General features: G+C 37.8%; 1 long non-coding RNA gene across 1 annotated transcript; it reads left to right on the top strand.

Annotated features, from left to right (window-relative positions):
* Nucleotides 1-76,592: 76,592 nt before the first annotated feature.
* LOC145990175 (uncharacterized) lies at nucleotides 76,593-110,396 on the top strand. The gene is made up of 6 exons (XR_014441942.1): nucleotides 76,593-76,647; nucleotides 85,335-85,391; nucleotides 89,594-89,725; nucleotides 100,214-100,273; nucleotides 108,317-108,448; nucleotides 110,188-110,396. It is a non-coding gene; the product is annotated as an uncharacterized LOC145990175 (long non-coding RNA).
* Nucleotides 110,397-144,179: the final 33,783 nt, after the last annotated feature.

The following is a 144,179-nucleotide window of genomic DNA, read 5'->3' as shown; positions in this document are numbered from 1 at the left end:
GAGTTTGTAATACCTGGACATGGTGATGATTATATGGATTTAGCACACACAATGTTGAATATAGATGCCAGAATTGTAAAAGCGAATGGTCAGTTATTGCTACGCACAGATAAAACAATTGGGCCTGTCAATGATTTTCTCAATGCAATGTTCAGCGAAGTACAAATCTACTTAAATAACAAACTCATCTCGTTTCCATCTCACATGCACCCATACAGGTCTTATTTTGAAAAAGCACTGAACTATGACATATCTGCAAAATCATCTCATCTCCAAAGTGCATTGTGGTACAAGGATACAGCAGGCGCTTTTGATAACGTTTCGGAAGACAACAAAGGCTTTACAAAACGTAACCAACTAACAAAACAGAGTAAAACATTTGATATGTTTGGTTACTTGCATTCTGATATTTTCAATCAAGAGAAATTTTTGATCAATGGAGTGGAAATGCGAATAAAACTGATTCCTTCGAAAAACACTTTCTGCTTGATGGGAGTAGATGACAGTGAAGGCAAAGTGGAAATTCTGGATGCTGCACTATATGTGAGAAAAGTATCGGTCAGTTCATCCATCAAACTTAGTCACAATCGTATATTGCAAAAACATACAGCAAAATACCATCTAACAAGAGTACAACTTAAAGCTGTAACTATTCCAAAAGATATTGTTTCAAAAACAATTGACAATGTGATACTTGGACGTCTTCCGAAACGATTAGTTGTGGGGTTTGTTACCAACGATGCATTCAAAGGCACTCTGTCTACAAACCCATTCAATTTTCAACATTTCAATTACAACTTCTTTACTTTATATGTTGATGGAGTCCAAATTCCCGGCAAACCACTTCAACCAGACTTTGAAAACAACAAGTACATAACAGCATATCACACATTATTCTCTGGAACAGGGTTACACTATATGGATGAAGGAAACAATATATCGCGTGAGGAATACCCCCAGGGATACGCATTACTTGTTTTCGATATAACACCAGACGAAGCTGCAAGTGCCATATCCCACTGCAGTCTTCAACGGCAAGGGGCTGTTAGCTTGGAAGTCCACTTCAAATCGGCTTTGGAATCTACTGTGACTTGTGTTATCTACTCTGAATTTGACGCTCTCATGGAAATTAATAATCAAAGAGATATTCATCTGGATTAATTGTATAACAAGGTGAGTTGCACAATATTACTATTTAGTGTCCAGCAATGCTGTCGACTTTAAATTTGCTTCACGGGTTAATATCAAATAGAGCCTTTGACAATCATCATGTTGGGGTTTTCGCAGCTAATGAATTACCTGTACATGTGGAACTACCAGCAGCGTTGTTTGTAAATACAGACCCCAAAGATAGCCCCGGGAAGCACTGGGTAGCAGTTTACATAGACAGTAACTCCCGGGGGGAATTTTTTGATAGTTACGGAAAACCTCCACATGTGCATAACCATTTGCGATTTTTGGAAAGTAACTCTAAATTCTATACGTACAACACTCATCAGATACAAAGTTACGGGTCTGTGTACTGTGGGCATTACTGTTTTCTGTATTTATTCCATAGAGCCTCTGGTAAACCCATGCATAAATTTCAAATTTTATTCCCTGTACCGATAAAAAACGACAATATTATAACAACTTATTTGCTGACTCGTAAATTAAATTTATAATACTCGGTACGTATACTAGAAAATATTGACAGTAAATACTGTTTGAAATTTTATACAAGTTACATATAGTCCTAATAGTATATTAATAATTTTGTAGCGTTACAGTTTACAACAGCTTACTTATAATCTTTATCTTGTTTTGTGTCCTTACAGAACAATGACGCAATATCCAGAGATGGGATCTTTCAATGCTAGATTGTCCTCTTTCAGAAACTGGCAATCAAAAGAATTCCCGTTTGTAGAAGCTCTGTCCGAAGCAGGATTATTTTACATTCAAAAAGAGGATAAAACAGTATGCTTCAAATGTGGTGGAGGATTATACCGATGGAAATACAGAAACAATCCAATACTAGAACATCGTCGATATTTTCCATTTTGCTCCCTGTCTATAAACCTAATTTCAGATCGACAATGCGGTTGATGCTTTAATTAAATTAATTAATATTTGTTATCCAATATTTCCTCAATATGACGTTTATGATATTCTGCTGATTTTTCTCTCACCATTGATCTTTGTAACGCCCCGCCCCCTCCACCATTTTTGTCCAGCACATGTTTGGTTTGCTACGCGCGCATGCGTCTCAAAAACACACCCACGCATTTCTTCAAATGTATATCTGCACGCTGCGACATGCAGTATCTCGCAGTTCTTAGTCATGGAATCCTCTATTTCGATGCCGCTGAAAAAAAATTTCAACCGTACACTAATTTCAAGGGGGTTCTTCAGAAAGAGAGCGATCAGCATTTACCTGAAGAACAAAAACAAGTAACTAGTCTTATACGCCAGTCGATATTATTTGATCACGTCTACTATTTGAATGCTTCGAAAACAAAGGTTATCTCAATCGGACTTTCCTCTCATCTGGATTTCCAACCTGTGGTCAGGCTACACAGAAGCGGGGCGGCCGGTGTTGAACTACAGTTGCAGGAGTGGCACGCTCTTCAGGAATTGTTTCCAGTAATCGACAATTACATCGCTATTCCAGGTGAGCAGCCTCGTGTTTCCTACCCACTAAGTGAGCAACATGAATTGCTGATAACCACACTGTACAATCGTCGTCAGATCATTATAAGGAAAAAACCAGCTTACGGTTCCCTGGAGATAGTGTTCATCGCAGAAAGTTCGTGGCGGAACTTTATGAACATATTTGTGTGCATCGAGCATGCGAAAGTTATGTGTGAAACAGTGTCGCCGTATCTGAAATCATATTTTGGAAACTGTGTGGAATCTTGCATTCTCGACCTTCGCGAACAATGTTTCGGTTGCACAGATATTTCCCCTGTCCATGCATGTAATAAGGAAAAGTTTGTGCTTTCCCATCTACATGGATGTACAAAACCTGAGCCTTTGTCTATACAAAACATCGACGGAAAAAGACTTTCCAAAGAAGTGTTTCTTTTTTGCGAGAACATGCTTGTGGAAAAAATAGTGAAACATTTTAATTCAGTGGTTGCAGCAGAAAATGGATATGATAGTGACACAATTCCTTATGTGGGTGAGTGAACAAACTTGAAGAATAAAAACTTGTTAAATAACATGCTGATAAACTGGTGACACAATATAAACATTTCACATATGTATGTGTGTGTGTGCGGCTCTTTTGAATTTTGTAAATATTGGTAATAAACAGGGATTAAATATATGGTTTGACTTCTTTTTTCATTTATCACCCCTTTAAAAATCCTCATGGTTTATATTTTTACTGGTAACAATCGTTAATAACAACACTAATAATTAACTATGTAATGAAAAAATGTGTATTGTGGACTTGTCGAAGATAAAGCATGAGAGCTTTTCTTCACACTGGTAAAAATCGGTGTTAATAACAACATTAATAATTAACTATATAATGAAAAAGTGTGTATTGTGGACTTGTCGGAGATAAAGCATGAGAGCTTTTCTTCACACTGGTAAGAATCTGTGTTAATAACAACATTAATAATTAACTATACAATAAAAAAAATTGTGTATTGTGGACTTGTCGGAGATAAAGCATGAGAGCTTTTCTGCACAGCGCTGGACACGCAAAGGCAAGTATCTTTATTTTCATTCTATTTCTAACAGTGATTCGCTATTTTTTCTTGTCACTATAAAAAAACTAATTCAATTTTTCTTTTATCACATCTGTCGCCATTTTGCTTGTTTTTGTTTAATTCCTCTTTATGCATTGAGGTTAATCGAAACATAACTTTAGACTTTTACATGGAATTGAAACATAGAATGTTGCCTCCTTTGATTGAATCGAACCTGTGACTCCTCTTTGATCACAAAACAATAGTGACGGCCATCTTGCTTATTTTACCTACTCTTTATGCATTTAAGATAATCGTTACTGGGGCCCCACACGGCAAAACAACAGATTCTAATTTATTCACACTTCTTTTTATTTTTATTTTAAAAACAACATCATTATTGAATGAAGAAGATAAGAAGAAGAAGAAGAAATGAAGTAAGACCTACGTTGTTTGTGCTCCGCAAATAATGTGTGAATTTAATGTGTTTGCACGCTTTTTAGCCTGAAATAATATAAGGACATAACGCAGTAAGTACTATACTAAAGTTATAACTAGAACAAGTGAAACTAAGGAACATATATAATGTTATATTGCTAAAATTTGTAAGTGAACCAAATGTAAACAAACGAATTACAAGTGAACAGCGAGTTAACGTGTGCAACTACTTTATACATCGCGATAGGAGGCAACGTAGGAACTGCTTGAAAATGAGTACATGTTCTGCATGTTCAAAGCCTGTGTCAAGGCAGGACATACTTTCAAAAATACAGTGTAAGGACTGTTTTAACTGGTATCACACCAAATGTGTTCATCTAGAGGAGAATGACGTGGAATTTATTAAATCAACTAATGAAGGATGGCGGTGTATAAAATGTGCTAAATCAAGGCGTGGTAGCTTGCTAGAAGAAAGTGCAAATGAACCATCAGGAGAAGTAAAACCGTCTATTACGGATGTGTATGAGCTATTACATAGTTTGAAAAGGGAAGTGGAAAATCTGAGGAAACAACAAGAAACCACCGAACGCGAATTAGGAAAGTCGCTTGATCTCGCACATGAAAAACTTGATGAAAATGTGGAGTTGGTTAAAAAACAATCTGAAACCATCGCAACGTGTCTGCTTCAAATAGAACAGTTAAAAGAAGAGAATATTGTTATAAAAAAGAAAATAAATGAGTCACAATTGCAATTAGACGAATTAGAGCAATATGGGAGAAGAAACACATTGGAAATATGTGGTGTTCCTGTTAATCAGAATGAAAATTTGTTTGAAGTTGTAAAAAATGTAGGGCGAGTGTTAGATATTGAAGTAGATAATCAAATGATAGACACCTGTCATAGATTAAAGAAGCCTCCTCAACAAAAATCTGCTGCCATCATTGTTAAGTTTGTTAGGCGAGTAGATAAGGATAAATTTATGGAAAGAAGAAAAGTAAAAAGAAATCTAAATTGTCTTCATTTGGGTTACACTAACAATGATATGGTATACATTAACCAAAGTCTCACCCCCCTTAGAAGGAAATTATATAGTGAAGTCAGGGCAATTAAACGGGAAAGAAATTATGCCTACGTATGGGTTGATAATTCTGGAAATATAAGATTGAGAAAGAGAGAGGGTGACAGGGATGTATATGTAGTAAGAACAACTGATGACTTAGATAACTTGAAACAATAAATGGCTTCGGAAAAATGTAATGAACTATCTGTCTACTACCAGAATGTTAGAGGGTTAAATACAAAATTACACAAACTATACTCTAGTATATCCCTCGAAAATTATGATGTAATCATACTAACAGAAACTTGGTTAAATGTAGGTGTATATGATGGCGAGTTCATAGATAACCGGTACAATGTTTATCGTCAAGATCGGGTCCATAAGGGAGGGGGAGGTGTCTTGGTTGCTGTAGCAAACAAATATTCTGTTGAGGAATTTAAAATCACTATAGAATATGTAGAAACAGTATGTATCAAATTTATATTTGAATATACAAGTTACTTTTTTTTATCAGTATATTTTCCACCAAAATCACCAATTAAGAAGTATCAGGATTTTTTTGAATTTGTTGAGGAGATTGCTAACCGGCATAGATTTAAAGTAATTATTGTTGGTGATTTTAATATTAACACAATAATAGATGATCAATATAATTTATTGGAAGGTGGACCTATTAGTATTTCTCTTGCTAATTTTTTATCAATGGGAAATCTTAAATCTGTCAATCATGTAAAAAATAAAAATGGGAAAACCCTTGATTTATTATTGACAAATATAAGTGATAGCATGACTCTTATTAGAAATTTACACCCGTTGCTTGAGGAAGACCACCACCACCCGTCACTACATATTCAGGTCTTTTTAAACAAAAAGGTTACTAGTGTTAAATCAAATCCAGTTACTGTATACAATTATGCAAGGGCAGACTTCTACAATATGTACAAACACTTGGAAAATGAAAAATGGGACAATTTAGCTACTTACAAGAATCCCAATGAAGCCTTAGACTATTTTTACAAGGTAATTAATGGTGTGATAGACATATATGTGCCGAAAATATCAATATGTAAAAAACGTTCTTATCCATGTTGGTTTACATCTGATATAATAAGAAACTTAAAAGAAAAAGAAACATACAGAAGAAAGATGAAATATTCAGACTATTATCAAACTAAATTTGTTGAATTACGTAGAAAACTAAAAAGAATGATAAATATAGCATATAAAACATATGTATCAGAAATAGAGAACAATTTAATAATCAACATTAAACCGTTTTGGAATTTTATAAGAAACAAGAAAAAAACAAATAGGAAACTAGGTTATATGATGTATAAGGGTAATAGATTGGAAACGAACGTATTAATTACTAATGGTTTTGCTGAATATTTTCAAACAGTGTATGCTTCAAATCCTTCAACATATAACATCATTGAATCCTCGGACATGATAGTATCTCAGTCGTTGGTGGTAGATTCTATCACCAACGCAGAATGCAATGAAGCCATAAAAAAACTGAAATCAACCAAATCAAGTGGTCCCGACCAATTGCCAACATACATATTCAAAGGTTGTGCCGAATTATTATGTACCCCTTTGTGTTATATTTACAATATTATTTTAAAAACTCAAATTTTTCCTGATCTTTGGAAAATCAGTAAAATTTGTCCTGTTTTAAAAAAGGGAGACCCATGCGAAATTACAAATTACCGACCCATTTCACTAATCTCAGCTCCTTCAAAAATATTTGAATATATATTATATGACAGGATATACAACCATATTAAACCTTATATATCAATAGATCAACATGGTTTTTGTCCTGGAAAGTCTACTTCAACTAATTTGGTCAATTTCACACAGAGTATATCCGATTCCCTCGATGATAGGAATTCTGTTGATGCAATATATATGGACTTCGCCAAAGCCTTTGATACTCTTGATCACGATGTATTGTTAAGTAAATTGTCTAAGTTTGGTCTCTCTCATAACTTTCTTACGTTAATATCCTCTTACCTATGCAATCGAATGCAATTTGTGACATACAATCAAGCTAAGTCATACACTTACAAAGTCTGTTCCGGTGTACCACAAGGCTCCAATCTTGGACCATTATTCTTTCTATTATACATAAATGATCTACCCACAATTTTTAAATACTCAAAATGCTTACTTTTTGCTGATGACTTAAAATTGTATAAAGTAATGAAAGATTCAAAAGATGCACATAAGTTGCAAAAAGACTTGGAAAATGCACAAAGATGGAGCATTGAAAATAAATTAAACTTTAATGTCACAAAATGTTTTGCAATAACTTTTTCCAGGCAAATCAAACCCAATATTTATCAGTATACAATGAATAATCGTGCATTACAAAGAGTAAATCAGATAAATGACTTAGGAGTTACATTAAATAATAAATTATCTTTTGGAACACACATTGATCAGATTTGTAATGATGCTTACAGAACGTTAGGGTTTCTAATTAGAAGTTCACAAGACATGCATAATGAAAGAGCTCTGACAAGCCTGTTTAATTGCCTTGTTCGAACCAAATTAGAATATGCAAGTGTAGTCTGGTCACCTTACACTCAATGTAATAGCAAAAAGATAGAAATAATTCATAAGAAATTTGTTCGTTACTTATATTACAAAAAACACAAAAGATCATCTTTTCAGGATCAGGTATCATATAAACAACTACTCAGAGAATTCAATGTTACACCTCTGTACGAAAGGAGAGTAGTATCACATCAATTATTTTTATATAAGTTAGTCAACGGGCTGGTTGACAGTCCAAGTCTCCTCCAAACATTAAAATTTAATGCTAAGAAGGACATGTTGCGGTTCAGGCAGCCTTTTTATTACAGTAAATCCAACTCAACAGAACACCAGAATTCCCCCATTCTAAGACTATGTATTAAACATAATGAAATAGTCAGAAACGGTGGAGACTTGGATTTCGCTATGCCATTCATGCAATTTCTGTCCGTCCTTCGAAGAATATCATGAATAAATAATAAATAATTATAGATGTTTTCTGTGTATATGGGTATGTTTGTAAATACAATTTGCCTGTATGTGTGTATATTTGTTTATATATGAGTATTTACATGTGTATAGTTATAAATGCCTCAGTCTGTATATAGATATGTACCTTGTTCTACCTCTGTGAATATCATTTTTGGATTTATGTTCTCTAGCATACTTGTGCTGGTGTTCTTTATGAAACGATTATTGTAGTTTTGCTCTCCCTTTTCTCCTATTGTTTTTGTATTGTTGGAATTATAATTTTTTAATTGTTTAAAATATATATATATGTAAGCCTATTGTAATTGGAGCGAAAGCTCTGTTATAGGTGAAATAAATAAATAAATAAATAAATAAATTATCAGCCAATTTGACATTGTGAATCGAACCCGGGGACCTTTTCATTACAGCATAAACATCCTATTTCCAATTAGTTCATTTTCTCTTTGTGCACAAAAAGCTAATCGGAACTTTTAAACAAATACAATTGAATATCCAATTTTCACCAACATTGGGAATCGAACCCTCAACCACTTGGTTAAAACATCTCGATGAATAAAAAACACCCCCCGCGTCGCACCGCCCCGCCCCGCGCCGCGCCCCGGTCGCCGCCGCCGTCGCCGCTAAACACAAAAAAGTGGCCGCCATTTTGATTTTATTGAAATACTATTTATGCACAGATTGACTAATCGGGACCTATAATGGCGGGACAAAACAATTGGCCTCATTTAACTACCTAGAAAATCGAACCCGCGACCTCCTCATTACCAGGCGACAACAATAACCACTAACCCAAGGCCGCCATATTGATTTTATTCAAACACTATTTATGCACAGATGGAGTAATCGGGGACCTATAATGGCGGGACTAAACCATTGGCCTAATTTAAGTACCTAGAGAATCGAACCCGCGACCTCTTCATTGCCAGGTGACAACATTAACCACTAACCCAACTCGATTTTCGAACTCAACCATTTTGTTGCCTTTATTTCCACACAGGCTAATCGAGACCATTCAATATTGACATCGTCGCCTTGTAATCAAAGGGTCCCAGGTTCGATACTCGGTGGAGGCACATAGTGGTCCGAATCACCACTTTTCAACTGTAGCTCCAATCCTGATTAGTTTTGCCGTGCATAAAACGGACTTAAAAAAAACTAACTCAATCTATCAATCAATCAATATTGACTCTACCAGGAATCGAACCCTCGACGCCTCTTGTTTTACAGAGCAATAACCTTAGCCGCTAAGCTTTCGGGGGGTACAGCACCTTCGGCGCCATCTTTAAATCATTTCTTCATGTCTTTCCATCATACGCAATGGTTGCGCGCGCATTTCCTCCACACACACACACACACACACACACACACAAACACAAACATATGCACGTGTTAGGTTAGCATACATCAAGAAACAACGTGACAAATCCATTGACCCCGTCCCCCCACCGCTTCCGATGTCTTCAACGTGATCAGACACGTTCTGCTGACTCAACAATAAAACCGCTCGTGGCCCGCTACGACCGGATGTAACATAACACCAGTCGCATCAAATTTTTGCTGACGCGTAGGAACGAAGTGCTGCCTCTCTACTCACGTGTATATTCTTGTGCTTGTGCAAGAAGGCATGGTTAATGGTTATTAAATGAAAATTGAAAAGAACAAATAAATCCAAGACACACACAGCCCAAAGACTAGGAACCATTCTGCATCGACCGCACGCAAATTGTCCGCTGTGTCCTGCACCAACACAGATCTCATGGAACCAGACGTGACATGTCGTGCATTGTATCCAGCCACCCAATGCTGATGAACCAGGGGAAAAGTAACCACGTCCACAAAATCCGCAGTTATTTTCCGACGTTTTGGTGCTGATGTTTGAGATTTTTGCATTTTCTCTGGTCGTCGTTTCTGTCCTGATTTGGCGGTGGTTAACTTCGTCATGTAGTCAGAGGATGTAAGCAAAGTTGCTTTATCTCGGAGGTTTTCACTTCAGGCATCGGCAATCCATCTGCGAAAGGTGGAGATGCATTTCCATCTAGTGGCGTTTGACACTTCTGAGCAGCACTTACCCTTGTGGATATGTCTCGTGTCAAATCCTCCTGATGTGATTGTGCTTCAGGGTCCTGAAGAGAAGCATGTGAGTCGTCATTTTCTGTTGGCGTTGTCTCTCCGGATCTCTCGCCAGGTGAACTGGATGAGAGTGAAGGTTCAAGCACGTGATCTTGAATGATATCAGGATTGAAGGGGTGAATCCCACAGATTTCCCCCAGGCCTCATTAAAAATATGTCCGAATTTTAGTTTTGAAAGTTTTCGGCCCATGTGGTTCCTGATCCACCTATTACAAGCAGATGCTTTGAATACACGTCGATCAAGAGGTTGGAGACGATGGGTGCAATGTGCAGGCAAGCACAGAAGAACGATATTATTTTCTTCACAATACTGCAGCACATCAATGCTTTTCGTATGACTGTTACGGCCATCTAAAATGAGGAGACTCTTTCCTTGAATCCTGTGGCGTTGGAAATGATGGAGACAACGAATAGAAACATCTTCTTTCAAATATCCACTCTCGCTGACGTCTACCACGCTGCCTGGAGGTAAACTATCTTGAAGAACATCATGTTTTCGAATTCCTCGAAAGACAACATAAGGTGGGACGAACACACCAGCAGCGCTGCAGCAAGCAATTGCTGATACGTTTTCGCCTCTTTCTGCGCTATAAACTGTTACTGATTCTTTATTTCCTTTCTCAGCAACAACACGATTAGTTTTATTGTTCATTGGAAAGCCAGTTTCATCTGCGTTGTAAATAGCATCTCGTGAATTACTCAATTCACTCTACTCCGGAGTTGCTTGCAAAAGATCAAAATATTATTTCACAGTTTCCCTATTACACCACATAGCTCTAGTGAGAGAAAGTTCTTGAGTTTCTCTCAATGACAGAAGATGGTTCCTTCGAAGAAATCCCTGTAACCAGACCTTTCCAGCCGATCGTTTCTCGTTATTGAAGGAATTTTTTGGACAAGCTCTCTCTGCGTAGTCAAATGCTGCTTTCCTTACTTCATGTGGTGTAAATGGAAATCCTTTTCTGACAGCTTTAATTAATAATGATGCTAGTTCAAGTTCTTCTTGTTTTTTTAAAAAACAGGCTGCCCACCAGGTTTAAGTTCGTTATTGTAATTCTTAAGCCACGAATGTAATGTAGCTTTTGGTATTTGATACTTAACCGCAGCTCTTGATAAGGAAATTGCGCCTGCCGAAATTTCGGTTATTGCTTCTGCCACGCATTCATCACTCCACCTTTTGTATTTTTGTCCGTTCGATGCTTTCTTGTTGTGTCGTGGCATCTGTAAAACCGAAAAACAATATTAGAAAAACTGGTGCTACCCGTTCGGATTCACCCGCCAGCGTTCAGTGTCACCCCACATTTGCCGTTCAGAGTCACCCCCAATGCATTGGTTCATCAAAAACTTACTTCAGTTGCCAAGAGATTGCAGGAGAAGTCTAGGCACAATACTTTTTCACAAAGAACACTTCTAGGCGACCGCCAGCAAACTTCCAACCGTTGCACCATGTTCCCTCCAAAATTATTCCTTATATACACAACCAAGAAAATTATATCGCAACGCTTCTGCAACAATAGTACTTACCTTGAACTATAAACTATTCCTGTTCTCCTATGAAACACTGCGTCATTTCAACAGCAACAAAACACAAGGACTAGTAGATGTGCACCTTGCACCTCACAAACTTTCAGCTCCAACTGCGTGATTCTACTCTGCAAACAATTGACGAACGCTAAAACGTTCGGAGTCGCCCCGCCCTACTCTACGTCTGAGATTGTAGCGGAAAATGTGGTTTGGAGATTTTTTTCTTTTGGAGAGAGTAATATCTAGGTGGAAGAATTGAATATTAAATTTGATGCGAGGAGATATGGAGCTCTTAATAAAGTGTAAAATCTTAGATTGTCAAGGGATTTCTTTAGGGTTCAAACATTATATTTGGGGAGGGACTATATTTAGCGATATGGTATGCGCACGTTTCGGCGCCGAACATGGGAAAAGAGAAGCTGGAAAAGAGTAAATATCGATGGATCCTATGAAAGTTTTGAAGTCCCATGAAATTCATATTCTTGCAAGCCTGCAAAGAAATGTATATAAAAATTTTCTTGCTCTACATTACAAGACATAAACAATATTCTCGATATTGATTAATAACATAATTTCTTAAAATATTATGTTTAGTATAGGTATACTGCTTAATTTAAAGCAGGTGAGTCAGTTTGAAGATATGGTTTTATTAGCAATATTATTCTATTATTGCTTCCCTGTAGCCTATGCTGTAATAGTTGTACTAACTATAGTAACGCCTTGCACATTAGTAGTCGATAAAACAGAAAATAGTGTCAAATTCCCATTTCTTGCAGGGTAATTTTGCTTTAGCAAGTGAAATTTGCATTTAAGATGAAATCCATGTAATTATTGCTATGGATTACTAAAAAATGTAATTACCCCAAAGCAGAGGGGTGAGTTCTTTGAAGGAGGCACCTTATTATATTCTTGTCCCGGCCTTAGGAATTTCTAGAGTCGTTTTCACGTTCAGAAGACACAATGGGCTCTTATGGACAATGCTTTTCTTATGGGAAATACGAGCGCGCTGTTGTGAAATTTCTCGATTTACAAATTTAGCTTAAGAAAAATCGGTACCTGCAGTTTTGCAGGAAATTTTGTAGAGAATACGATGGTGAGCACAAAAAAGTGGTAACTTGCTTACATAATTTTAGATAAATTAAAAACGCAAATTTTCTGTGAAAACAAAATTTTTACATTGTTTTCATTCCTAACATTGAAACATGCCGTAAAATTGAAGCATTCATTATGAAAAAAATTGACACGGTTTTCTAATTGTCATAGGTGATGGTGGTGCTCAGAATTTATCAATACTTTAAAGCATATTCGCATTAAAAAATATTCAAATAAATTATGTGGAGATTTTTTATATTCGTGCAGTAGAAAATGTCGACGCTGGCAATTTTTTGTTCTGTAATTCCAAGTAAAAACTTCCAGCGACAAAGTTGTGAAGAAAATAATGAAATTATTTTTTATAACCACTCAAAGGTTCCCAGAAATATTACTTCCATGCATTTGGAGTTTCTTTTTAACCCGAACCGCGCGCGAAGTAAGGAGACGTTGTCTGGCCATCTTGAGCTGACTTACCGCAGCATTCCGGCTATCACCACCAAGTTTTCTAGTTGTTATTTTATTTGCATTCAGTAAAAATATTAACTTCATTCAATTTGTTATAATAGAATTGCAATTACCTTAATTTAATAATTGACAATTATTTCCAATGCTGCTGTTGTGAGCAACATTAGTGCTATCGCAAATACACGTTGTTTTTGTTACATTACTGTCGACATTAATACTGAAATGAAGATCACCTTTCAGTTTCCAACGTACACATAAATTCATAGACAATAATGAATTTATATATATATATATATATATATATGTAACACATTACCATATCTCAATGTTATTCTATTTAGTAATTACAGAGAAAGGCGAATGAATATTAAATGTGCCTGTGTATTAAATGAAATCTAATGGGAAAATGACATGCTAATGAACTGTAATGTTCACAGTATAATATTAATATTAATAATTACATATAATTATAGTTTTATATAAAATATGTAACACCTACATTGTGAAGGAAGCTCATCATTTCCCGGCGACATGAGCTAGCGCTGTATTGGCAACACTGTTTCTCCATAAGCGCCGTTGTGTCTTCTGAACGTGAAAACGACTTTTTTTTTCTAGCTAGGGTTCTGTAATTTTCGATCTTAAGTTGTGTAAGACTTTGTGTTAAATACCCAAATTGTGGGTTATTGAAATCTTGTTCTCCAACCACAAATACTGTTTAAATACATATTTATATAACCATTTATAACTACAGAGCAACATGGATTTTACCCGAACAGAAGTACTATAACTAACTTGATCACATTAACCCAATTTGTTTTTGACTCATTTAATGAGGGATCCCCAGTAGATGTAATATATATTGATTTTGCCAAAGCTTTTGACAAATTAGACCACTCAATTTTGCTTCAGAAATTATCAAACTTTGGCTTTTCCATAAGTTTATTAAAACTAGTAGCTTCCTATTTAAGTAATCGAACCCAATTTGTGATATATAATCAGGTAAGCTCTTTTCCGATTATTGTGCACTCTGGCGTACCATAGGGTTCAAATTTGGGTCCTTTATTTTTTCTATTATATCTTAATGACTTACCACGAACAATTAAATACTCCAAGTGCTTATTGTTTGCCGATGATGTAAAAATATACAAGAGAGTAAATCATGAGACTGACTGTCTAGTTCTGCAATCCGATTTAAATAATTGTTACGTTTGGTCACAAACAAATAAGCTTTCTTTTAATGTCAATAATTGCTTTGTACTTTCTTTTGCTCGACGACATATGAGATACACTCAAAAATATATAATTAACAGCAATTCTTTAAGTAAAAAAGCATTACCAAGGATTTAGGAATATGGTTAAACAACAAACTCACCTTTGATACTCATATTGAAAAAGTAGTTAACGACTCTTATAAAATGCTTGGCTTTGTTTTAAGAAACTCCAAAGATTTATTTAATATCAACTCTTTAGTACATTTATTTAATAATCTTGTACGAGCAAAATTAGAATACGGGAGTACGGTATGGAACCCATACATCTCATGCCATATCAATAAAATTGAAAAAATTCAGAATAAATTTTTACGACATATTTACTACAAAAAATACAAGAGATCTTCATATGCAGATCGCATCTCCTATGTTAAATTACTAAATGAATTCTCATGTGATACACTTCAACGAAGACGCGAAACGGCTGACCATATATTCCTATACAAACTTATCAATGGTATACTCGAGTGTGAAAATCTTTTACAGTTGATAAACTTTAAAGTCAATTATAAGGTATTAAGAGTAAGACAACCATTTTACTGCAATAAATCAAACACAAAATTTCATCAAAATTCTCCAATCATTAGATTATTAAGTAAACATAATAATATTGCCCCGAATGGAATTGATTTGGATTTTGCTTTTAATATTAAAAACTATGTATATATAGTTTAAACAACATATTAGATATAATATACAAATAAAACTGATCCAATTCTAGAGTGATATATTTATAGTCTCAAATACAATTTATAGCTTTTTAAATTTTGTATACATATAAACGAATTCAAATTTGAACTTTTGCCTTTGTATTGACTATTCCTGTTTCTTATTTAAATAGTGGTATTCGTATAATTTCTTTATTATTCTCAAGCCTTTATAGTTTGTTACTTGTTTATGTTTTGTTTCTTCTGTCCTTTAGTTTTCTCCTCTGTTCAAAATTTGTAATATGTATATGTATGTAATTTTTTGTATTTGTGTAACTTTTGTATTTGTATAACTTTTTGTATTCGTATTTATCTAAGGTTTTGTGTAATAATTACTATGTGTTTGTATCATGTATTATATATTTATGTAAATTATATTGTATATAGCAAATTGTAATGTCTATTGTAATTGGAGCATTCGCTCTGTTATAGGCGACTGGTTAATAAATAAATAAATAATTATGACATTTGAGAATGCTAGCCTTCCGTTATTTCGAATATTTGAACCATTAACAAATATGGACAGTTTAGCAGGCTATTGTATTCAAATAAAATTAGTTATTACGTACTCACCAAAATATTTTGAGGCGTAATGCATCCGCGGTCTAGCTGGGAGATGGAAATCTCTGTTTTAGAAGGACGGGCAGATCAAGTATCGTGCTCAATAAAGCTTAAAAAAACGTTACCTTCAGTAGACAAGCTATCGTAATTAAATACTTCATGTGGATTACCACATGATTTGAGGGGGGGCGCATGACGAGATTTGGGGGAATTGCGCCATTGACCTTGGGGGGGTTGGGCACCCCTGGATGGACCGATACAGTTCCACGTAGTGACTCAGCCGAGGAACCACGAAGGAAACCAAGTACAGTGGTGGCACTTTGGATTTATCATTATCAGTGTTTAGATATATTGCTGGCTCGTGCGTGATCTTCCCTTCCCTTGCTTGTTCGGATTCTATTGAATAGAATCCGCGGCCGCTACGCCACTGTTTGGATCGGACCAACGGAACGCACTTCCACGATTCCCGCTGGCCGGTTAGCGAGGAGACAATGCTCTGGAAGTCGCCTGCAGCCCGCGGAGCCTGAGATTGCAAGCATTCCGCCATGTCATGCACCTGTTTACTTTATTGGGAGTACAAAATAATAATTAATATATCTTGCCATATTTGAGACACACACGTCAAATTTCTCTATTTTTATCAAATGTGTTACATTAAATCTGTGCAACAGGAGGGACGAAAGGGGATGCTATCCACCAGCTAAGAATAATTTCATAAAGCATCCCCCACAGCTAGGATAATTTGCATAAGCATGCTCCTCCACATACTTCTTCAAGTTGATCCCAAACTCGAACATGGAAATTCGCAGCTAGGAATTTTCACTTCGAACATTGCAGATCACAGAATCGTAACAAATTAGAAAAGTAGAACTGGTTCGACAGAAATGTGCAAGAAATTTCAACATGTAAGAAATATGAACTTCACAAAATACGTAATGGTGACATTTAACTCATACACCCTACGAAACAGAAAAGGGGGTACTATCTCTTAGGTAAAATGAATAATGGTTCCTGGACTCCACGTCCTACTGAGCGAGTTTTGGGGCCCCTTTGGAGTAAAACGTATAACAAGTGTGGACAATGTGGGATATTTATCTCAGCTCTTATTTCAATATGAAAAGGCTTGGGGCCCCCTTCGAATATATTTGGTGAGAAGTTACATTTTAAATATCACGTGTAACTAATACTAGTGATAAAAGATCATGAATTACCAAGTTTGATTGTTTATTTTATAGCAATAAGGCATCGACTGGTTGAGCAACTGGATCTTTCTACTGAATTCATACACACTATGTTTACGACAAACTGCGTACCGTATATTTTCCTATCGATGGTCATCTGCGAGCAACTAAGTTAATTCGGTATTTCGGGGGGACACACATGTAAAGTTGCCTGGGCCCCTCTGGTTGGGACAATAAGCTGCTTGTTATCGTAGATGTCATATGATACGTTACTGGGAACCAGATTTATGTTTCCTATATCGATTTCTTTTTTTTAATAAGAGATATTCTATATTGAATTTCTGTGAGTATAAAAAATTTCAGGAGCACAGAGAAAGAACACTACGGGGCCCGTACAACTGGGGGCCCCCCGCATTGCGAGGGTTGAGGGGGCGGCCGCTACGCCACTGTTTAGATCGGACCAACGGAACGCACTTCCACGATTTCCGCTGGCCATGTAGCGAGGCGACAACGCTGTGGAAGTCGCCTGCAGCCCGCGGAGTCTGAAGCCGCGTCCCCACTATGCCAGGTGGCAAAGCCGCACGCAAATGCCGAGCTAGTTGGTACGTGACGTCGGCCTCTGTCGACAGGCCGGTTGCCAGGCCGAATCCAACCGACTATAGCTCTTTTCAGTTGTTACGGCGTGCGCTCTAGAAGCTGGCAGGGGAAGTGGAGAGCGGGGAAACGACCTATCCAGCGCAACGAGACAGGCCGGTTAGAGAGAGAGGCTGCAGCGTTGCCAGAGTAGCGGGAAAGATGAGTTGAAATCGAAAGAACCATGAAATACAGACGTCCCATTGTTCGCGTATGGCCTGAGAATGGAAAACTAATTTACATTTCTGTAGAAAACCAGTGTGACTGGAACCTACGTGACAAACAATAATGCTCCCACCTTTACCCACGAGTACTTTTAAACCCCCTGTACCCTCTTTATTTGCCAGATTTTCGTTGGAGCGTAATTCTGATGTCTGTACGTTTCATCTAAATGAAATACCTATAGGGAAAAGGTTCCTTATTTTTTAGAAGATGCATTTTTCGCAAAAACGTTACTCTGGCTGTAACTATATCGGCTCTCTCCATCAGAAATCGTCTACCGTCATTGCTCTTTTTGTACTTGAACCCCATATACTTCAGTATCCTCCACAACAACGAAACTCCCCACTGAAAGCTTATTTGTGTACGCAAATGAACGAAAACTTGTTCAGTGTTGGATATTCACCCTTTACATAATACCCGAGGATAATTCTTCTTATTACGTTGTATATCTTTATCGCAAACGTCGATTGCCTTTGTGATACTGTTCCTTTTGATTCGTTTGCGCGGTGATTCAATTTACGTTGAACCCGACGCCTCAAGACTGTCTTTGCCTTCCCTAACAATACGCTGCACAGTTCGCGTTTCCTGCCTTGGCTACAAACTACCTCTTTCCTGTTCGCCATCGTACGATACTTACTGCATTAATAAGCACAAAGCTCCCTATGGAACAACGAGAGTACAAATAAACGTCACATCACTTGCCACATACACGTTTATCGAACAAACAATGCAGTTAGGCAATACACGACGCGACAACAATTACTCCCACGCATGTTATTCCTACATTCCGCTCATAACAAACAGGAATCAACACTGGGGCAAAACACCATCATCAACGCGGTGAATTGGCAACACAGCAACGTGCAGAACGAAGTTAGCGCTGCAGCTTCCTCCTGCAACTGCGTAACTCTCGGCTCCACCGCTAGGTGGTCTGTTCTCTGATTGGTCAGCGGCATGTTCCCCGCTCCCCACTTCCCCTGCCAGCTTCTTGAGCGCACGACGTAAGAACTGAAAAGAGCTATAGTAGATGTTTTCTTCAAAGGAAATTGTGCCGACGCTCGAAGTAGGGAACGCAACGACTGGCGCCGAGCGTGTCTGGGGAAGGATTAGGTCTTGTTTCTTCAACTTTTGATCATAAAGTGGAGTGGAGGAGTGGACGTACTCGCAAGTTACAGCATTATAGAAATATAAAACAACATATAACTTATTTTAAACCATTAAAACTCACGTCATTGTTTTTGACAAATGTTTAAAACGTTTGAAGCACAGTGTTGTAACGTGTTTTTTTTTGGCACACTGCACACAGCTATTAACGTCAGGATTTTGTTGCATTCACGATGAAATGTATATCGGTAAAAAGAGTAGTTAGCACGTGGATAGTGTGGATTAGTTGAACTGTCTCGAACAGCTTACACGCTAGATTTGAGAGTAGCTTAAATAGGTATTTTAAGAAGTAAATCAAGTGTTTTCTTTATAATTAGAAACACAGTCCTTCCTTTAATGATTAACATATTCCTTATTAATCATCATTCTTAGAAAATAATCCTTTTTAGCATTAAGAAGCAAAATAATTCTTTTTTTCATTTGTTTAAAACATGTTTTCTGTTCTTTACTAAAACTTTAAAGAAACTGTTTTATTTGTTTCTTTTTTAAAAAACACAAATTTTCCCTCTCGTCTAGTCATGCATTTTCACGGAGTATTTCGCGCCTGCTGCCAACAAACCGTCGAACCAGACTGATGCATGTGTCCACCCCTCAGTGCTGTCGGAACGTCTATTGAGTTCGGCAAAGCAGAATGACTTTTGGGCTCCGCCTTGCCAGCTGGCATAGTGGGGATGCACCTTGAGATTGGCCGCATTACGCCATATGTCATGCACCTGTTTACTTTATTGGGAGTCCAAATAATAATTATTATCTCTGGCCATATTTGAGATACACACGTCAAATTCCTGTGTTTGGATCAAATGTGTTACATTAAATCTGTGCAACAGTTTCTTTGCTTGCAATTTCATCGAATTTGTAATTATGCATATCAAGTTTGCACGTTTCAATAAAATATTCATTTTTGAGGTTTATATCAAAGATCTGCATTTTGATTTTCTCCACAGAGGTGCAAAGATAATCAAATTTCAAAGTACACAAAATCTCAACATTAGGCTTCATATGTATAGTTGTTTATGAGCTGTATGATGTTAAGTTACCCATACTTGAAAATTGGAAGAACAAACTGCATTTTTCAGTGATTTTTTCTCTATAATAAGAAAGAGTTAAGATAGTTTTTCAGATAACGCTTATGAAAAAGTAGATACTTGAAGCTTTCCAGTGAGGTATACGTATATGATTTTTTCCTTCCATGGAGTATAATTTTACCAGCACGTAAACAGAGGGATCAATATTTTTGATGCGGATAGTAGCATAGCATTTATCACCGCAATGGTAGTAGGTTGGAAATCTGTGTAATACATTGTGCTTGTTCCTTCACTACTGCATTAAATCCTAGGTGAATCGTAACGATGTAACTGTAATTCTGGAATTGAATTTCAAATGAAAATTCTATTCACCAAACTCTGCAACAGAGGTGTATATTCTGCGAAGCCAAGGCGGCCCAGAGACCAAAATACAGAAGAATCGACGTGAAAATGTGCCTAAAATTGTTCATTTCAGCAAGAGGAGGTGTTGACTTCAGGTGCTGGCAGTCTGAGATTTTAGGAGTTGGCAACCTTATTACTTATGAGTTGCCAACTTTGCCACTTTATTTGATTAATTCGCGAAGGGAGACAACCCACGGGAGGGTGTGGGTGCTTTTGAACGAAACCAGGATTCTCGCTAAAATTCCGATTAATGTTGGGGACCCTTTGTTTCCAGCATGGAAGTTTCCCCGAAAAGGCGAATTTGGAGCCACACTGTTACAGGAAAGCGGAAAGGTGAAATACGACCTCTGTGTCATGAACATCACTGTTTCAATGAACGCTTGTAGACGAGTGAAAACAGAAATTACTTTACTTTGCGACCCAGGCCCGTATCTCGGGGCGGCATAGGGGCTATACCCATTTCGAACTATGAAATATTATAATATGACCCTATAAACACTAGGGAAATAACATAGATAATTTTTCACATTTCGCAAGAGTTTCGATTTTGTTCTTGCCAGGGGCGATTCCTCCATGTAGGAAGTGAGGAACTTCCTACAGCTCATTTTTACTTATTTCCAGTTCTGTACTTTTTACAGTTTAATGCGCGTTATAAAATATGAGTGCAATGTAGGTTCGCTACTCAACTGTCAAGAGTAAATCTGCTATCACTCGCTTGCTCCCTATCTGCTGCAAAAAGACGACCCCATCTGTCTTTGCCTGCCGCTGAGGAAGGTTTCTCGTCATACTGCAGCCAGAAGGGTGATAGGCAGTGCAAGGGAGGGAGGAGGGTTGCTATGTTTTACGAGACCGCGAGGAAGCTCCAGTGGTATCTTCAACCAGTGATGCCAACTCCAGCATATAGTTCTAAACCTTGCAAAATTTGGACTTGTTTGGCACCTAGCACTCTGTCTTTGGCATAATGGTAAAACCAAGCATTATCTCAAAAACGGGTGTCCTTGGTAAACAGAGAATTTGAATTCTAATGAAGATATTTTGAGGAAATATATATTTTTAAAAATCTCCAGATCTTGATTGTACTTATCTAGGAAGCTTGTTTCAAACAAAAGGAAGTATTCCGACCAAGTGACAAGCTTTTACAGGCCAAGGTCCATCCTCTTGTCTTCATCTATTTGTTATCCTCCCCGATTTAACAAGTGAGGAACATTTTATAAAAGGAAAGCGGTAGAAAGTTAGGGGTCACAAATAAAACAGACGAACGCCCTTACCAGTCGGCCAATTTTCTTCATCTTTTTCAAGCACTTTACTGAACTTATTTTATTGAATGGTCGAAATTCCTAATGTTACTTAACTTAATAAATAATCAATAACGTAGTTCACAGCTCCAAAATAGCTGCATAAATTGAACTTAAATCTACTACAGTCATCAGAAAATGTTGAAGATGATAATAATAATAATAGTAATAATAAGAGACCTTATCATAATATTATGAGCAATATTTAAAAGTTTAAACAGCACTCTCCTTATCAGGAAGTTGGTATTGGCAACACTGTCCTCAATCCACACACGACAGGAAGGGAGGGTCTGCAGCTAACACGCAATGACTATAGTACAACATACAAGCGATAAGTCTGACTGTGTAATTCAATGCATTTTCGCCATGTCTTACATAGAATTTCTCTCCCTTTCTGATCAACCTTTGATGTTAGTCCTACAATGAAGTCGAGTAATGCCAGAGGTATTTAGCAGAAGAACCAATTTTCTTGTAGATATCAGATATCAGACACACAACTCTAGATTTTCCTTTTGAGTTTGTGTCAAGACGCAGGAACTCTTATTCTTGTTGCAATTCCGTCAAGAAACTGCATGCTTATTCACTGCTCTACAAATAACGGAATACTCACAAAACAATACATCTTTTTTAGCATGAAATGTCTCTCAAATTTTGACTTTGTTTTCTAGATAACTGCTGCTAGACTTTTATAAAACGGGACAAATGGTGGCTTTTTAATAATATCGACGGGACGACCGGGACACGCCTTTGGAACGGGACTGTCCCGGTTAAAACGGGACGTATGGTCACCCTAACCCCCTTCCCACTCTTGTGCAGCTTCTTAAGTAAACGTGTAATGTGAGAGCGAAGGATTTCTCGTTGTGAACTTTTCCCCATTCAATTTATTAGGCGTACTAATAATTAAAAATGAATATATTTCTTGATAATAAACTGGTACATGCTATCAGTTTTAAAAGCGCATTCATGACAGTGCAAGGTCGAGATTCTTGCTTGTTCTTTGGGTCAGAGTGTTAAAAACGAGAATTATATTGTTATGCGGGGCAGAGATGAAATTCATCTTTGTTGGCAAGGACACGTAGATTCTAGTGGAGGAACCCCCTTTACAACCTTTTATTTTGCACCCTGCAAAAAATTCACGTTTTGAAGTCTCATGTTAGCAAGTTTTAAAATTTCGACATTCAAAACGAATATTCACTTACCTTAAAGATAATTCATTTTATTATTATTTCTCTTCTGAAAAAAACATTGAACGGAATTTTCCACCGCCTTAGGGTGATTAAACAAAAAATGATCGATTAGACAATTCGATTATTGATGGCGGGGAAAGAACTTCCGGTTTGGCGAATTTTCCAATGCAAACAAGTGGAATACAGATAGTGACCGGACTTACTTTCTTATAAAAGATCGGAAACAAAAAGGATCACTGGAAATTTTTGTTTGATATAGAGAAACAAAGGTACCGGATCCTGGATGCAAATATAAGGTACAATACTTATATTATCCAAGGCAAGATTGATCTTCTACCATCAGTTTCGTTTTTGAAAAGATTTCTCCAGGTTGAAATGAAGCTTACATTAATTATAAACATTGAAATACTTGGAATACGAATGGGAGAGGAAAGAGGAGTTTACAGGATTTTTGTTGGGAAACCTGATGGTGAGAGACCTGTAGGAAGGCCAAGACGAAGATGGAGGGACAACGTTGAGATGGACCTAAAGGAAATCGGTAGGGATGGAAAAGAGTATATATATCTTGCTCAAGATAGGGACAGATGGAAGGCCTGTGTTGCTGCAGCCATGAACCTTCGGGTTTAAGAAGGCTAGAGAGTTAGTTAGTTAGAATTTTATTATTATTGTTGTTGTTTATTATTATAAGGCTATTCGATCCACAAGCCGAGTGAATATCCAGCACAACTATTTTCCATTAATACTTTTACATTTCATAGTTACTATACTGAAATGCCCAGTTATTGTATCTTGCTATAACCTTTTACAAGTGTCGTTCAAGAAAGAAAGGACTTTAGAAGTTAGAAAAAAATACTCACAAAGTTTATATGGTGTGAGCTCATCTAAAATTATAATTTTTCGAATTCTGAAAAGTGTGGAACTATTTGTTCTTTGAATCAAAATGGTAGAATATGAAAAAATAACCTGGTTCCTGTATTTTTCACTCATTTTTTAGATCTAATGCATATTTTACATTGATTACACTGTTCGAATACTAACCAAGTGTGCACTTTATTTCTGTTATTAAGAATAAAAATAACAAACATCCTGCTTTTTTGCAACTTGAAATGTAGGATGTTTATTTCCAGGGGGGGGGGGAGAAGGGGTCGTCTAACCTACAGACGCCCGTGGAGAGAGCGCTTTTCAACAACCAAAAGGCAAACGATTATAAATACAGTAGTTTCAAATTTTAAATTTAATCAACACATGTACGTTAGACAATTATAATTTTCGAAACATGTAAAATATTTTCATTTGATTTGATGAAGTGCCGGCTGCAGAGCCTACTCCCTCGTGTTTGTGTCCAATCTTTTCGCTTTGCTGCCTAAATCCACTGATCTTTCCGTATCGGATCTGTCTGAAAATGATGCATAGATACCTGAGAATAATTGTTTGTTCCCTATCTCATGTTGGAACCAAAAGCCACACAAATATTGTAGCCTTTTCCGAAGACTGCCCTTGAATTCAATGTTATTCTTTTCAAAACCGGAAGTGCAGTCCCCGCCAGCGCCAAGGACACAGAAATGTAAACATTCGGTGAATAGCGCCCATTCACTCTTATCTTATGGTGCATCGAGCTAGTGGATTGCGTGTGCATTGTGAGTGATGCTGGACGGATGTAGGTAGATTGTTGCATAGAGGCATACGCTATGTCATGTGTCATGGTACACCGAGCCGCAAATGTACACCGAGCCGAAAATAAGTTGGCAATGCTGCGCACACCGAGGCATTCGTGATAAGACGCATGAGGAGCCTCAAGCAAAGTTTTCTCAACGCGCAACTTGAGTACCGAACGTCAGGATGCTACATGTCGATTGGCAACTTTCGGGAGCATGTTGTCTGTCTACACAGTTCTCCCCAAATGCCTGTTTGAAAATGAATCTTGTATTCACGTTTTCTCTTTCCAACGTAGTTCTGACATTGCAGTAATCTTACATTATTTTTTGTTCTTATTTTGCTTTGCTTTTACCATGACACGATTATAATTTATCGCAACTATGAGGATGGATGATAATTAGATTAAATTGATAAAGAAACACTACAGAGATAGAACCTCATGCGGAGACCAGGACTCGAACTCGGAAGCAAGAGCGGGGAAGTTTAGTCACATTGTTCTAACTCTCGGATACGAGTTAGCTGATAATTATATGTAATTGCTAAGGAGTATTTTATCTTATATTCATGCGTAATAGCTGTTTCCGGACATTTGATTTATGGGTGGTATTAGATCGAAAATTAGTTCTTCGGGGACAATCCTCTTTCTGTTTGACGGGCGCTAGGGGGAGGCACATCTCGTTCATAAAGGAGAAACAATCATAGCATACAATTGAAGTGTGACGTGCAAAACACTATTTTTATTGTGCAAAACACTATTTTTATTATACGTACGGAGATCAGTTGGATATGGCAATTGTGACATGCAAGTTTCATTTTCTCATTATATCTAAATTGTATCCTAATTGAAAATCTCGAAACAACGCAAAATGTTTCCTGATTTACGCGAATTCATAAAAATTAAACTAGAAAGGATCTACATTTTTTAAATGTTAAATCTGGGTGATGGATTTTGTGCCTCAAGAGGAAACGAAAATATACATATATAATTCCTTTCATCCTAACGGAAAATGACCAGCTTTCGAGGCTACTTGCAGATACTGCAAAAAGAAAAATTATTTCTTAACAGCCTGCAAAATGAGAAAATATAACAATTAACACATGTGTTACTGAAAGATCTGTCAATGTTCCAGTTCATTCAAAACCTATGATTATACCTAACAATCACAGCAATTTCAACCATATGTTCCGAGAATCGTCCATTGATTATTTAGATTTTAATGTGCCATGCATTCCCACAGATCATATTTTTGCAGACATGAAAGAACAAAAATATTAATAATGAAAGAACAAAAACCAGTGCTACCTTCACTTGGTGCAAAGGTACATAAACCTTAATCTTAAAACTCAGCTAGCTTATCTACAGGGTAGGGTTCTTTGTAGACAACGAAACCAGACAGGATGCCTTCCAATGGAGACGTTTAAACGAATATATTATTTAAACACAGGATACATGGAGTAAGAATATTTACATGATAAGCTACATTCTTCTATAATTTTCTCGTTTACAGTCAATTTTCATCTCAATATTCTTTTTATTATTTATTTTCTCTATTTGGATATTCTTCTATTTGTACTTCCTTCGTAATGGGCAGATCTGGATCGGGACTTCCTTCTCAATGGACGGTCTGGATCGGAACTTCCTTCTCAATGGACGGTCTGGATCTAGACTTCCTTCTCAATATGGAGGATCTGGACTTTCCTCTTAATGGACGTTCTGGATCTGGACTTCCTTCTTGTCTTCTTTGTGAACTTCCCTCTGGATTTCAATTTATTTAGGTTTTGACTATTTAACGAAATCCTTTATCCTTTTCCAACTTTTTCCTTTAAGCTTGGGGAATAATACTAATATCCTCCCTTGGGGCTGCAATTGGAACGCGCCACCACTAACTAGGTACAACAGAGTGTATACTTGGTGCAAACGATTGACACGCGCATCCAAGTAGGTGCTACGGTTAAACCGCGCAACCAAAAAATTGCTGTGGGGCGTCGATCAGAACGCGCTCGCCACTGATGTGAACAAAATGTCCCCTATGGGAATGGTAAATCAATCAGACAGATGCAATATCTGTTCAAAGACACAAACTTGTATCAGTGCTTTGACTTCCTTAATTTTCATATTAACTTACATGTGATCACTGATTTGATTTATAAAATATATATATTAATTTACTTCTTTCATATTTATTCTTTGTCTTCTTATAATATATACTATTGTTTTTCATCTTTCCAATTTGCTTTGTTCTTATTTATAAAGTTATTCACATATATTATGCCAATTCTTAACCTTGCACGCCTGGTGCTGCCATCTCTATTCGTCTTTGGCAAACTATTCACATTACTTGGTCCTATTGGGTACGTAACACCAGAGAGCAAACTTGTTGATTGCAGCGCCGCAAGTATTCATTGTAATGCTCAGTGTCCTGAAATGTTCACTACTTTCTTTACTCAAGAAAGTGAGTCTGTTTGGCACCGAGGGATCGACTTACAAGTCAACAATTCTAAGATTCAATTCCTAGTGGATACAGGTTCCATTTATGCTTTAATTGACAGTAGACAATTTGAGTCTTCATTGCGAGGTTGCACTATACAAAATGTTCCTATCATCTTGAAAGCAGCAAATGGTAATAATCTTGGTGCTTTAGGAAAAGTTAACGTTGAAGTTGTATTTCGAGGAATGAAGCATAATTTAGATCTGATTGTTGTAAAGACAAAATTGAATCGTGCTATTATGGGTTTTTCTTGAATTGATATTTTCATGCGTGAATGGCGATACATTTTTGTTTCACATGTTCCTCAGATGGTTGCAACTACTGTTGACATCAGCAATAAAGGAACTGGTTGCGAATGTAAGGAAAAATTTTCCTGTACCTTTTGATGGTGACATGTCCAAGTCGATCAAGCGCTTCGAGATAGACTTGGCATTGAAAGACGATGCTACACCAGTATTCAAGAGATATTATGACGTCCCGTACTCGCTAAAGGAACCAGTCAAATATGAATTGCAGAAGTTGGTTAGTGACGGAGTCATTGAACCGATCAAATCATCATCGTGGGCTTCTCCACTTGATGTTGTTCGTAAGAAAAACGGAGAATTAAGGCTATGTGTGTTACACAAGAACACTGTAAATCCGCAACTTAGGAAGATGGGTCATCCATTACCTGAAATAGAGGACCTTTTAAACAAGATGGTTAATTGCAGTAGGTTCGTTTCATTTGACGTTCGAAGGGCTTACCTTCAGTTACGCCTATCTGTACAGGCTCAGAAGGTCCTTGTCTTCAACACGGAATTCGGATTATTCAGACAGTTGAAGCTTCCCTTCGGAGTAAACTCTGCCAGTGCCATTTTCCAAGCCACGATGGAGCAGATATTGATGGGTGTAGACGAGGTTTCCATTTTCCAAGACGACATTTTAGTAGGAGGAGTTACTCTTGAGGAGTGCTATGATAACGCACGAAAGGTGCTGAATCTTTTCTCTGAGTATGGTGTCCGCATAAATGAACAGAAATCCGTGTTCTTCGTTCAAAATGTGAAGTATTTGGGACATTCTCTTTATCAGGAAGGAATTCGTCCTCTGAAAGAAAACATTGATAAAATAATTCAGTGTAAGCCACTCACTAATGTCGGCGAAATGAAACAATTTCTCGGTATGGTCACGTATGACGCTTCGTACCTGCCAAACCTAGCTGACTGTATTGCCAGTTTATATGATTTGTTGAAGAATGGGGTGCGCTGGTCATGGACAGATGTTCATCAGAAGTAATTCCAGGATGTCGAGGATCTGCTATCTAAGGACTTAGTACGCACGGTTTACGATCCTAACAAAGACTTATACCTGATGTCAGATGCATCTCCTACCGCCACGGGAGCAGCCATAATGCACAAGATAAACGGAGTCCTAAAGCCTATCATGAGTATGGCCGGTACTTTATCCGCTGCGGAAAGGAACTACACTCAATTAGAAAGGGAATCACTTGCATTAGTCCGTGGAGTCAAATACTTTCACAAGTACCTCTTTGGACGATATTTTGTTGCGTTCACCGACTCGAAACCTTTATCTCACCTACTGGATCCTAGAAGTAACCTGCCCGCTCTAGCCATCAGCAGAATCAACATATGGAAGTTAGTATTGTAAGAATATGACTTCAAAACTGTATACATACCTCACGTTGAGTTGGCTGATGCGCTGTCTAGAATTAGTGTTGCAAATGATCCAGTCCATGATAATCATGAGGATTTCGCATGTCAGTTGACAGCTGAGCCGGTTGTCCTTAATCTAATTGAATCTTCGGTGTTGACGCGCATTGCGCTGGAATCACGACGTGATCCTGAGCTTTCAATAGTCTTCGAATATGTTCAAGTGAGATGGCAGCAGTTCATTGGAAGAACAAAAGGGCATCATCTCAGAAAAATATTCGACAGGCGATATGATGTCCACATACAGAAGAGATGTATTTTTATGGGCGAAAGACTGGCCGTACCTGAATCTTGCATCCAAAGTGGAATTTCTCTGTTGCACAAATTCCACCAGGGAACGTGCAAAATGAAAAATATAGCTCGTTCATCGTTCATCTGGAACACGATGAAGGAACACATTGAAAGGCTCACGTCTTTGTGTGACACATGTTTGCGTTACAATAATAGGCCGAACGTACCTGGTACCGGATTCGAAACGTGGCCTATTGCATCGCAGCCTTTTGAGCGTGTTCATCTTGATTTCTTCCATTTCTCAGATATGAATTTCCTGTTGCTGGTTGACGCTAATTCTCATTGGATATCTGTGTGGAGAACAGTTTGACACTATGATCGGTCATTTAGATGAATTTTCTTCATGCTTCGGATATCCGAAAACCTATGTAACGGACAATGGTTAACCATTTGCATCTTCAGAGTTCAACTCTTGTTGCTCAAAGAGGAATATTAAGCTTCTTCACTCGGCTTCGTACACCCCCAATCAAATGGTCTAGATGAAAGGAATGTTGGGGTGGTGAAGAACATGCTCGAAAATAACTTTTCGAATCGTTCGTGCATCACTTTGCGAGACCCGGACAAGTTCGTTCTTGAAATATTGAGAAGATTGAGATATACTCCAGTACATGGGTATACTCCGGCAGAACGTTTGCTTAAGTTTCGGCCAAGAACGGATATTTCCACTGCTGACGCATCAGATGGTTCCAAGAATCAGCCAATTGGTCCTGTTCCATTTATGCCGGGGAAAAAGGTTCTAGTGGAACGTTGCAAGAAAAAATTCAGCCATGGTTCCAAATATACTATCGGCAAAATTGTTAAATTGATGGGCCGGAAGATGGCAAAGGTGATGGTCGATAATGACGTGGTTGTGCATCTCACGAAGATCAAGAGGTATCCCGCTAAGGTTGGAAAAGACACCTTTCCGAAATCAAAGTCGCTCGCGCGGCAACAAGCCAGTACTAGTTGGAGAGGAGGACTATCTCCCAGTACCTGCTGCTGAAGACCAAGTAGAGCCTCCAAATGCGAAAAACGACTGTCAGCCGATTAGGAGATCCCAGAGACCAAGACGACCGCATGCCCGCTTTGAATCCCTTGTACCAAATAAGAAGGAATTTTGGTTTACTCCAGAGTTTATATCTAGGCTCCTCCAGTAAGAACACCGCCATGCATTTTAAGGCAGTCATTTCCAGGTGGAGCCTCCCAACATGATGACTCTCTTATCGTCTTCATATACAGAAGGTTGTTCAGGATCTCTGGTGACGATTTTGAAAGCCGTTGGCGGCGCTGTTATCAACGTCAGTCCGTCCAAACGGTCCATGCTGAGTCACGTCAGTACCGAGAACGCATGTGCAGAGTGTTGTGCCATTTACCTACAACGATGCCGAAGAAAATTGAACCATACTGGGAGGGCTACATAACAGCCCTTTCCGATGCTAAATATAGCTATTCGGCAATCAAAGGAATGTGCAAGAATCGTGGTTTTGTGATATCGAAGAACGGGATCGGTGCGGTATTCAACAAAATAGGCAAAGACCGACTGGGCCTAATTCCACAGGGGAACAAACAGGCAAATCCACGAGCAGCTACGAGTCGTACACCGGACATAGTGAGAAAAGTGAAGGCCCTTGTGTCAGGTGGTAACCCTGCCCCCCAAAAAAGTATCGCACGTAAGTTGGGAATGTCTGTGTCAACAGTGAACACCATAATCAAGAAGGACCTGCAACTAGAAATGCGGCATAAGCGGCGAGTTCACAAGCTGTTGCCTCGTCACATTGCGGAACGTCGACCGAACGCTAGAAAGCTCTATGAGACCTATCTTGCAGGAGAGAGATGGAAAAATGTGGTGACATTAGACGAAGCATATGTCTACCTTAGTGACTGTCACAAACCCCGAGCGATTTACTACCGCCCTCGCGACAAAAACAATTATCAAACATTGTATCGAGAATGCCAGGAAAGTTTTCCACGGGGTTTCATGATCATCGCTGGATACTGCTTTAATGGCAAGCTAGCAATTCGCCGTGTAGCTAATAATGTGAAGGTGAACTCCACGTACTATCAGGATGAGGTTTTAACACCCATTTATAACATAGATATCCCGGCACTGTATGGGAGGGGGGCAAAAACCAGGTCTGCGTGCACCAAGATAAAGCATCCAGCCATACCTCCCGTTCGACAGCGAACGGAGGTGGAAACTGGCATCCGTGCAATTCCTTACAGCGACATTCCGGTCAAGGCATTCTGTGCATTTGGACTCCTCAAACGGGCCTTAGGAAAGAGACGTCCCCGCACTCTCAATGGCCTCTGGAAAGCCTGTGAGGAGGAGTGGGAAAAGTTGGACATGATAACTCTCCGGAAAAGTCTGTTGCAATGGAAATTACGTTGTCGGGCTATAGCGCGGAATGCTGGTTTTCCAATTGAGCATGATCGTTGGTGACGACATGGGTTTTCATGAACTTATCACCCTTCCAACATTGTCCTCAGAGATCCCGAACGACCTTCTGTAGTTGTAACTAGCCGGGATCCACTGAATCCATTTCGGTATATTGAATACATGTATATAGTATACGGTACGTATATTCAATATCAATATGTAAAAGTTGGAACTGTAGTGTTTTCAGAAGATTTACGGGTTTTTGAGTGACGTCAAACCCATATCACATCATTACGTCTTATTTAGTCATTAATAAACAAAAACAGCAGTGCTGTTACATCACGTGAATGGGTATCTACTCATTGCTATCAACTCATCTAGTAAATAACATGTCAGCAACAGGTGGTTTTTTTACTGCAAGTTCTTAATTCATCAGATCTTGAAGGCTGAAAGGTACTCAGCTTAAGTAACTCACTCACTTTCTAGCATTTCTAAACCTGAAGGTTTATGGCTGCAGCAACACAAGCCTTCCATCTGTTCCTATCCTGGGCAAAGTCAATCCAATCTTTTCCATCCGACAGATTTCCTTTAGGTCCAACTCAACGTTATCCCTCCCTTTCTTCTTGGTCTTCCTACAGGTCTCTTCCCATCAGGTTCCCCAACAAGAATCCTGTAAACTCTTCTCTCCTCTCTTAGGCTTACTGTGCATAAAGTGGACTTAAAACACCAAATCAAAGAAACAAACAAATCTTCTTCCCTCTCCAATTCGTGCCACGTGAATTGCCCACCCAAGTCTTCTTGATTTAATTATTCTAATAATACGTATCTGGACATGAATACAAATTATACAATTCTAAATTATATAACCATCTCCATTCACCTGTCTCCTCATCCCTTTTAGGTCCAAATATTTTTCTAAGGACTTTATCTTCAAATACTCTTCATTTATGTTCCTCTTTTAATTCAATGAACCAAGTTTCATATTCATACAATACTACAGGGAAAATTACTGTTTTTTTTTTAGTTTTTTTTTTTTATTAATTTTAACTTTGTTTCATAGATATTATGTGAGAGGATAAAAGTTCATGAAGAGAAATGTGTTTTTTGCTTAAGGCCATCCGGAAATGTGTAGTTATTGGAAAATATCCCAATCAATTTTACTCGTTTTGACAGAAGCGTGCGGTAAGGAAAGGCGGGGCAAGCGCCGCTTGCGTTGTTTTTTAAAACACTTTTGATATCTTAAGTCCGTGTTTTTCATTCCCTTTATATGCCATAGAATGGAATTTATTTACTATAAGATATTTACATTACAGAATTTTCATTTCCCCTATTTCCTGTTCTATTGGCTTGAAACATAAACTGGCTGCACGCTTGACGACGCAGGGCGATGCGGCACGACTGACCGCGTTAGAAGAAGAGGACTGCTCGCCTTTCTCCCCGCTTTTCGAGTGACTTATGCAGTTCTTGCATGGTCACTGTCGATCCCCGTTCACGAAGAAAAAAGACCGAGGGCAAGCGACACCAATCCCGCATCTGTCTTTGGCAAGGGTGTTGGAAAGAATTCGTCCTCACTGGCCACAAGGTTGCTAACTTCCAGAATTTGTTGTGCGTCCGTAGCATCATGTTTGAAACTCTATAGTAATTAACAAATTACATTATGAAGTTAGCCAGTGATCACCAGTCGTGTGCTATTTATAAGAAATAAAATCACATCCGGTACTTGAACATATCCGCCATGTAGTCAGTTACTCGGAAATATGGAGGGTATGTAACAACACTGCAGGTAGGGTGAAACGGAAGAAGCGTGGGTGCTGCGGATGCGTGTAGTTTTTTATTGTGATATTGTGCTGTGTTTTTCTGTTCTTTGTGTAGTGTTTTTGTACCTGATGTAAAAGTATGATTCTACATTGAAAATTTCCGCCATGGTTGCCATACCAGACGAGCCATCGATTTGCAGTGTTATTAGGGGCCTTCTTTCAAAACCATTCAGTTCGAGAACATAAGGTCAAAGGTTGGAGCTTGTGAACCATGAGCGACCATGTCCTGAATTGTTCATAACCAAACCAACTAAGAAAGATGGGAAAGTTTTCATTAGGCAGTTTAAAGCATCTCAGTACAACAATATTATCTGGTTATGTGGCAGCAATGATCTTAATAAATTATTTTGTTGGCCATGCGTTTTATACAATACAAATGTAGGACCATGGAACTCAGTGGCGTGCCCAAGGGGGGGGGGGTTGATGTGGGTTATAACCCCCCTATCGCCAAGTATTCCTAAAAAAGAACGTCAAAAGTAGGAAAATATGACAAAATGAGGGCTGACTACCAAGAAAAAGTATACATAACCCCTCCCTTTCGAAAATCCTGAGCACGCCACTGATGGAACTATACAGGCTACGGTGAGTGACTTGAGCAATTTTTATAATGCAGTGCAAAGACATGAACGTTCGCAGAATCACATCTGCGCTTGCATCCAACTGAAGACAAGTCATGATTCATAATTCTAGCCAAGTAAGAAACCGAAGCCCGTCCGTTTATTTAATATCGAAACTTTATGCTAATAGGATGTTTCTTATTTTCAGGGTTAAAGAAGAACGTAATTTAATTTATAGTTGCCCTCAAATATCAGGTAAATCATAATTTTCTTCATGGTTGGAATTTAAAAGTTATATCGAAAGGCTGTTTTCCTTCTTTAAAAACCGCGCAGCGAAGATTTGATTTTACGGTATGTATGCACATCACACACTCAAGCCCGATGTATCACCATTATGCACATTATTGTAAATGGGGATGTGTGTAGGCCTATATTATATTTGAAATTGTTGTAATTAACCGAAACGAAAAATTCACCCATCGCTTGCCTGTCACGAAAGGTCACGGCACGCCCCTGCGTTTTGACATGGTTAGAACGGGATATTGTGATCCACTTTTGTCAACATGAGGATGTTAGAATAATAAAAGTTATGTATCATGAAAGAACCTCCAGCACTTATAGCCATAGTGTTGGTATCTTTGTAGGTGCCTTTGTTGTCAACCCAGCTCTGCTGATTTCTGATGGAGGAGTACAGAGCGACAGAGGTCCTTGGATACGTCAATGGCTGACAATGTATGTAAGTATTTGCTGGTGATAACTAGAGAGAAATCATAATATACGCGCCAAGTTAACAGTGAACTGGACGTTCCAAGTGTTGAATGGAAAATCTTGCCTCCACTACATTATGCGAATGTGAAGCATACGATTTTGAGATCTGGTTAAAGAAGGAAAACGAACTTGGGAAAATTCATGGCAAAATATTTTCTAAATAATTTTCACAATTTTCATATCATCAGTTACAATGAAAATGTGTTCTTCTTTCATTCATATTTTCAGAAATCAAATTGGGTTACATATACATATATCTTGTATTTCTCTTAAAAGTGTTATTTGAGGTAAAATTATAAATTAAAAAATATAGTATTTTAAGGGTTTAGTTCGTCTGAAGTCTTCTAACAAACATTTCGTAACGTTACCAAATATACAATACTATTGTATGGTTCGAGAATTATTAAGGCTTTAAACTCTGAGTTATTCACAGAACGTATTACAGTGAGTTTTCTACAAAACTAGTATTTCTATTTTTCAAAAATAGATTTATTGATATATTATGAAAGTTTACTCTATTTAGAGCATTTCTGAAAAATTCTGAAGTTGACAGGTGCCACCGTTCCCGAGATATATCAAATCAAAAATATCCAATATGGCTGACTCTTTTCAAGATGGCGGCCATCAGCACGCAGATGGCGATTGGCTATTCGACTGAACATGTCTCAAGTGGTATAACAATTGATTCTACTAAGTCTCATTCTTTTATCGAAAAGTCAATGATTACCGACTTAACCGCCGGACTGTGATAAAGAGAGACTTTTTTGGTGCTGTCCTTCATTTGGAGACACATTTCATGACGCATCTATCATTAAAATATATTAAAACTGATACCGTTTTAAAGCCTATAACGTAGGCTACAACTTTTATTCGAAACAATTTTTTGTCATTTAATTTGTTAAAAAGTTACAACCAAAAACTTCAGAAAGTACCAAAAAAAAATTCACTTTTTAAAGATTATTTTTTAAATTACGGCAAAACCACCAACATTATCGAAAAATTAAACAGAATCTTTTTTGTAGCCCAACTAATGAGGATTAAGGCTGAAAACAATTACTTGCCTATGACCATTGGCTACGGAGATATAGGTCAATAACTGAGAGTCTGCGAAATTGATGTTTGGGAGGGCGCTGGCGGTGAAGCACCGCGAGGAGGGGCGGGGACTTTTGGAATTTTACATTACTAGTAGTGTTCTAACAACTGAACAAAATTCAGCTTTTACGGAATTATTCTCGACATTGGCTTTTTTTTGTCTTTCATTGTCTGGGCCAAAAACTTGCTACGTCCCGCGTAGCGGTGCACCTTATAAGCTCAGCAGAGCATGCTGGGTAATCCCAGGGTTCGGGCTAAGTTACTGCGTTCCTTCCCCTTGGATCCACAGGTGAAGTCCAATGACAACCCACGAGGTTGTCCTCCTGATGCAGGTATCCACAAGTACGAAATACACTTTCGAAATAAAGAAAAACCGGAATATGTTCAACTTTACGTTTATTATAGACACGCACGTATATCACGTAAGACTAAAATTACAATAAAATACTTTCGAACGGTACAGCACGAGATGCGTAAGCCTAATCTTTCCCGTACCGCGAAGCACCTCTTGCTACTTCAAATCTCTCCGCGCAACTACTAACCGTTTTTCTGGAAGGCGAAAACACCTCCTCAGTTACACAGTGTTACCAGACACAATAACCTTTTGATACTAGGAAGTTTTGATAAAAAAGTAAAGTAAAAAAGTAAAGTGTTCCCCTGTGCATAGCACCACGCCATGAAGGCGTATAGGGGGTGTGGGGGTAACGCCCCACACTTTCTTGATCCGGTCGTGAGTGGGGGTGATGTGATCAGCATCACGCCCCTGACCGCCTTTACCCCCCAGGGTTTCCCCCAGGTACCCATGTTATTCGACGCTGGGTAGGCGCCGGGGTCGCTTCCACCGTTAGAAAAGTTCCCGGATTTGAACCGGCCGGGGATCGAACCCGGGACCTTGAGCATGGTAGTCAGACGCGTTACCGACTGAGCCACCGCGGCCACGGAAGTTTGATAAAAGCCAACAGTAATATATTAGAAATGTACAGTAATCTGGCACAGTGAATGTAGGTATGTGGTGGCAACAATGCAATGAAAAGCGCGTGATCTTCTCACACCACAAGAGTTTAAATAAATCAACAATGGCTTTCAAAATACTATAAGAGAAACGAACCGTGTTTGCCAGAAACATGAAACAACAAATAGATATAAAGAATTTAACTCAGAAATTATTAACTTAGGCTTCACTAACTTGATTAAAATTAAACTTACAACAATCTTTAGAACATTTAAAGGCAAATATATTTATGAATATATATGAATTATTAACTGTATAATACTAATAATAATAATATAAAATATAATAATAATAATATAAAACCACGAAGTAATGGCAAACTCGGGGTCATTACAAAATGTTACGGTCTAAACATCATTGTACGTACTTTAAATAGGAATTAAGAAGAAACTAATTAAGGCGTAACGTTCCATCATGAACGCGGGGATCTTAAATAGGGATGCAACTTGCCCCTCCCAATTAGTACTATTGTTGGTAGAGACAGCCCTGAACTGACCAGGTACAGTGTTTCTCAAAAGTTTTAGGACAACGACATTTTAAACTAGGCATCCCAAATTACGTAAGGCGCTGGTGGGTTGCGTGTAGAGTTAGGCTCAATTTCAGGGTTGCCATATGCACAATTGATATTTATGAAATACGCGAAAGGAATACAACCAAGTATTATTGTATAAAACTCTAAAAAGTATAAGTATTACATTTTTCGCAAATATGAAATACTTTCTGAAAGAAAGAAAATCGATTTTCTAGTATTTCATCGCTGATGAGTCTACACAAAGGAAAAGAGGAGAGAGGAAACGAAAAGGGACAAAAATGAGAGGAGAAAACAGAGCGCAAAAGGGGAAGAGGAAAAGAAAAGGAGGGAAGAAAAGATAGGACAGATGTGGATAGGAGAAGTAATGAGGAGAAAGGGAAAAGATGCGAGGAGAGATGAGAAAAATGGAGCAATGAGGAGAAGAGAGGAGAAGAGAAGATGAGGTTTGAGGGGAGAGGAAGGGACGAGAAGAGGGGAGTTGAGAGTAGAGTAAAAGAGATAACATGAGAGAACGAAAATAAGAGGAAAAAAGTGCAGTGGCATCGGAAATATAAGACAGGAGAGGAGATAAGAGGAGTGGAGAAGAATGGGATGGAGACAAGAGGCGAGAACAGGAGGGAAGGCGATATGACATATAAGCAGAGGAGAAGAAGGGGAGAGAAGGAGAGGAGAAGCAGAGAAGAGAAAGGAGACGAGAGGACAGATGAGGTATTTGTAGAAAATATCGTCTCAGCGTCAAGAATTGATGCATTGATCAAAATACCGATATGAAACATTCAATAATATTTTTAAATGAATAGAGGAATGCATTAGATAGGTGAAAAATGCCTTTTGGCTGAGTTCAGAGCGAGATAAAATCTGCCACGTAAGATCTTTGATTCTACCTGCGATTATACCACTAAAAACACGAATGTAATTTTCATATTTATAAGAATTATCCAATTTTTCTCCACCTCTCAATTCGTTGAAATGGAGGTTATTTAACATTTCTCCTCCCCCATCGTTAATTCCAAACAGAATCATTCCGTTTCACACTGCGTGGACAATAATATGTCTAAAACGTACGAAAATTTTCTGCCACCGGAGGGGTTTGAACCTACGACCATCTGGTTGACAATCTACAACGGTAACCACTACCCTACAAATTTGCGTTCTTTACATTACCTAGGAGGAGCTGACCAGGGTGAAATGTAGATGCAACTCTCCTTTTACATGTAGTGTGCAGAGAATACTTGTTTGTAACAAAAAACGAAAGTAGTACGAATCGGCGCAAACATTTAATGGAGAATTGCACATGATGAAAACTTTTCTTTCGATATTTGCGGAGGTATCCTGGAGTGGGTAAAGGGGTAAAATTAGTATGACTTAAATTACCAGAAATAAAAATAGTAATTTCATGAATGCATCTTTGAAGCAGTACACAATTATCGTTAAAGTATCATAATTCAAGATCTTATACGTAAAAATATCCCTTTGAACACGTGTCAATTCATTTATTTGTTTTTTTTTTAGTAAATTCCAGATTCAGAACAATGTACCCACTCTACACTGCTATTACAAATAATATTACAATGCTCTTGTTTAATAAAAGGAGAATTAAAAGAAAAACATGTCGAAAGGAGACTCGAACCTGGGACCCTTTGATGCCCAGTCGAGAACTGTAAGCACTACACCACGCTTTTACTTTCCGGTCAAACAACAATGTTTATATATTCAGTCACTCCATTATTGTAAATGTCGTTGGATGTTGATATAGTTGAACTTTTACTTTAATTTTGAATTGCTTTTCTTGTATTAGTCCTGCTCCGTAGCCGAGCGGGACGCAGTCTACCTGCAACTCGTGCAGGAATCAGTTCGTAGCGAGCTCCGCTCTTCGCGTGAGAAGGCTTAGTAATCGAACTGGCCGAGTTAGCTAGGGCCGTATAGGGTTTGCTAGTGTTGTGTTAGTTCTTTTTTTCCTTTGGAGTGCAAGCCAGGTTTTGGCTACAATTACCGTGAGCCAGTGAAGATACGATGAATACACAAAGAGAAAACACCTTGAAATTTGTTTTCAGTGATGTCAAAACGCGACCTACGTCATTGGATTTTCATCGATGGTTTCATGATGTCTACCAAGTGCCTACGAACCATGTGCTCAGTTTTGAAATAGATTACTCTCGTAAGTGCTTGTGCGTGAAATTTGCGACAAAAGTGGTAGGAGAACGGTTACTAAATGATTTTGGTGCTGAGGTAATCTATAGTGACGTAGATGGTGATCATAAAGTTGAAGTAGAATGGGCCCACTAGCGACATGTAATTGTCAGAATCCATGTAGTCCCAATTGAATTAAGTGCAGAAGTGATAAGTCGTGTCATGAGGTCTTATGGGGAGGTGTTGAAAATCGAAGACGAGACATACTCTGCAGATCACAGTTACCCTACTCGAACTGGACGTGTCTTGATCAAAATGATACTACGTAAACCCATACCCTCATATGTAATCATGAATGGAGACTCCTATTGGGTAACATACCCTGGGCAGGTTCGTACCTGCATCGCGTGTTCGGAAGAGGGTCTGTAGTGGCTCAGTGTCCCAAGCGTCGATCCTCTGGGAACCAGTCCCGCAGGGGGCCGGTTAATATACCCGCTGACAATGTCCCGATGGTATATGAACCCACTGTGCTACCCGTACGGACTAAACCAAGAGATTCAGCTCCATCAGGTGCAGAAGTCCCTGCGTCAGGAGATAACAATGGAGGGAACACCTCAGAATCACCGACGAGGAGACAGGTACCAGACACGACGTTAGTGTGACGAATGCACCAACAGGAAGGGAAGAGATGGAGCAGCCAACATTGACCACTTCAGAGGAGATGCATCACATACCCCCGCCCCCACCCCCAAGTGCTTTGTTCGCGGAGGCAGAATTCCCCGTAGTTACCTCTCCTAGGAAATCACGGTCAAGATCTGTATCAAGGTTACGGTCAGTGGCGGAAGAGTCCATGGTGCTACGTAGAAAGAAGAAGAAAAGTAATGAATGCGTAAGTTCCACAATAGTTCATAACGAATTTAGAGTAGAACCTGGTACCCCAAACCAAGATGTTTCAAAAGTTAGTTTAACAAGTAATTCAACAAATGTAACAAAAGAGAAACCTTCGACGAGTAACAAACCAGATTTATTTAGTGGAAAGCATAGTTAATGCATTATAGGCAGAAATTAGAGATCAGTAATGTTGAAGAATGTAAGTAAGTTTAGTTTTCTTTTGTGGACAGTTATAATCATGCAAACATTTACCTTGGCATCTATAAATTTGAATCAAATGCAAAGTAAGACCAAAATAATTGCTCTCAATGACTTTCTCATTAAATCGTCTATTGATGTGGCCCTCTTACAAGAGGTCGCCATAGACGATTTTTCTGTACTGAACATGTTTAAAGTATACAACAATTTTACTCCCTTTGCACAAGGGACTGACATAGCATGTAGGCGACACTTGGATTTACGTAGTGTAGTGTCCCATCCCACAGGCAGACAAATGAGTGCCAAATTAGGCTCATTGTTTCTCTGTAATGTGTATGCTCCGTCAGGAAGCTAAAATAGACGGGAAAGAGAAGATTTTTGTTTCAATAGTTGTAGGGCCCGAGTTGACATCCCACACACTAGTCACTATACTAGTGGGAGACTTTAACTGCGTAATTCGTTCACAAGATCAAAATCCAGGATACAACTTCTCACGTGCGCTCTATGAATTAACGCAGGGCTTACAAGTGCGTGACGCTTGGATACACGCCAACGGCGCAAGTCCAGGTTACACACATATCACCTCCAATAGTACGTCAAGGATCGATATTTTTTATGTCGCACCAAGATTTCAGGAATATATCATTAGTGTTCAAAATTTTCCAGTATGCTTTAGTGACCATAGTGTTCCAATTCTCAAAATAAATTTAGATTTGATCAAACCCCGACAAGGTAGCGGATACTGGCTTTTAAATAGCACATTATTACGCAATGGTAGTTATGTCCAGCTAATCAGGGAAACGTGGAACGAACTCAAGGCCTCTCGGCCAGTGCAAAAGACCCTAATCGAGTGGTGGGAAACTCGAGTTAAGCCTAAATTTCGTCAGGTCAGTAAATTAACCAGTGCAGAGGTTAGTAGAGATCAAAGAAACAAATATAATTTTTTGTATGCAGTCTTGAATGATCTCCATCGTTTAGCACTGCAAGGTAATTTCGATCGTCCCTATGCAAATGAAATAAAAGCGCAATTACTTTCTATACATAGGAAACGAAAATCTGCAGCAATAATAAAGAGCAAGATTCTTCCTATAGACCCTGACGAGCAAGCCACACTAAGTCACATTCTCCAAGAACATAAACACGCCAGGAGTCACGTCATTCATAAATTCACTTTAGATTCCGGTGAAGTTGTCAACAGCCCCCATAGTATACACGACAGGTTTTTGCAATACTATAAATATCTTCTTGGTCAAGCCTTTAAACCAACAGAAACGCAATGTAATTTTTTGAACTACCTCCCTGCATCACTGACGGAAAATGAAAGAAGTGAGCTCACACAACCGTTTAGTAAAAAGGAGGTTCATGATGCAGTATGCAAAGCTCCGAGGAATAAAACTACAGCACAAGATGGATTACCATCAGAATTCTATCAATGTTTCTGGGATTTAATAGGAGACGAATTAACGAAATGGGTCAACGAAGTGTTGGCAACAGGGACAATGGGGAAGACCAGTAGCACGGGAGTTATAGTGTTAGTTCCCAAAAAGGCAAATCCAAAGTTCGTCACAGATTTTAGGCCAATTTCAATATTGAGTAGTGACATCAAACTTATAAGTAAGTGCATAAATCAGCGTTTAAAAAAAATATATGGTTAAACTTATTGGCAATTTACAGTTCGCTTGTAATACGTCTCAAAGTATACATCACTTGCTGCAAACGATAAGAGACATAATTATTACCAAACACAATAAGAATGCATCGGAGGCAATTCTATCTTTAGACTTTTCCCAAGCCTATGACAGAGTGAGCCACGAATATCTGTACAAAGTCTTAGAAGCATATGGCTTCGGAGACAGTTTTATTAATTGGATCAAAACATTATATAATCATATGCTGCTAAAACTCAAAATAAATGGTTTCTTGACAACAAGTTTTAAAATGCGACGAGGTGCACTATAAGATAGTCCCTTGAGTAGCACATTGTACGTCCTCACAATAGCCCCCTTTATGTTTAGTATCCAGCATCATTTACAGGGCATTTCTATGGCTTCCACCACAATACAAGTTGGCAGCTTCATGGATGACGTCACGACTTTTATCAAGGATGAAAGGGATCTGCACAGTGTTAAAAAGCCAAATACATACTTTTGAGCTCACATCAGGAGCAAAACTAAACAATCGCAAGTCATTCCTGATGCCCCTTGGCAAGGATAATCCTTTCACAAACAATACGGAGATCCCTGTAGACAAGATAATAAAAGTTTTAGGTATAAACTTTTATGCAAATATCGATGAAACGATCGAAGCCAATAGTAAACTCACGTGCGAGAGGGCAATCTACGTCCTCAGAGCGAACAAGCTGCGATCTCTGAGTTTAAAAGCACGAGTAAGATTTATCAATGTTTTTGCTCTCTCTAAACTTTGGTATGTAGCAAAAATCCTGCCCTTCAAACCACAGTGCTTAGCTAAGGTCAACAAAGCTGTAAGCTGCTTTATGTGGCACGATACAATTTTCCGGGTGGCAATAAATGAGGTCACGTTATCAGAGAAGACAGGTGGGTTGGCACTAATACACGCGGACACACAGGCAAGAGCATTGTTTGTACAGACTGGCCTTCAAACAGCTTTCTCACTGCACGAGTCAAGCATATATACAGACGATAATACGGAACATTCCATTAGAAGCTCCCATCGATATCCAAAGTATCCCCAAAAGGTTTTTGTTTTATAAGGACATCGCTTTACAGGTATGCTACCAGTTATTACGACATGAGACAATTACACTATCTGTTAAAAAGTTATATAGTGAAATCAATAGTTCAAAGAACACAGTACCACGAATATTCAGGGATTTCAATGCACATAATTGGCCACAAATATGGGAAAATGTCTCCGCCAAACACCTTTCAAAAGCTGGCCAATCAATATGGTACAAAGTGGTTCATCGTGTTATAGTGACAAGAGATAGGACATACCAATATGGAATCAGTGACTCTCCTAACTGTATATCATGCAACGTGCCAGACTCTTTAGCCCACAGGATAACGAAGTGTCGAAACTTCTCCACGGCATGGAACAAATTGAGAACAATGCTCAGTCGTATATGCCGCACCTCATTAACAAAGTTTACGGATACAGATATAGTTTTTCCTGATTTCAATTTTTTCCACCAACAAAACAACGAGCAGTACAATGGTTGATAACTGAATACTTATTATATATATTTCACAATGACGAGAGAAGTTTTCAGAAACAATTCAGTATCTTTTTGCAAGAACAATACGAAAAAATTCCTCTCCAAGCAAGGAAGAAATGGTATGCAAATTTCTTATTAGTGATTTATACTTAATTTAGGTCAAACAAAAATGTAAAGGTTAACCAGATAGAAATTCAAATTCTAATAGCAGTAATACACTTATGTCAACAACAATGTAATTCCATAACTTGTATATCAGAATGAGACAAAAAAAAAGAAAAAAAAAAAGCGGGTTAAGGCGATCACTTCGTCCTGAGATCGTTCGCTTTGGGACGGCGTAGGTTCGAATCCGGCTCTGGTCGCAATTTATTCGGCCTACGTATGGGGCCGGTGGCAACCCACCTTCGTGAGGAAATTGGGGAGCTTCGAATGAGTAAGCGTGATCCGGTCCCGGAAATTTACTAAAACGGCTGGGGATACGTCGGGCTGACCCCCCGACTATTCCAATACTGGTTGCAGATCTCCACGCTTAGAGGTGACGAAGGAAAGCGTGGGAGGGAATCCGGAAGTCGGTAGGTAAGCCAAGCGCAGGGCAAAGGATTATTATTATTATTATTTTCTTGTATTAGCAGCTATCTTCGAGAAAAAATTTCGAAGTGATGAACAGATACGAGAATATTGGTCTCTGTTGTGAAAATGCGAGTTATTTCTTCTAACTTATTATTGTGATTAGACATTATTAATGGAAAATATCTAGAGACTCTTACATTGCAGGACGCATTAAGTACGTTTTATGCACAGTAAGGCCAATCGGCTCTCGACCTACAGTTTAAAGCGGCCACATTGTGCCTCCACCAGGTATTGAATCCGGGACTCCTTAATCACAAGGCGGCGACGTTAAAGCTATGCCATCGGGAAGGCTTCGAAGAATTTGAACGTTTATAAATAATGTAAGCTTTATTTCCACCTGCGAATCCTCAAACTACCTGCACAGCATGTGTAAAAGTGCCTGCTTTTCTCGTTTTCGTGAAATTAAAAATCAACTGGCATATGTATGTTTATGATTAATTGGAATGATAATTATAAAGAATGATAAACGGCCAAACCTAAATTAGAACCTACTTAACATACAGGTTTATGGAAAAATTGTTCTGTGGTTTTATTAACCCTCTGCTGGGCACGTTGGAAATAATACGTGGATGGGCACTTGGGGTGTTTTAAGACCCCAGCTTTATGTTTTAAGGAAACTGAAATTGGTGGATAGTATGCAAATCATTACTGTAATTCAAATAAGTGTTTTCACCTTAAATTAATTTTATTATAGAAAGATATGTCCTCCTCCGTAGCCGAGCGTCGACCTCCGTGGCGAAGTGGACAACTCCGCGACGAGGCGAGGTAGAGAGCAGACGTGTCTAGCGAGCGCTCCCGAACTTTCGTCAAGTAGAGTATAATCAACACGCGGAAATTGTTTCTACAGACAGGTGAATATTATACTAACAGCAGAGCGAGCAGCTCAGTATCAGTGACGTTAAGTGTACGTATGTAATTTCTGAGTCATGCCGGTCAAAAGGTTAAATACTATGCAATTTTCCTTCGCCCGTGTGCAGCAAAGACCGACCACGCTCGCCATCCATGAATGGATGAGAGATGTAGTGAAATTGCGCATTGCGGACGTATTGAGTATCGAAGTAGACTTTGTAAAACACCAAGTGTTTGTTAAATTAAGCACCGAACAATTTTGCACGGAAATAATAGCACGTAGTAAAGGAACCTTCGTATTCACAGACGATACGGGAGAATACGATATACCAGTACATAAAGCAGACAAACCTGTCACAATCGTTCGTATTCATCTAGTGCCCATGGAATTACCAGACAGTGCCATAACAACCGAAATGTCCAAATACGGAATAATACAAGCAGTACGAGATGAAGTTTATTCCACCACCCTCCCCTACCCAGTCAGAACGGGCAGGAAAATAGTACGCATCATCCTACAAAAACCGGTGCCATCTTACATACAGTTAAATGAAGAGCGTTATTGGACTACTTATGAAGGACAACCTAAACTCTGTTTTAAATGCAACGCGCAGGACCACTTACATCATCAGTGCCAGAATAGGGTGGCAAGGCCGACGCGCACTGCTGGATACGCTGCAGCGGTGGTAAATACACTCCCCAGTTCTTCACACCCTCCTCGGGATTCAACTGCTCATGACCAGGATATCCGAACTATTTTACCAGTACCGGCATACCGACAGGCTACACCAGAGGACCACAAGGAACAACACGAGCAGATGGACGTCACTGAAGACAACGAGACCAAGGTCAGTACTAAGATCTCCAAACCCCCACAGTTAAATCCGCAAGAAAATATTGCAAGTGATGGGAACAAGGAAAGTGTGCACGAAAGTGCAAGTGAAAGTGTAAGTGGGAACGAATCTATAGTTCCAATCACCCTATTCGACTTCCCGAATCAAGACCCCCAAATTCCAACAAGTTCGATGTTCACAGCAGCAGAATTTCCAGCACCTACCCCCAAAAAACCCCGCTCACGATCCGCCAGGGATGCGAGGAAAAATGCTACAGATCATATGACCTTACGTCCGAAGAAACAAAAAAAGGACGACGTGGTAAGTACAGCAGTAGAAGTACAGCTCAAGCCCAAGAGAGATAACCCTATTCAACCAAACCCTTTTTTAGGAAAAGAGGAAAAAAGCTTAGAACTAATAGGGGCAGGGACACATAAACCAAGTGATACAGAAATGCCTACAGTTCATATCCCAGGTAGTGAAGAAGAGATATGAGTGAGTATGCCCAGCGTCAAAAGTGGAACAATTGCAGAGCATAAAGTACAAAAAATAATTAATGCTTTGCTTAAATAAGATCCTGTCAACCCTAATGTACACATTTACATTAGCAACGATTAACCTTAACAAATTACAAAGTCAGAATAAACTAATGGCGTTAAATGATTTTCTGTCACAGTCGGATATTGATATCGCCTTCCTACAAGAAGTAGGCATTGACAATTTTTCACCCCTGGCAAGGTACAAGGTTCATAATAATTTTACTGCCACATATCAAGGCACAGCAATAGCGGTGCATCAAAGAATTGATTTACATAATGTCACCTTCCACCCCTCAGGAAGATTAATAAGTGCGGAATTAGGTCCCTTGTTTTTATGCAATGTATACGCGCCTTCAGGAAGTCATAATAAGCAAGAACGAGAACACTTCTTTTCGACAATCTTAAGTCCAGAATTAACATCGCATACACTAAATGCGTTACTGGCTGGCGATTTCAATTCCGTCCTAGACAGGCAAGATCAACAACCAGGTTATAATTTCTCCCGCGCACTCTATGAATTGACAAAAGGTTTACAGTTAACAGATGCATGGAGTTGTAAAAATAGAGACCAACCAGGATTTACACATTTTACAAATCGAAGTTCCTCACGCATTGACCGATTTTATATAGCGAAGGGTTATAAAGAAAATGTACAAAGTGTAAGTGTGTTCCCTGTGTGCTTCAGTGATCATAGTGCCTTAATTTTAAAAATAAAATTGGAACAAAACAAATCACATATGGGAAGAGGATACTGGATGCTAAATTGTTCCGTATTGGCGGATAAAAATTATGAACTGTTAATAAAAGACACTTGGCAAGATTTAGTTAGGCGTAGATCACCCAGTAAGACTCTGACAGATTGGTGGGAATTCATTGTAAAACCAAAATTTCGTTATATTAGTAAAATGTATAGTATAGACAAAAGTAGAGATTTTAACAACATGTATAATTTCTATTATGCCGTGTTACACGACTTACAAAGTCAAGCTTTACAAGGTCATGTAAATAAGCCTTACATTAACGAGATGAAATCAAAATTACTTTCTTTACACCGAAAAAAGAGAAGTATCGTAAAAATCAAAAGCAAAAAGTTACCCTTGGATAATGACGAAGAGGCAAATTTATATCATATTTTACAAGAGCATAGACACGTTAAAAGTCACCTAATAACAGAGATAACAGACGCTACGGGACAGGACACAACTAATCCTAGAGTAATTCAGAACATATTTTTACAGTATTATTTAAACTTAATGGGTCAAGCTTACAATCCCTTAGCAACAGAGTGGGACTTCACAAACCAAGTGACAGAAAGACTAACAGAAGAAGAGCGAACGGAAATTAGTAAACCCTTTACGAATACCGAAGTAAGAAATGCAGTTTTCAAAGCGGCCAGAAATAAATCAACGGCAGAGGATGGCCTGCCCTCAGACTTTTACCAAACCTTTTGGAATCTCTTTGGAGATGTTTTCACGCAATGGGTTAATGAGGTATTACAGAGTGGGAAATTAGGATCCTCAAGTCGAACAGGAATAATGGTTTTTATTCCAAAAAAACTGAAACCCAAAGTGGTTTCTGACTACCGCCCGATTACAATTCTAAGTAGTGACATTAAGATCATTAGCAGATGCTTAAACACCCGCCTAATTCCTTACATGCACAAACTAATAGGGGATACCCAATATGCATGTAATCCTCAAAGAACGATTCATCATTTATTACAAGCCATACGTGACGTGATCATTACAACACAAAACCAGCAAGCTAGCAACGCAATTTTATCAGTGGATTTCTCACAGGCTTATGATAGAGTTAGTCATAACTATATGTACAGTGTTTTAAAGGCTTTTGGTGTTGGAGACACCTTTATAAAATGGATACAAATTTTGTACGGAGACATTCAGTTAAAATTAAAAATTAATGGGTGTTTCACGAAAACTTTCCAAATGAAAAGAGGGGTTTTACAAGGAAGTCCACTCAGTAGTGCATTATATGTATTAACACTGGTTCCCTTACTTAAAAGAATAAAGGAAATAAATGAAGGCATTTCTGTCATGTCAACAACGATACAAGTTAGTAGTTTTATGGACGACATTACATTATTTTTAAATAGCGAAAGGGATTTGGAGAATGCCCAACAATACTTGAAATATTTTGAAAATGTCTCGGGCGCAAAGCTAAATGTAAACAAAACGTTTTTGTTACCTTTGGGAGTCAACAATTTGTTTAGTAATAACACTAGTGTACGTGTAGTACAGAAAGTAAAAATTTTAGGTATACAATTTTATGCAAAAATTAGTGACACCATTGAGCATAATAGTCGGTTAGTAACCGAAAAAGTGATATATACTTTACGTGCAAATCAACTCAGGTTTCTTTGTTTGAAATCGAGAGTGAGATACGTAAATATTTACGCTCTATCGAAGCTTTGGTACCTATCCAAGACATTGACCTTGTCCGTGAAGCAAACAGCCAGGGTAAAGCAACAGGTTGGTAAATTTCTCTGGCATGACTCAGTGTTCCGTGTGGCTATGAGCGAGCTATACCTCCCGGAAAAGAGGGGAGGTATGAACCTAAAGAGTGTGGCGATACAATCAAAAGCTTTATTTATCCAAAGCGGTCTTTCAGCGATATTTTCTCCAACTGAATCCACCACGCAACGCATAATAATTACAATGTTAAAAGAAGTACCATTAACAGCACCAATGGATATAAAAGTTATACCCAGAGAATTAGCGTTTTATACTGAGTACGTTATACATACATTTTACAGAACTGTGAAACAAACTTATGATTGTCCTTCTGTTAAACAGATTTACCGAGAGCAACTTAGCGCAAATATAACAACCGTTAGAATTGAAAGAGAAAATCCACAATGTAATTGGAAACAAATATGGAACAATGTAACGGCGAAACACCTAACGAACAAGGCATCATCTATATGGTACAAAGTGATACAACAAGTTATTGTAACGGCAGATAGATGTCACAAATATGGTTTTAGTAATTCTCCAAATTGCTATGATTGCCAAGCACCAGATTCGATTACCCATAAGATAACAGAATGTAAGAAAGCAGCCACAGCTTGGTCAAAATTAAGAACAATGCTAAGTAGAATTTGTCGTATTTCACCAAACCAGGTATCAGTAAAAGACATTATTTTACCAGAGTTCCACTTGTTTCCAAGCACAAAGCAACAATCAGTTCAGTGGCTTATAGCACAATACTTAATGTTTGTATTTCCTGTGGGGAAAAATTACAATTACTTGGACTTTGGATTAACTATAAGACAAGAATATCAACAAATGTCGTTAGGTTATAAGAAATTACACTATGCCAACTTTCTAAATGTAATACTTGAATAACATATCTGTAAGAATTGTAAAGATTTACTGTAATTGTTGACTAAAATGGAATAATAATAAAAAAAAAAAAAAAAAAAAGTGGTTAGCAGAGCGCGCTACAACGCCAGGGGTTCTGGGTTCGAGTCCCGGGTAAGGCATGGGTATTTGTGTTCGTCCAGTTGATAAGAGACAAAGAAAAATGTAAGAATTGAAAAGTGTAAAAGTGATAAAAAGAGTGAATGGTGGGAGATACCTCCGTGTAGGGGGTATTTCCTTTAGAAAAAAAAAAAAAAAAAAGTGGTTAGCAGAGCGCGCTATAACGCCAGGGGTTCAGGGTTCGAGTCCCGGGTAAGGCATGGGTATTTGTGATTGTTTGTCCTGAAGAGTCCTGAAATAGAAATGTAAATGATATGAGTGAATGAAGTGTGATGGGGAAAGCTTCCGCTTAGGGGCTTTCCTTTTTTTTTTTAAAAAAAAAAAAAAAGCGGGTTAAGGCGTTCACTTGTCTTGAGATCGTTCGCTGCGGGACGGCGTAGGTTCGAATCCGGCTCTGGTCGGAATTTATTATAGGGCCGGTGGCAACCCACCATCGTGAGGAAATTGGGGAGCTCCGAGTGAGTGAGCGTAATCCGGTCACGGAGACCTACTATAACGGCTGGGGATACGTCGGGCTGACCACTCGTCCCCCTGGTCTGGCTGCAGATCTCCACGCCCCCTTAGTGGCTCGCATGGGAGGGAGGCCCGCAGTCGGTAGGTAAGCCTTGGCCCGATATTGGGCTGTTGCACTATTGGATTTATTATTATTATAGTAAGATATGTCATTCAGAATAAACTTTAGAAGAAACAATAAATCTAAATATTTATTGGTGTCCTCAAAGGCCCCAAGTGTCCGTACGAAGTGACATTATATTTAGGACCAATTAACGAAAAAAATAAAATTAGTTTTTCGGTTATAATATGACGGAGCTATAGAAAATAAATCAAAATAAGATATTTCAACCGTTGGTGACACAGGTATATAAAATTTAGTCGTTACACTTGGAAAAACACATGTGGGGTCTGAAAAGACTCCACGTGCCCAGCAGAGGGTTAATGAGAAATGAAATGAGCACTTTATAATTATTATGTAGAATATCTTTGTTTTGCGTTTCCTTACGCAACAGCAAATACATTTCATAATACTGTTCTGAAAAGTAGACTTTCGTCAGTACACAAGACATTTCGTCTGTTGCAGTATCACAGGAACAGAACATCGTTCTGCAATGTAGAAGCCTCTAGATATTTTCCATTAATAATGTCTAATCACAATAATAAGTTAGAAGAAATAACTCACATTTTCACAACAGCTACCAATATTCTCGTTTCTCTTCATCACTTCGAATTTTTTTTCTCGAAGATAGCTGCTAATACAAAAAAGGCAATTCAAAATTAAAGTGAAAGTACAACTATATCAACATCCAACGACATTTACAATATTGGAGTGACTGAATATATAATCATTGTTGTTTGACCGGAAAGTAAAGGCGTGGTGTAGTGCTTAAAGTTCTCGACTGGGCATCAAACGGTCCCAGGTTCGAGTCTCCTTTCGACATGTTTTTCTTTTTAATTCTCCTTTTATTAAACAAGAGCATTGTAATATTATTTGTAAAAACAGTGTAGAGTGGCTACATTGTTCTGAATCTGGAATTTACTAAAAAAAAAAACAAATAAATGAATTGACACGTGTTCAAAGGGATATTTTTACGTATAAGATCTTGAATTATGATACTTTAACGATAATTGTGTACTGCTTCAAAGATGCATTCATGAAATTACTATTTTTATTTCTGGTAATTTAAGTCATACTAATTTTACCCCTTTACCCACTCCAGGATACCTCCGCAAATATCGAAAGAAAAGTTTTCATCATGTGCAATTCTCCATTAAATGTTTGCGCCGATTCGTACTACTTTCGTTTTTTGTTACAAACAAGTATTCTCTGCACACTACATGTAAAAGGAGAGTTGCATCTACATTTCACACTGGTCAGCTCCTCCTAGGTAATGTAAAGAACGCAAATTTGTAGGGTAGTGGTTACCGTTGTAGATTGTCAACCAGATGGTCGTAGGTTCAAACCCCTCCGGTGGCAGAAAATTTTCGTACGTTTTAGACATATTATTGTCCACGCAGTGTGAAACGGAATGATTCTGTTTGGAATTAACGATGGGGGAGGAGAAATGTTAAATAACAAAACCTCCATTTCAACGAATTGAGAGGTGGAGAAAAATTGGATAATTCTTATAAATATGAAAATTACATTCGTGTTTTTAGTGGTATAATCGCAGGTAGAATCAAAGATCTTACGTGGCAGATTTTATCTCGCTCTGAACTCAGCCAAAAGGCATTTCTCACCTATCTAATGCATTCCTCTATTCATTTAAAAATATTATTGAATGTTTCATATCGGTATTTTGATCAATGCATCAATTCTTGACGCTGAGACGATATTTTCTACAAATACCTCATCTGTCCTCTCGTCTCCTTTCTCTTCTCTGCTTCTCCTCTCCTTCTCTCCCCTTCTTCTCCTCTGCTTATATGTCATATCGCCTTCCCTCCTGTTCTCGCCTCTTGTCTCCATCCCATTCTTCTCCACTCCTCTTATCTCCTCTCCTGTCTTATATTTCCGATGCCACTGCACTTTTTTCCTCTTATTTTCGTTCTCTCATGTTATCTCTTTTACTCTACTCTCAACTCCCCTCTTCTCGTCCCTTCCTCTCCCCTCAAACCTCATCTTCTCTTCTCCTCTCTTCTCCTCATTGCTCCATTTTTCTCATCTCTCCTCGCATCTTTTCCCTTTCTCCTCATTACTTCTCCTATCCACATCTGTCCTATCTTTTCTTCCCTCCTTTTCTTTTCCTCTTCCCCTTTTGCGCTCTGTTTTCTCCTCTCATTTTTGTCCCTTTTCGTTTCCTCTCTCCTCTTTTCCTTTGTGCAGACTCATCAGCGATGAAATACTAGAAAATCGATTTTCTTTCTTTCAGAAAGTATTTCATATTTGCGAAAAATGTAATACTTATACTTTTTAGAGTTTTATACAATAATACTTGGTTGTATTCCTTTCGCGTATTTCATAAATATCAATTGTGCATATGGCAACCCTGAAATTGAGCCTAACTCTACACGCAACCCACCTTACGTAATTTGGGATGCCTAGTTTAAAATGTCGTTGTCCTAAAACTTTTGAGAGACACTGTACCATGTTATGCACCAAAAACATGTTATGTACCAGAAACAGAACTTGTAGATTCGCGATTATTTGACTGACCGGCATGATCTGTGTCCAAGGATTAGAAACAAAATAGTGTTATTATTTCAGTTCTTGAAATAACTTCCTGTCATCCTTGTACCTGATGTAGTTTCCGAGCAATCGATAGAGATATCGATTGTTTCGATTGTTGACAAGAGAACAGAGGAATGAATGAACGGGACAATGGGGGAATTTTATTTGACATTTTGTTTATCTTTCATTACACCAGATGATATATTTGTAGCTGTATTTAATCCCTACATGTTTCAGGTGATAATCCACAACTAGTTAACGTCTCATGGATAGTGTGGACCAAGATTTTCTCGGCGTACCAGACTTACAACAAAATTTACACTTACAAAAAAGATTGTGCTAAGGTATTGAAGAATTGGGTCGAACACAATAATTCATTTCTTTTCATTGCTCGCCATTGTCATTGTTAACCAATATTCTTAATTTCAGTTTCAAGATGAAACCGACTACGAAATAAAAGGAGTGGGTTATTTTGTCTGTTATGAAATTCCACTTTTGTAGTAGACATTTGCTACACTCAGATGTGACGTAATAATCAAATCTGACACATTTTCAAAGTATTTAATTGGTATCTATTTTGGAACCATTTTTCAAATATAATACATTTTAGACGCGTCGAATTTTAGTCCTGTTTTAGCAGCTTTAAGAAACCTGATTTGAGAGGCATGCCCCTTTTGCCCCGCCACAAGTTACGCCTATGACGAACAGGAATTCAAAGTAAAAGACTGTCCCGACTAAATCGGCACGTCTGATACACGTAATATTGAGAAAATCATAACGAAACGTGTAGTTAAAAACAACCTATTTTCATATATGCGTGCAACTCTACTTTATCTGCAATGTGGATCAAGAACTGGGGACGTGGAGAAGCACAAAACGGCGTAACAAATATTCACTTGACCATCTGACCTTCGCGTGGAAGACGTTTTACGGTGTTAAAACAGGCAATATCACGCGATCATCGAAGGGTGCAATGTGTGTTGCCTACCCTACTGCATTACTTGCTCCTATTAAAGCCTTATGGGGAATTATAACACCATTAAGCCTTATTCCCATGATATGAAAAACTAAATATGCTGACCAAGGCAGTAATTTATTTTATTAAAAACATAAACTAAACGTAACGTTTCAACCTTCTAGCAAGGTCTTCTTCAGACTCTGTATCAAGTACAAATGTAACTAGATACAAAAACAGGGCATTATATATACAGACACAAACATTACTCCCTCCAGACTATTAGAAAATTGTTATGGAACTTTCTAGCAGGTGGCTTTCCCTTGTCAACTGTACTTTCACCTAAAAGGCTAAACATATTTACTTCCATATAGAATGTGGTTGGACTTTTTATCCCACGCTCTTTTCCCTTCATTTTTCTTCCTTCTCCTCTCCTCTTTCTCGCGTCACTTCTTGCGCAGATACTTGTTTTCGTTCGTTTCCTCCAGCGAAGTTCTTTTCTTGAGTATGGAGTGACCGTTCAAAATATTCATGGGTAGAACGCAACGCAACGTACCGTGCTTTCATTGTTGAACCGCCATTTTCTGCACCCTGTATTAGTAAAATGAAATTAAAGATAAAACACATTTTCAATTTTTTCAATTATAAACATTGTTGAAAAATGCTTAAAAGTAGTAATGTTAATTTTTCCACAAGGCCGTAAATTTCAGTTTCTTAATGTATTTTTCTTGAAGAATTCCAATTGATACAAAAAAGTGTTCCATTTTCTCAGGATGACGATAAGACCAAACAATCTTTTAGTTTATAATATTTTCGGGTATATTAAAACCTGTAAAAGTTCTTATTCGCAATATTGGAAGAAAACTGAAGATATAAATTCAAAAAAACATTAAAATCATGACTTTTTATACGTTTATAGTATAAAAAATTATATACATAACAACGTAACGTTTCCACCCTCTAAGAGGGTCTTCTTCAGACGAATATTCACAATTGAGGGCGGAAACGTTACGTTTTTATTCATATTTTTTTTATACTATAAAAGTTTTCCTTGGTCAGCATTTTAATGTTTTATTAACATGGAAACAAGGCTTAACAGTGTTAAAATGGAAATTAAAGCTCAAATTACTATACTATAAGAAAATTATTTATTTGAAAACCTTGAATTGATGTTTTAAGTTCTTTTTATGCACATATAGGCTAATCAGGACTGGACCTACAGTTTAAAGTGGGATCCGAACCACTGTGTAATGCACCTCCACCATGTATCGAACCTCTTGAGTACAAGGCGACGACGTTACCACTACGCCATCGGGGAGGCTTTTATTTGAAAACCGGGAATAAAGGTAAACGAGAAGCAGAGTGATTGTTTGCTCGTTTCATAATACTTAAGTACAATTTTACACTCGTTGCCTCCGCACAATGTCCAAAGTCCTGTTCACAGTTCTTCACGAATTATACTGGTTTGTTCTGCAGCTGTCTTTAGAAGTAACAGTAACATTTTCGTGTAACAGTAACTGTAAACTACTTACTTTATGAAATTAGTACCTGAAATTCAGTTATTTTTCACCAAAATAGTAACTAAATTGAAAGTTAGTTGTACACTTCTGTTCACATAAAGTGTCACTCTTTATAGGGTCGTACAGTTGAGGTATGTACCAATTGATGTGAACAGAAGTGTACAATTACTATTTTTTTCGCATAGAAAGGAATTTTCTTTTGTTCCATTTTTACAATTTGTTGAATCATATCCTCGTCTGAAACAATGGATTGAAATCGTGAGACCATGAGAACAATCTTATTTATTGCCAAGAACAAGAATGTATCTCTTCCAAGCGTATTTTAATTAGAATAATTTCGACATAAGGCTATATAATCTCCAACAATCCTCATTGGTATACCACAGTTCAACAGTAATTCTGAATAATATTTTGTTTGCTCAACAAAAATACAATAAAATATTATTTTTTCATCTTTAAGTAAAATATGTGGATTTTATTGCCTCTGTATTTACATATAAAATATATTAACTTAATTATAATTATATGGTTGATTGATTTCGTTTATTTTACTACGTTTTTCTACCACTTTTGTCTAATCGAAAAGATGAGAACGAGTGATAATATGATGAAACTTATGAAGGATCACATACAAAGAATATCCTTGCCGGGATTCGAACCAGAGACTCCTAGCGTCGTAACTCGCTGTTTTAACCACTTCAACACGGAGACCAGCAGTTATAATTATATATGAAACTTAATGCCAAGTTGTTGGTGGTCATCTGTAATGAAATTAATAGTGCGCTTGCATTTCATGTTCTGAACCATGTCTTAAAATATACAACTAATCTAGAATAAAGTAATAATTACAATTATTGTAATAGTAACTAAATTAGATACTTTTTAAAGCAACAGTAATTATAACTGAATTAATTTCTCAAGTGATTAACTTTGAATTACTTTTGAAAAGTAACTTTCCAAACACTGTTGATATCTTAGAGTTCAGCATTACTCAGATAAGAATTGTAAGAGAAGTTTTCTAACCCTCGGATGCATGTCACTTTTTTTTACAACTTTACATATGTGGGGTCAATTTGACCCCAATGCAATTATGCATTGAAATAAGTACGACAGAGTAAATAGTTCAGTTAATATGGTTTATTGATCAATAATTTATCTGAAGATAACATAGGAAACACTTACCCTTTTATTATTATTATTATTATTATTATTATTTAAGCCCCCCAAAAATACAATGTATTGACAATTCACTGTTCTACATATTAATGGTAGTTACACTTCGCTCGCAATTATCAGAACTTCAGTTGACTTGAGAAACAGTATTTTAGAGATAGCACAATACAGTACTAAATATTATTTTATCTAGAACAAATAAATTTTAAAAAAATAAAAATAAAAAAATAATAAAAAAGAAATAAAAAGGAATGCGCCGGCCTCTCATGGCAATTAAATACACCTCACTCGCATTCTGAGCAAACCACAGTCACACAGCTGTGGACCTGCACACAGGTTTCCCACATCTTCGGCAACGTTCCGTCGTCTTCCTGTCCTCTTTTCTTGTGCAGACTTGGCATCTTACTCTTTTCTTTGAAGATCTTTCCTCCAGTCTCTGTGCCTGCCTTACTACGCCGTAAAGTTTTATTGGTTTCTTCAGGTACAAGCTTTGGCACCTCCCCCGCATGTGAGGAAGAATCAACTCATTCGCCAACTCGATAAGGAACATACGGCGTCTGTGACTGACGCCTGATTTGTAATCAGAATGCTATGACAAGTAGCATGTGTATGCATTGAGAACGCCTACATTGATTACATTATAGAAGCGGGCCATTGGCCATCGAAGTGTCTTGTGTTCTGCAGGTGTACGTTTGAACCAGTTTGTGCATGACGTCCACTCCACTCTTTGTTTGGTTGTAAAACGTTATGATTTCTGGCTTCTTCTTAGAATCATCATCATCAATGTGTATGTCATGATGCATGGTGCTGAGTAGAATGACATTCTTGTTTTTCTTCGGCACGTAGCTTACCAGGATCTCATTTTCATGGAAGCCGAATTGTGATGTGCAAGGCTGTCTTGTCTTGATATTGGATAGTGCAGGTGGGATTTCACGCTTGTTTTTTTTACTGTTCCGACAATGTTTACATTTTGTAACAGGAGATCGTTAGCCAAGTCATGACATGTGAAGAATTAGTCAGTTGTGATATTTCTTCCATAGTTCCGCAGTGTGTAGTACAGTTTCTTCACGACGTTGCTGACGAGGTTCTTTGAACTGGCTCTCCTGGCTGTCGTCCCAAGTAGATTAGACCGTCTTTGGCGTAAAAGTTATGAGCATCGCACAACCAGAAGATCTTGATGCCGTATTTGGCCGGTTTACTTGGTATGTATTGCACGAACTTGCATCTCCCACGGAAAGGCACTAACTGTTGATCAATCGTAAGAAAGGCGCCGGGTACCATGATTCTGCGACAGTTTTTGATAAAAAGTGTCCAGATATATCGAAATGCAGCCATGTGATCAGTCTCCAGATGTTCAGCGCCAGTATGTGTCATCAGATCAGAGCAGTCTTCTGATGTCATCGAAACGATTTACTCAAAAGGTTGCTTTGTACTTCTGGTTGGAGAATTTGTTGAGAAAAAGCTCACGAACAGGAACATCCCAACTTCTCTCAGTTGGCCTTGATCCGTGCCAAATACATCTGCGCATGCTCACTTTGCAGTGACTCATGTCAGGGTGGGTGGTTGACCTTGAGATGATTTAGTTAGTTTTGGCCATAATTGATAATAATATGTAGGATCAATTTCCCTTTATGAATGTTTTCCTGCTGTTTTCAGGCTGGGGTCAAAATGACCCCACACATGGAAAGGAGGGGTATTGTTAAAAAAACGTTAAAAATATAATTTAAAATAAATTGTAAGAAATGTATTTATACATGTTCCTATAGCTGAAGTAGCATGGTAAGATGTCACAGAAAATCAGAATTATTTATTTAGATTTTATTATAATACCAGGAAATAAACAGACAGTGGGGTCAAAATGACCCCACACATGCATCCGAGGGCTAAGATACAATATGGTAATAATTACCATTAGAATAAAATTCAAATCATTCAAAAATCATTGCATGAAAGGACTACAAAAACTATATATTCGGGATATACGTATAAATTCACATTAACATTTTTGTTTCAATGTAACTTCATTCTCCTTCTTGCTCATTCTGCAAAACATTATGTCGTTCTTCCATAGATACGTATGCTTCTTGCTGTCTTGTAATCATCATCGCATTCAGAAAGCAATGATGGGCAAATACCCTTAGAAATTGGAACTAGCAAAAATTTCAAGGAATGTGTGCTATAACTTGACAGACAAGACACACACGTTATACCATTCCCATTATTTTCAGTTTCTCTAATATACCGTTCCCAATTGCTAACTACTTGCAACCAGATTTAAAGAAGTCTTGCAACATAATTTCTTGAGTATATTTTGGACTCTTGATATCTTGTAAAATATCACCATTCAACCATGTATCTGCAAATTGTGTACAGGTCAAACAATCCACAAAGACGATTTTGATTCCATAGAAGCATATCCACAAACTTCCACGGTATTGGGTTGCCATTGTTTGTCAAATCTGTTGTGCTTTTTACAAATTTCAAGGTATTCTTAGAAGACATATCAAATGGATTCTCAAATGTTCAGCTGCAAAAGTAGCAAATAAAAATATTGTTAATATGGTGTAAGACTATGAACTTAACAAAGATGAAAAAAACAAAAACATTTTCATTGCATTGTTACAACCTGAGACAAGTTGAGTTAATAATAAAATGAAAACAACTTAGAGTTGTTGTGTAAGTGGATGTGAATATAATTGATCTAAACTACACCATAATTGTTAACGTAGTGGTCCTGTTATAACAGAATTATTAAAGGTTTGATTCCAGGGGGGGCGCGTGCCTTTCCAGGCAGGCAGGGCACATTTTTCTTTTGGGTGGGGAGGCGGGCAGATAATCTCTAAATTTTTCTTTAAGGTTTTTGAGAAGAGTTCCTTGACATAGAGTAAGTAAATTGTTCGAACAATGGGTCACTATTTGGAATGAAATGTAACAAATTCTGAACTAATATCAATAACTAACTACGAAGATGATGCACCGTTAAGTTCAGTTACAACACTTTTCATTGTCCATGTACCCCCAAAAAGTTCGTTTATACTTACGAAGATAATCTGCATGTCAAGTTGTCTGGAACACAGACAAAACCACACCAATAAATACACACGTACAGTAACTATAAACTCTTTCACTCGCGAAGAAAACTAATTATTTCATAAGCGATCAATACGCACACAGATAGAACGCAACGCAAACTCACACACTAAATCAAAATCCAAATCTGTATACAATGGAAAGGAAGGAGGATCTTTTTGAAAACACCAAGGGACTAGTTTGGGCAATAAAAAGTGTTGTCAACTTTTTAGGTCGCCGGAACAAGCGCGAAGAAAAGCATTCGACGGAATTTATTTCTAGCTTATTGCTGCATCTTACTGAGGAAGGTAAAAGTACGAAGGCTGGAAGGACGAATGAAGTGCCTGCCAAGAGTTGGAAACACTGAACGGCGAATGAGGCAAACATGAATGGGCAGGGCACCTCGTCCACTGCCCAAAGACGGCTACAAATTTTGTGCTTTTCCATTGTGACGGGTACCGTCCCTTGCCTATGCTGTAAAGCTTTGGATCAGTCAGTGACGTCACGTCTCAGGGGAGAGCTGAGATCTGACTCTCTCCAACAGGACGCAGAAATATATTAGCCTCGCACAGGATGCACACCCTGTACGTCTGGTTGCAGCAACGTAGGAGTGGAGGGAAAAAATAGTTATATACCCATCGTCTCTTCAGATGAACTTTTTATGTCAAAATTGTTGTGGGGCAGTGCCCTAGTTGCCCTTTATCTAGCATCGCCACTTTTTGATTCACTATATCAGCTCAGATTCAGATCTATCTTTCCAGTGCATGTTAAATATTGCAACGTCCGAGCGCCGGAGCACTGCACACTACACCCCGGAGCGGTGCAAAAGTGTACCCATATATGCTAGCTTGTAGCCAGCCGAAGACATGGACTCAAAGTATCTCAGGGCTTGCGGGGTTTAGTATGGAAAGGTCAAAGGTCAACTTGTAAAAGTTTATTTATATTTATACACGCATGTAAATAACCAGTTTAGCACATACGCTCTTAAATCCTCCTCAGTGAGGTACCTGGGCAGTATTAGTATTCTTATCTAATTTAGGGGGGAACCAACTAGTACAGGTAACCAATAGGAACCTGGGTAGCCGTCACGTGCCACGCCGTCTGGGGACAACATGCGAAAGCGTCAATAGCGAGGGACGGGCCAAGGGGCCCGCGGTTTCACAAAGGTGTTGGTGTGAAAGGACGCCGCAAAGTCAATCCAGCTACGACAAGGGAACGGTTCGGTCCCTTGGCATGTCCAGTCAGTAGCAAGAGACGGCAAGGTACAAAGGGTAGGTCTGGAAGCACCCAGGAGACTTGGGCTTGGGCCGCCACGACCCAAGGGTAGCACATCAAGCTCTTATGGGGCAGACCAGGTAGGTAGGAAAACTGCTTTTCTTTTCTCCTCCTTCCTTCTCAAGGAAGCTATTGGATCCTGGTAGGGGAAACTTCCAGACTAGATCTGGGAACCAGGTCTTTCGCAGTCGGCATCTGGCAGTCGACTGAGCTCCGGGCCTCGCTGCTTTGTTTATATACTGTTTGGTGGCAGCACTGAGGCGGGTGGAGAAGATCGGAACTAAGCCGGCTGCAGCGTTGCAAACTCCTTTCAATTCACGAGATGCAACTCGTGCGTTATAAAATATCAAGTTTAGCATTGTAAAAACCACTAGCATGTGGCGATATAAACTTAACACTTGTGTGCTAAACTGAACACGTTACATTAAAGAAATTACAAGATAAAGAGATTCAACAATGCAAGTTACAAATTAAACAACAATTACTGCACAAAAGATAACTGAATGCGTAAACCACGCAGGGTATTTAGCATGCTTTCTTTAACCAAAACGTGTGTGCCATAACAATATATGCTTCATGCTTAACAACAATGCACTCAAAATTAGATAAAAGATAAATCAAAAGCGTAAGCCTCGCAGGGCATTTCTCAAGCATTAATAATTATATATTAAAGAATATGGCTATCACGCAGGATAGCTAAATGTGATGACCACGCAGGGTCGTTACATATGCCCCTCTCTCGGGCAAAAATTTTGAGGAAAATTAAAAAGTTTAAATTTTCAGAAAAATTTTTGGTAAACCAGAGTCTATATCTCTTTTACTCTTCAATCACTAAGTCTTTTCTTCATTCACTATTTGTCTTCTCCGTTCGGGGGAACACCTGAAGAGACGAAGGTTGTCAAAATTCACTCGGTCGACTGGGTTCTTGGTCGTCGGGTTCAACAGCAGGGCAGTGTTGCTTCGAACATCCGAGGCGACATAGGGGCCAATGTATACCTCAAACAATTTGGCGATAGTCCTATTCTTTCGGGAACTTAACTTGTGATTCCTGACAAGAACCAAGTCACCTTCTTCTAATTGAAGAGCGTTTCTTTTTACCCTAATTCTTCTTTTCTTGCTTTTGGTGCTTTCCCTAGTCCTTGCCATGAATAGTTTCTGATTCCAATTAGATATTTGGGAATCTGCTTCATTGATGGGCCAATTGAAGTGGTCCAAAACTTCATTAGGCACAGGCCTGTTAAAGAATAACTCGGAGGGAGCGTAACCGGTCGTGTCGGAAACAGAGTTGTTTAGAAGCCAAGATATTTCGGTTAAGTATTTTGACCAGGACTGGTGCTCTCGATGACAGAATAGCCGGAGTAATCTTACTATTTCCTGATTCATCCGTTCGATGGTATTGCTGCTAGGATGATAAGCGGTGGTGAAATAATACTTTATTCCCTTTTTATCCAGATATTCCTTCCACAAGCCTGATGTGAACTGCGTTCCTCTGTCTGAAAGAATGGCTCTGACTTTAGGAAAGTGGGTAAAATATCCATTCTCCATCACATTAATGATCTCTCTGGCCGTGCCTCGCCTCAGGGGATAGACAGAGACAAACTTCGTTCCTACATCAACCAAGGTGAAGACGTATTGATAACCCAAAGACATAGGTAACTTTCCAATTAGGTCGATGGACAAAAGTTCATGCGGGTCTTTCTGGTTAATGTGTAATTTGTCTTTGATGATCCCAAGTTTATCCATCTTGGTCTTCGCACAGGTCAGGCAATCTCTAACATGTCTGGCTACGTCTTGTTTTAATTTAGGCCAAAAATATCTGTTCTTCACTCTTTTCAAAGTCTTAGCCATGCCAAAATGTCCTAACTCATCATGGTTCTCTCGTAAAACCTTATCTTTAAATTTCTCAGGAACACACAATTTCCAGGAGACTTCGTCGCCCGTAGTTTTTCTAAACAGGAGATTTCCGTACAACTGATACAACCTTCTCACCTTGGACTCAGCAGGGGAGTCTTCATCTTCCTTCTGTCTCAGTACTTCCAAGATGGAAAGGCAGAAAGAATCATGCTCTTGAGCTTGCACCCAATTCTCGACATTGTCTACTTCTCCTCTTTCCTGCCAAATGTAATTAACATGGAAAAAATTTGGTTCTTCATCTTCCTCACTGACTTCTGCAGGATAACGACTGAGTACATCTGGCACTACGTTTTCCTTTCCCTGTATATAGATAATTTCGAATGAGTAGGATTGTAATTTGAGAGACCATCTAGTGAGGCGACAGTTCCAATTTCTAGAATTTTGGAGCCAGACCAATCCCCGGTGATCTGTATATATCTTGAAATGTCTTCCTCGGAGATAAATTTCGAATTTACTTACACCAAAAAGTATGGCTAGGCATTCCAGCTCATGGATGGAGTAATGCACTTCATTATTCTTCAGTTTTCTGCTCGCATACTGGATTACAACCTTTTCTTCATCTAGTTCTTGGAAAAGGACACAGCCTAATCCTTTTGTGGAAGCATCGCACTGTATGCAAAACTCTTGATTTAAATCAGGCTGAGCTAGAGCAGGAGCGGTTACTAATTCTTGCTTGAGCAGGTCGAAAGCTGATTGTTGAAAAGTACTCCAAGTCCACTTAGCACTTTTGGAAAGCAATTTCAGCAAAGGTTCTGTTTTAGCCGAAAAATCCTTTATAAATTTTCGCCTCCAATTGGCTAGTCCTAAAAACTTCCGAATATCTTTCTTGTTCTTTGGCAAGGGAAAATTCAAGATGGCTTCATTCTTTTTCGGGTCTATTTTTATCTGGTCACCCGAGATCACATGTCCTAAATACACTAGTTCACTCTTTACAAAATTGCACTTTCGAAGTTTTACTTTTAGTCCTACTTCTTCTAGTCTGAGTAATACTGCTTTTATGTGTTGAAGGTGGTTGCTGAAATCTGCATCAAAGATTAGAAGATCATCTATGTAAACTGTCAAATAATTTTCTGTTTCAGGGCCAAAAACTTGATGCATGACAGATACGAAAATAGATACAGCGTTAGATAAACCATACGGCATCTTTAAAAATTCGTATTGGCGACCTTTGTATGAAAACGCAGTATACCTTCGGCATTCTGGCTTCAAAGGAATTTGCAAATAGCCTGAGGCCAGGTCCAAACTCGTGAAATACCGTGCTTGTTTAAACTTCTGTAAGGATTCATCAATGGGTGGAACCGAACTTTTGGGAACTATCATCAATGCATTCAATTGTCTAAAATCCAGGCATGGTCTCACACTTCCATCAGGTTTGTCCACGACTAGCAATGGATTCAGGTATGGTGATACAGATGGTTGAATAATGTTCCAGGTCTTCCATAAGCTGAGCTCTTCCTCTAGAGCTGCCCTTTTTGAAAGCGGTACTGGATACGGCGCACGATGAACTGGCTCATTACTCTTCAGAAGGATTTCACACTCTGCACTTTCCATTGTTCCGGGCTTCTCTGAGAATACTTCCAAAAATTGAATCAGCACGTTTAACAACTCCTGCTTCTGGGAATCTTTTAGAATATCTACTGTGTCGACCTTCTCCCTGAGGTCCGCGGGTTTATACATCCATTTCTTGTCTCTCTCTTGGACATTTTGGATATACCTCACAAGTTCAATATCCAGTGGATTCCCTTCCTCATGTTCAGGAGTTTTCCCGAAATTCAACTTTACAGAGTTTTTCCTGAAATTTATCTCTGCCTCGTGCTGCCTCAAAAATGGCATGCCCAAAAGAAGATCCGTACTAAATCCCTTCAATATAAATACTTCAGTACTGAAAGTCATTCCACCTATTTGTAGCTCTACTCGCCTACTTCCAAAAACTCGCTTTCTGTGGGTACCAGAGAAATCAACTAATCTTATTTCTGGAACCTTTTGTACCTGAATGCCTGGTATTTGATCCTTTAGTTTAGTCCAGACATTATGACTTAGAATTGAACATTCGCTTCCGGTATCAATTATACAGTTTATCGGTATTTCCATTAATTTTGCAGACACTGCTGTTGATTTGTAACTGGTCTTAGAGGCTCGTGCAGATTTCAGATCACTTTGCAAATTTATTTCCTCTGTTTCGGACAATTGAAAATTTACTTTTAGTTCCTGGATAGATCTTAGTGGTCGCTCCTCCGAGGCCCCTTGCCTAAATGGGAACGAAGCACCTAGACAAGGCTCTAGTTTGTTTTACTAGACTGTGACCTTTGGTTATGCAGGAAGTCCCGGGTTGTCTCTAGGGCTTCCTCTTGCTCAGAGGTCAAGTCTTCTCTGGTTGGTGACTGCCTTCTAGTCTGTTCTGCACCCCGAGGTGAGTATCGTCTAGGGGAACTCCCATCCTGATAATTCCTTATATCAGGGAAGCTTCGACCTCTTTCTGGATAAGGTCGATTAAAGTTCCTCTGACCATCCTGTTGGCTGCGGTCCGCTCCTCTCCAGCCTTGTCTTCTATAAAACTTTGGAGTCCTCGCAGCATTCCTTTCTCTACCGCTGGTTCTGGTCTCGATGTTGCGGACTTTGAAGCTCTTATTATTTATTCCAGACTCTTTACTCTTGGGGTCTTCCTTATTTCTCCAGGCATCGGGATCGTCATAGATGTCGAAGTCCTTGAGAAAACTGGTCAATTCATCAACTGATCTTGGAGCATGCGCAAGGCAGAGGTTCCGGATACGATTCGGCAGCTGTCCTATTATTAGATTCAGCACTTCACTTTCGCTGAAATTGTCACTCAAGTTTCGATAGGCAGCGTAGATGCTCCAAGCGAAGCTCTCCATATTCTCGTGGACTGGGCGAAAATATCGTCGATTTCTTACGGCAGTTAACTGTCTCTGTTTGGCTTTCTCAGAGGCAAACTCCTCCTTAAATCTTAGGCAAAAGTCGGCATAGTTGACAAAACTATCTATGTTTCCCGCCAGCCAATGTTCCGCCTTGCCTGCAAATACTCTAGGAAGTAACTCAAGTCTATAGTGCTCAGGTATCTGCATAAGCTCGAAACTGACATTGAGCTCTCTAAGGTACTTCTCTGCCGATTGGGCCTCGATATCGCCTTTGAATTTTGGTATGTGGGCGATATCAGCCATCCTAGGCATCTTGAAATCGGCTCTACGTCGAGGAGGAGATCCATCAGAACTGTCTCCCTCTCTAGGCCGCTTGCCTCTACCTGTTCGAACTGTTCTTTCGACGGAGTAGGGACTTTGCACTACTCTAGGAGGTTCAAAGGTGACCGCTTCCGGGTTTAAGCTTCCACCCCGTTCAATAGAATCCGGGAGTACATCTGAAGTGGCTTCGGTTTGCAACTGCAGTCTTTGAAACTTATCCTGCAGCTCACCTACTCTTCTAATTATAGTTCCAGTTTGTTCATGGATCTCTTTTCGAAGGGACACTTCCAGTCTCTTGGTCTCTTCACGGAGAGAGCTCACTTTTTCTCCAGCAGTTGTTACAACTTCTTCCCGGAGATTCCGCGTCAATGCGTCGGCAGCCTCCTTCTGCTCTCGTACACTTTTCTCCATCTGCTCGGTCCTTTCACCAAGGGTTTTTACCACAGAACTCATTGCTTCAACAGAGACCTCTATCTGTTTAACCCTCTCGGGATCGTCACTTTCAGTTTCTTTCCTAGTAACTTCCCCTCTAGACTGGACCAGTTCTAAGCAGGTATCTAGATTCCTCTTCATCTGTTCATGCTCTCTTTCTATCTCTCCACGCCACTCAGCTAAGGGCTCTAGTTGTTCTACTACTACCCTTACTACCTCCTGTTGGCAAGAGATCCGGATTTTCTCCAACTCTTCTCTAACACTTTCTCGTTGGTCAACCTTAAGCTGAGAGAAAAACGTTCGCAACTCCTCCCTACTTTTCTCGGCTTCTAGCTGCCTTCTTTCATTCTCTGCCTCTTTTTCTTTGTTTCTGTTTTCTTCCTCTTCTTCCTTTTCTTTCTTTCTCTTTTCTTCCTCTTCTTCCTTTTCTTTCTTTCTCTTTTCTTCCTGACTTTCCACCAGGACACGGAGAACTTCTAACTCCCTTTCTCTTTTCTCTTCAGCTTCTCTCTTCTCCATCTCCCTTTTCTCTTCAGCTTCTCGCTTCTCCACCTCTCTTTTCTCTTCAAGAGACTTTATCAGTGTCCTAAACTGATGTACATCTTCTTTCCTTTTAGCTTCTTCTTCTGCTTTCTCTCTTGCCCTTTTAGCTTCTTCTTCTGCTTTCTCTCTTGCCCTTTTAGCTTCTTCTTCTGCTTTCTCTCTTGCCCTTTTAGCTTCTTCTTCTGCTTTCTCCTCTTTAATACGGGCTGTCTCCTCTTCCTTCTCAAGGAGTCTCCTCTCCTCCATGGATTCGACCACCTGTCTCAGCTCTATCAACTCTTTCTTACGAGTTTTCTCTAATTGAGCAGTTTCCCTTTTCCTTTGCTTTTCATCAATCTGTCTACGCTCTTCCTCTTCTTTCTTACGTTCCTCTTTATCTTTCATTAACCACTCCAGCAGCCAATGGTCGGATTGGGTCTTACTTGGAAGACTTGGTTCAAGCAGGGACGCTACCAAGGGTGCTGATAAGCATGTTTTACACCTAGCCTCTGCATCAGTCTCTGAGGTCTCTTCTTGCCCCTCACATCTCAAATGGAAATTCTTGAGACACTGGAAACATTGGAAGGACTCCATCTCGGCTCCAGAATCATCACAGCATGCGAACCCAGTCTCACCTTCCATGGTTTTTCTCCCTCTGCTCCGTAGACTCATTCCGGACGTTTCTTTTTCCATTTTGTCACAATCGTATATGTCACAACACTTTACCTTCGTGAATTCTGTATGGTTTCTCCGAAAACACTTCACTACCTTCGTGAATTCAATGGACGAACACTGTCACTAACTCTTGCACTACAACCAGTGAGCCACTTCTAGTCCATATACGGCTTCACCACGTAACTAATCTGACCCCACGTTTTACAAGTCGAGCCCTGTGTTTTTGCAAATCGGGCCCCACGTTGGGCGCCAAAAACTTTTGCAACGTCCGAGCGCCGGAGCACTGCACACTACACCCCGGAGCGGTGCAAAAGTGTACCCATATATGCTAGCTTGTAGCCAGCCGAAGACATGGACTCAAAGTATCTCAGGGCTTGCGGGGTTTAGTATGGAAAGGTCAAAGGTCAACTTGTAAAAGTTTATTTATATTTATACACGCATGTAAATAACCAGTTTAGCACATACGCTCTTAAATCCTCCTCAGTGAGGTACCTGGGCAGTATTAGTATTCTTATCTAATTTAGGGGGGAACCAACTAGTACAGGTAACCAATAGGAACCTGGGTAGCCGTCACGTGCCACGCCGTCTGGGGACAACATGCGAAAGCGTCAATAGCGAGGGACGGGCCAAGGGGCCCGCGGTTTCACAAAGGTGTTGGTGTGAAAGGACGCCGCAAAGTCAATCCAGCTACGACAAGGGAACGGTTCGGTCCCTTGGCATGTCCAGTCAGTAGCAAGAGACGGCAAGGTACAAAGGGTAGGTCTGGAAGCACCCAGGAGACTTGGGCTTGGGCCGCCACGACCCAAGGGTAGCACATCAAGCTCTTATGGGGCAGACCAGGTAGGTAGGAAAACTGCTTTTCTTTTCTCCTCCTTCCTTCTCAAGGAAGCTATTGGATCCTGGTAGGGGAAACTTCCAGACTAGATCTGGGAACCAGGTCTTTCGCAGTCGGCATCTGGCAGTCGACTGAGCTCCGGGCCTCGCTGCTTTGTTTATATACTGTTTGGTGGCAGCACTGAGGCGGGTGGAGAAGATCGGAACTAAGCCGGCTGCAGCGTTGCAAACTCCTTTCAATTCACGAGATGCAACTCGTGCGTTATAAAATATCAAGTTTAGCATTGTAAAAACCACTAGCATGTGGCGATATAAACTTAACACTTGTGTGCTAAACTGAACACGTTACATTAAAGAAATTACAAGATAAAGAGATTCAACAATGCAAGTTACAAATTAAACAACAATTACTGCACAAAAGATAACTGAATGCGTAAACCACGCAGGGTATTTAGCATGCTTTCTTTAACCAAAACGTGTGTGCCATAACAATATATGCTTCATGCTTAACAACAATGCACTCAAAATTAGATAAAAGATAAATCAAAAGCGTAAGCCTCGCAGGGCATTTCTCAAGCATTAATAATTATATATTAAAGAATATGGCTATCACGCAGGATAGCTAAATGTGATGACCACGCAGGGTCGTTACAATATGACTTGGACTTCAGTAGGTTATTGAATCAAATATTCGTAACATAATCAGGGCAGATTATGATTTCTCTGAAAATCAATCAATCTCACCCATAAATAAATGATTGGCTTTGCACTTGTAAAATATGTTCTCAAGAACGAAAGTTTGTAGGGTAGTGGTACCGTTGTAGATTGTCAACCTGATGGTCGTAGGTTCAAACCTCTATGGTGGCAGAAAATTTTCGTAAGTTTTAGACATATCCCATTGTGTTCATTGTCCACACAGTGCAAAACGGAATGATTCCGTTTGGAATTAACGATGTGGGGAGGAGAAATGTTAAATAACAAAACCTATATTTCAACGAACTGAGAAGTGGAGAAAAATTGGATAATTCTTATAAATATGAAAATTACATTCATGCTTTTAGTGGTAAAATCGCAGGTAGAATCAAAGATCTTACATGGAAGATTTTATCTCGCTCTGAACACAGCCAAAAGGCATTTCGCACAGATCTAATACATTCTCAAATTCATTTTAAAATATTATTGAATGTTTCATGTCGATATTTTGATTAATGCATCAATACTTGATGCTGAGACGATATTTTCTACAAATACCTCATCTCAACTCTCGTCTCCTTCCTCTCCTCTTCTTCTCCTCTGCTTATATGTCATATCGCCTTCCCTCCTATTCTCGCCTCTCGTCTCCATACCATGTTTCTCCACCCCTCTTATCTCCTCTCCTGTCTTAGATTTCCGACTTCACTGCACTCTTCTCCTCTTCTTTTCGTTCTTCTCATTTTCTCTCTTTTACTCTACTCTCAACTCCCAACTTCTCATCTCCTCTTCTCCTCTCCTCTCATCTCTTTCCCTCCTCTCTTCTCCTCCTTGCTCCATTTTCCTCATCTCTCCTCGCATATTTTCCCTTTCTCCTCAATCCTATCTTATCTTCCCTCCTTTACTTTTCTCTTCTCCTTTCGCTCTCTCTTTTCATCTCTCATTTGTTGTCTCTTTTCGTTTTTTCTCTACTCTTTTCCTTTGTATAGACTCATCAGCCATGAAAAACTAGAAAATCAATTTTCTTTCTTTCAGAGAGTATTTCTTATCTGCGACAAATGTAATACTGATATTTTTTTACAGTTTTATAAAATAATACTTGTTTTTATTCCTTTCGCGTATTTCATAAATATATATTGTGCATATGGCAACCCTGAAATTGAGCCTAACTCTACACGCAACCCACCAGCGTAATTTGGGTTGCCTAGTTTAAAATGTCGTTGTCCTAAAACTTTTGAGAGACACTGTACAAATATCTAACTTAACATTAATATAGACTCATTATTAGGTTTTATACTGAACTGAGCAATGCGAATGGCAGATAAGGGTGTAGGATAGCTTACCCTGATCGGTTTAGAAAACAGACCAATAGCTCCTGCTTCTCCCATGATTCCAAGTAAAAAAACCTCGTGTCGCTCTCATGAGCACCTATTTAAGCCTTAGCTTGGCCTCCCGTCACCTCTAGCCAAGGGCTTACCGTTTCCCTTAAAAGGCTAATCTTACACATTTCTGAGCTGGAGCTCGCAAAGTGTGCAAGGGTCAATATTTCTTAAACCGAGCGAATGTGCTACGAGCTCCCTCTTTGCAAAACAATTTCCCAAATTGAAATTGTAATCATTAAAAATTTTAAATTGAACCTTCTGCCATTCACCAAAATTTAAAAGCTATTTTATTACATGAGGAGAAAAAGAAAGTTACATAACATAAAATAATAATGTCGAAAACCCTTCACCTTAAAATTAAATTGAACAAAATTGAAGCTCAAAGCTTGACTGCAGAAAGAAAGTGTTTTGTTTTTATTAGCCACACGCTGGAAGAGTCTTGTGTAATCAACAATGCTGACGTTTGGTAAACATGCGTTTTTAATAATTTGTCTGCCTGACTAACCTTGTATTAATGCGAAAAGCGCTCTCCCCATTTCAAACCAATTCTAAAGGCGTAAGAGGAGAGAGGTGGGGTTTCATTTCAACCCAATTGCCGCGATCACCCACACATAGGAAGAAAAACTAATAACCATAACTAACAATCAATAACAAGTCAATCTAACGAAACGATCCCACCTTTCTCTTTGTGAAGATATATAGAAGTGGTAGCTACACTATAAAATTTTGTCCTTCCCAAAAAATTCCCATGACGCAGGCACGTCATGAATCCCCCCCATCCTGTGGGCACCCCTGGTGATCAATCACTGCAATTCATTGGCGAAATCACTATTTTCAGGGTCTTTTGTGTGCGTTGCACCGTGTCACCGATATGTATGCAGATGTGCCAAGTTCATTTGGATTTTTCATTGCACTAAGGCGGTGCAGTTGAAAGTTGTGTTCAACTTTCCTGCTGACGGGTGAATCTGGAGGATCACTTGGGATGCTGCTCTAGAATTCTCGGGTATCCCTTGGAATTTCTAGATAGATTCAATCTTCTGGAGGTAAGAAGAACCTAGTTTGTTTCAAGTATAACCCACAGGAAGATTATCGTGCAAGGACACGTGCTTATGCTGGTTGAATAACAGCAAGAAATCTTAATCATCTTTTGGAGATTGGAAAATATCGGAAAATCATTCCTTGATGTTGTGCTCATACTGTTTGTGAAATTAAAGCACAGGTGACAGAATCATTCCCTTTAATAGAGAGTTTATTAATGGTAAGAGTCAGGCATCGAGCAAACAAGCTTCGACTATTGACTTTCAGAAATAAATTTAAGGAATGAATAGGCAAAGTGATCATATAAAACCTGTTTGAATGTCATAATCGGTTTTCGTTTGAATTGACCTGGCCAGGGTTATATAAAAGTTATTTGGTCGACGATCCTAATTTAAAAGCCTAGTTTTCAGGATAATTAAATAATATTTTGCCTATAGGTAGCAACTTTCTACATCCGTCATGCCATTATTTATTAGTGCATGTTCTTTTCTCATATTTGGTTTCATTCAGACCTTGTTTTCAGGTACAAATGGTAATTCCTTTAATAATAATAGAAATAATTTATCCTTAAGCCCACATAGAGACCAAGAATAGCGCGATAATTCAGTAAATTGCGAGGTTCTCAGTTTTGTAATAGTCCGTAATTTTTCGTTACCTGAATTTACATCTTGAATAGACATTTCTTAAGATGCGTAAACGTCATAATACTTTTAGCGCACTTAATTTCAGAGTCCCATATTTCATTTTATATCTACATAAAAAATACACACGATTTCGTTAAGCATTTTATTTTATACGTCGCTGCTCATTAAATGTTGGCAAAACTTATACATTGCTGTTCATTCTTATTTGGTTTCTGATTTGCCAATAGGCGGTACTGGACTATAATCTGAATGAACGAAACTTAGAATGGTTGATTGATTGATTTAGTTTATTTTACTTCGCGTTTTGTGCCTCTTGGCTAATTTGCAAAGATGGGGATGAGTGATGAAATGATAAAATTGATGAATCATTCACAAACAAACAAGCCCGAGCGGGATTCGAACCCGTGACCCTTGGCATCGCGAAACTTAGAATGGTATTGTTTCTGTTCGATTAGATATTAAGCACAAGGGCGCCCGCAGAGGGGGTGAAGATATCTGGAAAGACTTAATACAATTTATATCTTGAAATTGTAGCGTGAAAACATGGACGAGGTGTGCGGTGAAGAAAAGCAGATTAAGTGCCTATGCAAATTATCCTAGTGGTGGGGATGCTATATGAGAATTATCTAAACTGGGGATCACCCCACCTTTCCTTCACCTTAAGTACTGCTGCTCCCTCCCTTTCTGAGAAATATCTTGCGGGTGGCCTTGATTAAGCCAATAACGCCCAATTATAAGCATGCATAAGATCTGCATGTGAGGTTTAAATCAACGGAAACTGATTACAGCCTACTAAGTAGTATTCTGGGGAGCTCTTTGCAAACATTTATAAGATTATTAAAATGGCAAACCAACTAAGTTCATCCCCTCTCTCCTCTCTAAGATCATCTTAAAGTTTTCTTCACGAATCTAGTCGCAAGTGGTTCTCAGTTGTAGTAAAATTAGGAAAATGCGAAGCTTTGTTGCATAGAAATTAAGGAAATTTAAATTTTAACTATTCCATTGCCTATGTAGATTGTACTTTTAAATGCCGTGCAGCATTATAATTTGCTCAGTACCATGAACAAAAGGATTACCCATTAATATTATCACATATTAAAATTATACCTTCTTTATTCTGAAGAAGAAATATGTTCTTTAATAAATTTGCAACCATCTATAATAGCGTATTTATTCCTTTTAACAATTCCATTTCTTTTGGATAAGATGGTGTGGGGATCACCTGTCTCCCAAGGAGAATGCCTGTGATGATTTTTTTAATGGATAAAAGCATAAATAAAGTAAGCCGCAGCTAGCCCCCCCCCTAAGAGAAAACTACGTCAACGGAACTTGCCCCCCTTCCCTTTCTGCCACTTTTGCCCCCGTACTATGCTAAACCTTAGCTACCAAGGGGAAGGAAAACTGTCCTCCTCCCCCCCCCCCCTTAGGTTTGGCACCTTGTTCCCGCGGTTTTGGAGCCCATCATCCCCACTGCTTGCATGACATGTTCAATTCAGACTTCCCCAAAAGTAATCTTTCATCCCATGCTAAAACTCCTAATTAATCAAATCCCACCATGTTTTTTTTGGGGGGGCGGGGGATTAAAAAATATCTTCCTGAGAAATGGCAGCATTGTAAGAGAACTACAGAATGAAATCCGGAGAAATATTTAACAGGTGAGGTATGCAAAGACTCCCATCCTCTCTTCCGCTCTTCTTTGTTTTTTCCTCTCTCTTTTCATTTTCTATCGGGATTGGACCTACAGTTTAGAGTAGGATACGAGCATTGTACAAGGCGGCATTTGGCATGGGGGATTTTTATTGAACGTGTTGTCATATCGCATTCATGGTAGCACTGCAAGACGTTTGTATCATGAACAAGCTTACATTTTAAAATTTAATGAAAATCTTTGGTTTAAAATATGAAAGTTATTGGGGAGAGAGATTTGTAACCCTTCAAACATCGTAGTACCAACAGTATTTCTGTTGGGTTGTCTGACTCGGGCAAGTTGTTTCAAAAAATAGAACGGAGCTGTTGGCAATACAATTTTTTTGATGTTACATGTTTCATACTATTGGATAGGTTTCATAACATATTTTGCTGTTTTTAGCATATGATTATCCGGCCCCAAGTAATTACCATTTTAATCTTCGTTTTAATTGTAGTTGAAATACAAAAATGGAAATCAGGAGTCATTTTAAGAGGGGTTTGTATTTACCACCGTGTTCCTTACTGCTTTGAATTGAAAATGTTGATTCTCTCTAAATTTCTGGAGGGCCTGTAGCCCCGTCAGCTCCCCTCAGCGTACGACAGTGCTACCAGAGATACGTGAAGTCTCATGTTAGAGATCTTAAATACCGAGTTATATATTTGCTTTCAACGTCAAGGTTTACTTGTCTTAATGGTATAGAGTATTATTGATTCTGAAAAGATTGATCGGAATTTTCCACTATTTCCTCCTGTGGTGCAACTAGTTAGTGGATTGCGCTTATAATAAGAAGAGGGGGCATGCGCCAATTGAGTGACATTGCTTTCCGCATTCCACAGCGACGGTTTCTTTGCAGAGGACATGTCAATTTCACCTCACAGTGTTGGCAGTAACAATACTGAAGATTGTTGTGCGAACGTTCAAAATCAGCCAGGTAAGTTTGATGGCAATTGCTTAAAGGTGTGCGTGTGTGATAGAGAAAGAAGGGGGTATGGAGATTAGAAGGTTTTTGTCGGTCTTGTTGTGAACCACTTTTGGAAGTCGCAGCGAATGAGTGAAAGAAGCAGTTTTCTTGTGAAAAACAATACCCAATCAATGTACTTTATAATCTGGTTGCTTAATATTTTGATCCTGGCCTTGTATAAGGGGGCAATTAAACGGGTCGGAACTCCTCACATTTGTTTAGTAAATATTTTGCATTAATTATCTAATAGAATAATCAGAGGACATGAAAAGATAAATTCTGTAACTTTTAAAAGAGTTTGTGTTCTTTTAAGTCCACTTTTATGCACAGATAGGCTAATTGGGACTGAATCTACACTTTTTAAAGCGGGAGCCGAACTTCTATGTGCCTCCATCAGGTATCGAACCCAGGACCCCTTGATTACAAGGCGACAACGTTACTACTAAGTCATCGAAGATGCCCAAAAAGCGGAAATATAATTTAGTATACAAAAAATCCTGTTCCGCAATAACAGAATACATTTCATATTTGAAAGTTTAAAACATATTTGTTATTTCTTACTGTTACGGGGATCGTGTATTGGAAAAGCAACAGCAATATGTAAAATATTATATTTATTTATATTTTTGTTGGGTTGTCTGACTTGGGCAATTTGTTTCGAAAATTAGAACACAGCTGTTGGAAATACGATGTCCTTGATGTTACGTATTTCTTACTTTTCGAATGGTTTTAGTACATATTTTGCTGTTTTCAGCACATAATTATCCGGGTCCTGTTAATAATAATTGTAACCTTCATTTTAATACCTATTCAAAGACAAAAATGGAAACCAGGACAAAATCCCATTCCATCTATATTTTTTTATTCAAAACATATTAGGGTTTCTAATTACAATTTTAATATTAATACAACTTTCATTAATATTTCCTGGGTCATTTTAGAGAGGTGTGCATTTACCACCGAATTCTTTACTGCTTTTATCATATTTTCTCGAAATTTCTGGTTGGTCTGTATCCCCATCAGCTCCCCTCAGCTTACGGCAATGGTACCGTGGAGTCGAATGGGGGAAATCCCTTTAATCTGGAGAGCAGCATGTTTTCGAAATATCATGTCTGGAATTTTAAATATCTAGTTATATATTTTCTATTTGATATTCATCGTCAAGGTTTACTTGTCTTATAGGGTATTATTGCTTCTGGAAACATTGATCGGATTTTTCTAGTATTTCCTCCTGTGGCGCAACTAGCTAGTGGATTGGTGTATAATAAGAAGAGGGGGGCATGCGCCACCCGAGTGACGTTTCTTTGCACATTCCACAGCGACAGTTCCTTTGCAGCAGACATGTCAGTATGAGCTCATGGTGTTGGTAGTAACAATACTGATAGGAATATTAAGAAATCAGCAAGGTAAGTTTGGTGGAAATTGATTAAATGTGCGTGCGCGTGTGTCTAAGTGTGTGTGTGAGAGAGAGAGAAAGAGAGAGCAACCCCATAGCAACATATTCTGATGCCCTAGGCAGGAGCGTATTTGACGTCCCCTCTCCTTTCGCCCACAACTACCAAACGCTGACATTTTATCCTTCGATATTTTCTTCTTGTACAGTGTCTCTCAAAAGTTTTAGGACAACGACATTTTAAACTAGGCAACCCAATTTACACAAGCCGTTGGTGGGTTGCGTGCAGAGTTAGGCTCCATTTCAGGGTTGCCACATGCACAATAGATATTTATAAAATACGCGAAAGAAATATAAACAAGTATTATTGTATAAAATTATTAAAAATTTCACTATTATATCGCAAATGACAAAATTCTTTCTGAAAGAAAAAAATAGACTTTCTAGTATTTCATCGCTGATGAGTCTACAGTAAGGAAAAGAGGTGAGAGGAAACGAAAGGTTACAAAAGAGAGGAGAAAGAGAAAGCGAAAGGAGAAGAGGAAAACTAGAGGAGAGAAGAAAGATAGGATAGACGAGGAGAGGAGATGTAGTGAGGAGAATGGAAAAAGATTCGAGGAGAGATGAGGAAAAAGAACAAAGAAGAGAAAAGAGGAGGAAAACGAGAGGAGAGGAGAGGAGGAGACGAGAAGACGGAAGTGGAGAGTAGAGTAAAGGAGAGAAAAAGAGAAGAACGAAAAAAGATAGAAAAGTGCAGTGGAGTCGGAAATCTAAGACAGGAAAGGCGATAGGAGTGGAGAAGAGTGGGATGGAGATAAGATGCGAGAAAAGTAGGGAAGGCGATATGAGATAAAAGCAGAACGGAAAGAGGGGAGAGAAGAAGGAGAAGGAACTGGAGAGAAGAGGTAGTAGCAGAAAATATCGTCTCAGCGTCAAGAATGGATGCATTGGTCAAATTATCGACATGAAACATTCAATAACATTTTGAAATGTGCTGGAGAATATATTAGATCGGTGCGAAATGCCTTTTGGCTGAGTTCAGAGCAAATTAAAATCTTCCATGTAAAAAAATGAATGTAATTTTTAATATTTATAAGAATTATTCAATTTTTCTCCACTTCTCGGTTCGTTGAAATGGAGATTTTGTAATTCAATATTTCCCCTCCCCCCATCGTTAATTCCAAACTGAATCATTCCGTTTCACACGGCGTGGACAATGAACACAATGGGATATGTCTAAAACTTACGAAAATTTTCTGCCACCGGAAGGGTTTGAACCTACGACCATCAGGTTGACAATCCTGAACGGTAGCCACTACCCTACAAACTTTAACTCATTAAACCAGGTAGAAGAACCACTACACCACGCCTTTACCTTCGAATTAAACAACAATTTTCTTTAAGTATTCTGTCCCTCCAATATTGTAAATGTCGTTTGGTATACGTGTTGTTGAACTTTTACTTTAATTTTGATTTGCTTTCTTGTAGTATAACAGATATCTTCGAGAAATAATTTTCGAAGTGATTAAAAACGAGAATATTGGTAGTTGTGAAAATGCGAGTTATTTCTTCTAACTTATTATTGTGATTAGACATTATTAATGGAAAATATCTAGAGGCTTGAACATTACAGGACGATGTTCTTTTCCTGTGATACTGTAACAGACAAAATGCTTGTTTACTGATGCAAGTCTTGTGTCCAGAACAGTCTTATGAAATGTATTTGCCGTTGCATAAGATAACACGAAATAATTACAGCGTGTGCGAACTACCAAATCTGTGCAACGTTATACGTAAACAGGCGGAAAATTTTATTCATAAAATCACTTCACATTTGACAGTGTTAGTCAAGAGAGACTCGTGGGACACTGTGTTAAGGTGCTGGACTAAATCCTTCTAATTTTTTTCCCTCGAAGAACAACAATTTCTAAGGAAGAGCAACAGTGATGATCTTTCTTATTTCTTTTAAATGCTTACACTTTCCTTTAATTGGGTTAAAAATAAATAAGAATATTGCTTGCATTTCTGTCATTGACGTAGACCAGAGAGAGAGAGAGAGAGAGAGAGAGAGAGAGAGAGAGACAGACAGACAGATATTACAAAATACCTAGTCGAAATACTGCAAGCGCTATTAAAAAGTCATGATAATTCTATGTTGCGTACTTAGAATTATTCATACAATAAAGAACATGTCTAATTGTGAGTTAACAAAAAAAAACAATAATAAAGAGAGACATTTTCGCATCACGATTGTAGTTCGAAAAAGTCGGGACAGGGATTGAAAGTAACGTACTGTCCTGACTAAATCGGTGAATCGGACGTCTGGTAGCCTTGCATCAATGATTATAAAACTAAAACCACCCAATATTGAAGCTTGAAGACTTTTGCGCAAGAAATAGATTCATTTATACAAAAGCAAAATTGAAATTTTTACTCATTTCAAAAATCGACGACGTTATTTTCGTATTTATTTATTTATAGGTTCACATTTAAATATTTTAGGGTTCGAGGGGAAGCATGGCCCACATGGCCCCTCTCTTGGGTACTGACCTTACGTAGACAGTGGAAGAGAAATTTTGGAGAACCTTTCTATTAAATTTAGTATTTACATTCACCTTATGCTCAGATAGGTTAAACCGTTTATTGACAATCGTGAACTTTTCGTTTAATAGATAATATTTGGTTTTAAACGACGGGAGAACATTGGTCGAATGTCCTTTCTTGCTCTTTTGAGAGAATATATACTTCTACAATAGCAATCGCGTTCGGAAACCGTGAAAAAAAAAATGACTTGGTTTTCAAAGGCAGACAAGCTTGGTAGTCTAGCTTGCTCGCGATCAAAGTGACTCACTCACGCTATTCAAGGCCGCTTCTTATCGCAAAACACTGGGCTTCGATGCACAGTGTCTGCACCCAGCACGTTACAAGTGACCAGAGTAGAATTTTAAAGAGAATCTGAAGAATGGTAGATTTCATCAGAGGCGACTAGGTAGGCACAAGCTCAACATGCAATATTTTAAGTGATAATTCCTGACAAACAAAAAACCGTATTGAATAATTATTGGGATAGTAATACGTGTATCCGCTCCTTTTTAACAATGTAACCTCGAAGACAATCTGTATTCCATTTATTTATATTGGCAACTTGGTCAACCGGAGGCTATTTTATCGCCTTCGATAATCGAATTGTCTGATCGATTATTTCTTGTTTACCCAGGAACATGCCCCATAGGTGATTTCCGAGACCGGGTTACGTTACTCACTCGTAGCTCCCCAATTTTTTCACGATTGTAGGTTGCCACCGGTCCCATACACAGGCCGAGAACCTAGAGAGTGAGCATAGGCGGACTCGAATCCATGCCGTCCTGCAGTCGGAGGCCACGGAGGAGGACTTTTCTTATTTTACCTTTGGCTAATCGCGACGATGAGGATGAATAATGAATAGAAAAATAAAGAAGGTCACGCACAAAGTACAGGACGATCTTCAACCTGTTAAGTGACGAGTTCAAGCCCTAAATATGAGGATTTCAACCTTTGACGACCTCAATTTCAAAATTATAAACAAAATGTCTACTTACACTAAACTTCTCATCAAGGCCAAAATAGTTTGTAACTGTGAAACTACCCCTGAATACAAATTGACATTTTATTCCATGTGAGTAAGAATTAAATGTGTGGTATACAGAGATAGATGATACCTTTTGAGAAACAATGAACTGTACCCTGTCCCAGAATCTCTGGAGCAAAGCCGTGCATAGCGGACGAGAAGTGGAGAGAGGGGAGAGGGGATCGAGTGGACAGAGCGAATCAGTGCACGCTACTGGGAAGGCTGGTAACTGCAGTGACTTTCCTCCCTCCACGCAATCCCATTCCTCTCACGTGTTCATCGCTGCTTAGATACTTGTTTTCGTTCACCTGCTCCAGAGATAAGTGGGACAGAGTGTAGTTCGCATACATGTAGCAAGTAAAGAAACTTATCCCAGAATGAAAATTCCACATAGTTTTAAAACGTTTGTTTAAGCAATGAATAACTGGAAACGGATCACACATAATTCCCTTGCCAAAATCTAGTGGTCGAAAATTAATTTCAAGACATTTCATATATATTCACCATATTCAAAGTTATAAGGAACTATTTTGTAGATGTTCATGAAACCGTTATAAAATTACAGATAAAATATATTCACAAGCTTAGATATACTAATACGAAGAAAGAAATTCAGAGTTAAATTTCACATGTGTATAAAGTAATTCTAGAAGTACAGAGCTATATCTGAGTATTTAACTTCTTTTTTGCAGATAACGTTTACAATATTGAGGCGAAAGAATAATTAGGAACAGTAGCTCCAAGAAAACAAAGTGCGTAGTGTATTGGTTAGAGTTCTTGAAAGCATTGCGGTCCCACGTTCGATCCTCCATACTAGATGTTCCTTAAAAAAAAATCCCTTCTATTAAACAAGAGCATGGTAACACTATTTGTAATAGCAGTATATAGTGGCTACGTTGTTCTGCATATGGAATTTATAAAAAAAATATAAATAAATGAATTGACACACGTTCAACGGGATATTTTTATATATAAGATCATGGATTATAATACTCTAACGATAATTGTGTACTGCTTCAAAGACATTGACAAATATTAATGAAATAACTATTTATATGTGTGGCAATTCAAGACATGCTAATTTTACCCCTTTTCCCACTCGAGTTCAATGCAAGGATGTGTAAAAATTTCAATTTTGCTCTTGTATAAATGAATCTGTTTCTTGGCCAAAAGTCTTCAAGCTGCAATATTGGGTGGTTTTAGTTTTATAATCATTGATGCAAGGCTACCAGACGTCCGATTCACCGATTTAGTCAGGACAGTACGATACTTTCAATCCCTGTCCCGACTTTTTCGAACTACAATCGTGATGCGAAAATGTCTCTTTATTATTGTTTTTTTTTTGTTAACTCACAATTAGACATGTTCTTTATTGTATGAATAATTCTAAGTACGCAACATAGAATTATCATGACTTTTTAATAGCGCTTGCAGTATTTCGACTAGGTATTTTGTAATATCTGTCTGTCTGTCTCTCTCTCTCTCTCTCTCTCTCTCTCTCTGGTCTACGTCAATGACAGAAATGCAAGCAATATTCTTATTTATTTTTAACCCAATTAAAGGAAAGTGTAAGCATTTAAAAGAAATAAGAAAGATCATCACTGTTGCTCTTCCTTAGAAATTGTTGTTCTTCGAGGAAAAAAAATTAGAAGGATTTAGTCCAGCACCTTAACACAGTGTCCCACGAGTCTCTCTTGACTAACACTGTCAAATGTGAAGTGATTTTATGAATAAAATTTTCCGCCTGTTTACGTATAACGTTGCACAGATTTGGTAGTTCGCACACGGTGTAATTATTTCGTGTTATCTTATGCAACAGCAAATACATTTCATAAGACTGTTCTGGACACAAGACTTGCATCAGTAAACAAGCATTTTGTCTGTTACAGTATCACAGGAAAAGAACATCGTCCTGTAATGTTCAAGCCTCTAGATATTTTCCATTAATAATGTCTAATCACAATAATAAGTTAGAAGAAATAACTCGCATTTTCACAACTACCAATATTCTCGTTTTTAATCACTTCGAAAATTATTTCTCGAAGATATCTGTTATACTACAAGAAAGCAAATCAAAATTAAAGTAAAAGTTCAACAACATGTATACCAAACGACATTTACAATATTGGAGGGACAGAATACTTAAAGAAAATTGTTGTTTAATTCGAAGGTAAAGGCGTGGTGTAGTGGTTCTTCTACCTGGTGTAAGGAGTTAAAGTTTGTAGGGTAGTGGCTACCGTTCAGGATTGTCAATCTGATGGTCGTAGGTTCAAACCCTTCCGGTGGCAGAAAATTTTCGTAAGTTTTAGACATATCCCATTGTGTTCATTGTCCACGCCGTGTGAAACGGAATGATTCAGTTTGGAATTAACGATGGGGGGAGGGGAAATATTGAATTACAAAATCTCCATTTCAACGAACCGAGAAGTGGAGAAAAATTGAATAATTCTTATAAAAATTAAAAATTACATTCATTTTTTTAGTGGTGTAATCGCAGGTAAAATCAAAGATCTTACATGGAAGATTTTAATTTGCTCTGAACTCAGCCAAAAGGCATTTCGCACCGATCTAATATATTCTCCAGTACATTTCAAAATGTTATTGAATGTTTCATGTCGATAATTTGACCAATGCATCCATTCTTGACGCTCAGACGATATTTTCTGCAACTACCTCTTCTCTCCAGTTCCTTCTCCTTCTTCTCTCCCCTCTTTCCGTTCTGCTTTTATCTCATATCGCCTTCCCTACTTTTCTCGCATCTTATCTGCATCCCACTCTTCTCCACTCCTATCGCCTTTCCTGTCTTAGATTTCCGACTCCACTGCACTTTTCTATCTTTTTTCGTTCTTCTCTTTTTCTCTCCTTTACTCTACTCTCCACTTCCGTCTTCTCGTCTCCTCCTCTCCTCTCCTCTCGTTTTCCTCCTCTTTTCTCTTCTTTGTTCTTTTTCCTCATCTCTCCTCGAATCTTTTTCCATTCTCCTCACTACATCTCCTCTCCTCGTCTATCCTATCTTTCTTCTCTCCTCTAGTTTTCCTCTTCTCCTTTCGTTTTCTCTTTCTCCTCTCTTTTGTAACCTTTCGTTTCCTCTCACCTCTTTTCCTTACTGTAGACTCATCAGCGATGAAATACTAGAAAGCCTATTTTTTTCTTTCAGAAAGAATTTTGTCATTTGCGATATAATAGTGAAATTTTTAATAATTTTATACAATAATACTTGTTTATATTTCTTTCGCGTATTTTATAAATATCTATTGTGCATGTGGCAACCCTGAAATGGAGCCTAACTCTGCTCGCAACCCACCAACGGCTGTGTAAATTGGGTTGCCTAGTTTAAAATGTCGTTGTCCTAAAACTTTTGAGAGACACTGTACCATGGTTTGGGATATTTTCATCGTGTACAATTACTGAAATCAGGAACAAATATAAACTCATTAAAAGTAATATATGTTATATTTAAAGATTCGTATTTTTCTTATTTTAAAAAGTTTATCATATTTTAGAATATTGCACTTGTGGCTTAGTGCTTGTAGAACATCTTTAGATACGTACTATTACTACCCAGCACTTGCAGAAAAATCGACGAATGGCAACAATTTCATAAAACTAACAACAATAACAACGGCGCAGCGTAGCCAGGATTTTATGTCTCGGAAAGTGAACACAGAGAAAAACATTTTGGGGAAAGTTGAGAATGTCTGTAAGCAAGCATAATGTAAAACATCAACTTCTTAAGTCGAAATGGATTTATGATAGACGTGACGTGGTCCAACAGAGAAATCATGCACCGAGTTGAATGGTGGTGACCCCCACTGTGGGAGTTAAGCTTGTTGTTTGGGGGGGGGGGGTATGCCCACTCAGTGGCATATTTTATGATTTCCTTTTGGGAGGTAGTTTTTTTGGGTGTGCGCAAATCTGCATATATTTACTTTATTTCTCGGGGCAAAGAAACTATCATTTAAAGCAATTTTATGGAAATCCTTCAAATAACCTAAGTTGTTATTATTATTGTTTTAATCCGTATTACATTCATTAACATTATTATTATTATTAAAAGAATAACTATATATATATATACAATTATTGAATTACAATTTTTGGTTGCTTAATGTCGCTTTTAGAGTACTGCATCGGACCACTTTCGCTCGCTCAAACTCGTTCGAGTCTCCCACGCTCGAGCTTGCTACGCTCGGTCGTACTGCACTCGGAGTGGAATGATTGGCAACGTCCTGTATTTCAGAGCCTAATAAGCAGCACTGTCAACCTAAAACCCATACATGGAAGGAAACCGCTCAATGCAATTACAATTCTAAATAATAATTCCGTATATTATTAAGTAGGACTGAAATACAGCACATATGAAAGCATGCAATATCTACAGATCGAAACGTAAAATGGATACCCATGCTGGCAGACCTGCCTAAGCAATTACAAATATCGTATCACAATGCAAGAAGTACGTGTGCATCATTGTTCACTTACCGAAAGAGGATAATCATATTTTGCGAAATAATAAAATGCAGTTATAACATTCAATCGAACATCATTCCAATGTGACAATAAAATAACATTAAAAAAAACATACAATGTCAGCCTAAGCAGTTTCAGCCCATAATCATCTATTTCATTTTCACGTATCTCGGTAAGATACACAAAACTGCATTTTAACATGGAGATGATGACTATTTTCACTTATTTTTCAATTTCACTTCGTCTTTTACTTCACGATCTATATATGAGGGCTCACTACCATAGACAAATTACGGAAATACGTGTACTAATATGGTTCGAGAGTTCGGTCGTTTTTCGCTCGAGCGTAAGAACTATCAAGTCTGCATGCCACCTATCGTTGCCCGTGAGAACGATTTGCCGCTCGAGTGAAAAACACTCATTGCAGTACTCTAGTCGCTTTCCTTGCTTTGGACGTATCTACGAGGTGTAAGTTCAAACAAGAACTACTCAAATTTTTCTCAGGTATGTCAAGAGGCAAACTTTGCCACTTGATATATCTGAGAAGAATTTGAATAGTCCTTGTTTGAACCTACACCTTCGTTGAACTTCAGTACCTTCTAATACCTTAATTTTTATTCCAGAAGATCCGGAAACATTCATTAGGAGGACGTTCGTTTGTCTTGGAGAAACTCTTTCTGGTAAGAAGTTTTCTATTTATTGTTGTTGCCTTCAAACATAGGATTTATATACCCCCCTCCCCTCACAGATATCGAGAAAAGAAAATACGTGGTCAATTTGATATTCACCCGCACATCCTTATTTTTTGTAGGCATTTGAAATCGATAAATTAAAATATTTACAAACCGATAATAATGTTCACCTGATAGTTAACTACGATGGACGCTCGTAGAAAAGTTTCCACGTACGAGGCGTCAGAATCAATATGTTCTGAATTCTGACATGCTACATGCCATGTGACGTCATATTTACAGATCAATAAGTCTTTTCTTCGATTATAATTGGAATCACGCAATCAACTGTATTTGAACAAACATTATCATGTTTTATTATGTTTTATTTTCCACTTTACTGCCTAAAGTTTACTTGAAGTATAATTGTCCATTTTAGACTTGGATGCAAATTAAAAAGAATAAAATAGGTACACACGAAAAATCTGGTTTTTTATTCTGTCACTTCGTTGGGTACAACAGGGAAAGCAGCGTCAGGAAGAAAGATTGATTCTTGAAGAGACCGAAGCTTGTGGAATAGAGTAGGGAGAATATAATTTGACATCTTCGCACCCTCTCCTTGACCCTGATTGTAAATATGTTCTCATTTTTTACCCTTCTATTTCGGTAACTCCCACAGCTCGTAAGGAATTCGTACCAAAAGATAGTGTGAGCGAAGAAAACTTTAATATCTATTTCTTTTTACAACTGATATTAATATTGATTTAATAGTGTGCTAATAATTTCATGTGGGCCCGCAAGGTTTACAATTTTCCAGTTTTTTTTGGGGGGGGGATGGGTCGTCCGGCATCTGGGATGACAACCACCTGTACTCTTAAGATTGACACAATTTTAAGGAACCTTCGACAGACTAACATGCCTAAAGGAATTTTTCAACTTTTCAGTTAAGGGTCAAATGACCCCACAACAGCGCCCTACATGCACCGACGGCAAACAGATGTAAGGACTGTTGTCTATCAGCAAATGAGCTTAACTGGTTTTTGAAGTTAAGATAGAATAAATCTTTTTCACTCATTAAATCCGAGGGAAATATATTTGTCTCTTTTATCCCCCACTCAGAATTTTTGAAGGGACGTGCCCCCACCCATGATGTCTGTCGTGAAACCGGAAGGAATACATATTAAATAAAGATGATTTTCTTAATGGCCAATAGAATTACACATATATTTATGTCAATCCAATATTTAGATTCACATTATTTAGAAACATATTACAATTTAACTGCAACTTCGCGTAAATGGCACGGTTTCTACCAAAAATAACAGCCATATTTATTAACATGTTCCTATCTTTGAGTTCCTGCAAGACGAATTTCTCCGATCTACGGTCATGAATTATTAAACACTGCATGTTGTCAGTTCTGTCAAATGATCAATTTATTTAAAAGTAAAGATAAACTGCCGATTCCCAAGAATTTGCCAATTACATTTATGAATACCATATCACCAAAAGTGTTAGACGCAGAATTCCAGCTGTGTGATGAATATTACACTTTAGTAGAGAGCACGGTGGATAAGAATCATTATTTTTATTTTTAAAAAATGGTGTTTTTTATATAAATGGTATTTTTATAAAAATAGATTTTTAATTTTTATTTTATTTATTTGAAAAATCTTGAATAGTACATAAAAATCCATTTTACATCAAGATATCAACCAGAAGAGAAATAAACAAAATAATAAGATTGACATATACATTACACACACACACATATACATGTATAACAAGAATAATAACAACTAGTGCACAATGAACATTATTTACTCTTCAGCTGCTTTATGCACGCCGTTCTGTAAGTCTGTTTTGATAAATGGAAGCCCGGAGCGTCTTTTAATGAGTTGTAAATGGTTTGTAGCCTTATTAGAAGTGATCTTTGTTCTAAATATAGCCTTGAAGATTTAATGTATAATAAGTTGTTGCATTTTTGTTGGGACGTGGAATTCTGATGTTAAGGAGTGGCAAGAGTTCGCTGGTGAAAAGTTGTCCATTCATGATTCTGAAAAGAAGTGTTAAATCTGAGAGTTGACGGCAAAGAGAAAGGTCATGAATTTGTGGAGTGGATAGAATTCCTTGTTTGGAGAAGTTTGCAAGGGTTGGACATCTGTGTTTGACTATTCTGACGAAGAAATTTACTACTTTGTCTGTTTTCTTTAAATTGCTTTCACATGCCATTGACCAAATACAGGAACCATATTCAAGAATAGGAACAACCCACATTGTAAAGTAGGTTCTGAGGGCAGAAACATGTGTTATGTCTGCAAATCTGTAAATTAGTCCGAATATTTTCATCGCTTTCGAAGTTATGTAGTCTATGTGATGGTTGAAAGTCAGTTTGCTATCAAAAATGGATTACGTGGGAGGAGCTCACGTGAGATCAGCGCACAGCAAGATTTCGTGGAACTAACGCACAGGATCTCAGGTGTTAGTGGGATTAGCGCACAGTATGATTATCAATAAGAAACTTCGCTCGCACTTTTCTTTCTAGATTTGGGACTGGACAACGTGTAGATTAATACACGAAGGTGGTTAAAAGTTCTTCTATCAGCAGCTTCTATTACAGCTTCGTCAACTTTTCAGAACGATTTCAATCAACTTTGCAACGTACGACAGAGAATTGAGGCAACGAAATAAATCTTCAGTTTCAACATATTTGTCTAAAATTGTTTTTATAAGCCTGTCGGTTTCAATATACTGTTTTCTTCTCTTGCGACCTGGAATGCCTAGGTCTATATGTAGATTTCTTTTTATCTTGTAGTAACACATAAACAGCTGGCCAGATGTTTGTTTCTTCTTCGGAACTTCCTGCATCAGCATGAATTGAATAAGTTTGCTCAAACTGTTTCGGACAACTTTTGAATGTTCCGTCAAGGTAGAAAGAATCACAAGATGTTAATAATTTGTTGTCACTGTTACTTGCAAACACCAGACATTTTTTTTCGTTGTCCACTGTCAGATCAAGCATAAGAAAGCTCGTCCCGTCGGAAAGTCTCAACACATTTTCATGCAAGGAGATTTCGGAACTACCAATCGGATTTTGGGTTGTTCCCAGTGTTTTCCTACGTATTTCACACAAAGAGGTTTTTACGTTATCATATTTTGGAATTTCAGTAACTAGTTCATAACCTCTATTCGTCAATTTCCCAAATTCTTGTTTGTAGACGACGTTCACTGGCGTAGACAGTTCCTCCCTTGCTCTTTTCCTGTACACAGACATGGTTTTTACAACTTCCAACTCTGCATCATTCGGAACACACTGATGAGTTTTTTTTTTTTTCCCCAAAACGTCGTTGTTTAATGTTGTCTTTAGTGATTTCTTGCACTTTAGCCGGCGTTCCTTTACACATCTCCAGTAGATAACATTTTCAGTCTTACGGCCAACACGATACTGATGTCCGTCCAGTAAGAGACAAGGTTTACCCTTGGCACTGGTAATAACTTCCATTGCGCATTCACCTGCAAGGAAAGAAAGAAGAACATTTGAATGTGCGCTTCACCCACGATCTTTTTCTCTCTGGGCGAAGATCACGCTGTGAACTCCTCCCACGTGCGCTTCTCGCACGACACCCAAAAATGACAGTAAGATCATTGTGCTGTCGTACGAACGGAATAATATATGAAAAAATATGTATAAAATATTGTTGATCAAAAAAGTGATAACTGTTTATGGAAAGGAAGCAAGGCGAAAGCAGCTTCCATCTGAATAGCAGACTGGAATCTGATCTTGTCTGTACACAACGCCAAAGTATTTTAAATGAAATTTGATTTTTATGATTTGTAAAGTATAATAATAACAATAATAGCAATAACAATAATAAAAGTTTCTGTGACTGAAGGACAAGGTATGATATCTTACTCTGCCCTCCAAGCCTGAGAAAAAATTGCGGACCCCCTTGGGTGTAATGTGAACACAAGGTGGCTTCGTTGGCCTGTAGAGATTAGGAAGAATCTGAGGTGATAGTTTCTCAATCTGTAGGACTGATGTCGTACAAAGACGCAACAAACAATTAATTTATATCTGGCCGATGTCTGAAGTTGTCCAACCCTAAGGTCCTTGGTGAAGCGAATTCTCCCTTTAGTCCCTGAACTGCATGTGACTGTATGTGTTTGTGGATCGGAATGTACTATAAGTGCTGTTCTGTTTTTCTCTACAGAACTCAACCTCCACAGTTCATGTTCTTCGATAATTAAGCCGAAAGAGGATCGCTGAATAAAGCACGTTTTGTTCGGGAGACTGTCCCACCGTAGGGATTACTCATTTGCCTTTCTTCCTGCTGCGTTACGAGGTGAGTGCAAATTGCTTCCATGCTAACTTATCTATAACATTAAGAGAACAGGTTGTGGGATCATATGGGATCTGAAATGGTTCATTCAGATGGTTAAAACATTTCAAAAGAATCATATTCCTATCGTCAATTTTGAAATTGTTAATTCAACATCACATTTCACGGTTTGCTATTGCATTATGCACAGGGAAAAGTTTAATTTAAAAAGCACATAAAGTCTGGAGGTCAGAAAAATTTATACGTAAATCATCGGGATAAATGCAGGGAGGTGCATCAAAACACGCTTCAATTGACGAGTTAAAGTACAGCTCAACATAAAAATAAATTCTCTCTGGCATCGGCGTTACCTCTAAAAAAGAATGTACAAAAATGCATCGAACTCTAAACTTGTTTCTTGACAAATGCCAAAAGAACAGACTTTAAAGCATAAATCGATGCGTTTGTGTTGCATCAATAGATTTGATGTTATGACCTCCCCACGTAATTTACCTCTACAGATGAAGCAACTTACGAGCGAACGTCTTACCACACAATGAAAAGTTATATTTGGCCCCCATTTTCCTTGAGCCACATAACTACATACTTAGTAGTGAGACCAAGAGACCTTATCAATAAAGCATAAATTGTAACCAAAGCTATCTTTTCATTCTTTAGGTTTATTACAATCAACGTATTAACATTAAATAGAATAACTAATAACAACAATTCTAACAACAGTCACGTATATATACATATCCAGTAAATAACCTTGAACAATTGGCACCTAGATTTAGTGTTCCCCCTGTATATGTTAAACTAGATCGATATTAATTCTTGCATTAATACCCGTACTGTTATCGGCCATACAAATCAATGAAAGTTTAGCTTTGAAGAAAATAAAAATAATAAACCCCGAAATTAATTATGTTAATTTTAGCCCTAATGGCCGATAAGCTGACTAAAGTGGTTTACGTTATTAAATAATTCATGGTTTATTTGAAATACTTAACTGCAGTGGAGCATTCCCCCAGTGTATGTGTGTAGCTTCGCTACCCGAGACGCCCGAGACCAAGTGGGCGAGCGATTCTCCTGGCTCGGACACGAGTCCTTGATATTACGTAGCGTGACGTCAGATCATGTGATGTAGCGTTGACAAGTCTATCGTACACCTATGAAATGGGATGGTAATAGTGTTTTCTGTTTATGTGCCTTAATTCATCCCACTGTTTTCACTAAAATATATTTTTCAATACATAAAAACACAAGAAACTGTTTCCTACGCATAATAATTTACAGGTCGTCATGCGAACAATGTATATGAATATATTCAGTGTTTCATTTGCACAATCTACGAAATATTATTCTGTGACGCAGCTTTTTGAAGGATAATTTTCACATGGGATGCTACGTACAAGTAATGTTGGCAAGAAACTTTCTTTAATGCAATAATGTAAAGGATCACTGCGAAGAAATTGCACCCCATACTACTGAAGAGATATGCACTCGAAAACTGCTTATGTTCATGATGATTGAGAACATACCTCAAATCATTAAGCAATAAGTGCGGAAAATATTTTCTGTATTGTTGTATTGATTAAAAAGAAAGCTTCCGATGTGATTATTCTCGTATATTTAGCCCATTTCTTTCTCCAAAGAAGAACAAGTCAGGTTCTTAGTTGCTATTACAGAGCCACGGTGGTTCAGTCGGTAGAGCATCTCGCTTTCTGTTTAGATTTAGGGTTTGTGATTTGAGGTAGAAATTTTGCAGCGTGCCCTTGTAATGGAGGTTCTAGGATTTAATTTGTGGGTAATTGTGGATAAAGGCTGCCGAAACCGTGTTGATCACATTACCTCCACGAATGTCGGGATTGAAAAAGTGTGCGGCCTTACTTCCACATGATTTCCCGCATTTCGCAAAGTTCCTTATATTCAACTTATTAAAGTATCATATGCCAGTCAGTCATGTTAGAGCTCTTGGCACATTCCAGTTGATTATTCTACCGGTTCATCATTGTAGTGGCAGTGTTGAACTTCTTGTTTAACTATAGAGTCAATACATCGATATTCAGATGTAACAATGTTCCTGACAGTAGTGATAAAGCATAAAATATCAGTTGATATGGAACAAGAGTGTTCGTAATAAGTATGTTCGTGTTCGTCGAATAATATTCCGTCTGTTGTCAACTGTATTTGACAAACACGCTGGTAAAATTGATAAAGTAAAGGTCTAAAGTTATATGCTTGTATAGTAGTGTACAAGAGGTACCTGGTAAGAGGTATTTTCAGTGCGAGTAAGGTGTAGGTGGGTCCAATAGTACATTCCAGAATCGGTACGTCGATGTCCTAAGTTATTGGACGATATAGCAAGAGTGTAACTTGGTTACCTTGCTTTCCATCATCTGAATATGTTGTGATAGCGTGTGGAAGGATACTATCGTTGGATGTATCTTTCGTTTTTGACAAGTAGTAATTAGGATATGCATTACGTGAGGGTGCATTAGCAAGATTAAGACGTTGGATATTAATCCAGTCTGTTGCTGGGAATTGTAGGATTCGATATCGAATTTTATTGATATCTTGTTCTTTTAAAAATAGAGTTCGGATATGGGTTTTCGTAATAAGGAAATAGCTCCACCATTGAAGTGAAGGGTCGGTGGTAATATGAGTGTTTCCTAAAGATGAAGGTAGATTTTCCCAGTCTATAATTTCAGAAGATGCCTCACTATAATGAAGCTGGTATAGTAGAGGTACTGAAGTTTCATACAAGATAGCGGGTTCAATATATATTCCAGATGTAACAAATTTTTTCATGGTTAAGCTTTCAACATTTACAATAGAAGACTGAAAGATAGGAATCAACACGACTAGTCACGCTGTCATAGAGAGATGTGCCGTATTGAGTTTATGTGGTAGAGGTCTAGGTCTTGTTTTGATTCCAGGGTTTATCTGTACATTAGAGGAAGTGTCGTTTTGAAATAACACTTGAGTAGACGGAACAGTCTGTCTTGATCTTATTAGAGTTATATGTCTGCAACTCTGTCTCACATATTTCTTAAATATCCAGTACATAAAAGTAATTACCAAGAGCATCATTAACGTAATAGTTGAGTAACTTATAATATCCTGAATTAATTCTAGTGATGTTTCCAATGCATCTACGGTTTGTACTTGCTTAAGCGCCATTAATTGAGCTGCTATCATACGACATTTATAAACTATCCATACTACAGTGAGTGTAAGGATAACATTCCACACGAGACCAAAATATATTTTAATTAAATTTCATTACTCGAAGGCATATTGAAAATGGAAAATCTGGAAGTAAATTAAATTAATCTGAACTGAACTAATTGTGAACACTTATATAATACACAACAAAACATGTATGAACGTTCATTTCGTAAGACTTCTTAACTCGGAAACTAAAAAGGTGCACTGTTTACCTTAGCAACATTGATTACAATTAACGTAGAACTGGAGTGCTGGAGCTCAATTGATTTTTACCAGACTTTTACATGGGACGCTAACATGAGTCTAATCAATACATGGATTTACGTCAGCTGTTGGAGCATGATACTATTTGTGATTGGAACGAATGCTTGTGGGTGTGAGAAGGATGAAGCTGAGGTTGTGATTTTACTTCATAGTGAGCTTTATTGGCGTAATTTGATGGTTGTTACTTAGCATCGCTTTACTGCCACTTTAGGCTAATCGCGACGATGAAGATGAGCGATGTAATGGTGAAATTAATTAAGAGAACTTCACAAAAAACAGCCATGAAGTGGCTGGAATTCGAAATCAGGACGCCTGGCGTCGAAGTGTCCTGGGCTAATCACTCTCCCATGGATAACGGCTCATTGTCAAAATGACTAGCACAGCATCACCAAATGCAATGCGCTCGTAGGTTGGAAATCTGTTTAATGCATATTGCTTGTTCGTTCACTACTGCATCAACTCACCTAGGTACATCGTAACGACAGTACCACGGTAATACATGAATTTAATTTCGAATGAAAATTCCATTCATTAAACTCTGCGACAGGGGCATTCTAAGCTACAAATCTCAGGCTCAGAGACCAAAATACAGAACAAGAATTGATCGAAAAATGTGCATAAAATTGTTTATTTCAACAAGAAGGGGTGTTGGCTGTAGGAGTTTGCAGTTTGAGATTTTAGGAGTTTGACCCTTAGTTCTTGAGAGAAGGTAACATTATTTCTTATGAGTTGACAACTTTGCCAATTTCTTTGACGAATTCACGAGGCGAAATACGCACGGGAGGGTGTTCGTGCGTTGAGCTAAGCCATGCTTCTCTAAAAAATTCGGATCAGTGTTGTGAACCTATTGTTCCCAGCATGGAATTTTCTCAGAAACGGAGAAAATTGGAGGCAAACTGTTACAGGACAGGGAAATTCCTGTCTGGGCCAAGAACATGACTGTGCCAATGAACACTTAAAGAAGAATAAAAAGAGAAATTACTTTACTGTGCGATCTATGCAGAAACATCAAGCGGATATCTGACTCGTTCCTTAAATAGACATTTTCTATATTTTCCTTTTTCATAATTGCAAAGCTAATGCAATAATAGCAAATATTCAGCTTACTTGCTTATGCGTTTAAAAGAAACTGTTATTGAGAAAGCTTCTTTGTCTTCATTCCCTCCGTACGGACGCAACTTACGTGTTGCAAAGAAACTAGCAAAACACAGACATACGGTTGGTAGTTAGCAAAGAGAAAAGTAAATGCATGTTTACTGGGCGAAATCAAGGTTCAGGTAAGAACGACAACCACGTTGAAGTATTTAGGATGAAGATGGATTCGCATAAAGGTTCTCATTACAACTTAGATAGAATCCGAGGGAAAGAGAAGTGAATATGTAGATGGGACTTTTCATTAGTAGGCCTATGTCTGCATATAACAATATAGGGAAGGAATTGCAAGAAGTAATGTGTTAAAAGTGACGGAGAGAAAGCTATCTTGAAAATAAATTTACAGAAAATGAGGGAAGAACAATGTTAGATGACGCTTATTTAACATACATTTAAAAATTTAACGAAAGTTTGGGTTACAGCATTAAATATGTGTATTATGACAATTCACCTTTGATGCCAAAAACTAGCTCACGCGGGATATATTTTTTAGGGGGGAGAGGGGTTGAATTTTAAAGGTGGATTTATTACATAGCTGCGTAGTATAGGGTGGCAGATATACAATGAAATAATATCTTAAAATTTTTGGATAAAATCAACGAAATGTTGCCGTTTTATAACAAATTGAGTCCAAAAATGTGCGCTTTAATACACATATATTCACGGCGGAAAATATGGTTCAGAAGAGATAGCCTTGAAGTTGTTCAGTCGCTTCTCTGGAAACTGTGGAAGCATCATCAGTTGAGGACGCGGTGAAGAAAGAGTCTTCTGGTTTGCAGATAAACCCAGGGTAGGATATAACAGAATGATGAGAGTAGGCAATAGAAAAAAACGCCTTGGAAACTGAGTTCACACCAGAAAAGTTGTGCTACACTGCTCACCACTGCTTCGTGCAAAGTAGAAATATTCATTTATTGAGTTGGTGTTTTAAGTCCGCTTTATTCACAGTAAGGTTAATCGTAACTGTATCTAGAGTTTAAAGTGGAATCCGAACCACTCTGTTCCCCCACCGGGAATCGAACCCGGGACCCCTTCATTACAAGGCGACGACTTTACTACTAAGTAATCGGAGACGCCCAAAATGAGGAAATATAATTTAGTAAACACAAAATCCTGTTCCGCAATAACAGTAGAAATATCATATTTGAAAGCTTAAAACACATTTGTTATTTCATACTGTTACGGGGATCGTGTATTGGAAAAGTAACAGAAATTTGTAAAATATCATGTTAAATAATGCATTTCTGTTAAGTTGGCTGACTTGGGCAATTTGTGTCGAAAAATAGAACGGAGCTGTTGATAATACGATGTTTTTGAAGTGACGTATTTCTTACCTTTTGAACAGTTTCAAAACATATTTTCTTGCTACATATTTATCCGGGCCTTAGTAATTGGCAGTGTAAACTTCGTTTTAAAAGTTGTTCAAAGACAAAAATGTAAATCAGGTTTGCATTTACCACCGAGTTCTTTACTGCTTTGATTCGAAATTATTTATTTTCTGGAAATTTGGGGAGGGCCTGTAGCCCCATCATTTCCCCTCAGCGTACGGCAGTGCTACCAGAGACACGTGGAGTCGAGTGGGGGAAATCCCCTTAATCAGGAAAGCAGCATACTTGTCTCATGTTACGAATTTTCAATATCTAGTTAGGAATTTGCTATTCGATATTCAATATCAAGGTTTACTTGTCTTGTAGTAGGGTATTGTTGATTCTGAAAAGATTGATCGGAATTTTCCACCGTCTATTTCCTCCTGTGGTGCAACCACCTAGTGGATTGCGCGTACAATAGAAAGAGGGGGCATGCGCCAACTGAGTGACGTTGCTTTCCACATTCCACAGCGACGATTTCTTTGCAGCAGACATGTCAATTTCACCTCACGGTGTTGGCAGTTACAATACTGAAGAATGGTGTACGAGCATTAAACAATTAGCAAGGTAGGTTTGGTGGCAATTGCTTAAATGTATGTGTGTGCGTGTGTGTGTGATAGAGATAGAGAGAGAGAGAGAGAGAGAGCAACCCCATAGCTATATATTTTGGTGGCCTAGGAAGGTGCGTGTTTGGCGCCCTTTCTGCTTTCAACCGCACTACCAAGCGCCGACATTTTATGTGCGTCCTTTCATATTTTCTTCTTGTACCATGGTTTGTGATATTTACATCGTACAAATAATGAAATGAGAAACAATTATATATACTCATTAAAATATAATATAGGTTATATTTAAAGATTCGTAGATTTTTTATTTTAAAAAGTTTATCATAAGGTGAGTCGAAGATAGTCCGCGTTCGCTTGGTTGCCTAGTTTACGAAAATTATATTAGCATACAAAGAATTTTTATTTCCTAAACAGTATACAAGATATGGTTACATAGAACGATTATTATTATTATTATTTTTTTTTTTTTATGTATACGGATAAAAGTAGTCAAGCTACTTTCGGAGGTATGTGCTTATGCCCTGGTACCTGAAAATTAACCCAGGGCGTCAGTTCCGTGAATTTTTTACGGATTCCCCCGCTTTTCTTTGATTCATCCTTGATTTCCATTATTTTTTTAATTACAATAATTCACTGTGACATTGGCAAGAATGTCCCAGTGTGAAGAACCAAATTTGTTCGGTTTTCCTGAACAAAGTTGGTTTCACATCATTCTACAAGGTAAGAAGATTAAGATAAAGGTTAGAAATAGTAGGAAGTAAATAAGTGTTAGTGTTTAACATTAATATTATTTATGATCACAGATACGAAATTACATAAGTGTGTAATTGGGTGGGTAATGTTTTCTTAGGATAAGTTTTATTGTGTGTCGTGTGCATTAGTGTTGATGGATGAGATGAGGAATGGACATTTACACGATTCTATGAATGTTAAGCAGGGTCTATGTTCTAGTATGTTATGTTTGAGATAGTGAGAGTATTATTGGCTTTGAGATGTACGTATTAATAGTAGGAAGAGATATGAAAGAACGAGTGGTACCTGATGCAAGGAGACTTGCGGGAGACCAGCAAGAGTTGGTCGGACTGGGATGAACATCGGTACGACGGTTGGTACCCGGGACATCATCAGGAAGGGAAGAAGTAGGGAGGGATTTCCTGGGAAGTATCGGGTACATTAGTACGTTCGGTAGTGGAAATATAGAGAATTGTCAAGAATCAGTTAGAGAAGTTTGCAGTGTGTTTAGTAACGAGAATAAAGAAGGGGGTGTAAGATTACAATTTAAGAAAGAAACGAAAAAGAAGAATCTTGGTTAAATTCGGTTGGTTCCTAGGTCGAGTCCTTGCAGTGTTATCCTTTGCCTTTCTCCGGGGAGACGTAACCTTTTTTCGTTTTGGCGTATCACTGTCTTCTGTATTAGTGTCTCCTTCTTGATGTTCCTGTGGGAGGTTCTGCTTCATTATCCTCTTGGTGATCTTAGTCCTAAGGAGGGATGTCCTGTTGTTGAGTTTGTCGAAGGTGGATTCTTTGTGATCTTCTGGGGGGTATTATATTAGCATTTAACATAGCTAACAATTCGCACTAGATTAATGAACCCAGTCCCCCTCAGGTGCACTATGAAACCAACTGCCTCGGGCTGCCAGCAGCCATTTTATGAAGTTATAGTGTTTGTGGGGGGGAAGCAGATTAGTCGTTGCTGTTATTTTCAGGTAAGTAAGAAATATATTTTTGTACATCCTTGAAATTAATGAATGTTCATGTATTGAAAGCTCATTTCATTGTATTTTCGATCATGTAATTACAATGTAAAATGTCTTTTTTGTGTCAAAGCAACGATACCTTTTTTCTTTGAAAACGTGCTCCAGAACGGAGTTCCTACTGTAGCCCATGGCTGATTTGGTTTGCTTAACTTGGCTTTTCTGGCACTATTGGCTAATCGAAGATGAGTGATCGTATGATCAAATCGATGAAGGGACACTCACAGAGAACACCAATACCCAGGCTGAGATTCAAACCTGGGACCCCTGGCGTCGTAGGGGCTGTGCTAACCACTTCGCAACGGGTGTCCGTTACTTGTTGTTACTGTATATAATATACGTTAACAATCAAAAGTTTGAGGCCAACAACTTTCTCTAATAAATTGTAGAAACGTGACTAAACATTAATAAATATGTTTTATTGATAACACCATTAAGCCTTGTTTCCATGATTATGAAAAATAAATATGCTGACCAAGGCAGTAATTTATTTTATTAAAAACATAAACTAAACGTAACGTTTCAACCTGCTAACAAGGTCTTCTTCAGACTCTGTATCAAACTTTTGTACTTGATACAGAGTCTGAAGAAGACCTTGCTAGAAGGTTGAAACGTTACGTTTAGTTTATGTTTTTAATAAAATAAATTACTGCCTTGGTCAGCATATTTATTTTTTCATGTTTTATTGAGCTCAAGCATAATTTTCTAAGCAACTATAAGCCGTGGGCTACCTTTAGGACACCTGTTCCCAAGGTTTTTAATTTTCTTAAAGAAAAAAATATTATTTTTGAAAGAATATCCATTTAGTACAAGTTGTTAATTTGTTACAGGAGATAATTTCTATTAATTTCAGAAATTTGTCTCTCATTTTGAAAACTGTCCTAAAAGCTTAACTATGGCCGCCTTTGGGTCATCTACCTTATTAAACTAATAACATATCTAGAATGTGAAAACGGCCCCCACTTCCCTGGTTTCTATCCGGCACTCTGGATTAATTCCCTTCTTGAACGCTTTCAGTCTCTCTCTTCCACGCCTCTCCCTGCTTGCCTAACGAGCAGATTATAATAACGCCAAAATTATGAAAGCGGGGTTTCACATAACATTTTCCTATGTCTATTTTTCGTCCCTAGGTTCTTTAACAAGTACAGAAAGTGAATATATATCTGGTTTAGAATAGGCGGTGCTGTAGTTCTTGGAGTTAACTCTTAAATCAGAACATTTCTTGTAGGATTACATGGGTTTATTACACGTTGTTTATCGTATACATATTTACATAGCGTTCCATGTGTGCATTGACCAAATCATCATAACTCTAACTCAATAAGATGCGTACCTATGGGTTTTCCTTTACCGAAAAGTTAGTAAAACTATCTCTGCGGGCCTACCCTCGACTTAACGATATTCCGTTTCTTTCCTTGCTTTTCCTTACGCCTCTTCATCTTTTCTTTTTGGGCATCAATTTTCTTTACGGAAATATCTACATAATAAAAGCTTTTCTAAAAGGTACTTTGGGACAGCAACAGGGGTTGGCTTCCACCAAATACTACATTATTGTTATAAGTCTAGTCACCAAAAGTGGACTAAACTCGAGGAAAGGCTCGTCTTCGTTGAGAAGTTGGGAAAAAAACTGTTTTTGTGTTAAACTGAACTAGTCTTTTTTATAGTTGGGGTGGACGTCCGTGGACGGTTACCCCGTAGCACTGGAATTTTCCACAGTAACGGTCTTTTGAAAGACAGATCCCCCAACTGGGAAGCTAAAAAACAGGGAAATCTAATATCCAGTAAAACACAAGCACATGTTCTTACAAGACATAACATATAAACGTACACACATGGAACATATTAATTAACCCTACACCTTGTAGCTAGCCAGCAATCAATTAATACAATGTACCAAAACCAGTAATGGTGAATCCGACCATTACAACAATTATTGAATTACAATTTTTGGTTGTTTAATGTCGCTTTCCTTGCTTTAGAAGTATCTACCAGGTGTATGTTCAAACAAGGACAATTCAAATTCTTCTCAGGTATATCAAGTGACAAACAAAACCTTTCTCACTTCCTTTGCCACTTGATATACCTGAGATGAATTTGAATAGTCCATGTTTGAACCTACAGCCTAAATTGCACTTCGATACCTGTCCAGGATTTATACCTTAATTTTTATTCCAGAAGATCCGGAAACACTCTTAAGTAGGAGGACGTTCGTTTGTCTTGGAAAAACTCTTCCCGGTAAGATTTTTTCTCTCTTTTGTTGTTGCCTTCAAACAATAGAATTAATATAACTACCTGACTGCAACCAGGAACAACAATCGAAAATAGTCAAGTTGATATTAAGCGTACATTCTTATATTTTTGTAGACATTTGAAATCAATAAACTAAAATATTTTATTTACACATCGAAAATACACGCGATGGCGAACTACGATGGACGCTCGCAGAAAAAGTTTCCACGTGAGAGGAGTCAGAATCAATTATATGTTCTGAATCCTGGTACGTTATATGCCGTTATGCCATGTGACATCATATTTACAGATCAATAACTCTTGGTTTCGATTATAGTTGGGATCACGTAATAAACAGAATTTGGAACAAACATTCTCATGTTTTAATTCCCACTTTGCTGCCTAAAGTTTACTTGAAGTTTTGTTATCTATTTTAGACTTGAATGCAAATCAAAAAATATATATATATATATTACAGATGAAAAATAGGTTTATTGATTGAGTCACTTCGTTGGTGAGCAGCGTTATGAAGAAAGATTGATACTTGAAGAGACCGAAGCTTGAGGAATAGAGTAGACAGAATAAAATTTGACATCTTCGCACCGTCTACTTGAGACTGATTTTAAATATGTTGTTAATCTCATTTTTTACCCTCATTTCTCGGCAACTCCCAGACTCGTAAGGAATTCATACCAAAAGGCAATGTGAGAGAAGACAATTTTTCTATATATTTTTAAAAATAAACTGATAATAATATTAAATTCATAGTAAGCTAATAATGTCATGGGGCGCCGCAACGTTTACTCTTTTCCATTTTTTATCTTTGGTTCGTCCGGCACCTGGAGTGACAACCACCTCTCCTCTTAAGATTAGGGCGATTTTAAGAAATCCCGAAAGACTAACAAATATTTACAATTACATGCCTAAAGAGGATGAAGAAAGAAATTTCTCAACTTTCCAGTTAGGGGTCAAGTAACCCCTTACATTCACTGATGGCAAACACACTTACTTACATGTAAGGACTGTTGCCTACCAGCAAGTATGCTTAGCCGATTTTTGAAGTTCAGATAGAGTAAATCGTTTTCACTCATTAAATCCCAGGGAAATATATTTGTCTTCTTTATTTCCCCAGTCACAATTTTTGCAGGGACGTGTCTCTACCGTGTATCCCCTAAATCCATGATGCCTGTTTTGATAGCGGAAGGAATAAATATTAAATAATGATAATTTTCTTATGGACAATATAATTACACGTATATTTATGCCAATTAAATATTTAGATTCACATTATTTAGAAACATATTACAATTTAGCTGTAACTTCGCGTTAATGGCACGGTTTCTACCAAAAATAACAGCCATATTTATTGAGATGTTTCTATCTTTGAGCTCCTGAAAGATTAACTTTTCCGATCTAGGGTCATGATTATGAAACAATGCATGTTGTCAGTTCTATCAAATGCATAAATTTATTTAAAAGGTAAAGGGAAACTAAAGTTTCCCAAGAATTTCTCTGTTACAGTTATGAACACCATGTCACGAATTCCAGCAATGATGAATACTAAATTTAGTAGAGAGCAGGGTAGATAGCAAACATAATTTAAAAGACAAAACATTTTTGATGTTTTTTATATAAATGGGATTTTTAATAAAATCGATTATTTATTGTTTAAAAACACGCTTAAGATTGTTTGTATGATTTTTGGCACCATGCATGTTGTTTTTTATAGGATTGCTTTTTCTGCTAAACGGCGCTGTAAAATATTGGAACAGTTTGATTAAAGGAAATAAAAATTACATGTAAATATACATTTTTCTGTCTCTGATACGGTACATACGAATCTACTATGGAAATGTTTGTTGAATGTGTGAGTGAAACTATAATAATTACAGTAACTTTTCTTCCAGTGAAAATAAAACAAGATGTACTATATGTATAATTGTAATTCAAAATATTTTTAAAGTCTTTGTAGCTGAATTTTGGCAATTTCTTTCATGATAGTTTGGAAAATACCAGCTGCCATGATTATTTATAGTATTGTTGACTTATAGGTAAAATATTAGAAGGTGTACTTGAAACGAAACATTACGGAGACAGGATGTTCTCGTCGGTTTGGAATGCAGACCTTACAAATTCCATTACTTGCCTCGTCCGTGGAAAGGTACCAGCCTGACAGACGGATATGAATCGACAGGTATTGGAATTTGTATAGCGAAGCAACCGAACCGATCTGAGAAGATCGGAAGGGAATTTCGGGATCAGTTTTGGATTTGGTTTTAGTGAGTCCACTTCGAGGAAGACAGCGCAGGTATGTACCTGGAGGACGGAGGCGTCACTCTGAAATTTAGAATGGTCTGAGCCTTGTTACATTGATTGGATTGATTTGGTGTTTTAAGTCCACTTTATGCACAGTAATGCTAATCGGGACTGGACCTACAGTTTAAAGTGGGATCCGAACCACTTGTGCCTCCACCGGGTATCGAACCCGGGACCCCTTGATTACAAGGCGACGACGCTACCACTGCACCATCGGGGAGGCCGAGAGCCTTGTTACAAAACCTCTCGCTAGTACCTTTTCTTACTTACATCCCGGTAATAAAATAATTAAGAGAAGGGAAGGGGGAAACAGTATAATGATAATGACACTATTTACGGTTAAACATGATTAGAATTTTGTATATTATTCTACACAAAATGTTTGCTATTCTTGCCTATAAAAATAGATTTCAACACAAGCTATTCTGGTGCCCAACGACAGATACACAAATAACAAATTTAAGAGCTAGGCTCCCTTAAAACAGAATTTACAACCTGATCCGCTCAGATCATTGGAAAACACTTAATGACTTAGCGGATAAAGTTTCCAGAAAGGAACTCCTAGAATATCAAGAAAACAGGCAACCGCCACCAGCACCTCGGGGACCGACTGAACAACAGCAACAACAAAACAGAAGATCTCCGAGACTAGTGGAACGAAACCAGACGTCTTAGAACATCAGTCATACAATGAGTAACGACTGGAGACAGTGTCTCCTGCAGGTGAGTGAAGAAGTAGATTATACGCCATAAGTCAAAGCAGACAAGATATTACTGAGTCGGGAAGAACAAGATCAGCAAGGCAACCTGGCAAGAGGCATAATGAATACCTAAACAGAAGATAATTGTAACTTTGTTGTCTCTTGAATGTAGTTTTTGACAGGCACGTATCCAGGAATTCCTTTTGCGTGGGGGGGGGGGGGGTTGAACACTATCTCTTTAAGGGGTATAGATAGAACCTCATAATTGAATGTTTTAGACCAGTGATGGCAATTTGGTTCCAAACCGAGAAGGGGGGGGGGGGGTGCAAGGAAAGTTTACAGGCAACATCTTACGATTTGACATACACCGGATATGCACTATGTACACATTTTAGCGAAAAATCAGTCGAAGTCAATGGTGACTCGGTGGCTCAGTTGGTAGAGTAATGGCACGGTTTGCCATAGCCCTGATTCGGGTCCTGGTAGAGTCTGCAATTTCCGCTAAAATGTATACATATGCAACATCTTCGTGCTTTCTCTTATCGACATTTTCGGCTGTCTCTTTATGAGTCATTCCATATGAAATCAACACAGCCCACAACCTGACCATCTCCGATTTTCATGAAATTTGGGGAGTTCAAAGTATGCATGAATATTTTTAGTTTCGTTTGTCTTGTAATTATTATATTATTCAAGGTCAAAGTTCGCATAAATTGCCCTTTTTGAGCTAGCTTAGCTATACTGAATGTGCTGCAACTCCGCCTCTATTTCGTCTAGGAAGCTCAAATAAAGCTTATTGTACAAGGAATTGAACAAGCTTTCCAGTGATATATAACAAGCCTACCTTTGGATAAAAATATAATTTTGTTACGTGACCTTGATTTTGACCTTGAATAATATCTCAAAACATGTCATCACCGAAAATCGTGAAAAAATATTTGATCCCTCATGCCCTACTCTAAAACATATCAAAAAATCATTCTGGAACTGCAATGGGATCAGAAGATACAAAATAATATGTGTAACTATGTGACTGATAAAAGCCTCATTACATGAACTATGACTAGTCAAAAGTCCCTTAACACCCCCTACAAAATGTCAAGAAGCGAAATAGGTTAGGCACAGGGATATCCCTAGCTGTGTGTGCCAAGTGCAGGTCCGGCATATTGTTGACCGCCATATTGAATTCAACGCAAAAATTTCAGAGGAAAGAGTGTGATGTGATATATCAACTCAGGCTAGAATTTTACGAGAAATAAAGCGGCGAAGGTTTTTCCAACATATTTATTTAACCAGCAAAAAAGGTATTACTGCATGCTTGTAACCATTTTCTCCTTCTCGAGGTGTTAAAAACAAAGCATCAGGATGCTCCTAACGTGTTAGGAACTCATCGAGATCATGCTGACATCTCGGGAGAGAAAGAAGTATACGCACCATTGCAGATGATTTTAATCAGGACATTCACCAAATAGTTGAATAGTGAAGAATATTGGGAAAAATATCTTAAACAATTATGTGACACTTTCTTTGTAATAAAAAAATCTTCAGTGAGGAGGCTACTTTTTATGTTCACGGTGAAGTTAATAGAAAGAATATGCAATACCTGTGATTTGATAATCTACGGTAGGCAGATCCCAGACGAAAGGTTGTTGCTGGTAATCTAATGATTTGGTATAGTGTATGGAAAACGAGAATGGTTTATCCATTTTCAACAACTGTAGCTTAAATGTTTAGGGCTTCTTGGATTTGTTAAAAGAACAGGTTTTTCATCCTCGCTTACGGGATAGGGCACTTTTCACAGAGTTTTGAAACAGGACAGAGTGTGACCACATTATGTGGACATTGTGGTGATTTCTTCACGGTAAATTTCTAGGTTGATTGATAGCAGACAGGGATCTATTAAAAGGCATGCACATTCCCCAGATCTAACATCTTAGGAGGACTTTTACCTTCAAAAACATTAGAAGAGAATGGTGCATGCACTAAAAGTCCGTGATATTGACCATCTGAGAGAAGGAACAGTTGCTGCTTGCGATGATGTTGCACCTGCTACGTTGCCAAATGTTCTATGTGAGTGTGAGAGAAATCAAAGGAGTGTGCTGACAGGAACATTGACAACATTAAAATGTGCATACATTGTAAGTGAAAGATATGCGTATAACATTTTGCTAGCTAAAGATGCGTCGGAAAAGCCTTCGCCGCTTCATTTCTCATAAAATTCTAGCCTGATTTGAAATTCTTGCGTTGAATTCAATATAGCGGTCAACAATATGCCGGACCTGCATTTGACACACACAGCTAGGGATATCCCTGTGCCTAACATATTTCACATCTTTACATTTTGTAGGGGGTGTTAAGGGATTTGTGACTCGTCATAGTTCATGTAATGAGGCATTTATCAGTCACGTAGTTACACATATTATTTTGTATCTTCTGATCCCATTGCAGTTCCAGAATGATTTTTTGATATGTTTTAGAGTAGGGCATGAGAGACCAGATATATTTTTTTTCACGATTTTCGGTGATGACATGTTTTGATATATTCAAGGTCAAAATCAAGGTCACGTAACAAAATTATATTTTTATCCAAAGGTAGGCTTGTTATATATCACTGGAAAGCTTGTTCAATTACCTGTACAATAAGCTTTGTTTGAGCTTCCTAGGCGAAATACAGGCGGAGTTACAGCACATTCAGTATAGCTAATAGAGCTCAAATAGGGCAATTTATGCGAACTTTGACCTTGAATAATTTAACAATTACAAGATAAACGAAACTAAAAATTTTCATAGTTGCTAAGTTCCTTGCATACTTTGAACTCCCCAAATTTCATGAAAATCGGAGGTGGTCAGGTTGGAAATTGCACATACCTGTGTTGATTATTACTCAAAACTTTGATTTTCAGTTGATCTGTACAACTTATTTATTTTTATAATAAACCGCTCCAATACCTGGTACTGCTGAAATATTCACTTTAGGAAGAGACCTTTGATCTCTTCGGCCCTCGACCCGAACTAACACTACACTGAGGCTACGGAAGTTCCGCTGTCGTCAATGTCTTCAGCTTAGGACCCGAACTTTGATTAGTAGTAGACTTCGTTACTTTACGGTATATAGTCCTCTTCATTTTCGAGTCACTAGCTATTATAAAGCTATCTTCGGACATTGACCAGTGACGGCGATTAGGGGGGCGAGGGGGCTGTTGCCTCCTCTTTCTTGCCACTTTTGTCCCCGCACTATGCTAAACTTTACCTGCCAAGGGAAAGTGAACTGTCCTTGCCTCCCCCCCCCCAGTTTTGGCATCTTGCCCCCCCCCCGCTAAGTTTTGGAACTCAATCGTTGCCACTGACATTGGCTGATCACTAATCAACTGTATGAACTGTCACACTTACCTCTGGAGTCTCATTAACAGATTCTGTTGTACAGATCAACCAGGAAATTGAAGCCGCATATTTCTATCCTCATTATAGTCTAAAACGTTCCACAGATAAAACGATTCGTTAATATTGCCAGTTGTGCGACTTCTTCCGTTATTCAAGAACGTTCCCTCTCTCGCATTCCAGAGATTTAAAGAATTACAATGAATCGCCCTACGTGTGACGCTACTTTTGCAGCTTCCAAATGCTGACAAGTTCTTACATAGTGCTGTGGCAACACCGAAAGCGCATGAAAAGGTTTCGTGCAATATTATCAACAACACGGCTATAGAATCATTCTCAGTCTCGCCTCCATAAATATTTAACTCCTTAAATTAATCTTTTTTCTCATTACTGAAGAAGCCAAAAATCTAATTTTAATTAGCGTAAACTGAAAAATTTCCTGAAGGTGTTGGGGGAGGGAGCTCAAGCTCCCTGATACCTACCTTGGATACATGCTATTAACAATAACAGGGTTACAGAACATTCTCCGTCTTATCTCGATAACTATTTGTCTCAAATTATCGTCACATTATTCAAGAAGCCGAAAACCTAATTTTATCTAGCGTAAACTGAAAAATTTCCTGAAAGGGGGGGGGGGGCTCCAGCCCCCTGATTCTCACCTTGGATACATGCTATTAAAAATAACAGGGCTACAGAACATTTTCCGTCTTGCCTCGGTAATAATTTTTGTCCTTAAATTATCGTCATATTATATTATTTCTCACCACAAGAACAAAAAACCTCATTCTATCTAGTCTAAACCGAAAATATTAGGAGGGGGGGGGGGCTCGAGCACTCTAAGCCCCTATTTGATACGTACCTGATTTGTGACATTATTGTACCTTACTTGTAATTTAGGAGCAACCCCAAAAAACCTCAAAGGCCCTCAAAGAACCTTAGGCCGATTCTGGTCACCTTGTGGTCACATTGCATACAACGGGGTCCGCATTTTTTTCTCTTGCATGGCGTCAGAGTAAGATTTCATTTCATACCCTTCATTGAGAGAAACTATTTTCATTGTCATTGCTATTATTGTTATAATTATACTTTACAAATCATAAAATTCAAATTTCATTTAAAATACTTTGGCGTTGTGTACAAGTTCAGATTCCACCCTGCTATTCACATAGAAACTGCATTCGCCTTCCTTCCTCTCCATAAACATTTATCACTTTTTTGATGAACAATAGTAATAAATGAAATTTGAATTTTATGATTTGTAAAGTATAATAATAATAATAATAACGGCAATGACAATGATAAAAGTTTCTGTGACTCAAGGGCAAGGTACGAAATCTTACTCTGCCCTCCACGCCCCCCCCCCAAAAAAAATTGCGGACACCATTGGATGCAATGTGACGACAAGGTTGCTCTGGGGGCCCTTGTTAGCCTGTAGGAATAAGGAAGAATCTGAGGTGATAGTTTCTCAATCTGTAGGATTGATGTCGTACAAACTAGCAACAAACAATTAATTTATATCTGGCCGGTGTCTGAAGTTATCCAACCCTAAGACCCTTGGTAAAGCGAATTCTCCCTTTAGTCCCTGAACTGCATGTGACTGTATGTGTTTGTGAATCGGAATGTACTATAAGTGCTGCTTTGTTTTTCTCTACAGAACTCAACCTCCACAGTTCATGTTCTTCGAGAATTAAGCCGAAAGAGGATCACTGAAAAAAGCACGTGCTGTTCGGGAGACTGTGCCACCGTAGGGATTACTCCTCTGCCTTTTCTAGTAGTCTGTTACGAGGTGAGTGCAATTTGCTTCTATGATAACTTATCTATAACATTAAGAGAACAGGTTGTGGGATCTGAAATGGTTAATTCAGATGGTTAAAACATTTTAAAAGAATGATATTCCTATCGTCAGTTTTAAAATCGTTAATTCACGTTTCCCGGTGTGCTATTGAATTATGCACAGAGAAGAGTTTAAACTTCATAACGTCTGTAGCTCAGATAAATTTACAAGTAAATCATTGAGAAGATGCAGGGAGCTGCATCAAAACACGCTTCAATTGACGAGTTAAAGTACAGCTTAATGTGACAAGAAATACTTTATTGCATCATATGATGCTCCTCGGTGTTACCTTTAAATATAGAATGTCCAAAAATGCATCGAACTCTAAATTTGTTTCTTGACAAATGCCAGAAGAACAGACGTTAAAGCATAAATCGATGCGTTTCAGTTGCACCAATAGATTTGATGTTTTCTGTGTATGTATCTGAATTCATCCTACTGTTTTCACTAAAATATATTTTTCAATACACAAAAACACAAGAAACGGTTTCCTACGCATAATAATTTACAGGTCGTTATGCGAGCAATGTATATGAACATATTCAGTGTTTCATTTGCACAATCTACGAAATATTATTCTGTGACGTAGGTTTTTGGAGGATACCTTTCACATGGCATGCTACGTACAACAAGTCATGTTAGCCGGAAACTTTCAAGTGTGTCTAATTTAATTTAGTTCTCCTTAGCGAACACCACAAGTGAAAAGTTTACTCCAACTTAGGTTGAAAAGAACACACATTCATAATTTTTGCACTTAAATTTGCATGTGAAATATTTCTGACTTTCTTTAATGCAATAATTTAAAGGATCAATGCGAAGAAATTAAATCAGATACTACTGTAGAGATATGCACTCGAAAACTGCTAATGTTCATGTTGATTGAGAACATACCTCAAATCATTAAGCAATGAGTATACGGAAAGTATTTTCTGTATTGTTGTATTGATTAAAAATAAAGCTAGCAATGTGATGATGTCGTATATTTACCACATTTCTTTCTCCATGGAAGAACAAGGCAGGTTCTTAGTTGTTTTTAGAGTAACATACAGAGCCACCACGGTGGTTCAATCGTTAGAGCATCTCACAACCACTCGTGGGAGTCGCTTTCTGATTAGATTTAGGGTTTGTGATTTGAGGTAGAAATTTTGCAGCGTGTCCTTGTAATGGAGCCCCTAGCATCTAATATGTAGGTAATTGTGGATAAAGGCTGCCGATGCCGTGTTGATCACATTACGTCCACAAATGTCGGGATTGAAAAAGTCTGCGGCCCTACTTCCACATGACTTCCCGCATTTCGGTGTGTAGCCTTATTTTCAACTTCTTAAAGTAGCATAGCAAGTCCATCATGTTACAGCTCTAGGCATATTCCAGATAATTATTCTACCTAGGTATATTTATGAAGTAGATGAAATAAATAGGAATTTAATGACGAGTAAAGAAAAACTTAGTAAACAATAAATCATTACTCACATCATTGGAATACACACCCCTTAATGCTAATAGGAATTGGAAAATTATAATTTAAAATGATTACTTACATTCCAGTATTCGATTTTAACGGCCAGGCAGGTTAAAAGGCACGCTTTTCTTACTACAACTGGTAATGCGCCAGTTCAAAACCCTTCGCTTCATGTGTTGAATCAGACTTTCGAATAGATAATTAAAACTCATGTTTCATATTTTGATTCTAGGTTACACTTCAGTGGACGATTGTCTTCAGGATAGTCATTTGGGTCTAAGATGGATGAAGCACCAGAATCTCCACAACACACAAGTGAGCCAAGAAACTTCAAGTGAAAAACTATTGTAAGTGTGCTCACTTATTTCCAATCCCAGAGTGCATCACAAGAATCCAGAAATTCATTGGTACATTTACATCATTGGTGGAATTTAAAGAAGTGGATACATTAATGAGAATGATAATTTTTAATGAACGCAAGTGTAACTGGTACAGCAAAGGCAGGGACATTAAATAAGGTTAGGTGATCTTAACTATGTGGAAGGATTGGATTTAATGACTAAGTGCAAGGAAATTTAACTGTATAATTGTGTGCATGTGTAGTGTAATTTCCTATTGATGTCAAACACAAGAGCAAAGTTAGACTTGAATAGTGTATTCACACATAATTAACACTTTTAATTGGAGAGATGGCGACTGTAGTTTCAAAGCTCAAGGATTATTACAAGCTCAATTTAAGTGGAATTGATGGAGAGAAAATCCTAGAAACTCTGAAAAATTCATCTGATTGTCATCAACTAGCCAAACAGTTAGCAGAATGTGTTGTCTCTAAGAAGTGTGTAAGCGTGGATAAAGATGTTATGAAACTGTACCACCATGCTCTAGCTAAAGATGTAATTGAAAGGACAGATGAGAATGAAGGAAAATTCAAAGAAAATTTCCTCTCAACTGAAAACGACAGTCCTTTCAATCAAATGTTCTTACATGAAATTCAATCTAGAAAAGGGATCACTGAATTTTCTGATGCAGATGTGATATTTCAAAATATCAAACTTCCAAAGAATTTTGGCAGAATGAAGGATATAGATGAAAAGCCAGCATTACCACATGATGTTGTTTCTGAAGAGGAAATAGAAGATTTCTTAAGTAGGTTTAAGATTTTTGTGAATGAACCTAATGAGAGTGAATTAAGGGATCTCATAAAGAAGGAAATACAGTGTAAGTTCACTGTAGATGACAGTGACATAGAGGGCGTGCTTTCCGAAACAAGGACTAAAATTGAAAACTGGTGGAAACGGAAAGACGATAATTATTTCCTCACACAGGACAATAACTTTTATGAGGAATCAGCTAGAGTTTCGGTTTGGTTTGACGTTAGAGACCCAGTTGAACTATTTACAGGAAGGCAAGATGAGTTTCTCGAATTGCATCAAGCTGTGCAAAGAAACCAAATAGGTGACAAGGCCACTGTTATATCTCAATCAACTTCAATTAGTGTGTCTAGGTGGAATAGGAAAGAGCGAGTTAGCAAGGAAATATATTCAAAGGTATTCCAAGGAATATGACGATAACATCATGTGGATGAACGCTGAAAGTTATGACACACTTTGTGAATCATTTCGTAGACTAGCGGAAAACAAGTTACGAATTCGCACAGAAAACGTGGATGGAAAACCTAGAGATATCAAATCCATTGTGAATGAGGTCTATCAAGTTTTCTCAAAGAGGAAAAGTGTCTTTGTGTTCGACAATGCTCAACAATGTAGAAGTGAAAGAGAAGGAGATAACGGCATAGGGCAGTTTATGCCTTCATTACCTTCAAGTGCTAACAGACCGTACGTTCTTATAACTTCCCGCAATCAGAATTGGGGTAACATACAAGTTCTTTCGTTAACCGTTTTCACCGAGGAAGAAGCAGAAGAGTTCATTAGAAAAGCTCTGACGTTAGTAGAGAAGTCTGAAGAACATGATGTCAAGACATTAGCTGAAATTTTGCAACGTTTCCCCTTAGCTCTGCAGCAGGCGGTTGCATACATAAGGGAAACGAACAATAAATTACATATCATGGGTTCAAGATTCTCTATTAGAGATTACATAGAACGATATAAGAAGGAAACTGAAAAATTACTCAACTATAAGTTTCCAGATGATAGTTTGGATCTTTACACCAAAACAACTTTTACAACGTGGAAGATTACCACTGACAAGATACAAGAAAATGTTGAATATGGAGAGCAAGCAATGATGGTTCTACGTATTATTTCATATTTATCTGAAAACAGTATTCCAGTAGAAATATTCAGAGGGCTTGAACAATCTGTGGCTGAAGACGGCAGAGGGCTTGAACAATCTGTGGCTGAAGACGAAAGGTTAACAAATATATTACACATACTTAAACAACATTCAATGATTGACGTAACAGAAGGTCTGGTGAACGTTCACAAATTAGTGCAGAAAGTGACGCAGATTAAAACAAGAAAAGAAGGAAAGGAACAAGAGGTTATGAGTAAAACATTTGAATTACTAGAATTCAGTCTACCATCTAGTAATTACACAGTCGATGGTGCTCTGAGGATGAGACTTTTATTACCACACTTTGAGACACTCCTTACCCACACTGATTGTAGAAATCTTAGAGATGATCGAGACTCACGACTTTACCTGGAGGATCTTTTAAGTATAATGGCACTGATGTATGATACCATAGGCAATCCTAGAAGACAAAAAGAATTACTTTGTCGAGAACTAGAAATTCAGGAGAAGTATCTTGAAACTGAATATTTGAAAATTGCTCACACGCTCCTAAGCTTGTCAGACAGTTATGGAAATTTAGGCGAACCTCTGAAACAAAAGGAATCAATTGAAAGAGCCTTGGATATAATCAATGAACATTGCGATGATGATCATTTGGAAGTTGCAACGTGTCTTGTAAGCTTAAGTATGGCTTACGAAGGTTTAGGAGAACCTCGTAAACAAAAGGAATTCCTGGAAAGAGCCTTGCAAATTCAGAAGAAACATTTAGATCCTGATCATTTAACAGTTGCTATTAGTCTTGCAAATTTAAGTAAAGCCTATGGTGCATTAGGCGAAACTCTGAAACAAAAGAAAATACTGGAAAGCGCCTTGCAAATATACGAGAAACATTACGGTGCTGATCATTTTGAAGTTGCAAAATAGTAGTATAAAAGTATATAATATAAACTCGATAAATGATGAGCCCCCCTCAGGCAGATTTGGCTATACTTAAAACTAACTCAAGATGTGCATATGAGCTTATTGCTCAAGTGTAGTACTCTGTCTAATCCAAGATTTTTGTAAAAATGCCCTCGGGAATTTCCCGTGAAATGATGAGCCCTCTCAGTTTGATTTGCCTACACTTACAAAAGCTACATCTGCCAGATTGTTGTCCATAAGCTTGTTAAAATCTGCCCCTCTTGATATTTTTTTTGGCTACACTTAAAACTAAGCCAAAAAGCCACCTACACCCACCCACACCCACATATATTTACTTCCGGTTTAAGTTTAATTGGATACCAGGCTCAACTTGCATATCTAGTACTAAGACAATGTAATATGCAGAGGACTTCTAGAATTGCTCTGTGACTCTCTCATTTCTTACATCATAAACATATGATTTTTCACCTATAAGAATAACACTACATATGGTATCATCAGGGAGTGTATCGTGGAATTCACAGATAATTTTAATGTTTGTCCTGTCATTAACCACAACTTGTTTCCTTTTTGAGGTGTTGATGACAAACATGGGTCTCTGTGTTTTGAATTCATCTGGTGAGTAATACATGTCTGTCTTGCCAGTAGTGACCCTTTTGTATGCTGTAAATGCCTCATATAATTTAAGAAAATCATCCTTGGACATGTTTAAATTATAATTTTCTCTGGGGAACACCTCATTTCTGCCATTTTTAAGATATATGTTCTTGATGTTGCAGCTATCAAACTTACTTGAATTTTTTTCCTGGTTATTGTGTCTTCCAGTCTGAAACAGTACCACCACAAAATCTGGCATGTCATATTGTATACTGGAGAATGAGTTTGTAGCATCAAATTCATAATAGCTACCAGTGGCAGGCTTCTGCACACATTGATATGTATAAAATTGTAAAGGCACCTGTGGATTTTTTAGTATATCTGCTTTGTATTTAAGAGCATAACTGGCTTCATATTCAACAACTGGGATTCTTAGCTCCATAGTCTTAATAAGGCACTTGCCTTCATCAGGTAGGGTATTAGGCAGAGCTGCCCCAGTAGAGTTTATTGTACTGTACCTCATCAAAGCATTATTATCATTGGCAGCTCTTCTAAATGTAATTCTTAAACCACCCTTCCACATAATATCTTTGTAATCTGAGAAGAATCCTGGCAACAGGCGCATAGGGAACAACACTGTGTGACTCTTGGTTAATATTTTATCACCAGCTTCAAATCCACCTATTTTGTAGTACGAGGCCTCGGAGTGAAGGCCCATATGTGGCAGAGTATGTATATAGAAAAAATGTTGAAGTGCTTCTAACAAGAGTCCCACAATAATATATAAACATAAAATCAATAAAGCATCTTATACATCCAGATTGTTGCAGGCTGTCCTATGTTATAGAAGTTTGCTTTCAGTACAATTATATCCTATCAACAATGGCAGGTGTAACAACAAAATTGAAAAATGTGTATTACCCAGACATGACAAACTATGAAAAATATGTGCACCCAATAGACCCTGAAGATGAGTGGGTTATGACTGACAAGCTGGATGGGTCTCACATATCCCTTGTGTACCAAGAAGGCTCACCCACTGTGCTCTGCAGCAGGAACACATACAATGTACAGGGCAATTTCTGTGACCTGGAAGGGTATGCACAGAGCATGCACCCTGTGATGCAGAAATTGTTTGAACTTGTTGATGCAGATTTGGATGATACAATTGTAGTGCATGGTGAAGTGATAGGACCCAAGATCCAGAATAACATATCCTATATACCTGATGGATCACAGGTTTATGTCTATGATATTTACAATGTAACAACAGGTAGATTTTTAAGGCCCTACATGAAAATTCTGGATATTTTGAGAGAAGCTGGATTCGAGAATGTAATCAAGGGCAGAATTATACACTTCACTTCTGATTTCTGGGCAAACATAGAGTCTCAAAATTCAATTTTGTTCACGCACCTGGATAAGATAGAGGGATTTGTGTTTTATCACAACACAGAATCCCCTGTTGTTTCAGACTGCAAATTCCAGGAGGGTGTATTCAAGTACAAAACACAATGGTACAAGAAGAGGACCCTGTCAGGAACACCTGCAAAAGTAACCAGGGAGCATTGCAGCAGGTTTCTTGGTAAATATGATATAATACAGGATCTTAAAGATGTAGATGAAATTATAAGAGACAAATTTGTGGAGGATCTGGTGTTGAAATCTCTAAGAGATTATATGGATGAGTGCAGTGTAGATTCGAGCCAGATTGCAGCCCTCAACAGTTACATGAACACTCTGTTCAAACTTCTTGCAGAATACAAGTGCATTGTCAGCAAGCAAGAGAAGAAAATTTTGAAGAAGTGGACAATTGCACAGGTACAGAATCCATTTGCAGAAATTTAGGAATTGTAAATTTGATAATAATATATACATGATGTTTCTAGTATAAAATTTCACTCTATCTGTTCAATGTTTTTTGACAGGAGAAACCTCTCAAAATACATAAAATCAGAATCTCTTCTGAAAGATTTCAAGCTTGTATTTTCTGACATGTCGGAATATGATCTGTTTGCTGTGAGAAATGAAACAGAGTTCAGGTGGATGCTTGACTGTGAGCATGAGTTTAGATACCTGAATTTACGGTATCTGGGTGATCGTGAAAAAATTGTGTATTGTGTACACAGGAGAATTTTTGCATTGTTTGTCAGTTTCCATAATTTATCCAGTGACAATTTCTGGTTCACAAACACAAATTTCACAGCACTGTATAATTTTTCAATACCCTTTGGCATAACTGCAAATTGGAGACATTTCTATAATTATATTGTTTTAGATTATTTTAAGAAATTTGAATTTATAACTACAAACATAGGCATGGTGTATTCCGAGATAGATTTTGAGCACTGTGAAAGTTTCTACAATGATGGAATTATTGACATGAGTGAGATTCTGATGTATTTGTTGGATAAGAAAATTAAAAATGATTCTGCTGCAATAGATATTGTATGTAATTTTATGGATGACAGCAATATTCAGATATGCTTATAAATTTTAGCAGCATGGTATGAGTCATGGGCAATCCCTATTGCATGTTCTGCATGTATCACAGGCAATCATGTTAATTGCTCATATTGTATGAGTATACAAGCAATCAGGTTAATTGCATTGCATGCTTTACAAAATCAATATTATTATTGGAGATTCTGCACGGGTAATCAGGTTAATTGCATGCTTTACAAAATCAATTGATCTTGGAATTGTTTCTATTGTTTCTTCCTAATCCTCAACAACAGTAATTTCAAAATTGTTGCAATTGATAATAGATTCAAGCAGAAACATGATTGCCTCATTGAAAAATATATAATTTAGAGTGGGTTTTACATCCAGTATTTGAGTTCTTTTTTCATACACATTTCCATCACTATCTGTAAAAATTGTTATCTTATATTGGGTATTTGGGCTATGCTTAATAAACCATCTGCTCTTGGTGTGGGTTCTAGGGGAAAAAAACATGTAAAATCTACTCAATTCTAAATTTACAGTACTCTTGCTGAACCACACAACATATTTTCCATAATAACAGTGCAGTATGTATGAATTGATTCTTTGCCGATATGTATTGGGTTCAAAATTAGAAACAGATCCAGTACTTATACTTACATACCCAAACACATCATCCCTATCAAGTACCCATCTTGCTTCTGTTTCATTTCTCACTGCAAAAAAGTTACTCTCTGAAAGATTTTCAAATTTTTGCTCAAAATAATCCAAGAGGTAGTCTGATTTTATGTATTTTGCAATGTTTCTTCTCTCAAAATATTTCTCCATTTTTTCTTAGATATTATTTTCATTGTAATAGAAGAAGTTGCAATTTATATTGCTTTGAAGCAGGCACAAAAAATACATAATCTTGATTGTATTTCAAACCGCCTCGATATTTTTCTTCATCATATATATTGCCATCATCATCTGTCAGAATTTTCATGTTGGGTTGAATGTGTGGGTTGTTTCTGATATGAAACCACCCACTGCTTGTATAGATGCTGAAGAAATTAAAAAATATAAAATCTAATTGTTTCTAAATTTCTAATTGTTTTGTTGAACCATACAATGTTTTCCGCAATGGCAATGCAACAAATATGCATATGTATTAAATTCATACTTGTTAGGAATGCATCCCATGCCTATACTTACATACCCAAACCCTGAATCCCTGTCAAATACCCATCTTGCCTCTGTTTCATTTCTTACTGTAAAAAAAATCATTCTCTGAAAAATTTTCAAATTTTTGTTCAAAATAGTTCAAGAGGCAGTTTGATTTTATGTATTTTGCATCAAATTATGTTTGCATCATATAGGGAAATATTCTGAGTCATAAGCAGATGTGGCTGATAACAATTGATCAAGAAGTGCCTTTCTGAGCAGGTAGCAATTATCTTGAAAGCAGTTATTAGGTTGAAAGCATCATGGAATATTGCATGATGCCTATTAACATAAAAGCTCTGCGGATCTGCAATGTAGAGCCGTGGCTCAGTCTGAATTTACTTCACCACAATTTTACCTACCTAGTGGAGTGCCTTTATAGAGCAGGTAAATATTGTATATACACCCAACATGGAATATAAGGAAGATTTAATTCCAACTGCTCCTCCACCCTATCGGGAAGATAGAGTGAGTAAGAACTGCTCCTGCTCTTGTTCTGATTCTGAATCAGAAGATATTATGTGCAGTTCAACAATTCTAAAAGCTATGTTGGCATTTTTCTGTATACTGTCACTTATTCTGATTCTTGGACAGTTGTATTTCTGGTGATTGATTATACTTGCCGCTTCTCTATTTACAGGTTGGAAAAATTGATTTTGTGAAGTTTGGACCTGAACCAAGCAGCTTGGAAGAGTTTGGACCTGTACCAGGCAGCAGCAACAATTCAGATTTGAGGGAGTTTGGACCTGCACCAGGCAGCAGCAACAAAAGCAAGTATAAGAGATGCAAGTTTTGACAGATTTGTCAGTACAGTGGTGAGGATTGATTTATCTTCTGCCCACTGTAACAATTGTTGTGTTTTCTGTGGCACAAATTCATTGCAAGTGCAGATGTATTTGCAAGGTATTAGACATGGATAGTTTATACAGAATTTGCAACATATAAGATGCAGCAGGAATTTTTTGACAGGAGATGTATCACAAAATACATAAAATCCCAATCACTTGTAGAAAATATCAGAATCAGATTCTCTGGCCTGTCCGAGCATGACCTGTTTGCAATACAAAATGAGACAGAATTTCAGTGGGTGCTTACAAGTAAAAATGCTTTTAAATATTTATCACTTGGGTTTATCACCCAGTTTGAACAAGTTGTGTACAACAAGCTTAAAAGGATTGTTGGATGATTTGTGAGTTTCAACATGCAACATTTTATGTTGGAATTATTTGACAATTATTGGTTCAACAATTGTTGCAAATTGTGCCCCAGACATAAACTGTTTATGCTCACATATCAGAGTTCAAATTGGAGACATTACAAATCTTCAAACAGGAGAAACAATCTATGTATAGATAGGGATGTTGAATTTATCACAACTGAAGATGGGCACCTGTACGGCAGTGCAGATTTTAATCCAAATTTTGTGTGTACTTATGGACTCACCATGAATGAGTTTGTCATGTATTTCATAAGACAGAAATTCATAAATTGTACATGTGATTGTATTATAAGAATATTAAGTGAATACTGTTTGCATGAGACATGTGCCTGTGGAAAAGAATTGTGCAATTTCTCAGTGTAATTTTTGTTTTAGGTATTGGCACTGCGGACAGGCAGAAGGGCAAGCAGAGACATATTAAGGTAATATGAATTTTTTAATATGCATTTCAAGTTATATAAAATCAGAGGCCCTTGTGAATGATATGAGAATCAGGTTCCTTGGCCTGTGTGAATATGATTTGTTCTCAGTTAAAAATGAAACAGAAGTGCAGTGGGTATTTGACAGTGATAAAATTTTCAAATATCTGTTTCTGAATAGAATTGGCATTTGAAAGGGTTGTTTACAACAAGTATAGGAGGATTGTGGGTGTGTTTGTAGGTTTCACCAGTCCCAAATCCTATGACTATTGGTTCATCAGTTTCTATAAATTTGACAGTGAATACAGAATAAATATGATTGCAAATTGGCACCACCATAATTATTTTACAGATGACAATGTTGAATTTATAACAACAGATAGTGGAAATCTGTATAGGGGAGGTGATTTGATTGTTGAGTGCCAAACATATTATGCACAGATGAGTGAGATTGTTTTGTATTTCAAAATTAAGATATTGCACTTTGAAGTGTGTTGAAGTGTTGCACAGTAGAAGAATTCTGTGCAGTTGTGGGAACCAACAATTGTATGTGTAATACCTGTTCTAAAAAATACACAGGCACAGGTTTATTGCAGCTGTGTTTATGTTATGGATTTTTTTTGACAGGAGATGTATCTCAAATTATATTAAATCTGAATCACTTGTTGAGAATATCAGAACCAGGTTCCGTGGCTTGTCCGAGCATGACCTGTTTGCAGTTTGCAATGAAACAGAGATGTACTGGGTGCTTGACAGGGGTGGTGTTTTTAAGTATTTGCACCTGAAAATAATCGGCATGTTTGAAAAAATGTATACATAAAGCACTGTAGAATTGTAGGAATATTTGTTGGTTTCAGACAGGGAAACTCATATTACAATTATTGGTTCAACTCTGAATCTCAATCAGAGTATGGAATATATGTTATTGCAGATCAGACCTCAAATTGGGTACATTATAGATTCTTAAATAATTTTTTTAGAAAAAGAACAAATAGTTGTATTGAATTTGTTACTGCAAATAATGGATGCTTAAACAATTGTAAAAATATTAATCTTGCTGTAGATCTGAGGCCCATGCAGTTGAATGAGCTTATAATGTATTTTCTAATACAGAGATTTGAAAATTGCAATCTTAGTTGTATGATTGAATCCCTAAAATTTTACAACCATATATGCCCATGCGGTAAAGAATTATATACTATAATTGTGTGATTGCAACATGTGTGCTCGGAATGAAACAGAATTTTTTGACAGAAGATGTATCTTGAAATACATCAAATCACAATCACTTGTGGAGAATATCAGAATCAGATTCTCTGGATTATCTGAGCATGACCTCTTTGCAGTTTGCAATGAAACAGAGATGCAATGGGTGCTTGATAGTGACTTTCCATTTCACTACCTGTGCCTTAAATATATAGGCAGGTTTGAAAAATTTGTTTATAATAGTAGAATTGCTGGAGTTTTTGTAAATTTTTATACAGACAATTATTGCTACTATTTTATGTTGAAGGTGTTCAACAATCACTGGTTAAATAATTGTTATAATCTGTTTGCAGAGTACAGGATGAATGTTGTTTCAAATCAAAGCTTGAATTGGATGCATTATAAATTTAGGATATCCACAAATCATAATATTGAATTTGTCACAACAGATAGTGGCTATTTGTACAGTGGAGAGGATTTTAATCCCGATTCTGTATGGTACTCTAAGCATATATATACTTGAATGAGATTATTATGTATTTTATAAGCCAAAAATTTAAAGACTGTGACTCTGATTGTATTGTTGGGCTGCTGGGGGGAAACAATCTTAGTGGGGCATGTAATTGCGGTAAACAATTATCTAATTTAAAAATATAACAACATCAATTGATTTCAGATAAAACAACAATCCCGGGCAGAGCAGGGAGCAGAGAGCAAGCAGACAGAACAGAGGAGAGAGAAATCAAGGTATGGATTTTTTTGAGAGAAGATGTATTTCTAAATATATAAAATCAAAATCACTTGTTGAGGATTTCAAGCTTAGGTTCTCTGGCCTGTATGAGCATGACCTGTTCTCTGTAGAGAATGAAACTGAGATGCAGTGGGTGCTTTCTAGGGATTTTGCTTTCAACTACCTATCCTTGAAATCCCTGACAAAATTTGAAAAATCCATATACAACAAATGCAAAAGAATTGTTGGATTTTTTGTGAACTACTCCACAGACAGTTATAATTGGTGTTTGGGGTATGCAATGCATGATGATTATTGGTACAGCAACTGCAATGAGAATTGTTTTGAGTACAGAATAAACATAATTATGCCCCAGAGTCTAAACTGGATCCACTACAAAATTTCAAATAAGGTTAATTTAAACCTAAATCCTATTGAATATGTTACCACAGATGGGGGAAATTTATATTTGTTGAAAGATTTCAACCCCTTAAGAAACAAATTTTCAAAACATACAAACTTCAATGAGATTATATTGTATATGTTTAGGCAAAAATTTAAAAACTGTGAACATGAATGCATATGCCTGTTACTAGAGGCACACAACATATACAATACATGCCAATGCGGCAAGAAATTATTTACACTGCCATTGGACCTGTCCTAAATCGAGAGAAAATATGCAGAATTTTTTTGACAGAAGATCAATTTCAAAATACATAAAATCTGAATCACTTGTTTGGGATTTTAGGCTTAGGTTCCTGAATTTGTCCGAGTATGACCTGTTTGCAGTACAGAATGAGACTGAAATGCATTGGGTGCTTGACAGTGACAAGAATTTTCAATACTTGTCACTGAAGCACATCAGCAAGTTTGAAAAATGTATGTATTGCAAGTATAAGAGAATTTGTGGATTGTTTCTGCACTTATACACTGGGACCTATTATTATTATTGCAGGTTGAAATTGTTTGATGATTATTGGTTTAGCAACTGCTGTGGGTTTGAAGATTATGACCTGGATATAATTGCTGATCAGAGTTTGAATTGGATACATTTTAAATTTTTGAATAGGATTATTGTCAATCCCAAATTGTTAAATAGGAATATTGAATTTGTAACTACAGATGGGGGCTACTTGTACAGTGCAGATGATTTCCACCCCGAGCTTGTTGGGCATTTGAAGCACACATACCTGAATGAGCTTGTTATGTATTTTCTTAGGCAAAAATTTAGGAACTGCAACAATAAATGCATTGTGTTGTCCCTAGATAGCAGCGCTTGGAATGAAACATGCAGGTGCGGGAAACAATTGTTTAAAGTCCCAATAATACATACATAGACAATACAATAGTTAATACAAATTAAAAATAATCCATCCTGAAATGAAAAAAACTGTATATTGCAATCAAACAATGTATCATGGGCAGTGTGATTTGGACATAAACAGAGAGTACCAGCAGCAGAGGAACAATATCCTCAGGCAGAGTGTTCAACATGCACTCAGAAAATTACAGCATTTCATTTTTGAATGTGTTATTGTATTAGAGGGATGATTATTATATATTACTTGCTGCACTGCACCATGTTGTTTTTTTTGACAAGATTGTTGGAGAGGTTCAAGTGTATTTTACACCCTCGGAATATGATTAGATAGAATAGGTGGATGGATGCATGCATCTGGGATTTTTTTGAACAATACATATATATCTGTTGCATAGGAGAATTGTTGGGAGTTTTGATCTCCTATTTAACATAAGCAAATTGATGCATTTGAATTTGTGAACAGATACAGGCTTGTATCAGGAGCATTATAAACTTATAGGCCATAAGATTTTAGATATTTCAAACCTCTGAGGTGCAATTTTCTACCCCACAGATATCCTTGGAGCTTAATAATTATTCTGTAAGAATATTTTTTGACAGAAGGAACCTATCAAAATATATAATCAGATTCCCTGCTGGGTGATTTCAGGCTTGTGCTCTCTAGATTTTCAGAATATGATCTGTTTGCAGTGAGGAATGAAACAGAGTTCAGGTGGATGCTTGACAGTGAGCATGAGTTCGGATTTCTGAGTCTGGGATATCTGGGAAAGAGAAAAAATGTGTATTTTATACACAGCAGAATTGTTAGATTCTTTGTAAGCTTCTATGATTCATTCAGGGACAGTTACTGGTTCACAAACACAAATTTCACAGCACTGTACAATTTTTATATGTGACCAGACTATTGTGAGATTGTTCTGAGTTGTTTTGACACATTTGAATTTATAACTACAAACACAAGAATGATGTATTCTGGGTTGGATTTTGTTGCCAGGCACAATTTCCACAACTGGGGAACTGTTGATGTGAATGAGGTTTTGCTGTATCTGCTGGGTCAGAAAATTAATCTTGATGATTTTACCTCTTAGATGCAATTTTCTAGACAGGAGCAATATTCAAATATTCTTGGGGTACCCATAAAACCTATCTCAATGTCATTTTTTGAGAGAAGGTACATTGCAAAATGTATTAGATCCGAATCTCTTGTTGGGGATTTCAAAATTAGATTCTCAACACTGTCAGAGTATGATGTATTTTCCATTAACAATGAGACAGAGTTTCACTGGGCACTTGACAGCACACACAGTTTCAAGTATCTAAACTTGAGATGCATCACAGATTTTTAGTGCCACAAGTATAACACTTGCAGGAGAATTGTGGGGCAGTTTGTTGTTTTTTTTATTATTGTATTGAATTTTCATATTATGGGAGATGGTTCACAAATCATGCCAGTGTAGGGGGATTCTATGATTTTGAGATGTTTCCCAATCAGAGCTCAAACTGGAAGCATTTTAGATTTTTGCAGATGCATCTTGACAGGTTCCATAGGTCAGAATTTGTCACCACGGACAGTGGGATGCTGTACAGTGGTGCAGATTTTAATCATCACTTGCTGCCCTTTGATTCATACAACTCTCAAATGTTGAACATGACCGAGATAATCATGTATCTTCTTCAGCAGAAATTTAAAAATTGCAGTATTGATTGCTTTAATAGGATAATTAAATTTCATAATGTGTTTACAGAATGTAAGTGCGGGAAGACACTGAGCTGTATGCCTTTGCTGTTGAGATAGCTTGCATGCCTAACATGTAATATTGTTTGCAGGTTGATTGATTCAAGATGCAAACATTTTTTGAGAGAAGGGGCATTTCAAGATACATCAAATCTGAATCTCTTGTTCCTGAATTCAAGGAGAGCTTCTCAAACCTGTCAGAATATGACCTGATGTCTGTTGAGAATGAGACTGAGTTTCAGTGGGTGCTGGACAGTGAGCACAGCTTTGGGTACCTGTGTTTGAAAGGCATCAGTCGCTTTGAGTTTGCAATGTATTGCAGAAAGAAGAGAATTTTTGGGTACTTTGTAAATTATTATAATTCTTATTGTCCCGGCTATGGCTGGTGGTTTACAAGCATTGAACCTTGTAAACTTTACAATTTCTTCATGTACAGCAATCAGAGTTTGAACTGGGTGCACTACAAGTATCCAGAAATTCTGTTTCAATTGACAAACACTCAATTTGTAACAACAGAGAGTGGGCTGCTCTATAGGGGTAGGGATTTTATCCATTCATGTGACTATGATAGGGACCACAACTATAATATAAACAAAATTATTTTATATTTTCTAAAGCAAAAATTTAGAAATTGCAGCCTTGATTGTCTTAAGAGGGTTGTGCAGTCTGAATGCATGTATACACCATGCATGTGTGGCAAGCAATTGAGCTGTATTCCTATATACACTCTGTAAAAAAAAATTAGCATCACTTCATTACTTTTGATCGTCAGCATTTCGCTCGTGAATTATCAGTTGTTTTATTGATTTAATTCAACTTGTCGATTTGTTTTCCTAACAAATATATTAAACACTATATCTGTACAATATATTTTTATTATTTAAGTCATAGTTACGTACATAATGCACTTTACAGAACTAATAACAAAATTATTGCAAATATAGCTTGTGGAACGTTTTCGCACAAAGACAATTTTTACAAGTATAAAGATTGAACAAAGGATTTAAATGCATCATGATATGTCGATTTGTAATGATAGTAAGTAAATACATTGACTAGTACTTAGTGTGGCCACCCCTGGCCTTCCTAAGTGCTTCCAACCTTCGAGGCATGCTATGAATGAGATTTTGACAATATGCGACCTCAATTTCATTCCAAACATGTACAATGGCTGCCATAAGTTCCTCTTTTGACCTGTACGTCTGATTACCAAGTTTTTTGCACATCATAGTCCACAGGTTTTCTATAGGATTCATGTCTGGAGAGTTGGGCGGCCACCAAAGTCTTTCAATATTCATATGATAAAATCAGTTATTCAACACCTGAGCACGGTGACAGGTTGCATTATCGTCTTGAAAAATAAAGAAGTCCAAATTCTGTCCAGAAAAATGATCTCCTGCAGTTTGTAGAACTTCCCGATTCAGGATTTCCAGATATTGATCAGCCTTAACGGACCATGTGCAAATTTGCATCCTGCCAATCCCCTTTGCAGAGAAACATGCCCAAATCATAACACTGCCACAAAACTTTTGACTCTCTAAGCTACAAGATTTTGCAAGTTCTTCTCCCTTCCGCATCCACAGTTTAACTGAGCTGTCATTCCCCAGCAATTTAAATCGTTTTTCATCAGAAAATATCACATGTTCCCAATCTGTATCATTCCATGCGCCATAACGTGTGACAAACTCACGTCTAGCTTTTGCATGTGCGTCAGTTAGTCTGGGTTTTTTACGTGGGACGTGTTTAGAAACACCCTGTTTCTTTAGTCGGGATACTACAGTAGCATGAGTAAGATTAATGCCCACCTCATTTTGAAGTTTATGTGCAATTTGGTGTGAACTCAGTCCTCTGTTCTTCAGTGCCATGTCCTTTATCATACGATCCAGTCGAGGTGATGTCTTTTTCTTTCTGCCACACTGACTTCTCAGTGATGATTTTCCATGTTCTTGTTGCTTTTGCAGGCAGCGGCTAACTGTGGATTGATGCATTTGAAGTTGTCGACCAATTTCTCTCTGAGAATGACCATCCATATGCAAAGCAAGAATCATTCCTTGCTTACGTGGTGAAATGTCACACTTTCTGCCCATTTGTTTCGAGAAAAAACGCTCAAATACACTACACACCACCAGAACACATCACAAATACAGGAACGTATACAAACTGTCAACAATGAACATGTAGTTTGCAACATAAAACACGTCACAAGTTGCACTACTAACAATCGTTTTACAGATTCCTGACAATTGATTACAAAGCCTTGCAGCAGTAACTGATTGCAACACCCTCTAGCTGACACTCCAAACACTAAATCAACAAAAGAACAACACCACACTACGCAGTGATACCAGACCAATGCTTCAATCAATTGATTTCAAGTTGTGCAGGAAAGATGCATGCATGTGAAACTCAAAATTGTCAACATCCGTAATAAGAATACAGTGATGCTATTTTTTTTTACAGAGTGTAATTAGGTTGCAGGTTTGCAGTTTCAAGCTTAATAAGTTCAGGATTGTTATATGTGCATGTTCACCCTGCGGCAAGCAACTATGCTTAACTTTGTCACAATTTATTCTAGATGCAAACTTACTTTGACAGAAGAAACATTTCAAGATACATAAAATCTGAGTCAGTTTTAGAGGATTTCAGGATTAGGTTGCAGGGTGTAACAGAGTATGACCTGTTTGCAGTGAACAATGAAACAGAGTTGCAGTGGGTGTTGGGCAGTGATGTATGTTTCAAGTATCTGAGCTTGAGAGACATTACAATACTTGAAGGGAATGTATATAACAGGTGTGGGAGAGTTGTTGGATTTTTTGTTGCTTTCAATGTGATAATCAATTCAATGTGTTATGGGAGATGGTATACAAATTGCTTGACAATCAATAGTATTGTTCACAGTCTCTACCTGTATTCTTACTATATCACAGATCTGAGCTATTTCCAGCATATAGGATTTTATTATTTTGAACACAATATGGAATGTGTGCTGTACCGGGGCTCTGATTTCCACACCTCAAGTATTTTTGATTTTGACAAGAAGCTTGTGAACATGAATGAGATTATGATGTATTTCATGTGGAAAAAAATTATGGATTGCAGTGTAGATTGCCTGATAAAAATTTCAAGGTTTGGACTGTTTGATACAAAATGCTACTGTGGCAAGCAACTGTGCTTAATTTTGTAATAATCTGTTCTAGATGCAAACCTATTTTGACAGAAGAAACATATCAAGATACATAAAATCCAAGTCAGTTGTAGAGGATTTCAGGATTAGGTTGCAGGGTGTGACAGAGTATGACCTGTTTGCAGTGAATAATAAAACAGAGTTGCACTGGGTGTTGAACAGTACAAACTGCTTCAAGTATCTGAGCTTGAGAGACATTACAATATTTGAAGAGCATATGTATATTAGGTTTAGAAGATTTGTTGGATTTTTTGTTACTTTTAATATATGTTCAATGGGAAGATGGTATGCAAATTGCTCAATAGATTATCACAGGTTTTACATGTATTCTTACCAGATCACAGATCAAAGTTATTTCAATAAACTTGGATTTTATCTTGAACATGTGCTGTACAGAGGCTCTGATTTTGGCATATTTGATTTTAACAATAGGCTTGTGAATATGAATGAGATTGCAATGTATTTGGTATGGCAAAAATTTATGGATTGCAATATAGATTACCTGATAGAAATTTTAAGCTTTGGTTTTCTTAACACAAAATGCAACTGTGGTAAGCAATTGTGAGTAAACTTGTGTGTGTGTGTGAACTTAAACCGGAAGTGGACCGGAAGTGGACTGGAAGTGACCGGAAGTAGACCGGAAGTGGACCGGAAGTAAATATGTGTGGGTGTCGGTGAGTGTGGGTGTAAATGTAGCTAATAAGATTACACTTTACAGAGTGTTACACTAAAAGCAATAAGCTCTTATGAGCATCTTGGCTTAGTTTTAAGTGTAGCCAAAACAATATCAAGAGGGGCAGATTTTTAACAAGCTTATGGACAACAATCTGGCAGATGTAGCTTTTGTAAGTGTAGGCAAATCAATCTGAGAGGGCTCATCATTTCACGGGAAATTCCCGAGGGCATTTTTACAAAAATCTTGGATTAGACAGAGCACTTCACTTGAGCAATAAGCTCATATGCACATCTTGAGTTAGTTTCAAGTATAGCCAAATCTGCCTGAGGGAGGCTCATCATTTATCGAGTTTATATTATATACTTTTATACTACTCAAAATGTCTTGTAATCTTAAGCAACGCTTATGGAGATTCAGGCGAACCTCTGGAAAAAAAAAGAATTACTTGAAATGGCCTTGGAAATACTCGAGAGACATTACGGTGCTGATCATTTTGAAGTTGCAAAATGTATTGAAAACTTAGGTAACGCTTATGGATATTTGGGTGAACCTCTAGAACAAAAGAAATTACTTGTAAGGGCCTTGCCTATACTCGAGAAACATTACGGTGCTGAACATTTTGAAGATGCAAAGAGCCTTGTTAACTTAGGTAACGCTTATGGAGCTTTAAGTGAACCTCTAGAACAAAAGAAATTACTTGTAAGGGCCTTGCCTATACTCGAGAAACATTACGGCGCTGATCATTTTGAAGTTTCAAAGTGCCTTGTAAACTTAGGCATCGCTTATGGAGTTTCAGGCGAACCTCTGGAAGAAAAGAAATTACTTGTAAGGGCCTTGGCAATACAAGAGAAACATTACGGTGCTGATCATTTTGAAGTTGCTCTTACTCTTATTAACTTAGGTAAAGCTTATGCAGCTTTGGGTGAACCTCTGGAACAAAGGAAATTACTTGTAAGGGCCTTGGAAATACAAGAGAAACATTACGGTCCTGTTCATTTTGAATTTGCTCTTACTCTTATTAACTTAGGTAAAGCTTATGCAGCTTTGGGTGAACCTCTGGAACAAAAGAAATTACTTGTAAGGGCCTTGGAAATACAAGAGAAACATTACGTTGCTGATAATTTTGAAGTTGCTCTTACTCTTATTAACTTAGGTGAAGCGTGTAGAGCTTTGGGTGAACCTCTGGAACAAAAGAAATTACTTGTAAGGGCCTTGGAAATACAAGAGAAACATTACGGTGCTGATCATTTTAAAGTTGCAAGATGTCTTGAAAACCTAGGTAACGTTTATGGAGATTTGGGTGAACCTCTCGAACAAAAGAAATTACTTGTAAGGGCGTTGGAAATACTCGAGAAACATTACGGTGTTGATCATTTTGAAGTTGCAAAATGTATTGAAAACTTAGGTAACGCTTATGGAGCTTTGGGTGAACCTCTGGAACAAAAGACATTATTTGTAAGGGCCTTGCAAATACTGGAGAAACATTACGGTGCTGATCATTTTCAAGTTGCAAGATGTCTTGAAAACCTAGGTAACGTTTATGGAGATTTGGGTGAACCTCTCGAAGAAAAGAAATTACTTGTAAAGGCCTTGCAAATAAAAGAGAAACATTACGGTGCTGATCATTTTGAAGTTGCTATTACTCTTATTAACTTAGCTGTAGCTTATGGATCTTTGGGTGAACTTCCGGAACAAGAGAAATTACATGTAAGAGCCTTGCAAATACTGCAAAAACATTACGGTGCTGATCATTTTCAAGATGGAAGATATCTTGAAACCCTAGGTAACCTTTATGGAGATTTGGGTGAACCTCTCGAACAAAAGAAATTACTTGTAAGGGCGTTAGAAATACTCGAGAAACATTACGGTGCTGATCATTTTGAAGTTGCAAAATGTATTGAAAACTTAGGTAACGCTTATGGAGCTTTGGGTGAACCTCTGGAACAAAAGAAATTACTCTTAAGGGCCCTAACTATACTCGAGAAACATTACGGTGCTGCTCATTTTCAAGTTGCAAGATGTCTTGAAAACCTAGGTAACGTTTATGGAGATTTGGGTGATCCTCTGAAACAAAAGAAATTACTTCTAAAGTCCTTGCAAATAAAAGAGAAACATTACGGTGCTGATCATTTTCAAGCTGCAAGATGTCTTACATACTTAAGTATCGCTTATGGGGCTTTAAGTGAACCTTGTAAGCAAAATAAATTACTCGAGCGGGCGTTACAAATACTCGAGAAACATTACGGCCAGAATCATCCTTACGTTGCAGAATGTCTTTCACACTTAGTTGACGCTTACGGAGCTTTAGGCGAAACTGAGGAACAAATGAAATTACTTGGAAGGCTCCAGAGAGAAGAAGAGAAACGTTAAGATAAAGATCATTTTCAAGTCGCATAGAGTACTTTCCAAAACGGTGGATTGGCACCATTTGTCTGAGCGATATTTTAATAGGTGTGGCCTGATCGTCAAATATTTGGTCAACATGTTGTTCTTTCGATTCCAAAAACGTAAAAAAATTGTCTAATTTTGAATCGCTATTTTTGATAATAGCTTCCGTATATTACGTTTGATTTACCTACATTTCGTTTCCGATGGTATGCAAGATCAAATTAACGTACATTGATAAAATAATTTTTGTTACCAATTGATTTGAAGAAGACCTCTAATATAGGTACCGAACAGATTAAGCGCCATTTTCTTTAAAAAATAATAGACAAGTGACATTTGCATGAAACAATTCCAATTTTTGTTTCGATCCATTTGGTTTGAAAATTTGTATTTAGAGTTGTAATCAGTATTTCAATTGTTCTTAACGACAAATGTTTCGGAATATTTAAAACGGAAGGAGTCAGTCATATGAAGAGGAATATTTCTTGGTAATTTTTTTTGAATGATTTTGTATACATCATTTGAGTCCCGTTTTCATTTCAGTTCAGCCTGATGAGTGTTTGTATGTTTGTAAATGAGTACATCAGTTACGCATCACATGGATCATGATATATTTGCATCTCTGTATGGTGCAGTTGCAAGTTCATTACTTTCAACTTATGTAACAAAGTTACTTTTTTACAGTTACTTTCACAGTTACTTTACGACAATTAAATTGCTATATAAGCGTAGTAAATTAGATTTAGGAATTATAGTGGAACTGGAACTTAGTTTCTGATTGATTGATTGCTATATATTACTTTGCTTCTTGTGCTACTTTTGGATAATTTGCGAAGATGGGGATGGGTGATGATATGATGAAATTGTTGAATGGATATTCATAAACATCCATGTCCAGGCCAGGATTCGAACCCAGGACCCCTGGGGTTGTAGCGTGATGTGCTAACCACTAAGCCACGAAGGCCGGCGGAACTCAGATTCTCCTGCGATACAAAAGTCCATTCTTTGATGCACTAATTCATGCAAACAATAGATGAAGACGAAAAGAGAAAGTTGTACTAAGTTTGTCTCCTGTCGGTGGCCAGACGGCAGGCTCCAAGTGCTAGGTATTTCAGGGTGACAGGTTTATCTTGTTTCATCTCTTCTTTGGGAGCCCTTAATTCTAAAGTGGTGTGCGTACCTTGAGAGAGGGGTGGATTCTAGGAGGATAATTCTTTCCTATTGCTCTTAGTTTGCCATTGCCAGTTGTGCGTTGTGAAGTGTCTCTTGTTTCTGTAGTTTGTTCCTCTTTGGCCTTATAATTTTTAATAATAATAATAATAATGTGTAAGCAGCATCCGATATTTTTTTATTTGTTAGAATACTCGATTAAAATGAAAAGACATGTACTGCAATATTTCAGTCTTTCTACGAAAGAATGGACGAAGCTGAAGAAAACGAGAGCTAGCAAGTACCAATATGATTGGAAAACAAAGTAATTGCTTCTACGTGATTTCATTAATCTCAATTCCTGATAATTTATAAACGAAGTAAAAATATTTCCGTTTAGAATTCGCTAATTTACGATTATTCAGCATTTCTGGAAGTTTTGAAAAAATAGTATATTTTGGAGAGCGATGTTCGTTTAAGTTGTAAATGAGAACCTAATTTCCAGAAATGGCAGACATGACATGTACTTTGGATGCAAGAGTAATGAGAATAATATCACCATTGTTAATGACACAACAATGAATTAAAATACATATGTGCCAAACCTGCGAGTCAGGACGAGCCTAACCATCATTCTCGCTTGCTTGTGCAATCTTCCCAGAGAGAGAACTGAAGGGGTAAGTTTGAAATGTCATCCTCACCTTCATTGATGACGCACAATATTGTAGGCTACTACAGGGTTTCCCAAGGTGCGAGCCGCGGCACCTTAAGGTGTGGTCGCTGGCTTACAGGGGCGCTGCGAAATGTTTCACTATTTTCACTGAAATGATTTGATTGTTCTAATCATATGCTTATTTAGTACTTGTTACATATAAAATGTTTCTGAATTTGGAACACTTATTTATTTTTTTACTTAAGGCAAGCAACCTAACCACACTGGTCGTTGCAAGTGTTAGATAGGCCTACATTCTGAGTAGCGTGCCTCGGAAAAATCTTGAAACTGTAAGGCCGCCGTGAAACGCAAAAGTTTTGGAACCCCTGGGCTACTAAAATAACCCGTGGCTCGACAGCCCTTGAAGGGCCTAGGCTGATCCCCCGTCTGCCAGTATCCCTCCCACAATCCATAGACGTGTGGAGATCTTCATCCGGTACAGATACACACACCCACACCCCCCCACACACACACACTTACACTCACACTCACACACACACACACACACACACACGCGTGCGAGATAGAGTGAGAGAAACCAATATGTTAGATGGCATAAAATCATGTTATTTCTATGCAGTTTCTAGAATTGCCCCCAAAGGAAATTTCTAAAATACAACGATAATAAATATAAATATATGTAGACTTGTAGTATTGTACCAGGCACGTACGTAAAACACATGTAAGTCTTCACAAATTATTTTATTACAAGTAATGGTCGATTTGTGTAATCACCTAAAACTTGCACCGAAAATATTTCAGAAATGGAAGGTGCTATTGATGTGCTGTTTTCACAGAAATGAAGTGTACCCAAGGGCTCATAATTGTAGCCCAAACACAGATTTTTATAATTATTAGAATGTGTATTTATTTTAGAAAGTTACATTTTCTTAAAAGGAACAATGGCTTTTGACAGTAACAAAATAAAACTAGAGTAAATTAGAATGTCAATAGTGTTTCCTTCAGGATTCCAGTACAAGTAGTTTCCGAGCTATCGTAGTTTGAAAATTGTACAGACCGAAAGAAACACCATTGACTTTCTAATTTACTCTAGTTTTATGTTGTTACTGTTAATAGGTATTATTTTAATTGAAAAAATAACTTTCTAAAATAAATACACATTCTAATAATAATAAAAATCTGTGTATGGGCTATAATTATGAGCCTTTGGTTACACTTCATTTCTGTGGAAGCAGCACATCAATAGCACCTTCCGTTTCTGAAATATTTGGGGTGCAAGTTTTAGGTGATTCGCCCGGTATATTGTTATGTATTGGAATGTATGTTCCTAAAGAATGTGTACTTCACATGTTAGTAAATTCATAAAGTTACTTAAGATGTGTTTGTTCCTTTCAAGAGAGATGAATAATTCAGTGAATGTTGAGCAACTCCACATTTTCATGGTCGTCCTTTGAACAATTAAAACATAAAATTATACTTCATACTTTTCATTTGCGCAAGGAGTAGAAAACATCAAGTATCACATGGAAGTAGACCCAAGTCGTGTAGTTGTAGAAGGGTAATTCCATGAGAAGTGGAACCAAAATGTCAAATTCTTAGATGAATTTAAGTTAATGATGTTCACATGTGTAACTTAATAACTTACGACTGACTATAATATGTTATATGGAACTCTCTGGTATGAACCAGGGGTGTATTTAGCCTTGGTAGACTAGGCAGCTGATTTAGATGGGGCTGTATGTCTCTAGTTGGCAATGTACCTCTTTATATAACACATAAATATGTAAAAATAAAACATTTTTGTCATAATTATACTGGTAACATTTTTATTCACTTCCTTAATTTTTTGAGCTTCTCATAAGGGTTTACCCGTTTAAGAGGTAAGTGAGGGTTAAAGAGTTGTAAAGTAATATTCGTCATCAAATCAAATTCGTAAAATTATTCGTACCTTTCTTTATGCTCGTACCATTTGTTCTTGCAAACCTCAGTGAAAGATATTACACGTATATCGGTATTACATCAATCGTTAGGCAACAGTCGAAGAAAAATGCCATTCCTTCATCCGCATTCGGAAGTATACGTTTCTGTCCTGGTGTCTGAAATGTTTACGAGGACGTGAAACAGGTAACTGATCTCCTTTACTGCCGACAATGAGGACATGATAAATTTGAAGTATGCAAAAGACAATGCAATTTTATCGGTCGACCATCACCAATCCAGTTCCATTTGTAACGGCAAAGAGCGAGGGTGTTTGATCAGAGGCGTCAGCTACGGAGAACCATTGGATGGGCTGAACTCAAAGATTTATTTTGTAATATTATGCAATACATGTCGTAAGTACAATGAGGAGTTGCTCTAAAATGCCTTTCTTTTTCCCTTGGCCAGAACATGTAGGCTTTTGCGTATAAAAACAGTTTCAGGCCATTTATGAGAGGAATATATGAATTTTATAGTGGCTGTTTTTGTCAAATTTAGTCATAAGTTCCTATTTCGAATATAAATCCTCTTTGAGAGCCTAATACGGGAAAATGAAAAATTTATCGATGTTTATTAATTTGTGGCTATTTTGTTTTTTCGGTACTTTTTGCCTACATATTTGAGAGTTTTTAGTGGCTATCCCTCATCCTGGTCATGCTCCTCTACTTTCCTAATAACGATAAGAGCATGGATATAAACACTGACAAGTATCATATTGGGAATGCAACAAACTTTTATGACCTATATTGATAACGCTTAGTCAATAATTAAGTTGTGAGAATTCTTTAGGTGCAAAATTTTATTTTCTTAAGAGCGAGAACATTACTTCTAAAATAAAATATAATAACAAGCAAATCATTGGGTGGGCACGAGCCCCATAGGCCCATGTAAGTTGGCGCCCCTGGGTGTAAGTGTTTCACTTTTGATTCAAGACAAATGTTTGACATTTGGGAAAACTTCTCAATACTGGAAACTGGTGAGACAAGGGAATACAAAAAACTGAGGTTGTGAGAAGGAGTGCAAATATTGATATTCTGTTTAAGAAACTAACAAAGCCAACTTGTTCTGGTTCGAATGTATATATATATCAGAAGGTCATAATTAGAGCACGAATTTGTATGTAATTACATATTCTATTCCATTCTAGATACACGTCTTGAACAGGAAAATGTCAACGAATTATATAACTGACATGATATTGCATACGTTTTACGTTACATATTCTTACGTATTTGACAGGATATTACATATTTTACATATTTGCTAATTTACATAAAACAATATATTTCGGTAATTTGTTTCCTATCTTGATCCTTTTTCCTATATTTTCGATCTCTGAAACATGATGAAGAGAATTTGTGATGTCATATTTTCTAATCAATAACATGCATAGTGCTTATGGCCACCTAAAATTGAATGCCAAGCAGTGGCGTAGTGGCCGCCCCCGCATCCCGCAATGCGGGGGGGGGCTGAGGTGTGGGAGCCCCGCTATGTTCTCTCTGTACTCACGAAATTTGACATAATCCCGGAAATTCAACAGATAGGGTCATCATAATTCATGACCTTTCTTTACCAGAAATGTTACTTATACACGTAATATTTAAAATGTAGCTTCCCACCAAATATTTTCAAATATTTCAAGCCTCGATCTGAGATAAATTTCCCACATTGTTCCACATTGTTACTTTTTTCTTCAAAGGGTCCCAAACACTCAGGAGGTGGATCTCAGGGGCAATTATTCCTTTACCCTTAGATCCAGTAGCCCCTATTCCGCCACCCAGGGAATACAGTGCTCGATGTGAATATTCCTAGCTGCGAATTAGCCTGTCCGAGTTAGGGGATAGAAGGAAGGATCCTTATGTGGATGGACGTGAAGACAATACAGTAGGCGGAGAAGGATGTTTATGCAAATTATCCTGCTGGGGAGGATGCTCTATCATTTTTCTTAGCCTGGGCGGATAGCATCCCCCTGTGTTTCTTCACTTCCCCCCTCACACACAATCTTCGAGTACTCATGATCTATTAACAAAATAGTTCTTGTTTCATGAAAAAAGTATTTAAGAATTATCAGTCGTCTATCGAAAAGAAATGGCATTTTAAAATTATGAATGATAATACTGAGGTCCTTTCTCGTCTTGAGATCGTTCGCTGCGGGACGGCGTAGGTTCGAATCCGGCTCTGGTCGGAATTTATTCGGCCTACGTATAGGGCCGGTGGCAACCCACCACCGTGAGGAAATTGGGGAGCTCCGAGTGAGTGAGCGTAATCCGGTCACGGAGACCTACTATAACGGCTGGTTATACGTCGGGCTGACCCTCCGACTATTTATTTATTTATTTATTTATTTGCCTTCTACAGAGAAAGGATATCTCCAATTACAGAGGCATTAATATAACATAAATCATGTGAACATGAATATAAATGAGATTAAATAACATGCATACATATTACATAGTTATTAACTATAACATAAGTACACTTATATAACGCAGAGTAATGACGTGCTCGCACACACACACACACACACACACACACACACACACACACACACACACTCACACACACACACACACACACACATATATATATATATATATATATCTATATACATATACATATACATACACATCTACATATACATACACACATACAAACATATACACAACACACATAAATTATTCATATATCCACAACCAATATTATCACCTTTCTCATGAGGTGTACAGAATAAATATGACCATAATAGGATAGAAACAACAATGAAATAAATACATACACATATTAATGGGCACATATCCTTAAGTTTATCTAAATACATATATTTACATTATATATATACACACACACACATTTATGTGGATATAGGGATACATATAGAACATATTCTACAATAATTAATAAATACAATAAATAATCAACCATTTGTGAAAGTATCTGTGTTAAGTGTGGCTTTTATAGCATTTTTATATTCCAAAATGTTAAGATTAAAGTCAATATTTGGATTTGTGGATGTTATTCTATTATACATACTACTCATTCTAATTAATGGAGATTGTTTGTACTTTTCAGTTTTAGGGATATTATATAGCAATAAATTTCTTTTTCTTAAATTACATGTGCTAGCATTGAAACATATTTGGTGAAGAAACTGTCTATTCCAATACTGGTTGAAGATCTCCACGCATAGAGGTGACGAAAGAAAGCGTGGGAGGGAGACCGGCAGTCGGTAGGTATGCCTAGGCCCTTGATGGACTGTTGCGCGACGGTTATTAATACTGTGGTCCACTAACCCCAAATTTAACCCATGCCCGTAAGTCAACAACATTTTCTTTTGATGGGTGGGTGGTCAATTTCTTCCAATCGGCATTTCATGAGTGACAAATTTTCAATGAATAAAGTGCAACCTCCGCTTTATTATCTATCTCTCAAGATTGGAGTCCGCTACTATTTCTTCGTAGCAGATTGCAATTGACCTTGTGCTGGTACGTTACTATCGACAATCTAAGAATCCGGTTCAACCCCCATGACTGAAATGGTAAGTTTGGTTGAGTATATAACTCACAATTAGTATTAGAAGGCTAATATGAGCGGCTCTCACGTTGAAACTTGACCTGGTGCAGCCAGGGGATGATGGCTTTTGGGGCTGAAGACGTATCCACCTCAAAGTCCAAAAAAGGAACAATTTCCCAAATAGTATTTTTTTTAAATATATGTGTATTATACGTAACTTAATTTTTTAAAAAATGCTTCGAACAAAAATACAAAGGATCACGAAAAAATATTTGCCTGTGTGAAGCCTCCCCTCCTCCAAAAAAGAATCCTGATTGTGCTGCTGCGTTGAAATAAGAGAAAATATTTCTCATTCCAGATATTTATCAGGGATTCAGACCACCATGATTTAGCTTCGAGGAACTACTACCCTGACATATAGCCTAAGTAGATGACAAGAAATGTGAAGGCAGGGTACTTGCGATAAAATATAATTTATTTTACAACGGGGGGAGGGGGTCTAGCGAACTATTGTGCGTCCGTCCTACTCTGGTATCATCTCGATTTTTTTTTCCACTAATGGGGCTCCAATATTTTACTTGCAGGGAGGCTTAGAGAACTGCGCTACGCCACTGCTGGTAAGTCTAAAGAAAGTCTGAAGAAAAAAATACGGGAACTGTTATTTATCAAAGATGCTGCAGACTCCCCCCTCCTCTTCCGGGGATCTAGTCATAATGATCATTATTACGATTATCTCTGTCCCAAGATGACAAGTACCGGGTGTTTTAGAAATAATTGAGGTGCTACAAAAATTTATTTGCAAGTAAACTATTAATTAAACTTACGTTAATGAAACCAGTCCAGAACTAACGAGGCATGCAAACATTTCTTCGACACCTACAAATGTGTGCACCACGGGTGACATGGCATACATTGACACGACAGTCTTTCTTGCCACACTCGCATCAACATGGGCGTGTCTTTCGCTGCGATGATACGCTCCCTTAGGTCTGCGATATCACGCGTCATCGGTGAGACTAATAACCTGTCCTTCATGAAACCCCACAAAAAGAACTCACACGGTGTCAGGTCCGGTGATATTGGGGACCAAAACATTGAACAAAACACTGTGAGTGTTGTGGGTGATTTGAGTGATATGCGGCAGTGATATGAACTCTCAGTTTAACAAAACACACACGCACAAACTGTTTGCGTTCCTCGTTCGTTGTGGACTGGTTTCATTAACGTAAGTTCAATAGTTTACTTGCAATAAATTTTTAGAACCCCTAAATTATTTCTGAAACACCTGTTATTGCTGTCCTTTTCATTAATTCTGACATTACCCAGCAACTATACTGCGAAGATGTAATCTACGATTTGAAAGTTCGTCGGAAAACACTTCTTGCCTGGCTAGTACTTAGAGAGTTCAAAATGCATGTATTATTATGGTTATTATGATTATTACTATTAATGTAGTTAGTTGGTAGTACAGCATATTCATTTCAAAATATAGGGTAGCAAATTTTCGTATGCCTATGGGCGTCAAATAGCTAAATTCGCTCCTGTTGTATTTTGCCAGCAGGAAAGCTAAGTCCTTAACATGCAATAAATGTTACGTTCTAAACATCATTGTACTTTAATTAGGAATTAAGAAAAAAAATTAAGGTACTTTCCAATATACACGATGCTCAACTTAAGCATTAACAAAGTATTGTAATCATTGTTGAGAACCTACAGTAATAACCATATATGAAATAGCACAACATATCACTTACAAACAGGCATGTAGCCAGGGAAAGGGTTCGAGGGCTGAAGCCCCAGCCCCCAAAAATCCTACAAATGTTTTGTTATGGGAGTTTAGTGTGTAGTGGCAATGGAAATGAGAGACATTTCGGTGCCTGATTATTTTGATGGTAGGTAATTTTGGTGCCATACATTATAGTGCTAGGTAATTTTGGTGCCATACAATTTGTTGCCTGAGCATTTTGGTGCTACATATTTTTCTAGCACATTTCTTTTTGCACACATTTTCACTTCTAAAGTTCTGAAACTTGTGAACGAACATTCGTGCACCAGACGTGGACCAAGTCTTAACCCATTTAGCTGCATTGCACTCCAATTTCTCTAGAGTCAATGTAATACATAAGTTAAATACTAAATACGCTAAGCCCTCATAAATAACACAATAAATCTTTAATATATTAGTAAAGCAGTATCACAAATAGGAAATAATAACGTATGTGGAACGTACCTTCCAGAAGACAACAAAGACCCAGGAATGCATAGTGTTGTTTTTTTCTGGTTATTTACCCGTACAACGTTCACCTTCAATACGTGGCAGATTAGATGTCACCTCAGCTTCAGCAGACTCCAAAATCATACTTCTGTGTTGCGTTTTGCTGGCAAGGGTCTTCGTTTCACTGTATAGTAATCCGGCGTTTAATCTACAAATTCCCGGTGCACGTGTATGTTCCTTCACAAATTTCGCAAGTTTATAACTTACATTGTAGGCCAGAGGTCAGACGTAAGGAGTTGTGCAAAAGTGAAAGGAACCAAATGTTAAGCACCAAAATTACCTAGCACCAAACCAAAATATCCGGCACCAAAATGTCCTAGACCCGATATTCGCATCTAGCGTTGGAACACGTGAAATAGTATTTTAGTTGTCAATTGCGAATACACTTACTACAAGTACGTTGTTGGTGTGCTTTGTGTAAAGTCAGCTCTTTCACTTTAATTAAACTAAACACAACTTCGAGAAGTAAATGGTTTTTAAATGTCGAGGCCCTTATGGCTCTCGAAACCAGGAATCTGCTACGATCTCTTTCAAACCCTCATGGTGATGGGCCAACAGTGAAATTCTGCACCTCCAACCGCCACAGCTATGATTAATCATAATTCTTGTTAATTCATAACCAACGTAATTCTGAGACACTAACGCCGGTTCAGCCCTAATTTTAAGTATAGCGAAGAGAGTCAACAAGAAAATGGAGGAAAACAGAGAAGAAGAAGAAGAAGAAGAAGAAGAAGGGGAAGGGATTATCTACGAGGTGAAGTGCAAAGGATGTGAAAGTCTTTAAATAGAGGAAACAAAGAAGAGACTGAAAAACAGGTTAAAACAACGCATGGATGACGTGAGACTGAAGAGAGACAGGAATGCCATATTCAAACACGTTAGAGAAACGGGACATGACGTAGAATGGGAAAAGGCCAGACTTACTCTACGTTACTGTTCTGCTTTTTGTAAAGTTCGCTACTCCCACCAGTGACCGAACCCGAGACCAGTCACATCAAAAGGTGAGAGCGCTCACCATGTGTCTACGCGGGAATTCGAGCATTGAAGATTGGGACTACTAAATTCCTTGAAATCTACAGAGGTTCCTTAATGCTGAGGAACTAATGCCCATTGACTATATTGCATTTTATTTTAATTCAATCCCAATTTGAAACATAAAGGAGGACAAGAATTATCTTGCAATAACTTAAAGTCAACCACATTCTGGAGTGAAATGAATATGGATTTGAAGCTGCCTCTGCTTCATCATAGGAAGATTAATTTTTGTATCTTAATCGTATTCAAACTCACGCTAGGCATGTTGAAAATTGAATATCTGGAAAATAATAATAATAATAATTTGAACTAAATTAATTATGAAATTATCTTCTACAAAACAAAACATATGTGACAATTCATTACGATCGCAAAGGTGCACTGTTTACCCTAGCAACATTGATTACAATTAACGTTAACTGCAGTGCGGGAGCTCAATTGATCTTCTTTGCTGGACTTTCATGTGAGACTCTTGCATGCGCCCAATCAATATATGCATTTACTTCAGCGAGTCGGTACTCTTTGTGATTTCTAGGCATGCTTGCCGGCGATACGATGAGATTGAGTGATGGTATGATGAAATTGATGAAGGTACACGCTCAAACACCACCCATTCCCAGGCCTGGATTCGAACCTGAGACTCCTGGCGTTGTTGAACGCTGTGCTAACCACTCCGCCACGAAGGCCGGCTTTACGTGCGTTATATCCAGGCAGTTAGTCTCTCACAAGTTCGCGTGTTGATTGGTACACACAATATTGAGTCATACTCAGGCCCGTAGCCAGACTTTATTCCAGGAGGGGCTCATCCCTTATCAGCAGCCCCAACTAAAGGTAAAAATGGTGGGGAAGAAGCCCTGAAGATGAATTTCTCAGTATATTACAAATTATTATGCAAGATGTTTAATCCTGATAAGGTAAAATTAATTACCACTGTACACTATTTAAATTAGAAATTTCTAGAATTTCGGGGGGTGGGGTCCAGCCCCTTAGCCCTCCCTTTGGTTACGTACCTGGTCATAGCGGTTTACTGCACGGCAACGGCATTGTAGTACAGTTTATTACGTGCTATATTATTATTATTGTACTGCTGTACTATGCAACGAAGCCAATAACCACGTGCCAGCGGCGTATACTCTAGGTCATCTAGGTAATTGCAGATGACCCGGCTGTATTTCTTTTTTTAATATATATATATATATATATATATATATATATACACATTTCTTCACAATATTCTTCCAAACCAATTTCGATGCATACATTTCTTTGCTTCCAGCGCGCAAATGCTTCCAACCGTTTGCGCTGAATGTCCGGGAACCTTTCTCCAGCCGGTGGAATGACTTCGAGGAATCTCACCCTGACGTCATTCCTCTCGCTTCCCTTACAACCCTTGGCGAGGAGGGAGGAGAGAGGAAAGAGGGGGAGGAAACACTGCTTCTCAGGCGCGGTGATTCCGTGCTCAGGGGAACCTCCTTCTTGTGAGAGTCTACCGGCCGCACTCTCAACCTTCAGAGCCTTTACCATTCCCTCCGCTGAACTAGGGAAAACATACCCGGTAGAGTGCGAAGAACAGGAAAATTGAATAACATGGGCAAACCAATTCTACGCTAATTTCACTTTACATTTGCTTCTGTCTTGCTGATTTCTGTTACTTGAACATAAATTTATCAAAAGGAAAAAGCTTAAATATTGAAGATGAAGCAAACTAAATTAAAATTCAAAGCTTAAGCAATTAAAGCACCTATATGCTGACTCCCCCATCTTTGTATTTACAAAAATAGTGATTGTTTCTCCTCTCTAATCTTCAAAAGCAGCGAGAATACTTCTTTCACGGAACTGGATATTTTTTAAAGGGAAAGATATCAAAAATAAATTATATATATATATTAGTTAATTTAAGTTGCTATATTCCGCTTCTTTAGATTAATAGTGATGAAGATGAACGAATTAAACATAAAACAAAAAAAACACATCAGGCACGTAGCCAGGTGGAGGACTCGGTGGGCTGAAACCCCCCTCCCCGAAATTATACAAATATCTAATTTAAAAAGTGTATAGTGGTAATTAATTTTACTTCATTAGCAGGATAAAACACCTTGTATAATACGTTGTACTAATCTGAGATTCATCTTCGGGACTTCTAACCTCACTGTTTCAACTTTATGTGGCGGCTGCTAATAAGGGATGATCCCCATCCCGAAATAAAATTCGGGCTCTGGCCTGCAATGATTCGAACTTTTAAAACCTGTCATTTCGAGCTCGGAAAGGGATTTTTTTTTTTTATCATTCCTAGGGAATTACATTCTGAGCCAGGAACACAACAACAGAAGTTTGGCGCGTGAAACTGAATGCGTGTAGTCGTTGGCTTCGTGCTGTGCTTCGTGTTTATTATTTATTTAGGTGTTAGTGTTTGTCGAGATAGTGCTGTGTTAAAGGGTAAAGGATGTGATACAAGATTTGCTGGTGAAACCTTTTGGAACAAGATCTTTTCAGGAGAAGTTGCAAATTGTTAATACAGGTAGGCCAGTGTCATCGCTTGAACTTATTTCTACACACAAAGACAAAAATCGGGAATATGTGAGGCATTTTCGCAAGCAAATTATGACAAAACACCATGGTTGACAGGAAGTATAAGTGTTAATAAGCTTTGCTTCTTTGTTGGCCGTGCTTACTTTTCGGGGCTGAAAAGAATGTATGGACGCGTGGCGGATACTGTAATCTTTGCAACGCTTGTGCCAAACATGAAAAATCCAAAAGTCACATAACTTCCTTTGTTAAGCTGCAATCACGTATTGACGTGCAACTGGACAAACAGCGTGCTTTGGATTAGGGATGGCCAAACGGATCCGGATCCAAAAGTTACGGATCTGGATCCGGATCCGAAAATTCCGGATCCGGGTCTGAAAGTTTCGGATCTGGATCCGGATCCCAGGGTTCCGGATCCGGATCCGAGAGTTTCGTATCTCAATCCCATTATAATATTACCAAACCTTAAAAGGTATTATGATCTTCGATTACAAAGAAATTTTTCGTTAGTCCTACAAGAATTTTTTTCAAGTGTTGTTCCTAAAATACTTTGCTACGCATCGGCTAACACACTCGTGCACAAATGTCCGAGGTGATTTTCATTCGAATGTATTGGAAATGAAAACACACATAAATGTGAGACATTCCATTCCAGGATGAAAACTTTAACACATATAACAAGATAGAAATGTTATACAAATATTATACAATTGTTCTACAGTTACAGTTTTACAAATTAAAATAAAACATTATAATATATGCAGTGTTACAAAGTGTTA

Source organism: Lepisma saccharinum, chromosome 7 (assembly GCF_977018435.1).
Source record: "Lepisma saccharinum chromosome 7, izLepSacc3.1, whole genome shotgun sequence".
In the NCBI taxonomy this organism is placed as follows: Eukaryota; Metazoa; Arthropoda; class Insecta; order Zygentoma; family Lepismatidae; genus Lepisma; species Lepisma saccharinum.
This window is presented reverse-complemented; position numbering and strand designations above follow the sequence as displayed.